General features: G+C 43.4%; 1 protein-coding gene across 1 annotated transcript; it reads left to right on the top strand.

Annotated features, from left to right (window-relative positions):
* The first annotated feature begins 30081 nt into the window (after positions 1-30081).
* LOC8039301 (QRFP-like peptide receptor) lies at positions 30082-112115 on the top strand. Its single transcript, XM_042292987.1, has 7 exons — positions 30082-30333; positions 46316-46697; positions 80165-80352; positions 81207-81464; positions 90867-90977; positions 105788-105944; positions 111838-112115. The coding sequence occupies exons 1-7, from the start codon at positions 30292-30294 to the stop codon at positions 112035-112037; spliced, it is 1338 nt and encodes a 445-aa protein (XP_042148921.1). The 5' UTR covers positions 30082-30291; the 3' UTR covers positions 112038-112115.
* Positions 112116-144179: the final 32064 nt, after the last annotated feature.

Below are 144179 nucleotides of genomic sequence, written 5' to 3'. Positions count from 1 at the left end.
TTTTTAGTCAAAGATAAATGTTCATTGCTTTCTACATTGACGGAAAAAGGAGTGCTGCGTAATCTCCGCGCGGAGCCTTATATTACACTTGTCACATGCAAGTAAACAAACAACGTTGACCTGGTATTCTGTTTAATTATTACAGTCATTGTTTTCCGACTGGGTGCTAAACAAATTTGCAGATTCGACAGATAAGGCATACTTCAGCGTATAGCTATCGAGATCAAGCTTTGCTACAGAAATCGGGTGTTGCGTAATGGGTTGGAGCATGAGAGATAATTTGTCAAAAAACCATCAATAAAACATTAATAAAATATTTGCTTTTTTTATCATAAGATTTTGCGCAGCGGTGGACATGAAGGCAAGAATGCTGTATGGTGAGTTAGAAATAATACATTTAGTAAAAAAAAATTAAATATCTATTTTAGCAGTTAGGCATCAATAGATATTTTTTTTTCGAAATAAGTGAAACGCCAAATAGCAGGGCGGGGATTGTCGTTCGGCGCGCAACACCTACTGGTATTTTCTTTATTAACTCATGACTGCTGGTGTGCCGTACAAAGGGTAACCTTCATAATGTGTCTGTTTAAACATCTCTCATCAGAAAAATCAGTTCGCGCTGTGCGTGAACAATCACATCCCGCTCATTAATGCTGCATTCACTTCATAAAATGACTATTAAGAGGCGTCGTGGAGATAATACATAAGAGATAAATTTCAGAGAAAAATGATGAGCCATTCTACTTTGTTAAGATGGCTGGCTGACCAGCGAAGCTGTTCAGCACACGAAACAGACATGACACAGAATTTTGAACAAAGGTACGAACACATTTATAGTCTTGACCGGTAATCATCGTGACGAACGTACCGTTCGTCACGATGATTACCGGTCAAGACTATAAATGTTGCACACACATGTCGAAAACTATCGACGCCCCGGGGAGCCGGAGGAAACTAGACACGCGTGACGGGGCCGCCACCCGGAGGAAGGAAAGGAAACTAGGCACGCAAGCGATTGGAACGACGACGAAGAGAGGGCGGTGCGCTTCCCTCCTCCTTCTCCTGTCCTCCTCCTCTCCCCCTTGCCGCTAAATTTTTTTATGGTTGACGTCATACAAAATCGTGACGTCATTTTCCCCTCTAAATTTAGCGGGGAAGCTGTATTGGTGTTGAGGTAACATGACGTCAATTTTCCCACTAAATTTAGGGGAAAAAGTTCCCCGCCAAATTTAGCGGAAAACGTTCCCCACTAAATTTAGTGGGAAACTGAATTTGTGTCGAGGTCACGTGACGTCAATTTTCTCGCTAAATTGAGCAGGGAGGACGTCACGTGAAACAAAGTCCTGTCGTCACATGACGTCACGCAGCCGGGACGTCATTCCTGTTGTCGCACACGAAAAATGCACGCGACCTTAACCATAATCAGCTTCGCTGCAAAAGTAAATCGCGGTTCTTTGCTGTGTCCTGCTAATAAACTGCGGCGTCAGCCGAGGCCCCGTTTACTCTGCTTCACAATTACACGGTTACGCAATCAGTGTAACTGTGTGCTTCTCTCCTCTGTGTCTTTGTGTTTCGTGTTGTTTTTCGTCATGAACATTTAGTGGTCCTTTGTCTCGCACAATTTTGCGGATGGTGTTCATGTAACAACGTGACGTCACGTGGCATCATTACGTCACGCGAGATTGTGACATCAAGTGACATTGCTAAGTCATATGACACTGTCACGTCACGGGACATAAAATGCCCCCTCGATTTAGCCGATAAGTTTAGTAACACGTTCACGCCTTATGACACAAAATGTCTTCTCAATTTAGCAGATAAATTTAGTGACATGTTCAAGTCTTATGACATCAGTGCCCTTAACGAGACTCATTACAGAATATGCTGCGCTACCTTGCCAATAAAAGCTATAGCCGCAAATATATATATATATACTACTTTGCAATTATCAGTGACAAACTTAAGTTGTCTCAGTGGTTCGCAATTCAGAGACTAAGGCGGAAACAAACCCACCGAAAGTTCATCTTGTGGCACTCTTGGAAATGCCTGTGCGTCCAGCTAGACTTTTCACAGAGCAGGCAGTAAATGAATGACCGCAATCAACGGAGCGCAGCCAGTGGATGTCGAGCCTCGAAACACGGTTGCATCAAGCGACAGATTGTGTGAGACACGAAAATGCAATCTGCGTTTTCGCGTCAAGACGCACGCGCGCTTAAAAAAAACTCACGAGCGTCATGCCCATCGTTGTTACCATATATGCATTTGTCGCAGGCGGTGGCCCGAATTCCATTTAGACTAAACTCAAAAGCGTGCAGATCGCATTTTCCTGTTGGGCCGTCTTTGGCCCTTCTCACACTCTAAAAAAAGCCCGTGCATCCGCTTTCCTGCACAACACTCGGTGAGCCAATCACGGCAACTTAAGAAGGCAGCTCGACGAATGTCGATGGCGAAACATATGTTTAGACTGAAAAACTCAGTCTGAGTTGTGACATTAAGCAATGCAAGCATGACGTTTTGCATTGCTTAATGTCACAACTCAGACTGCATTTTTTGGTCTAAACATATGTTTCGGCATCGTCATTCGTCGAACTGTCTTTGCAAGTTGCCGTGATTGGCTCTCCAAGTGTTGTGCGGGAAAGCGGACGCACGGGATTTTTTTAGAGTGCATTAACTGACCGGACGGAGTTTGTGAACTTCAGTGATTGCTACACCGAGCGCTTTTCGTGAAAGCGGATGCTCAGCCATTTGTAGGGTTCTGTGTCATTGGGTGCATACACACGAATAAATGCCTGCGCGTCTACTTTCCCACAATGCACTCGAAGAACCAATCTCTGTGATATGTGAAATCAGCTCATCGAATGATGAGGCGGAACATCCGCTTAGAACTCAAAATTAAGTCTGCGCTTTGACATTTCGCAGTGCAAGCATGACGCTTTGCATTGCTTAATCCCACAACCCAGACCACATTTTTAGGTCTAAACGAATGTTCCGCCCCAACATCCGCTGAGCTGATTTCGTAGATCGCAGAGACTGGCTCTTGGAGTGTTTTGCGGGTAAATAGATGGCAGAGATTGGCTTTCAGAGTGTACCAATAAACCACGAGAATTAACCCCACAACCAAATTTAAAAAAAAAGAAGAAATATGTGAGCTTTCATTGAGCAAGAAAAAACCCAACCTCCGCGTTAAGAAACCTTTATTTAGAGTTGTATTTTGTGTTGACACGGAACAGTGATTGCACCGAACGGTCCCTAAGTTAGTTTCTTTCTTCGGAAAGCCCAGCCCATCTAGTTTCCCTGACATACACCCTAAAAAATGTCTGTACGTCTACTTTCACGCACAACACTCAGAGAGCCAATCAGCGCAACTTACGGAGGCAGCTCAGCGAATGACAATGCCGAAACGTATGTTTAGGTTAAAAAACGCAGACTGAGTTGTGACATTAAGCAACGCAAAACGTCACGCTTGCATTGCTTAATGTCACAACTCACACTCCGTTTTTTTGTCTAAACATATGTTTCGGCATCGTTATTCGCTGAGCTGCCTCCGTCAGTTGCGCTGATTGGCTCTCCGAGTTTTGTGCGTGAAAGTAGACGCACAGTCTTTTCTTAGAGTGTATCGGTAACAAGACGTTTCAAGTTGTTTTCTGGCGGTAGGGGAATCCCACACAGGTTTCGTCTGTTTTATAACATCCGGCCCGAAAAACGCCAATTTTTGTCTTACAACGAAAATAGACAAAATTTACCGCGTCTGACAAAAAAAAAAAAAAAAAAAAAAAAAGAACACAATGGCACGGAATTCAAATCATTAGTTCGAGTGTAGTGTGTGGCATGTACCTTCGCAACGACCTCTTGGACCATATATATCGGCTGGCTTCTAGATAGGCTCGATATTACTCGAAACCTGCTTTCTCACTGGTGAGCAGTAACGACCATTAGTTTCGATCTTAGTTTCTCTAATGCCGGCTCTTGGCAGCCTAAACGTGGCAGTGAATAACGCGATGTGGGACTTTCTTTATATTTAGCAACCGTTATGGTCTACTTCAACGGCGGGCTAACATCGCTTATTTTAACTTACCGTCTATAGGCGGTGTCAGCTTAAGAAAAACAGGGCGCGGGTCTTATCATGATCACGCCAGCGGCTTCGTGATGAGTTCTTCGGAGCCCGTGTCAACTGATGCCACAACCTGACTGGCTATGGACCAATAGTAAGAGGCACTCGACTCGCCATTCTTTTTGTAAACTGTCGCTAACTATATATACATATATTTTTTTTAAGTGATGTAGCAGTCTTTAGTTCCTTAATTAGCACGTCACACTCGTAGCCTAACTTAATCGGCGGCTAATGCTTTTCTTTGGAAGGTATATTTGACATGTATATAGAGGGGCTTTGTTAAATAATAAATACAGGCATACATTTCAGGCATAGAAGCCTGAAAGAGCAACAATATTTTTAACGGAGTCGAGACCTGTAGGCTACGTAAAGCCGCATAAACTCTCGCTATTCTTTGTGCAACCTCTCAGCGAGTTGAGATTTTTATTTCACCAATGCGTCAAACAAACACGTGATCTGTCAAGATGCAATGGACGATTTCTATTCTGCTTAGTGCGAAAATACCCGCTATGTTTCAGGATTGAACATCTACAAACACTGGCATACAATAAATAATCAGTGCCGTACGTGAAGATAATTATTCCGTCGATTGCAGCTCTGTTGTGGAGGTACATAACTTTGTTATGGGGTTAGCATTGTACAAGATGGCTGCTTGCGGGCACTGCTATCTGCCGATTCATTGCAGGTCGCCGTTTTTTTTTTTGTGCGTGTTGTAAATTGTGTTTTCATTGCGAATGCATCGATGTTCAAGCCAAGCAATATAGCATTCTCATGGAATCTGGTAGCAGCAAGTACAAGTGCCCTCCGTGTACGAAGCGACGAGATCCGTCAGCCTCGAAGGTTATCTTCGACGCCCGCACCGCCAGCACCAATGACACGCCCCGCAACGATTGAGCGGCTTGTATGAACTCTGCGAACGCTGACTCCGGTAATTTTTTGCCGAATGTTAGCCGATTGCTCGAGTCAGTGGTGGAGAGAATAGACGAACGTACCCGCGAAGTACGGCAGCTACGAGTGGAAAAGAATTCGCTTCGTGTTGAAGTGCGTGACTACGAGAATGTGTCTTGGGCAAAGAGGACTTCGCACCGCTGTCCTATGGCGACCAGCAACCAGCTTCGATGACGGGCGGCTTCGCTTCGGTTGTTATGGCCATCCCAACTGGTGCCGTCGCTGGCTTGAAATCCAAGACCTCTGCTCGGTCCAAGTCTCCTGCCATCCAACAGCCGTTTCTGTGCCGTTCGTTCGATTTGGAGGAGCAGGCACCGAAGCCTTGGATTCCGATTGGTACGTCCAAACTGTTCATGCTGAAGGTCGCCTCAAAGCAGTGGCGACAAGTCTCTTCGCCTGCCGTCTGGCTTTGAATACCAAGCCATCAGATGTACAAGAAATTCTGGCAGGGTTTGTTGGGGGAAAACCCATCACCAAACCCAACACATCAAAACCAAACTAAAAACCAGGTATCTGACGTACAGCTAGTTCCCTCCACCTCACCTTGGATAAGGAATTGTTCGAACTCGCAAACAAACCTGATGTGTTGCCTGTCGGGTGCGTGTTTTGCCGTTTTTAAGAAAGTTGCCGCGTTCACGTTATTCCGAAGGTCCTGATTCTGCTCTGTCTCCAACAATCACAAGTCAAATTAATATGGATTATCAAACTACGAGAGGTCTCAGGGCCAAAAGTGACACATTGTTTGCTAATTCACCTGCCTATGACTGTTATCATTTGCAAGACGGAAACTTGGTTCAATAAAGCTTGCACAAGCAGTTCCTCTTTTCCAGGCCAATTATTTGTTTTTAGAGCAGACAGAAATTGCAATGTATCGGTTGAATACGAAGGTGGCGCTCTTACAGCATGCATGTCTACAGTTTATCCACTTGGGCGAAACGTCCTTGATACGTATGAGGAGTGCGTTTGGTTGGAAATACTAGCGTCAGACAGCTTGAACTATTTTGTTGAATGTTATTATTTTCCGCCGAAATCTGGTGTTCGCACTTTTGTAGATCATTACGCAGACCTTGAGAACCAAATTAATTTTGTTAAAATACAAAGTCCACATTTACGCCGATATGAATCTTCCTAAAGTTGACTGGCTTTCAGGCCTTATCGAGAGTGTCTGTGCTGTAATGCGAGAGAAACCACAATGCCTGACGCATTTTATTAATTTTAACATATTGTATCAGAAGATTATGTTTAAGAAATGTGTTGGAAACGTTTTAGGTTTGATCATATTAAACATGCCCGTTTTCAACGCGAATGAGGTACCTGAGGCGCTTGTTCTAGTTTAAACTTTCCATTCACCATGCAGTTTATCTTTCTTTTTGTCTTTTCAACCACCACGTGAGTAAACCATACCAAAGTTAATATATGCGCATGGCGACTATTTTGGCCGGTACAATTGTTTTCACCACTGCGATTTGTTTCATCTGTTTTGCCATAGGGACGTCGACGCTTGTGTTGAATTGTTTACATGAGCTGTCAAGCGGGCCGTGGAAGAATTTATACCCACACAGCGCTCATGGAAGTTAAAATTTCCTCGTTGGTTTTCATCGGACGTAAAGCATTACATGCTTAAAAAGCAGCGGTATCACCGACTGTATAAAAAATAAAATGTGAGTATTTGTATCAAAGTTTTTAAATTTGCAGAATGAGAGTGTCCAGAGCCGTTATACCAGATATGGAGAGTGCTATCACGGTCACCCGGAGAACTTTAGAAAAGAACCAAGTCGCTTTTGGCGCTATGCACTGTCACAAACCAAATATAATGCCAGCTTTGCCGTGTTGAAATTTGATGATAGGATCTGTTTCGAGCCACAGGAAGTGTGCCAGACATTCGCTCAACACTTTAGCTCATGTTGTTCGAAACCTCATAGCACGCCCCTTGTTTTCGCATTTGAATGTTTTTCTGACTGTTTGCATACCAAGGTGGAACAGAGGATGAAGTGATATACTCTTTTCAGAAACGCGGCGAAACTTTCAACTGGCTGTGACGGCATTCCTCGTTTTAGTATTAAGGGCTGTACTAAAATATTTGTCCTTATCTTGATACATCTATTTTATTTGTCTTTGCACTATGAGGTTTCCCCTGCTCATTGGAAACTGTCTGTTGTAATACGTGTCCTTAAGTGTGGAAATTATTGCGATTTCATAACTTTCACCCTGTGTCCCTTCTATGTGGATATTGAAAGGTTTTTGAAATGATGGTTCATAAACGTTAGTGTTCCTCTTTTGAAGAAAAAATGTCACCTCTGCAATACGGGTTTCTCAAAGGCAGATCAATAGAAACAAAGTTAACTGCTTTCCTTGGTCACAGCGGATCCGCCGTGTGCAACCGCAGTAAGATGGACACAATTTACTTTGACATGACAAAGAAATTTGATAAGTTCGACCACCATATTCTTTTGATTAAATTGAAATAATACGAATTATGTCCATTACATTGCGCATGGTTTAAGAGCTATCTCGATAGTCCCCAAAATTGGGTTAGATCTTCAAACTGTGTGTCCAAGCCATTTGCACCCGTATCTGGCGTACCACAAGGTTCCAACCTAGGACAGCTATAGTTTTTGGTGTTTTAAATGATTTACCGACATGTATTAGGAACTCAAAAATGGTAATGTTTGCTGATGACTTAAAAGTGGTCCGCAGGGTAGAAAGTGAGCATGACTGTTTATTGCTACAAAATGACATCCGCTTCATTGAGCAATGCTGTTTGATTAATAGGCTGCAACTGGACCTAAACAGACGCTAGTAATGTCACTTTCTAGGCAGAAAGAGAGCCTCATTTTTGACTATTCTATTTTTTGTGAACAAATCAGGCGAGTACTTCACGTGCATGATCTTGGCGTTTTTGAAGATTTTGGATTAGATTTTTGTCTACATGTTTAACACATTGTTAACCAGGGACTACGCAACCTGGGTGTCATTTCACGGCTTACAAGACAAATTTTGTAATTCCGAATGTCTTTTAAATCTCCATTGGACATTTGTTTGATCGCGGCTTGAATTCTCCTCGGTGGTATGGAACTCTGTCGCGATGTCAAGCAGGAATTTAATTGAAAATGTTCACCTCAAGTTTAGAAAAATTGTGCATGATAGGCGCACTGGCCGGCGCTGCTTTTACGGCTACAATAATCTAATTGTGGACCTCGGTCTGTTGTCGCTGCACGATTGAAGGATTGAAGAGACACGTATTTTTTGCGCTAAGTTGTACACGGCTGTGTTGACTGCGCAGAGTTGTTGACGGCGCTGAACTTTCGTCTACCATGAGAGCGAACTTCCTCGACATCCATGGAGCATTGAGGTGTAAGTCCACCAACCACGTAGTGAAGTGCCGTCGTCCACGGCGCACGCTGAATGGTGCTGCAACGCGCTCCGTAACGTACCCTGATCTGGGGCTCCGCCACTGAACGTTCAAACACTGCGGCAGAGCCACGCCTTCCGTATGTAAAGCCGTTGGTGCCTTGCACCTGACATCTAATTACTGACAATTAAAAAAAACAAGAAAAACACGCTGGCGTGCTTGTTGTTTGTTACAACATCACGCTTGCTGCTTCGTTATTTGTTATTCTGCTTTCTTTTTGGATTGCTCCGCTCATAGACAAAACGGGGATTCACTCTTCGATGTGTGCACATTACGTTAAAGAAAGAGATTACTTTTTGGCCTCCCAATAGTTTTTAAGGCGACAGCTTTAAATCGAAACACGCATGGACCTTGCTCGCTTGTGTCGGTGTTGACCTTACCCATAAAAATGCCTTGGGAGAGAGTGTGAGCAAGGGGCCTAGGCGTAGCTGGTAATCTGACGTCGGACGGAGCAAGAGCAAGTGTACTGGCGCATTTCCACTGGCGATTGAGCTGCGTTTGCGAAGCGGTAGCGAACGCGGTTCGCGAGCGACCCCGTTCGTACACAGTAAGACACGGTTGGCGGTTTTTCGGGGATCACGCGTGACCCAACGCCTCCTAGATCAGAAACCTTAAGTGCTGAATTTTCCTGCGCCACTAAGGGAGGCCACCATAGGTCAGAGATTGGACAAGACTACGACGTCAGCGTTCGGGGAGGAGCCGTGTCCGTTCAGTGAGCACACGACTCTTAGCCAAAGGCTGACGCCGTAGTCGTGTCCAATCTCTAGCCTACGGTGGCCCTCTATAGTGACGCAGGAAAATTCAGCACTTAAAATTTCTTATCTAGGAGTTGTTGCGGAACTTGCGTTTGGCAACCTCGTTTTACAATCTAAAATCCTGCTTAGATTACGATCCGAAATCAAAAATTAGCTGTTTTAGCACAGGAGGTTTTCCTTGGTGCTGTTTGCAGCACCGCGACTTCAGGGAGCAGAAGAACAGACATGAACCCGCGAAACCACGTCGACGATTCCCTAACGCTCACCCAAGCGACCCTAGCTTGCCCACAATCAGAGACCAACTAGGCGCGTCCTGCTGAATCATAGCCTCCTGGTTGAGAGAAATATGTCACAGAACTTTCTTTTAATCACCTGGACCCTGCTCGTCTGAACAGCTGACCGTGCTTCGGAGACAAGAGGGCCATTTTCTACCCCTCCTCATTCACTTTTTCAGTTTCGGAGAAGTGAGTGGCATTTGTGGAAAGGGGGGTGCGGTGAATGCGTTCGGTGCTAAATGGTCGTGGTTTGGTTGGTGGCGGACTCGCCTTCCGTCACACGTCGATTCGGTCTGCTTTTTGTTTGACATTAAGCTTGAAGAAACGCCGTATGAATTACCTCTGCATTATATGGTACGTAGACTTTATTCTTGAGTAGCTCCCCCTTATTCCTCTTAATAGCAGTACAAACGTCGCGGGTCGAGCTAGAGCGCTTGCCTTGAATCCTAAGCTAGCTCCGTGGTAGTGTTGGCTACGCAATTACGGCACAACGTCTACTTTGGCCTTATTGTTCGTTATATGCGGTTTCGACAGCTTTCAAGAATTTACGCGACTACCGAAGTTGTTGTAAAACTGTCACTTCAGGTGATCGGAGCAGGATTCTGACGCTCTACGTGCGAAGACCAACAAGGCAGTGCAGAGACGGACCTTGGTACGTCGAATAAAAACAAACACAAATTTAACTTGCTACGCTGCAGGTTGTTACCTGCAGCGAAGCAAGTTAAAATTACAAAAGTCAATTATTTTCGAGAAACGGATTCAAGTGACGGACGTGAACATTATGTTTCTTTTCTGATTTGTTTTCCGCAACGCTAGGACTAGAGTGCATTTGGACGCCTCACCAGCGACGTGTGCAAGTTTGCTGCGAAAGTCATGGACGTCACGTCAGCGTCGCTTTGTGATTGGTTCTTGGTTCGCGAAAGCGATTGGGAGAAATCGGTCCTGAAGCGGTTAGCAAATACGCGCTTCAACTGCGCGATCCTAGCAGATTTGTGGTTGAAAAGCGAGGATCCGCTTCGCGTTTGTGGAACCACTTCCAGCGTGAATGCGCCTTAAGCGTTACGCTCACACTTTTCTCTAACCCTCCTTGACTTTCCACCCCCTCCCCCTTCATTTAGTTTGAAGCTCAGCTCTAGTCATTCATTTTTGTTTCTTTTTAATTAGGTATGATATGATGTTACGCAAGTAGGGAAGCCGTCCACATTTTCCTCTCGGTGATTCTCTGAAAAGCTTCAAGCACATCATTGTCACCAAACAAATATATTAATTGAACCATCATGCCATCATGAGACAAGCGTATAGCATGCCTTCATATATTTGGGCGACCAACCTTTCGCCTCTCATCGGCCCTACAGCTTCATGAGTTGAAATAATTATTCTCATTATCCTTATTACAAGGATTATTGATAATATAATACTTATTATCATCTCAACATGAATAAAATGAGTGAAGACGCTTTCCACGTGTTTCCTCGGCTCTTTCACAATCCTTCCAATCAAAGAGTTGAAGACCCTAGAGTATGTATCACCACGCAGTCGAAGATTACTTTAGGTTGAAGAATTTATTCCCAATGCAACTCTTTTTGCAATTGCAGTCTATTAACCTGATATCTATCCGTATCTAGAAGTTAATTCGAAATAGGTTTTTCTTTAAACGTAAGCAATGAACATAAAAACGGCTACGTTGATTATAGGTGGCCTCAATGTTAGCGCGCGGCGGAATCATCTAGCGTCTAGCTTTTGCAAGTTTTGTTTTATGTTTTAGCTTTTGTGTTTTCCACCATGCGTGTAAGAAATATTGATGTCCCCGAATGCTCCCCTCAACCCCAAAGCACAGCTTAGACGGGGAAAGGGGTTACCGGGATCATCTAGATACCTGAGACGACGGAGCCCTGAACACCTGTGGGATAGTTCCGTGACTAGAGTGCCGTGGCCGTGTCTCAGACCGCATCGTTTGAATCCGCGGGATCACGTTCCGGCGTTTATATCTTTTTCGGGGGGCCCGATCCCGCTGGTGGGATCGGGAGTGCACTTTGCAGAGGGAATCCTCCGAGAGTGCACTCACGATTCCAGAAATGCTCAGCGTTGATCCCGCAGGTCCTCCGCAACGCCTTCCGGTTATCCGCGCACGAAACTTTCTACGCGTCCGGCACGTTCCTCGTTTACTGTAATACTTTCCTTTAACCCTCTACTCCTTTATATATATATATATATAATTCAGATCATGCCCGTCAACCTTTTACCTTTTGGAATTCCATTACCATCGTTTATCTAATCACTGGCTACTAAAACCTCTTTTCTCCCTAAACGTGTTTTAACAATAGTCTCATTTTTGGCGCTCCAAGGCCCTAGAAGCTTTCGCGCCATAAACACCAAATCAGTCAGTCAATCAATCAATCAATCATTCTGTTACATTAAGTCCGACCTCAGCCGGCGTATACGATCCGATGAAGCTAATCAAGTGGCTCTGAAAGTGCATCGTCACGGCAATCGTCGCCTGTGCGTTTGCCGGCTAAATCAATCACGCACAGAATAAAGCGTGGGATCACGGGGTATCCACCATGTGCGATCGCTTCAGCTGGGGACAGGCAAAGCAGAAAGATGACGAGCGCCATGACGAAGCACTTTTTGCATTATTTCATTGGCTCCTTCGGGTCGTGGCGTCGACTTCCTGCCGTAACAACAAAACCCGCCCTCGGCAACATTGCGCCGTACACTGGTACTTAACTGTCTTTGGTGGTCCACCGCTTCTCGTACCTAAGAAATTCAAACTGAACTACACTATCAAATAAAAATTGTTAAGCCTATTTATTTTTTTTTGCGCCACGTTTTTTTTTTTTTTTTTTACAGCTTCTGCATGCCTCCATCGTACTGCGCCTTGAGACGTTGTTTACGATGGAGCATTTAAAGGTACTTTCCCGGTGGAGCCGCGCATAGACCGCGCATTCTTAGGTCTCCGCGCCGTGGTCGTTAATGCTTGCCGAGCGAACGACCAGTCCTCCAGAACTTTCGTAGTGACAGACGGCCCCCTCTATATATATATCCGCGGGTGGGAGCGGAGGGCTGGGATTTTCCGTAAGATAGACGTTCTCAGACACGTATCGGCGATCCCTTAAATGAGAAGGAAAGCCCTTAATTAAGAGCTTATGTGGCATTAATTAACGACGCGGGATAACATTGACATAGCGGTACTTGCTTCCCGATTAAGGCTCGTTTTGTGGACAGGAGCGTGGTTTTTCAGAAAAAAAAATATTCGCGATTTACTGAAGACAGCCAGTAGCAAAAGTGCGTTAAAACGGTGAATTGAGTTCACCGTTTTAACGAAACCTCAACCAGAAGCAGTTGAGGTTTCGTACGTCTATAATGTGTTACCACAATAAGTAGGGTGTTGAGCTGTTAGTTTATTGTGTCTTAAAATTTAGCGGTGTCATGCTTGTCCCCTTATCCGGATAATTTTAGAAACTGTGCAGATTAAATATAAATTGAATGCATTCTTGGCTGCAGCTGCCTAATTGGGTAGAATTAGTCCAAAAAATGTAGCTCACATCGAATCTCCAAACTCGACGTTTTAAAACCAGTTTGGTTGTTCCTTCTTCAAGGGGTGACTGAAAGCATGCGGAGCAGCAACAGCTCCTAAGCTGGTCGTCTTCAAATTGAAAAATAAAAAAAAAAGACCATAAAAACTTAAAAATCATCTTTTTAGTTATGAAGAAGGCATCTCTCCAGCTTTCTCGTGAGGTCACGGAGGCCATGTGCGTGCACAGAGGGCAGCGCACCCAGGGACCTGCTTAGGTTTCCTGGCGTGTCCTCGATTTGCCTTGACTCCAAGAAAAGCCTTCTTGGGAAATTGGGCTTTGTCAATCACGTGCGCGTTCGCCAAGTCGATCCGATGGTCTGGGGAATCGTAATGTTCGGCGATGGCGCTACGCTCACTGTTGGAACTCCGCCACACCGTTCTTGTGTTGAAGGATTCGCTCGGGACAGTTCTTCGTCTCGCCGATGTAGGTCGCGGCCCGAGACACTCTGCGCAAGGAATGATGTAAACCACACCCTGTGCACTTTCTTTTGGAAGACGATCTATGGGTATTGGCATGAGCCTTCCCAGTGTAGACACGGGCTTACGGGCCACCGGAATCCCTTCTTTCCTTATCATGGACATGCTCTCTTGGCCAATTAGAGGAGGAAAATAATCTCCTAGGGGTGGTAGCGAAAAACACTTTTAGCAAGTGCGTAAAGAGTTAAATAAGTTAACTCCCCATGGTTGAAAATAGGGTGCACATGATGTTTATATTAAGATAAGGAAAAGGTGTAAGAAAATAATTTGACGTCCGAACTCTCTTTTGCTTGGACGGAGTTTGACCTCTCAGACGGCAGGTGCCCGGCTCTCGGCGCCTATGGCATAGGGATTACGTCGATCGTTCTGCTCGTCGCGCACGCTCTTTATATCTTCTATATCTTGATATATCTTCCACCTATTTTGCACGACCGTAATCGAAACTTCACGTGCACCTTATTTACAGTCACTGAGAGTTACTACGACGCACTCTTTAATTTTGTTCCTTGCGATCCCCGCCAGGGTGTTATTCCCGGCTTCTGGTTGGCCACGTTCAAATTGGTGAAGACGCCCCGAAACAAGCCCAGCCCGCTTTCGGCCAATAGGACGTCCTCAATTGCTCCCTATGCTTCCCAATTAATGGCCAAACTCTCTTTATATACGCCTCTGAATGAAGCTACTAGAGTAGTCATTGTTTTAATGTTTGGAATGATGTTTTCCTTCTCCTTCCTTTTGTCGGTTTCCGACCAGCATACTGTCGCTGCCTTACGCAAAAGTGTCGAAACCTCTGACGCCTTGAGACTCATTGGGTGGTGGACGACGCTGGTTGGGCAGAAATGAGACTATTGTTGTAACGCGTTTAGGAAGAAAAGAGGTTTTAGTAGCCAGCGATTAGATAAAAGATGGTAATGGAATACCAAAAGGTAAAAGGGTGACGCGCATGATCTGAATATATATATATATATATATATATATATATATATATATATATATATATATATATATATATATATATATATATATATATATATATATATTTATATATATATATATATACCGTTTTTTATTCTTGCTGATTTGTTAAAAAAAAAAACGAGAAAGCTACACTTATGCGGTTTGTGCGAGTGAGTTCTACGCCCAGGGGGACATGGTGTGGGTGACTAATATTTGCGATAAGTCGGCTAATTAATTAAAATTCACTAATAAACTTTTTAATTTGTTAAAATAGACATATGGTTTCAATTAGAAACTTGCTTCGCGTCGTCCAAAACCCCTAAATCAGTAATTTTCAGAAGGACTTGGAGCGCGTGTGAAGCGCAGTAGTGCGCTGAAGTTACCACTCGTGGAGCCGGAACAAGGCTGGGGCTAGATAAAAGACGGAACAATTGCGCGGGCGCCTTACCGAAACCAATAGCCTTGTACCTGCGCCACGAGTGGTAACTTCAGCGCACTACTGCGCTTCACACGCGCTCAAAGTCCTTCTGAAAATGACTGATTTAGGGGTTTTGGACGACGCTCATCGAGTTTCTAATTCAAACCATATGACTATTTTCACAAATTAAAAAGTTAATTAGTAAATTTTAATTAATTAGCCGACTTATTGAAAATATTAGCCACCCACATAATGTCCCCCTGGGCGTATAACTCACTCGAACAAACCGCGTAAGTGTAGCTTTCATGACTTTTTTTTTAAAACAAATCTGCAAGAATAAAAAAAAGCACTATATATATATATATATATATATATATATATATATATATAGAGAGAGAGAGAGAGAGAGAGAGAGAGAAAAAAATACTGTTGCGTAGGACGACGAAAAGTGCATAATAAAGTAAACGTACCTCGAAGCTTTTCATGGAGTTTTGTTACATATAGGTCGACGTTTCGGCCTGAGCCAGACCTATATCTATACCAGGCCGAAACATCGACCTGTAATAAGACTCCACGAAAAGCTTCGAGGTACGTTTACTTTCCTATATATATATATATATACACATATTGATATATATATATAACGTTTATAAAACTAATGAGTGTCCCACGAACGCGCGGGACAACATGGCCCTGATACAGCACACGTCGTAACTGCTCTCTCCAAAGTGGTAGGGAAAGGAACTAAAAAAAAAAAAAAGAAATAGCGCCTTGCATATTTATAGATGAAATGTTTGTTTTGTACCCTTTACTAGCTCACAAGTGCGTATCGAAAACACTTTTCGTAAAATAAACAACCTCGTCAAGACCGGGCTTTTTGCTACGTAAACAGGGATATGAAGATGTTGTTGTCATACCGCAAGTTTTTAAAAGACGTTATTAAATCCGCTTTCAGTATTCTTATGCATGTTGGAGGCAGCGAAAAAATGCCGTTGAGAGCTATTTAGTCGTGTCTAAAATATCAATGAGCCGCAGTATTATCTCTTTGTATATTTAGAAATTTCTAATGATATTCAACTTCACTTTCACCAAAAGCGTATAACAAAAAAGGGCATATTTAGGTCACTCGATTGTGTCAGTCATTTTCTGTATAAGCAAATTAAGCTTGTTACCTATTTTGCGCTCCTACTTAATGAGTAGAGCACAAGTTTCGCGAAGGGCGGTCTCCCACGCCTGTTGGGAGGAAATTATACATTCAAAATGTGCAAAATTATATGCACGAATAAGCGCTTCGACATTTATACAAAAAAAAATACCGAAGAATACGCACGCGAATTTGAGTTATGTGCACTTTTCTAACAAAAACTAAGTTGGCGAGATAACGAATGAACAAAAAAAAAACAAATGTTGCCGCGATGGCGTAGTGAAATTCTCCACCCAAATTATTTGATCGTAACGTTCGTAGTTACGCCCATCAAACCGAAACGCGTGCATCCGCTCGTTAATGGATGCCCTTAATGATGCGCTTTTGCAACGCTACATCCGTCTTTGAATATTCTCTTAGAAACAGGTTTAACGATAAAGCTGTCACGTAAGAACTGCAGTCACGTCTACGGTAAGGGAAACTTTGTTGAGCACGAAAATGACAAATTCATAATCTGGATAGACCAACTCGACTCTCTGACGACTCGCCAAGGCGGCGGTGCTGCTGTCGACACTGCGCATGCGCAGATGCTTTGCCTCGGGCGAATGTTGTTTCTGCGCACGCGCAATGCCCACATCCGGTGTGGACCAAACACGGGCTCGTCTATAAACACTCTGTTGGTGCACATAAAGGTATATTCTCAAAAGCAGTAAAAAAAACAATTTGAAGAGTCTCAAATTGCTCAAATGAATTTTTTTTCCTTACTTTATGACTCAGATTATACAAATGTTCTATCTGAGTAAAACTATAATTGCTATGTGTTTAACTTTTTTTACAGCGAAGTTGTTTATGGCTAGGCTTCCGTAGATCTTTCGTGTGCGTCAACAAAAAACTCAGGTCCCGAATTTGTTGAAAAATAGCTTCATTCTATGCAAAAGCGTGTACGTCTCATCACTTGGATATGGATTTTCTGCAGCAGTAGTTACCAATAGGCACCAATTTAAAGATCAGTAGACTCTCAGGTATATAAGAAAGGTTTTTTAAAGATTTGTCGCAGTGCGACCTTCGTCGGCCATGTCTACGCTCGCACCGCCCTCTCTTTGTCGTCGTTCCAAACGCTTCCGCGCCTAGTTTCCTTTCCTTCCGCTTTCCCGGGGTGGCGGTCCCGTTGCGCGTGCCTAGTTTCCTCCGGCTCCTCGGGGCGGGTCTGCGTCGTCTGCTAAAGTGCTTCGCTGGTCATCCGCCTCCACAGCCTAGAATGGTTCATGATTTTTTCTGGCACAGTGCTGGCACGATTCATTCCTTTTGATACATGAAAAGAGGTTGGCGGAAATCGAAGTGGGAAAAGCATTTATGCCTATGGTCTAAGAAACCCAGAACGGGTCTTATTAAGTTTACGTTCCTTGCTTCGTGATTTCGTCTTTTGCTTTCTTATCGGCCTTTGCCGCAATCTGAGTGGCTGCACACCAACCAACCATTATTGTATTCAAAATGTTATACGTGATTTCTCTATATTTTCGACGTGAAGATGGCGCCCGACGGAGCTCTCCATATATGAAGCTGAATGGGGCCAGTTACCTTTCCGGCAAAAACGGGCCCTATTTTTACATAAAAAGTTTCAGAAAAACACTTAATAACTTTTGAGTGAGAAAGTACGATTAGTTCTGAAACTTCGGCATCTGGTTGGGACCGATAGCGTGTACATTCGGGTGGAGAATGAGCGTTCGGCGATGTGTGCTCCATTTTTGTCTGCAACAAAAAAGAAAAACGAGTTTTTTTTTCTTAGACGCGTTGTATCATCAGATATTGGTCGAGCATTGCCACGTCATGCGTTTCCTTAATTCTGTCATTGGCTGGATCTGTGGCTGAGCACAATGCTTAAGCATTCTCTCCTGCTACACATCGCAGTCTTTATAGATCTCCGAGTGCCCCGCGAGGAAGCAGACGCTCGGCATTTTGAAAGCACGAAATGCTTTTTAACGTTACCCCAATTCCAAATGTTGTTCGCCCGTCCGTCCGTCCGTGAAGTTTCCGCTAATTTTAGCGGGAAAAGGGGCGTCCCTATGCGTCACGTGGCCTATACACCTCCAGGAAATTGACGGCACGTGACCTATACGTCAACTCAGTTTCCCCGCTAAATTTAGCAGAAAAATGCACCTCCTTTGACACACCAATACTATTACCATTATAATGCATTTCATGAAGTATAGGACGTTGAAGGTAAACGTCGCTTCCAATTTTTCTGCAGACGCTTTCAACACGCGCCAGATTGAGCCGCTATTGCCAAACTTCTCTTGTCTTACCAAGATATCAAGCCACTGAAGCGGGTGTTGGCGGGCCTCCGCAAAGACCTCTGGTGAGGAGAAGGACACGGTAGCACCTAAAATGACAATAACCTGTCCTGCTGTGGCAGTGATGAAGTGGAGCGAACGGAATAAGAAGAAACAAAAATTGAAAGCGTCAATACTCCGTTTCAAGATAAGAAAACAACAGAAACCACGACCTCCGTGATATAAAAAGAGCTTCGGAGTCTGTCACGTGATCTCCACCTTCAGAATTTTCTCTTCTACCAGCTGTTATCTCCCACCTCCACCCTCTCCTTAACTAACGAGGAGCGTTCGGCCTCTGGCTGTAACTCCCACGTTAGAATTGCCTCTTTCGCAAGTCCTCCCTCTCTCTCTATCTCTCTCTATGTCACGTGATGAATTAAAAGTGCTCCTGTGGATTACACTGTGACAGTACGCTCCTCTGCTGTGCACGTGACATTATACGCAGAAGCGAACGTCACTGATGGGTTTTGTGGTAGGTTGGATTGTGCATCGAGGCTTGTGATGCTGGGTTGGAGTGACGCCCTCGACACTTTTTTTTTTCGACTCCTGAAAATGTACCTGACTCGACGGAAAGACACGAAAATGCGCAGTTCTCTCTTTTGTTGGTGTCTCTAAAGGATAGAAATTTTAGGCTGCTATTTTGTAGTCAGTTTGAAAATGCCGCGCTCACACATTAAATGCGGTAGGCCGTCCAACTTCTAACGCATCATTAGGTGCGAACTATGTCGATCACGGTGTTCCAGTAAAACTCTGGTAATCTCTTAAAAATACGCGTTCCTTTGTGAAGACATTTTATGTGCGTCCCTCGAAGTGATCAGGCGGCCAGGTCTAATCTCGGGGATCGACATATAACAATGCATTGCATATCTGGGAATTCCATGATCGGGTTTCGAATACAACCGTACATCCCGTAATGTATGGATCTGTATTCGTGGTAACGTTCTTAACGCATCGGTTGTCGTTAGATTAAATTAGGAATATGAAAGAGGTATATGCAGTATAAAAAAAAAAAGCGAACCAATAACTGAGATAATAGTGGCATTTATAGCAGCCCTATCAAAAGCTATCTTAAAGCTTGAAGTCTAATTCATGAAGTATTATCATGTTCTGTGGATGACAAAGTCAAGACCACTGACCTTTGGAAAACACTCGTGTTGCCGATATGGAAATGCAGCATCGTTTCACGTCGGTAGCTTTACGAGGCTGTGTAGTAACCTCTCGTAGCAATACGTGCAATATAAAAGGAAACATGCTATATTTCCCAAATTAAACTTCCCTTTATACATAGTTAAATGTAATGACCCAGACGTGAAGCTTTAATTCTCATAAACTTTTTATATGCGTATTATTTCGTTTCAAATCTTTTCATGGCCCGGCAGTTCTTCACCTTATGGGTTGCTCGGCCTTCTGTGGCACGCCGTCTTTCCTGAACTGAGATGAATATTACAGACTGACAGAAATACGGGTACCTTCAAAGCACAATAATAGGGGTCCAACAAAGCCGCATTGTTTGCAGGAGAAGTCTCGATAGGACATAGGGAAATAAAGTGGAAGCTTCTTCTCAGACCGCACATATCTTCTTTAAAGAAATTCTCAAAGAGCTAAATGAGAAATAGCTGCCTCTTTTGTATCTCAATATTTTCCTGTACGTCTATATACTGTATCAAGTGTAAAGGCAGAGAGTATGAAAGAAAATCCACGTTTATTAATTCTGTTCATCGAACTGTATTAAAGTGTAGCGCTTTGTTATACTTGTAGTTCGTTTTATTTTCATTTCTAAGTGGTATCTTATTCCAATAATTTTAATATCACGTATTTTATTTTTCGTAATTTTTATTTGAGATTATTAAAGAAAATATACATCTTCGTCGCAAATCTATGAAGAAGATGAATACGTTTCTACTTCCAATACAATATTTAAAGATACGAGCCGATCGAAAATTTGAAACTTTCTTTCGTTAACCCTCTATTTTATTTAAGTTTAGTGCATCGAAAGGTTAGCATTTCAATCAACATCGAATATAAAATCACTTCTCTCCTTAGTTTTGGAATTATCTAAAACTTGACTTATATAAATTGCCAACTTGCTTTTCATTAATTTTTGTTTTTGTCCCCTCGTGATTTAGATATTCCAAAGATAGAAAGGAACGAGCGACTCATTAAAATCAGAGCACTTCATTAAAAAAGGAACGTTTAACGAGGACAGCGTGAATGTAATGGGCAGATGTTTCGAGAACAACTACAAACGAAGCATCGCCGCGCAGTTTGTTTACGGCAGGCATAACGTGCATCTCTGTTGAGCTCCAAAGTAAAGTAGAAGAAGAAGACTGCGGGCAATACGAACACATCAAGCATGTGACGGTACGCCCGAGCAACATGCACCAGACCGTTTGCAAGTTGTAATTACCTAATCACACAAAAAACTGAACCAATAAGACTATCATATTTAGGCTTGCCGTTATTGGGTATGGAGCGAGGTTCATAGTTGTTTTTTGTCCTTAAAGTTGTCGTGGCGTTTTGGGAGGGTTTTCTATGGATTTTCGAGATTTCAGGTCAAAATTTCCATCGAGGCGTATTGTATATCGAGTCAAAATGTCCGATATTGAACATTTAGACACTATGGAAATTTCGACTTGATGGATGTTTTGACCTGGATGGACATTTTGACTCGATGGACATTTCGTCCCGAGGGACATATTAACCCGTTAGAAATTTGGGAGGGACAACCATTCGAGTCAAGGGACAGCATACTAGGGACGGTACAGAGATGTGTGCATACTCGCTAAGCGTTCAAAAATAAATTTCAAGCTTTTCGTGCGTTTCATAATAGCGTTTTGACGGCTAACACCAGGTTCATTAAATGTTCGAAGAGGACCACATTCCGTAGCTGCCCTTTGACCTGAGGAATTGAGTCAGTTGAGGTTTCTGACCGACTGACATTGTCAGTCCCGTTAACGCTAAGAAAAAAAAAAAAAAGCATATCGTGATACGCGGCGCTCTTGTTTCCGAGCGCGCCGATAGCGAGAGTGCCAGTCACGTTCCATGTCTCGACGCGAGGGGGGGGGGGGGGGGGGGGGGGGGGGTGCGGGCAGAAAGCAGCTCATCTTAAAGCCAGAATTTTATCAGCTATCTTAACGCTGAATTTTCTGCTGGCCACCCCCACGTTGAAACATGCAACGTCACTGGCACTCTCGCTATCAGCACTCTCGGGAACGATAGCGCCGCTTGTCGCGATTTTGCTGCTCCGGTCATCGGTCACTTGTGCTACACTTTTTCTGTCGCAGGCTGTACATACACGCACGGGAGTTGCGAACAACCCCCGAATGATAAATTGTCAGAAGGTTAGGTTGGAGCAGGACGATTCGTTGGTCTTTCACATACAATTCTTAAAAACCCAGTGCTCCTACCTTCCCGCAAAGCAGAGGGAGAGGCAATCGTTGCTACCTAAGGAGGCAGCTCAGTAATTGACAAGCGTGAAATTGTGTTTTGAAAAAAAAAACACTCACGCACAAAAAAACAGACAGTGTGTGCTGTTGTGACACTGTATCTGACGAAAGCATGTGAAACGGTATGCTCTGTGTGACAGCAAGAAGTGCTTATGTTTTTAGGTTCAGACATATTACCGCAATAGCCTCGTCATTCGCCGGAATCTTTAGTTAGATTGCAGCAGTTGAAGCCCCCTAAGTGCTCCGCGGGAAAATATGCGCATTGAATAATTTAGAGTGTAGGGCTTTTTACATCAATTGGCTTGTAGTCTCGCACATGAAAGAAACTTCGGTTAGTTTGCTCGCTGGCAATCATGCACTGATAGGACTGTCCGCCCCGACTTTGATCGGATTCGACGAGAACGCCACGATGTAATTTTCCCTCACCAGCGGGGTTCTGTAACAAATCTTAAAAACTTCGGTGTTTTGGCAATATTCAGGGGCTCTAGCTGACACCGACTTGATCGTCGCCTGGAACGCGTCTCAAAATACCGACGTGCTCTCGATGTCGCTGCCAAATGCTGTCGTGTGTTGAAGGCAGAGGAAACATTTTTTTTAAAGCGGGTTACCGGAAGTGAAATTGGGCGAGCGTAGAGGGCATTTATAGCAGCAACCTGAAACTGTTAATGACAGGGAAATGATAAGTATTGGGATAAAGTTTCTTCACGAAATATTAGAAATAAAATATCCGGCCTTTTAAAAGACAATAATACCCCCCAAAAACAATATATTTTTTCCAGGCGATCCATTATGGTGTCTGAATACTACCCAATCAATATTTTGCTACAGCGTCGCCTATATATTTAATTAAGAAAGAAAAAAAAACGCAACTGCTTAAAACGGAAGCCAAAACTGGACTGGGGAGGAAGAAGAAACTTAGAGCAGGAGAAAGTTTCCAAAAGTCACTTGGCTGTGCACCTATTCTTTCTTTTTCATGTGTTCAATTAACGTATTTTCATTTTTTTTGCTTGCAATCCACAAAACACGGGTATTATATTTTTGTCTATTTTTCGCATCGAGTGTGTCCCTTCGATGACCCACGACTTTTATTATCTTTGGTGATTGTGTCTAAACCATAATAAACGGCAGGTGACCACAAAGAAGAGAGTGAGCGCGAGTCAAACCAGCCAGTTCTCGGTCGGCGGTTTTCAGGAGGAAATAAAACAAATTTCGAGCAGCAAATTGTGTTCTGTGTAGCTGGGCTCTCATGTGCCATGTAAAAATAAAAATCTTGGAAAGCATAAATACCCTGCGAGTGTCCCTTCAAGGGACACTCACTGGCGAGATTCGTCAGTGCATTCAATGGTTTAAATCTGCGGAATGGAACTCTTAATAACCCCAAACAAATGTTGGTGACATGCGTATTTGCAAAAGAGCTCGTTAAGGTACTATTACAATTATACAAGGAAGAAGCGAGTGCGTTAAAGTAGAAGTATATTGGTGTTAAATTCGAGATTTGACAAAATATCCAATGCGAAATGGGCCAAAAATGCATAAAGCAGACGTGATCAAAAGCAGTAATATTAGCAAACCTCAATATTTAAAAAAGTATCACAAAACCAGAATGTCCGCTATATTGTCTGAAGGCGATTTCATTTTCCCTACTTTCCTCAAGATAAATTTGAGTGCTTCTTTTATGTGGCTCTCAATCAGTGTTTCTAGAGCTTTTGAGGTTCGGGTTAGGAAAATAGGGTGTGCTTACAAGGTCAGCTGGTTATTTTAGAGGACACTCCTTCTTAACAGAACCCTCTGCAGCACTGCCTCTTGTTGCACGAGTGCGGAAAAGGGCAAAAATCACGTCATTTTGCTTGCAATGGTGACGTACCTTTAGTCAGGAGTGTTAGGGACACTGCTCGTCACCAGGGATAAAGCTAAATATGGTTTTACAAGGTGCTTATCCTTTGACGCTGTGAAGACTGCTATACAGGACGACATTCAGTTGCGTCAGGGACTGTAAAAGTATCAGTATGTAGTATTTCCGGTTCTAGTTTTTATATTATCGCTCTACTCGCAGCTACTGCGTCGCTAAGCTTTGCGGGCAACCTGGGGATCCAAACCGTTGACCCAGGTTGCCCATTTTCCAAATAGTCAGTGGTCATATCCATTGCGAAGGGGCCAAGGACAACTGGCCACGCCAGCGGCGTTTTGCCGCTAATAAAATGTCACCACAGCGAAATCAGGGGCTCTTGGGATCGGGGTGCGGGCGATGGCGGCGAATAAATGACTACGTGAGGTTGAACCAGTGCATCGTGCAATCCTCCGAGACGGGTAGCAGCAAGGCGATTCCCACACTGCCACCCAAACATGAAATGCTGCTCGTCTGAATGAAGGGTCGCGAACTGGATTTGTGTTTGCTTTTTACGTAGTCATTTTTGCGTTTCTAAGCTTGCCTGCCCGCCTTTGCAAAGCGTTTTTTTCTTTTTTTTTTCCGAATTATTTTGAGCGAATTGAAATGCCTTCGGAACTTCTAACTACTGCGGCATGTCGTCTACGAAGGGCGCCGACAAAAACGTGAATGGTGACGATGATTTGGCATCGGCGCATTCGCAAAACCAGACGCTGAGCCTGTAGTCTCAGTCCCGGCGGGCCCATCATCAAAGGGGGGTCTAGCAGAACTAAGTATGGCTATGTTTTTTCAGTTACAACGGGAGCAGATGACGTGCTCGATCCCCGCACCTGCTGGAACTCCACCCCTTAAGGACTATCTACGGCTCTCGCTTTGCGTTCCGGTTCTATCGGGATATGCAGATAGGAAGTCAATCACGTCGTTCGTTAACTGCGGGACCACCAAGCCGCGTCGAGAATTGACGATAAGACCGTGCACACTCGCCTTTTGCCGGTCGTATTGGCCGATAGCGCAGCGCTCTGGAGAAAGAGACATGGAAGTTTCTCGAGTATGGAGGATTTTGCTTCGCAATTCAGAGTGGAGTTTTTGTGCCACCGGGTTACAATATCCGGATGCAGGAGGAGCTCCGTGCCCGCACAAAACACCCGCAGGAGTCGCTCATAGAGCTTGTAAGGGCCTTCCAGGGGCTGTATGACCCTGCTGACGCGGCGGCCCCAGATGCAGAAAAAGTAGCACGGTCTATCCGTCATAGCAACCCACGCTTCCAGCCACATCTCAGGGGGCGTAATATTCGTAAACTGGACAAGATGGAACAGCACAGATGTCAAGCCAATATCCTTGCTGAACTGGCCTCCTCCACCAAGAAGCACCGCCCTTGAACCAACCTTTCCTTTGTCTAAAAGCCAAGACGAGTATGAAAAGCAGAGTGAGTCTACGAATCGACCGACTATGCCGCTCCCCGAGCTCTTGATCCTCGCGCATATGAATCGCGAGAACGCTTGGGAAACAAGCGCGCAGATGTAGAATAGTCTAGCGAGAAGCACTCTCACAACCCGCAGCAAGTACGCGGGCGAGATCCGGAGTGCGACGACAGACCACGCGCCCCTCTTTACAGGACCCGTGTAGAAGATGGCAAACAGACCTGGCTCCGCTTTCCCCGGTGCGGCCAACCAAGACACGTGCCACGGGAGTGCGGCGAACAGCCCCAAACCTGGATGCGGGAAAACTGCGTAAGACGGCTATGGTAAACTTCCGCTATCCGCCGTCAACGAGGAACCACGGTCCTCAAGGTCCATCCGTCGCAGGTGACTTTGGACCGCCCGGAGGTTGGCACTTGTCGCACTACCGAGGCTGTTTGCGGCCCCGGAGTTTTACGGTTAGGAGAAGCCCGGAGGATCCCTCGTGTTTACGCCCGGTATGCCTGATCAAGACACTGTTGTAGTGGATCCGCTCCAGCGGTCACCCCCGGAGGCCGTGCCCCGCCCATTCACAGTAATGAAACAGCTGGTTGGACCACATCGGTGTTGAACCCCGACATGCCGGGACGCGACAATGTCAGTCATCAGATTTCCAGTTGGACCGCTCCGGCATCGAGCCCCGGGAGGCCAAAACAAGGCAATTTCGGTTATGAGATAGTCGGTTGCCAACCACGGCGTTGAACCCCGGTGCGACCGGTTTTGCATTGAACCCTAACGCGGTCCCGTTCACGCTGAATGCCGGGCGGCCCAGTCCAGGGATGATTCCAGGGGACACCGACTGCTCGAAGTTCTCAACGCCAAGGATGGTCGCCCTAGATGGCCGAGCACTCAGAGACCCGCGCCAGTCGTCCAGGGCTACGACACCTCCTGAGCCCGGGTCACCAGCTGTGCTCATTCCAGCTGTACGTAGAGTAGAACCCACTCTCAAGTCTGTTGAACCACGCATGACTGGGAATGTGTTGGGTGCCCCAATAGCCACGCTTCTAGATACAAGCACAAACGTATCGCTTATTGGGGACGCCGTACTCCAGTTCTGTAAAGAGAGAAACATAAATTTGCAGATGGCATCGGGATCTGTACTACCTGCCGAGACAAAAAGTCCCTGGGCTTCACAGGTGGTTCTTGCTCCTAAGAAGAGTGGCACGGCCACACTTTGTGTAGACTACAGGAGCCTAAACGTTTCCGAGTATTTCCTCAGTTATGTATACATAACTGAGGAAATACTTAAAATAGACGCATGTCCAAGGGCGTCTACGCCCTTGAAGATGCGTCTGTTTTCACAATCCTCGACTTCAAATCGAAGTGCACCCGGCAGACGTGCAAATGACGGCATTTATTTGCCACAGAGGATTGTTTGAATTCGCTCGCCCTCTTTTTGGCTTGTCCAATTCACCCGCCAACTTTCAGCGCTTAATGGACGTTGTTCTATGTGACGCAAAATATGAGCTCGCCATGGCGTATATTAATGACGTGGTCGTGTTTTCACGAACATTCGAGGGACAGCTTATAGATCTTCGGAGTATATTTGAACGAATGCGTCAGGCCGGACTTACGATTTACCCGGAGAAAATCGAGTTAGCCGCGCCAAAAATCAGTTTTCTTAGCTTCTTTGTCGATAGCGCCACGCAGTGCCCAAACGGGGATAAGCTGCGAGCGATGATTACCCACCTCCTCACGACGTCAAAAGCCTGCATGGGTACAATAACAAGAAACAGCGTTTCCTAACAAGTCCAGGGCCGTGCGCGAGAATGCGTGCTCGCATCTTCCAGGCTTCAAACCTCCGTGTATCGGGCAAACAGACGCAAGCGATTAGGGCCTGGGAGCAGTTCCTTCGCAAAAACATGGCTGCCTCCTTCGGCCAGTAGCTTTCGCCAGCCACATACTCACCGGAGCGGAACGAAATTAGTCGACAATCAAGAAAGTGTACCTTGCCATTAGTTTTGCCCTCAGGAACTTCTATATGTTCCTGGACGGCGCTTCGTTTTGCAATCAAACTGATCACATATGGCTCTCTCGTGGCTCAGAAGGCTTCAAAACGCTGCAGCACTACAGGTACACTATCGAGTGCAAACGCGGAGTGACAAGCCACGTTGCAGGGGTCCTGTTTCAATTGTGGAAATGACAATAATCAATACTAGAGGTCAAACCAATTCAAATAAATAACAATATTTTAATTATATTTAATATTTTAATTATTGCAAACGGTAACTTGCAATATCAGGTTTTTTAACCCGATTTAATCTGCGGGCAGGCGTAACTGTGGGCAGGGGTCGAGGTCTGATTTTTGCGTGCTTTTTGCGCGTAACAATTATTTGGGGAACAAAAAAAGGGAAAATCGATTCATTAGTGTTTCAAAAACTAATACTTTTTTAAATATTTTTGAATTGGTCTGAATTCTAATAGAAATTGCCATCAATTCTACAATTGCAACGTGACCCGTAAAAACTGTTATTAAAGGTTAATTAACATATTTTAGTTAATTAGCCAACTTACGATGACGATTCTGCTCTTAACTATAGTTAAGGGCAGAATCGTCTTCTCTAGCTGTTTCTCGATTTCGGAGGACATTATAATGTCCTCCGAAATCGAGAAACAGCTTGAGAAGACGGGATTCAGCTGGCAATTTTCCTCTTTTTAAAAATTCTATTTCTATTAAAACATATCACCTTGTATTTATAAAACACATCGCAAGTGCAACTTCCCGTCCCAGTCTGTATCACGCCAGGGAAGTAACTTAAAGGCTGACGTGCAATCTCGGTTGCGGTTTTCTGCAGGGAAGGTACCGTGAGCATAGTTGTAACCCGAGACTGGGGATACGGACAAGGGACAAAACACAGAACGACAGGGACGAAGTCTCAATCGACAAGGTACCGTATCTACTCGAGTGATAGCAGCACTATTTACGGACAAGGCCCTTGCGTCTACTTTCCCGCAGAACACATATACAGCCAATCATCGCGTTGCGCATAAATAACATAGCGAATAGGTAGCTCGAGAACACGATTCTCCATACAAATGCAATCTTCACAAATGGTATCTTCGCGCGAAGGCGTTATCTCTATCCTGTAAACCGCTGGAATCATGCTGTTCATTGCGGCGATCGGCAATCTGCGTGCTCCGCGGAAAAACGAACCCTCAGGTTTTTTTTTTTTTTTTTTTTTCATAAACAGTGCGGTTATTACTCAAGTAAATACGGGAATCCTCTTAGTGCTCCCCTCTCCTAAGCTGTGAGGGGAGCCAAGTTGGGGCAAGGTAAAAAGTGGAGAGGATAGAGGAAAGGAGGCGGCAGGCAGAAGTGGAGAGCGAGAAGAGTACGTCGACCATTCATGACAAAACAGTTATATTACACCAGAAGTATGGAATGACCAGATTACTGGTAGAAAATGATTTACTTACTTGAATATTTTGTTACTAGTACTGACCGACGTCAAATCGTTGATATCGCGTTTTGTATTTAATCTTGTAACCACTTTATTGTTCGTAGCTCTGTTGGAGGTATGAGTCATACTCTTTTTTTTGTGTGTGTGTGTGTTTGTTCCTCCCTGCCACGGTCCCACGGGCCAGCAGTATGTACAAATAAATAAATAAATAAATAAATAAATAAGGCAATTTTTGTCAACATAACTACATTTGACTGTTTCTCGTGTCACCGTCGAATATTAGAGACGCGGTCTTTACATTCGTTTCGCTTTGTTCGTTGGTTTTACAAGTTCTGTTATCCATATGATCAAGCGCGGTGTATAGTGATTACGACGTGAGTATGTTTTATTACTTTGTGACACAACTAAAATTCTTGAAATCAGAAAATTTAAAATATTGCATCAGTATTTTCAAAGGATCGCATGTGGACTTCAAGTCTGAAGTTGAAAGACGTAAGATTGCAGAAATGGCCAACGGCTAAAATGGTAAAAAATTTAACGAAGGCACAACATATTCAAATTGTTCTATTTTTTTTTTCTCAAAATTGAAGGCACTGATTGCCTCAGGTTCGAATTCAGGGCGCCTTTGCTTGTGCTTTGACACTTGCTCGCACATGATCAGGGCTCAGTCCCGAAATCTCAATACCTTCCAAAACATGAGAAGCTAACAAAAAAAAAAAAACAACAGACGTTTGAAACTTTTTGGCCCGCACGCGATCCGCTACAACTAAGAATCAGCTTGACAGAATAATAATAACAATACGAATCTCTATTTCAATTTACGTACATCAATAACTAGTGCCAAAAAGTCCAAAATGATAAATGAAACTCGCAAACTACTTCAAATGTTACCAGATTACGGTATTTCAATTACTTCGCTCGAGTCACTGCCCTAGCATGTTTACAATTCTCTGCGATCTGACATGTCCATAAAACAGAAAAAGCCATCTCGATACCTAATAAACACGCCACACGGCGGTTCCTCCAATCGTTACGGGAGCGACCCCGGCAACCATCCACACGAGGCAGCCCTTCACAACACAACACGTAATCGCAAGGACATCGTGTCGGGGAGGGGGCGACACCGAGACCCCTGTCGGGCACGCACGAGGGCCGACTCCGGGCGGCAAGAAAACCACTTCGCCTCGACAAAGGATTACGTCAAATCAATGCGGCCGGTTCCATACGGGCCACGATAATTACACCCGCCGTCGAGCCGTAAAAAAAAATATAACCGAAGGTTTTATTGTTTTTGTTTTTTGTGAGGGCAGCGACTATAGGAGGGACCAGGGAGAGCCCGTCCGCGAGATTGAAGTATACGAGGACATAAACCGGGGAGTATATACGGCCACTGAGACTAGGTTGGAGCTACTGCGCCTGCGCTCGCCGGGCGAAGAAGGGAGTGGAGTACGTTCGCGTGGAGAGCCGAGAGCAGATCGCCGAGGTGGCGAAGTTGGTGACGGGTCGTTCCTTCGCGAAGGAGGGCAGTCCGCTTCGATCAGAGAGCGCGCCGGCTCGGAGGGGCGGCCGGGGAAAAGAAGAGGCGACCGCTGCTAGCTGCTTTCCTTCTGAGAAGTTGGGGTTTGACTGTGGGAGAGATCTGGGGGTATCGGTGGAAGGGGTTGTTGATGCGTGCCTCGCCGTCGCTACCGTGGCGCGGGGATGCTGATAGGAGCCGAGAGTTACCCCAAGCTTTTCCGGAAGGTGGGTGCAAAGAAAAGTTTGATTTTGCTCGCGTGAGAGAGATTTTATTGTCGGCTTATAGATCATCGAGATGCTTTTTCGTTCGGCTGTTTCTGGCGTATTTGTCGATCAGAGCTGTCCGTTCAAAGGCCTGCAAACATGTCGCTATAATTATTTTATTCGTCTTTGTTTTGTTTGCGATTACACGACTTTTTTTTTTTTTTAGAAGAAAATATCTAACCCGAAGAAATGTTGGAAACCGACTATAAACACCTCCCAATACGAACTTTATAACTTTATTGAGTAAAGCTAACACCGAATAACCAATTGGAATTCTAAGATGCAACCTGCGTCCAAAGTGACAGTAAACCAGGGTTATTTTTGTTGGTTGTAATGCTTTAATCTAAGTGATTCACCATCCCTGTCAATGTTTTTATATTTTGGATAATAAAAAAAAAGATGTGGACTTACAGAAAAATCAATTTGAACTGTCTGCCAGAAACTAGCAAAATCGGTTATCGCGCTAGTTAGTGCCTTTTAAAAGTTCACAAAAAAACATGCCCATTTCACGAAGAGTAAAAATACACGCGCACAAACTGAGCACGAAGTATCGCGAAATGGAGCTGAGAATCTTACAGAAATATCATCAGACAATTTAGATGAATGTTTGTATGGCTGTACGTCATAGCACAGTGTTCGAAATGTTACTAGTCAGGGTGCGCACAAAGGCCTGAAGTTTCTTAAATGTGTAATTTCTCGTAGTTTACTACGTCATATTTTAAATAGCTTGGCTCATACTCTTTTCTAAAAAAAAAAGGCGAATGCAAATCAATTTTTACAATAGTTCTAGACATTAATGTCGTTTCTACCTCTATAATTACTCCAACGTACATACTGGGAATTGACAATACAGTAAACACGTTAGAATATTCTTCTTCATAATACATAAAACGTCTGAACTGTCTTAGAGGTGCCGTTTTAACTCGCCTACTGTGTTATGAATTATACAGCTGGACCTGTATAAGCTTTTCTGAAAAAAAAAAGGTTAAAAATAATCATTTCGTCGTTTACGCTGAGACTGGGGGTTTTTTCGAAGAGAAGAAGTAACAGAAAAAACAGACAGGTCTTTTTCTGTTACTTCTTCTCATCAAAAAACCCCCCAGTCTCAGGGTAAATGACGAAATGGTTGACTTCCACCAGCTAGCCTGTACTTTGACCTTTTTCTCGTTAAAAATAATGTTATTTTACAGACGTTCTAGAATTTAAGATTTTTAAATCAATATTGATTACTGTAAAATAATATTATGAGTTGACAAAAAAGAAGACAAATTATAATAATTCCGCATTAGAAGTTACCCGGAAGAGTATTCAAGCGGTCGGGATTACCCCAAATTTTGGTTATGTCTTCTATTCCCTTTACTTATACGGCACGAAACGAGAGGGGTGGTTAGCCATCGCGTCATGCTTCCACAAAAGAAAAAAAAAGGATATTTAAGTCAGTGGAATTATTGAGCGCTTAATTAAGCTGCAAGAAATAAGCCGATTTAGCCGAATGATAAAATTTATAGACTGCGAATCTGGCCCCAGCTGTACTATTGACAATCCGCCAGTTTTATTTTACGACGATGCGACACCTTTGACTGCCCGCCGATATTTTTACAATTAATCGTTTTTTTTCTTGCTGGCCGATGTTTTATTCTTTATTTTTATTAGCCACTTTTTACCTATTCAGCAGAATTTAGGGGTAAATAGCAATGGACTATATCCTTCGATCCTGGTTACGGTCACGTATATATGTTACGCATAGCGGTCGTCTCAGTTTCGTCACCAGTTCTGCTTCGTTGTTAAGCCCGGCTCACGTAATTAAAAAAAAAAAAAAAAAAAAAAACGTAGCAACGGGATTTATTGTTCTCGTGTAAATATCTACGCAATAAAGAGCTTAAGGCTGTCGGGTAAACGGCGCCACCCAGCCGAATTATTTACCGCGCATCAGATATATTTGTACACTTCTTTAAAATTTTGATGACAGTCTTTCAACGGTAAAATAAAAGCCGGCGACCAATTCCTCCTAATTACTGTGGTGCTGTTCGTGCTCAGTTGTGAAGATACGTAGAAGGGTGTGTACTTGGGCTCTGCAATACTTTTACAAAAATATGATTTAACTTTTTTTTTTTTTCGTGGAACCCTAAAAACATAAAACATCATGCAGCAGTCTTCCAGCTCAGATAAAGGTTTTGGCTTAGAAGGTCTTCAGGCCACGTTAGTGGCTGGTTTCTATCTGTATATTGCAGCTAGTACTCACCTGAAGCTCCGAAGGAAAATAAATATAGGTAATTCCCCAAGCGTAGTATATATTAAAAAAAAAAAAGACCACATATAACCGTTTGTGTAGCAACCACATTTCTTACGTGATCTGTCCCCGCTCTCTGCGTATGGGTGTGGGCGGGACCGTAATCACATGGCCCTGCCACTGACAGAGTAAGAACGGCAGGGCTTGTTATCTTCGTGCGCTACCTGATTTCTTTTCGGCCTTCATAACGAGTAACGCCGCAACCTGATTGGCTGCGGAATGATTATGGGAAGCCTGCGACAGGACAGTGGCGCCGCGGTGCAGCTCCCAGCAGAGTCATCATCTGTAGTGGATGGGAGCGCCCCCTTTAGGTGTCGCACGCTCCCTATACGGCGAGCAAGATCGTCTGCTCTTCGCGAACCTCGCACGTTTGTTTACCCCCCTCCCCCCTTTCCCCTTTTAAACGCGTCCACGTGCTTTTGTTTTCACCCGACTTTAACCAATGACGACACTCGCTCGGCTGTCTCTGTAGTTAATACAGAAATAATAAAAACACTCAAAGTTCTTTCATGCAAAGAACTGTGAGTGTCTGTCCCTCGTCCATTTCAGTGTTTTTATTATCTCTGTATGAACTATAGTTTATAAAACGCGTTCTGCTACGTGGTCTGTCTCTTCATCGGGTATTTTTTGCACATTCTCTTCATATTCTTTTGATTGGAATGCCCCTCCTTGAGTCCTAATGCCCCTAAGATGCATTTTGGAACACTTGCTCGCTCTATCCCCACGTGTCGGTCAGCACGACTCATTCCATCCATCCGTTTTATTGTGGCCTCGGTTGCAACCTTAATGGGTGGCCCTTGACGCTCTTTCTCAGTGATGCTGGCGCGTTAAATCTTACACCGCTCTCTTGACATGCACATTTCACCGTACACTTTATGCAATTATTTTTGCCCTCCCTCTCTCGCCAGTCCTTTGACCGAAGGAAAACGCCGGACTTCGCGCTGTCGTCTTACGTGCATTTATACAACACACTCGCCATGTTCGACTACAGTTGCTTGACAGTGCATGCCAGTGCATAGAGTTTGTGCTGATTGCTCGCCCTCCCTAACGCTGCATGCTGTCTAGCTGCTAAAAGGAAGTTTTAAAATATTTAGATTGCACTGATTTCGACTTATATAAGAGAGGAAATTTAGAAGAATTATTAACCTATTTTTTTTAGACATAAGGCGCCTCTGGCACCACGACGTATGATCCCGAATTCGGTGCCTTATTAAGAACTCTTAATTGAGGCCTTCACTTTTCCACGAAAATTGATTTCTTATGTCTATTTATTATAAATAAAACGTCTCGGTGAATTAAATCACACGGAAGGAACTTTATTACTCTTCTATTTTGTCGTAAACTCCGCACTCTGATTTCAAATATTTTGATTGTCGCTCCTTTTTTGTTTAAGTTTATTAATAAAGCGGCACGACAGAAAGAAAAACGTACAAAACAAATTAAATTCTGAGTTCTTTTCGTCCTGTTATTTCCCTAGAGGACTCAAAATTCATTAATATATTAAAGGACCTGAGGCCCTCTAATGGAGCGTCCTTACCGATTACGGATTTTAAAGGGTGCCGATCTTCGTCCTGCAAGAATTCGCACCCATATGAACATGCGCAATAAGAGTCTTCAGTGTGGATAAGACCAGGAGTAATCATACAGTTGTCCTTCAGAGTCTCTGTCGAAAATATATAAGATAATATTGATCATTCCAACCATCTCGTCCTTCCCGCTCTGACTTTAGGAAACCACTTTAGCTTCGCACAAGAGGTGGAGCCTGGGTGCGAAATTCGAATGACGTCACCAGACCTTTGCTAGCGCCAACCGTGACGCGCCATTCGTATAAAAAAAAAAAACGGACTAGAGGAGAAAAACGTTTGGCCTATTCATTTTTTTTCTTTTTTTTTTTTTTTGGCATTTGGAGACTGCAGTTTACTAGTGCGCCTTGTTTAATGTTCTGTGTTCGGTCGCATGGCTCCAAACTGGCAATCGGTTCAGCTCTGGCCGGGAGTAAGACGTTCCCTAGTTCGTAAATCCTAGGCGACGAATTTTTCTAAGGTTGAAAATATTCATTTGAGAGACCGAATAGAAGATGGTGAGAAATGTAATTAAGGTATAGTAGCGAATACTCGAGACGAAATACCTTTGCAAGATACCAACAAACTTCCAAAAGTTTCTTAAATGCAATATTTCGAGTAAAGTATTTAGGATAGGCAGAGGTCTGAAGTCAGGTTAGCAAAGCTGTAAATTGCTTGAAACAAAGTTTCTTCTGGAATCCTTCTCATCAGTTTATAATGCAAATAGCGGTTAGTACTTTGGACATAAAGTAGTTTGATGTCGATATTCCATTTAAAATGTTTTGAAATCGTTGTGTAGCTTTGCGTTTAAATATCGAATAATGAGAAGATAATGCGGAGTGGAAGTTCGTCTGCTTCTTTTGCAGAAGTTCCGGTGACGTCAGAAAGACGCCGTGCTCTGATTGGTTCTGAATGAAGGATAGTGGGTAGACCTCAAGGCAGCTTGTTTTAAGGTATACCCACTATCCTTTAAATCAAGGCTAATCAGAGCTCGGTATTGTTCTGACGTCACCGAAACTCCTGTACAAGAAGCAGACGACTTGCTTTCTGCACTGTCGCCGCGGTTCTGTTGTATCGACGTTCCTCGGTTATTTATTATTATTTATCCTGTTTTACAAAATTGTTCTCTCTTTTTTTCTCGAGCTACAACCTTTACACGTTTTCACAGTGCATCATTTGGGAGTACAAAATGACAGCCAGATCCGAACAGTGAAACAGCAGTCTTGAAAACAGGGGTCATTTGAAAGGCGGTCAAATTGAAAGCTTTTAAGATTGTGTTATATCCTTCAAGCTCCTCTTGTCAAACGGCATCTCAGCTGGCATTTAAGTGATATAAATTTTCATTCGCTCTAGCACCGAAACGAAAATTGGTAGAGAAAAAATATAGGATTCAATGGCAGATATTGGAATCATTTTTGAAATAACAAAAGTAATATTACTATTTTTTTTTTTGCGGTTGGAGAGAGTCGTTGCGTCACAGAAAGGCGACGCAACGCATGCATTTTTCGCTAGTGGCGATGCGCCAAATGCGAGAAGGCAGGTTCCATATCTCTGCAGAACAAGCAGGAAGCCACTCTGATCTTCGATGTATAACGAACCTCATCTAAAGCGCCTTTTTGCTTGAGTCTACGGCCAGTTTCGACATTGCGGCAAGAAATATCTTACCTTGAGATTTTATGAATTCATCGTCGTCGTCTTTGTGCCTCATTTCTATTGTGATATATGCCGCGCAAACCTGCCTCAAATACGTCTCAAGACTGTGCATGGGCGGATAAAAAATATTTTCTTAAAAAGATATATACTTTTTATTATTCTTTTTTGACGCATGTCAATTAGAAATGGAAGATATCTAGAGAGCTGAACAAGTTTTGCAAACTTCGCTTGGAGTAAATTTCATTTGGCGCGAATGCAACTTTCAGTCGTCCTCTGGAACGATGTAAAGTCACTTAGAGCAAATTACATTACATTTCAAATATACTTTAAAAGCTCGTGAGACAGGTGTTTAAGTTAGATTGTGGCTATACTGGCGGTGGTATATTGACATGTGGCAAAATTCGCGAACTTACATTGATTTAGTCTCAATATCAGAAATACAGATTACCAGTGCATTAGGCTCTACCGTAAATAGAGGGCTGAATAATAATGACACTGCGTTGAAAACTGAACTTCAATATATAAAAATTAAGTGGAACCCAACTTCGTTACGTTTCGTTATCAAACGTAGCTGTAATAGGTTACTCCCTATCAGGTTTCTAGAGCTTGTTGTAATTTATATTAGAAGTTACCGACATGTTTAAAACTACATGGATGTTTTCATCACCTCTTTTGCCTTTAGTGTGGACGTTTGACTTTAAATAGTGTTCCGGCATTACGTAAACTTCGAGCATAAAAAAAAAAGGGAAACATGTCATCGACAGTTTCGGAAGCGCAGGGTGTGGCTTTTTACGGTCGCAGTTTTTGTTTAATCATTCGCTCTTCGGCGTTCTACGCGACTACGGCTGGAAGCACGTCGATTTTAAAGCGATCATAAAATGTACGGGGTCACCACGCCCAGACGTTCTTTACACGTCAGTGAATGTATAAATGACAGCAAGCTCTCTCTGAAGGCAGTGCAGCTACAAGCTCCTCTTTGACATCCTAAACGTTTCCATGAAAGTTCGAATTATCCCTATTAATTAAGACGCAATTAAATTCCCTATTATTCGACGATGATCGGTCCAGCTTCCCTTATTATTTAAGACGCGATTAAATGTGTCCTGATTCAGTGTTCTTGGTTTCTTATTAGTGATGAGGACAAGTGTGCGCGAAGACCGCGAGAGCATTCTAACCGCAGTCCAATTATTTCAAAGTGGGGAGAAGACAAGATCGGGAGTCTCGGCATTTTAGCTTTGGCTCAGAAATTTGCGTTGACTGCGTTGCGCTGCGCTGCATCCCATCTGCGACACGTTGTGCTCGGACATCCGAGTTTCGACGGCAACACGTAGAAGCATGTCGTCGTAAACAGGCGTAAGCAGACGTAACGCAGTCGGTCTTACCTAAAGGGCCATTGTCTTAACCAGCCTTTAGAGCGGAAGGAAAGTACGCAAATGGCATATCAGAGTAGCCATCTGTCGTGGCGTGGGCTAACAGCGTCCCAAATGACGTCTGTTTTTACAGCGTTTCATGCTCGCAGGTTAGTTGTGCGCATTAGTTTGAAATGCATATGCTAAACATTGTTTTTTGTTTCTTGCATAGATTTGCGTCGTTAAGTCCATCAGTTAATTGCCTTACCAACATGATCTCTTTGCTAGTCATCTTGTCTCCAACGTCTGGAGCTTTCTTCCAGAATTTCAAAACGAGGTATTGCCTTAATTTTACAATTTGATATTTTCGATGCAGAACTCTGGGATTCGGAAAACGTTTCTTGTCATTATGTGCGAAAAATCAGCGGTCAACGAGTAAGATAAAAGAGCAACTTGCACATCTGTTAAGTTCTTCACGGGGCCGGTACCTTGTGTAAGACAAACCCGTGAATCACTGATGTGAAACTTCAAGACACTAATATACTATAATATCACGCTCCGAGACCAAAATATGTAGCTAAATAGCACTCCTAGCCTCAGCTACGTTTTTCTTTAATAATTTATTCTATATGACTTAGTATTCTCAGTATTTAAAAGTAAAGCACAAAACTGCCTACCGATTTATTTTTAACAAAATCAACCATTTTACAAAAAAAAAAAAACCCAAAATTTCAGTTACAGAAATAGATATGTCGGAATGTATAATAGGTGTCACCTACCGCAAATATGGCGCGAATTTGGAATCACATCACTGAAAACCGGCTACATATTATTATTTAGATGTCTAGGATGAATGAATTTTGATAAAACCAAAATAATATAGGTATCATATAGATGCGCTAGCCAGACATACTTTGACACTTTCGTTGAATGGCAGCAAGATTTCATTTTATTCTGTGCTATCCATTTTATTCTGTTCCATCCCCGTAAAAAAGAAAAAAATTAAATCTCAATCACACAAAGGTAAAACGTGGGCAGGAGAGAAAAAAGAACACGTTGCTTCAAACGTTATTATCAGTGTCGTCTCAATATCCTCTTGAGAGCATTCACTTTTAGTACAATACAACCGGACAAAAGTGTCGCTTTCGCTGTTGCTCATTTGTCGAAAGAAAGGTTGAGCCACTGTGCAAAGCCATGAATATAGGACCCAAGTTTCTATCAGCCTGGGCCCATAAGTGGTGGTTCAAATTTTTTCAAGACGTCGGTGACGTTTAAGCACTGACGATGATTACTTGCTTTTCTGAAAAGCGCTGATGCCAAAGCGGGTTACGCCCACCAAACATTATGGGCAAATTTTGCGTCTTAGGTTTCAGTTTTTAAATAATGTCACCAACCCTGTGCTCACTCTTGCGAGAGAAATGGATCCCGAGCACTTCAGTTTCTGACGTCTACTATACGAGATTCTCTCTCGATAAGTTCTACGACTGCTATTACGAAATCGGACCAAGTCGACGTATGTAACTGCGGCTTCGAATAAACGCTTGACTCTACATATGTGGCACGCTTAGGCATCCCAGGGCGATTGTATGCTACGCACCGAGAGAGGTTGGTTGACAGATGTCACCCAGGCTTAGAGCCAGATGCACTTTAAGAACGAATCAAATCCATTCTGGTTTAAAAATCGTACACTGAACTTAAACCAGAAGCTAAAGCTTTCAAGGAACTTCAATTCGTGCGCGTGTGTCTTCAGCGTTGAAAGCGACGGTGACAGCCCAAAGCCCTTGGAAAATACGGTTGCTGAGCACGTCGTGCGAAGTCTAGAGAGACAGTTGATGGAATCGCGTTCTGAAAGTGCGAGTTCCTGTCTGACCGGGCATGTTTGTCAGGCGCGGCGTTGAACATTATGGCTTCTATAGTCTTGGGTTTAGACACCAAGAGAGCATATTTTCCAAGATCGAATAAGGAAAAATGCTGCGCAACCAGTTCGATCGCGAAAGTTTGGGAACGCGCTACAGTTTGTTGTATTGCAATACGACGTAGTTGAATAACCGCTCACAATATAAATTATTTCGTGTACATTACAATATCACTAAAGTGCGTTGCAATACATATATTGTGGATGTCGACATAGTGGCAAACGTTTTAAAAATATTCTTCTCTACAATATACTACATATAACGATCAAAATGTAAAGAATTTACAGAGAAAAATAAACGCTTCGAAAATATTCTTTTCCACAATATACTACATATAACGATCAAAACATGTAGAATATACAGAGAAAAATAAATGGTGAAAATCCCTCATTCCTTTCCTAACAAAGAATAAAACACAAGAATGGGACATTTCTTTCTGATATTATACCAGGTTATGAAAAGTCTCTGCAGAGTGAGCTTTTTGGAACTGGAATAATTATACTATTGATGTTGTAGATTGCGGCTATTATTGCATTACTTTATGCATGCATTCGTTCTGCGTATAATCGTTTGTCAACCACAACGCACTATAAACACCCGCTAAATAACACTAATATATCTTGACAGAATCAAATATGTTTCTAAAACTATTACTAACATTGACCTGTCCATGTAGGTGCTTTTATTAAATTCATATATGCCGATGATTACAGGATAAGCTATTCTTACTACGACGAATGAATGGATGGAGGCTCATGTCGATACAGCAAACGCGACCTTCCCCCGCTTCGTCCTTTTGGGGAATTGGTAGTGTACACACGCCACTCTCATTTTACTTCGGTGCACCTGACGTCAGTGAGGGCATCCGTAAACAGCTTCCAGCTTCTGATGGGAATTCTTCATCTCGCAGAGTGCTCGCAGCTTTTCGAAATGCTTGAGGATATTCTTCGAGGAAATTAACGCATCATACTTGGCTTCACGATATTCATGCTGGCTGGACCTGCGACATAAAGAGGGCACGACCTAGAACTCATTTCTTTATTTGACAGACCATAAAAAAACGAGAAAAAAAACACGAGTGGATAACTTCCTTTTCTCGTGGATGCAGTAAGCGATTCCAGCCCTCGTTAACAATATATATATATTTTTTATTTAGAATATTTATATTTATGGTTCGTGCAATAAATTTTCTACTCTTCTTTCTGAGTAAGGATAAAAAAAAATTGGCTTGCTCTTTCTGTTTATACAGCCTTGATGGAGATGCGCCTCAACGGGTAATCGGTCTCTTAGCTGTAGATGAGAAATTTAGCCAGTGCGGTACAACCGCTAACCTGGGATTTTTAACGTGCATCACGCAGTAGTGATCACACGAACGCGTGTCGGTACGAAACTCATCCAGATCGAAACGGGCGGGGGCGGCGGGGATCGAACCCAGGAGGTTCCCAGCGCAAGCTTTCGCTCCACGCTCCGAGCTGAGACGCGTTAGCCCACTCGGCCACTTCCTCCCCTCTGAGTAAGGATTCTGAATCTTGAGGCCTTATACTTAGCGTCTCCTGAACATCTCTTCATTTCTCTGGAGTTGTTTCCTTTAACAAAAATGCGAATACATTTAGTACATTGCTTTGGGACCAAGCAAGTTGGGAAAGTGAGACACATAAAATAGTCAAATAAAATCGTCACAGCTGAAATAAAATATTTTATAATTTTTATCAGTTGATGGTGTCCTAGCGTCCTTTCCGTTGTTACAGCAATCCCAGGGTCGGTTCAAAGGAATTGACTTTGTCTTACTTCATTTAATATCAAACGCTTTTGTGCTAATCGGTTTGGTAAATGTTCATGTCACTATAGGTGGTTTCCCCGAATAGCATAAAAAATATGTTGGAGTGTTCTATACGTGAAAATCTGCTGTGTTCAATTCCTTTCAATAGCAGACAAATTGGAGACTGATTTCAGCAGCATGAGGGTCCGTGTTCCATCTCATAGCGCAGACGGTTAAAATTAAATTATTGGGGGCCCGAGCAACCCCATATAGAGCTAGGATTTACTTTAAATAAGCTCTTCACAGTAATAAAGAGTCTAATTTCTCACGATGGCCAATATCCGTAATGTTCCAACTGTAAAAAAAAAAGGCGTATAATCCACAGTTGTGCACAGAGCGTAGAAGCACAAACGATGTTTTTGAAAACGTCCCTTGCATGAATGGTGAATCAGTGCCAATGAGCTTATTCGTTTGTAGTCGTGATGTCCACGGGAATCACGGTACAATCAACTATAACATCGAAGTAAAAAATAAAATCTTCAAGAATCGTTGAGCACTACATTTGGCGGCATTGCTTGCGAAAATGTCAACACAACTGATAATGTTTAAACACAGCGCGCAATTTTTTAAGCCACGGCCAACATGGTAAAAAGATCGCAAACCAGTGACTGTGCTTATCTGAATTCGAGTCGCATTATTTGTTATATATAACTGTGGAATTCAGAAAATTAATTCTTTTTTTGTTCTGTTCACATTGATCGGAGTCTTAAAACAAAAAAAAAAAAATACTCCTTACATATGAAGTGGCTGTGAATAGACACTTGCGAAATTCGGTGCGGAAACTTTTATCAGCATCCTTTTTTCAGTGGATGGTATTTGTACCCAAGTAATAACGTTCTTTAAAAAAAATTGCTAAACAGAAAAACACAAAACAAAGAGAACTTGAAAATACTACAAGGCAGACGTTATATGATACTTTTACGTTCGAGACATCAGTACAACACGACGCATGAATTAGAACCGCTGCGTAAGCATTGCAGTACTTATAATGCTCTAAAAATAAAGGCCAATAAGACAAAACAGTCTGATTTCGAACAAGAAATATATATGTCGACATTACCGAGGTTATTTTTTTTTTTAATTCTTCGAAAATTGAAATCATACCCACATTTAAAACTTTAGGGTTTTTTTTTTCACGAAAGCTTGTCATGGGACGATCCTATTAAATTCATCGTATCTAAATTATCAAGTGTCGTCGGTATTTTATATCGCCATAAACACATTTGCCTTATACAACAAAGGTATTATTATATAATTCCTTATTTTACTCGCATATAAATTATGGTCATCTTATATGGGGAACCACTACATATGCTTATCTTGTAAATATATTCATATTACAGAAAAGCTATCAAGAAGCATTTCTCATATTACGCTGCATTATCTAATGAACATTGTTTCCAGTCAACTTTGAGTAATACAACATTTTGATTTATACAAATATCTTTTATATTCGTAATATATGGTAGACGAAAATCAATCTCAACATAATCTCAAACGTCAAAAAAAAAAGAAGAAAAAGGTATGTGCATGTTCAACGCGAACTGTAGAACCATGGGAAGTACCATTTGTGATAACTAGTTACGGTCAATACACTACATCATACACCGTTCCGACTACACTGAATTAGTTCAGTAGGAAAAGTATAGAACTCAACAATCTGCCGATGAGCAGCTTACGGGAACAAATCGTATTCATCTCAAACTAAATGTTATAGAAACTAAGTGTTGATATACTCATCTTAAACCAAAACAAAAAGAAGAAAAGTGTTATTTTTGGGGGGTTGAAGTTGTTTTTTGCCGCGCTTTATCTACTAATGCTAGCCTGCTCAAATTGAATTCGCATTATATAATGACACTAATCGATTTTTCTCTTGTGTAAAGGATCTCTATGTTTTCATTGATTTCGTAATCATGTAAAAATAGTTTTTGTGCCCACGTCTCCACTGCTATTTAGGTGGCTCGGGACTTGTCAAACTGTGTTGCAGTTTTTTTTTTCCCTTTTCACCTTCCAACTATAAACTGTTGGCGAATTAAAGACATGTATTATTGTTATTATTATTTCGGAATGCGGTTCAGTCAATCTCTTGGTAAAAGTTTAGCTCTAAAGCCTTTGATGACGGAAATTTAAACAAGGGGCTTACGGGTCGTCCTTCTTTATTGGTCAGTTCTTATGCTCACACCAACAAAAGTGAAAAAAATATGAGGTGATCTGCCATTGATTGCAAAAGTGGTGGTTCCCAATGAAATACTTTTTCATGGCAGCCATTGGTTTTTCGAAAGGGAGGCTGCATTTTAAGCCACCAGATGGCACAGTAACTCGAGAAAGGCCAATTCGCACACCCTTTTGATATTAAGTGGAGCGTGAGCTGGCGAAATTATTTTAGAGTTTCATTAAAAACATTATGCGAGTATTTTGAAATCACAACACTTTTTGTGACAATTTGGCTGTCATCTGGTCGCTTCGTAACACGTGGCTACTCCAACTATTTGATGCGAAGAAGTAAATAATAACAAACAATAGGAATGTTGATTTCGAAATATTTTTAAAATTTCATAGTTATTAAAACAGGCAAAAAAATATAAGCTGGATAGACTATTTTTAGATGCACAACTCAATTAAACTCGATTCTCGAACTTAACATTCGATTGATAACTTTTTCCTGCTTTTTTAGTACCAACGTTTTGTGAAAATATACTATATGGTGCCATATTTTATGTATCCTTTTTTTTTGAGGCGCAAGAAATATTGCTTGTGGGCAAAACAACTTTTACTGATGATTTAAAGATTTCTGATGTCGGAAACGTACGGTAGTATTTGAAACCGACACACGGATTAACATTAACGCTCCCTTGTATTTAGATGGATTGCGTGTTGGCATAATTTGTTCTTCTACGGAAGAGCACAGCGTGTTCTGCACAAGCAGAAAATACTGTTACTACAAACATGTGCAGCTTGGGACCGCTTGATATTCTTCACGGGTCAGCTTCCGTTCCAGTAGAAATGTATAGATAAAACACAAAGCACCAAACACACAAACTTTAGAACTCTATGGCAACCAACAAAATGCGTGCGAATCAGAAAGTGACGACTGCTAGCTAGTCTTCGCATTGAACGAAGCTAGTAGCATCACACGAAATCGATCCGCACGGAACCCTTGATCATTCTAGGAATTACAAACTACGGGAGAAAAAATTACGTCAGCTTTTTGGGGTGAAAACAAATTTACAACCACCAATGTTAAACGCCATGCGTTCCGCTTCAATTCGAACTAGCACACTACTGACAGCTGGGCTTCGAGCTTGCAATACGAGAAAATCTCTAAGTAACGACAGCCGGTAGCCATGGAAACCTTAATGTGATTATAGAGGAGTGGCCCTCTTTTAGGACGATTTTGTAACGAGGTTTTTTTAGAATCTAAAATAAAATTTTATAACAAGATTTAAAAAAAGGAGACTGAATTAAAAAAAAAAGAATGAGTGACGCTTACAATTCTAGTTCGAAATTAGAGCCCAGCTCTTGAGAAGGAGGAGGAGAGGGTACGGAGGGGAGGACATATGCCTCTTCTCCCTTTCCGTGCCCTCCCCTCCTCCTCACCTCGTCGCCTCCCATTTAGCGGGAAATTTAGCGGGTTAAGTTTCCCCGCTAAATTTAGCGCGAACATTTTCCCGCGTAAAACTTATCCTACTAAATTTAGGGGGGAAATATTTGCGCTAAATTTAGCGGGGCGTCCCATAATGCAACGTGCGCGGTTACGCCGACGGCGACGCCGATCGATTAGGAAACAGGCGCCTAAGAGCAGCGCTTTAAAAAAAAATATTGGTTGTGGCTGGGGTCGCCGTTTATAAGGGAAACAAATTACGATAAAAAAAAAAAAAAAGAAAGAGGGCTGTTAAAATCACGTAGTTGTTTCACAGATGTTCTTCAATTTGTTGCAGAAGATATATTTTCTTCGAAGAAGGATGAGTACACAATGCATTAAAATTGGCTGAAGTTGTTTTCGAAAGCTGAAGTTTTACTTATAGACATTTCATCAAACGCAATTAAGGTGCGGTAGCACTAATACGCAGGACTCATCCCACGTTCGCGCGGAGCAGGGGGGGAAGGGGGTAGTAATTGATGATGTAACACCTTCTTCGCTCCCCCCCCCCTCACTCCCCTCAAACGAGGAGCTCCACCATTGGTCCTATGGCTGTGCCTTCATCCCGTTACTGTCAGTCTCTCACATGGCCTTGGTGCGGCGCTGCCAACACAAACACCCACACCAGCAAGAAAGGTCCATGCAGGGTTGTTATGTAAAGCCATTGTTTTTCAATTGAAATGAAGGCAATAAACAAAACATTCTTGTCGACATAAATAGCAAAAATAGGGGTATTTTTGGGCACTTATTTGATGAAAATATTTCTTGGTCTTAATGCGATGAAATTTACTGCCAGGTATCTTAATGTGTGTTATGGAGGGTGCTTGAATCAGGAGTGAGCACATATATGTGGAAAACTCAATATTTTTTTTTTGCAATCCTGGAAAAACATATTTAGCATAGAATTGTTATTTTGGTGTATGCGATTTTCATTTTCAGCGTATGAGTATATAATTTTTAGCGTATAAAGGTGCGGAAAGCCTGCACATGGTTCGTTTAAGATTTGTCTCATTTAAAGGCGTCGCTCTTACTAAAACACGATGCCAACATCATAAATCACTGTAAAAAGCAGTGTTTAATTAAGAGAAACCGAAAAAAAAGAGTTAAAAGAGAATTTCGATAAATTTTGTCTTCTGGTTTCGAATAATGGCACACAACTAAAAGGCACAATATTTAATGAAAAAAAAAGACATAAGAATAGGAGTAATTAAGTTTTGCTATTAGTTTCAGTATGTCGACGCATTTTGAAGAATCTATATTACTATCGTATTTCACCTGAGGACGGATTGAACTTTCGGTCTATATAATTTTATCTGAATCAGTAAGCGTGAAGTCTATTATAATGAACGCTCCAGCACTTTATTCCTGACACATGTTTATCCACAATCTGGAATACTTTATTTTGCAAAATGGCAGAGGTACAGTAACTTCATCAGACATGTGCTATATTTACTTCCCCGTGAAGTCACACCAAGCCAACACTATACGAGTATATGGGGACAATCAAGTAGTGCCGAAAGCGCAACGTCATGGCGTTCGTCATCACTCTGCATATGCCATCGTCGGCTAAACCAATCAAACGTAGTAAACGCTTTGCCTGTGTGCTATGTTTGCATGTCTTTTAGACTCTGACTGCAATCTTACCGATAGTGTAACAAATTAGATTACAGTCTGGCAGTGTTGAATTAAACAATATACAACGTTTCCCTTCCAGTTGTCAACAAAGAACGAGCACATGTCGGACTCAAACTGTACTGGAGGCATTGCGGACGTTGCTGGGGTGATGCTGGTGAACCTAAGTGATTTCGGCAACGACCTGGATGCCTTAATCGGTCACTCGTTCACCTGGGTGGAGTACCTCAAGATCTGGGTGTACCTAGTCACAATCCTAGTGGCTGTGGTGGGCAACGCGGGCGTCATCCTGACTGTGGCGCTCAACCGGAGTTTACGGACTACCATCAACTGCTACCTGACCAATCTGGCAGTGGCTGATGCCATCATTAGCATGTTCTGCATGTGGGTCCACCTCGTGAAGCATCTCTTCGACTGGTACATACTCGGCCCTTTTATGTGCAAAATAGAAGGCTTCGCACAGAGTGAGTACATGACATTTTACCAGTTATATGCCTTGTCAGGACTGCATGAGACAGCGTCATGACGACAATTGAATCGTCTAATGTTTCATTTTAATTTAGTTAATGGCAATTTGCGACTGTGCCTGAACCATTACTCAGCATTTAACGAAGCCAGGCCTTCAAGAAACAAACAGAATCTTACAATCATTGAACGATTACGTAGAACTTCTTTGTTTAAAGCATTATTTTTCCAAAAACAAAGAGTGAATGAACCAACTTCCTAAAAGTGCTACGAGTTCAGTATCTCTAACAATTTTTAACAACGCGCTACTTAATTACTTCTTTGTTGAATAATTGCCTGTATTGCACTAGTTTGTTTAAAATGTCTTGTCTATAGGCGTTGATTGCTCCTGCCTTGGCGTTTATATTGAATGCTTGCAGTATATCAAATAAATTAATAAAACAATAAATAAATAACCGATTCTTGGTTTAACGGTCCATCGTTTGCTTCGATAGATTTTATACTATCTGCTTCATTATATTAAGTCATTCTTATAGGTACCACATCGCTGAAGACTCTGGTACGCATCGCGACATTGTTAGCGCGAACACGAGATCGGCGCATTTTCGCATTTTACTTATAAATAGTATTATCGAGCAGGAAATTTTATCGCTTACTATATAAAACTGAATGAGCTCTTTCCGTAGCAATAATAACTTGGATAACATCCTACGGCTTCAAAGAGAAAAACTGGAAAAACCGGCGATCGCTTGTGCGCGCTAGCAGTGTCGCGCTCTGTACTTATGTTTAAAATATTATTTGCAATGTTTTCTTCGTTGTGCTAATCTCAATCTAAGCGCTGTTTGTCTTCTTATTACATAATATTTTGTGTGTTGTCTATAAGCCTTGAGTCGTCAACATCAGTAAAAATTTGTGATGTATTTGTACTGGAACAAACTAAACTTAACAAGACTCCAACCTGAAACGTTTTGAATAACAGCACTGCCAAGCTTGCTGCTCAACCAAAATAGCAAATTGATAGTGGAGCTTTAGCGTGTCCAAAACGCTAGTCTTGGAAGTGCTTTTTTCAGTAGGTATTTCTAGAAATTCTGTCTAATAAAATTCATCGAGTATGGTGCGCTTTCAGTGCGTTGAAATGCTTTCGAAAATACGAATAATTATAAATCCTGGAAGCACAGTTCGGAATCGTTGAACACATTGAAGACAAAGGGTAGACTAGCGTCAGTACGTCCCGTCGTTCCACCTTGCTCAATTACGTCCTTTCACAAACGCACTCGTAAGACTTCAGGGGTTGCCGACACAATGCGAATATCCTGGACTACGACGTGACGAAGGGCCATCAAACTAAACACTTAAAAAAAAAAAAGCTAGATTCTAGATTCTAAATTTCTTTTTATGACACCGACCTCGCACAGACAAAAAAAAAAAACTATATCAGGCGGAGTAAACGAAGCCAATTGAGTGGAAAGAGTCATTTCGGCAAAATGAACTGACGTCCTCCAGTGAGAAAAGCTTTGTCGGTGTGGTTTACAATGATTGATCTTCAGTGGACGATTTACGTCGTCAATCGAAGAGTTGCGCTATATAAGTGAACGTAGAGCTTTGTGGGTGGGGTTTCGTTCTTTTGAACCTAGTCGGGGCAATGAGCGTGTAAAGGCATTGAGGTGTAGTACTCCACTAGAAGGATGAACGCCCTTCTTTCTTTCCAGTAGTGTAGGCTCCATTTGGGGATAAGGCTTCTTTTTCATTGACTGTAATGACTCACACGGGGTAGCGAGTAAGTTCGACAACCGCGCTCTGAGAGGGCCATTAGCCGTCCTGTGTTCTTAGCCATCCAAACGCAAGTACTCAGACTCGATTGTATAGTGTCAAATTGCAGCCATAAGTATATAACCTACAAATGACACGGAAAACAGTCTAAAATAAAATTGCTTCGTGGGAACAATGGTCATATCTTTCTAAATCTTACAAAACATAAAGTCAATATAACTACAAGGATAGCAAGAAACTTGGGATTCTATACATATTTCAGGCTGTTAAAACACTCATCTTGCTATTGCTATAGAAGAGGGATAGATCAGTATTTTTGCAGACTTAACAGGATTTACATAGCAATGAGCGTAGTCCAGAAGTATTTAGCACATTAATTAAACAAGGTTCTGAACTCCTCTAAAAATATACTTTTATGTTTGCTTGTTTATCAAGTTAGCAGAGAGCGATACAAGAAAAGCATTGATTGAACGCCTTCAAGTTTTTAAAACCAGAAATTTTCGAATGTTTTGACCTCACTGCATTGAATATGTCTTGAATGCCTTAGTTGTTTTCAGCAAGTTCTCTCAAAATATTTGAAAATGCATCAGTTGTTAACAAATAGTTGCCGTTCTTTCAAAGTAGGTTACAGATGGATGCTGTAATATGGTTAACACAAAATCTTTTGAAATATTTTGTACTTTTGTCGCAACTTTTCTTAAAGCCTTGATGTCCTTTCGGGGTTTTCTTTTTCCTTTTACGTTTGGTTATTGGCATCTTATATACATATTTTGGCTAATGTGTCGCATGATTTGAAAGCGCATGTTTGAAAACTACCGGGTGATTAAAAAACAACATCAATCTCGTGTTTCAGTCGTTTTACTATTGTGTCATGAAAATCTTTCTGAAAGGGTGTTTTTTCTTTGAATATTTGTTTCGTGCGAATAAGTTTTGCGCCTCTTTTTCTCACAGCGAATACTTTGTGTTATAGTTTTGAACAAACTCTTTTTGTGTGAATTGTCAGCTTAATGAGTCCAGAAATGCACACTTTTTAAAATTAATTTATAGTATTTGAGCTCTTTTTTATATTTGTCAAATGTTTATCATTTTCTCGACAGATTTCAGGGATTTCTTGGTTTCGTAAGTTACCTAGAACAATTTAGAATTTAAAGTTAACATGGAACGTTAATGCCGTAAATAGTTTGTTTTGGCACACTAACACTCCCTTTTTGTTTACTAAAAAAACGTATTTCTCGGTCAAAATACATTTTTAATTAGGCAAGTTTTTTAAGCTCCCTCAAATGTTTTAAAATATTTTGGAGCTTGTAATATGAATAAACATAAACAAACATTTTCCGCACTTTTGAAAACTAAAAACAACGCAAAAACGGCTTTCATCTTTCGCGTGTTTGTACTGAAGAATGGTTTCTTTGTTCGTTGTGTAAGCGCCGCAGAAAATGCGGAGCTATTCTGGATTTTTCCGCAAACAAGACGCGTATGTGTTTATGCTTCTCGCAAGTAGAAAATCAATCTGTCGCCCCGTTCTTTTGAAGTGGTCGGCCGTAGGCGCACCGAATCCCAAAACCCGAGCGTGGCACAACTGCCAACTTGGGTTACGGGACTGGGGTTCCTTTTCGCGATGCACGCTCTCAAGAGAGTAATAAATTCAATTTAAATCGTGACCCGAGAACCGTGGGAACTATGTTTTTAACCAAATGCGTTGGGAATTTTGAATAAGAGAAATTCATATCTGACATGCCCGCGCCCGAGAGTTTGTATCAGATTATATACACAAGAAGCAAAAATATATGAAGGTTGTGGAGGGTATTCACGAAAGCAAATACGACGACTTCAGCAGACGAAATAGAAAGTTTTATCTTGAAGTGTCTTTCAGTGCTCACAAGCACTTTCCATGACTTTTTCTATAGCTATGGTGTGTACTGTATGGTATAGCTATACAAAAACTGTTGGAAAGTGCTTGTGAGCACTGCGAATCATTTCAGGATAAGTTTTTCTATTGTATATATGTGTATATGCATACATATATGTAAACAAAATGTAGATTGAGTTGGATTGCATTTGATGTAGATTGTGATAGACTCGCGATATTGCTAATAGACAGAAGTGCATCTTTATATGTTTTTTTTTGTCTTAAATAAGTAGGAAGCAGCGACTTCTTTATTTACTGGACTCTACCACTCTTTTATGATTCCTCAGTTAAAATCACTTATTTCAGTAAAAAATATGAGTTTTTCTTCGGTTTACAATAAGAGGATGAAATATGTCGCCTTGTCGTTTCGATTTCTTAGCACGACAGCTGGCGTCTTTCCTATAGCACGAAATTGCGGGACAATGCAACCGGATTGAAAAAAAACCTCACAACTCCGAAAACTTTGTAGAGTGCCCTTCCGTGTTTTCCGTGAAACACACGATCTTACGAATGCATTCGGTGGTCACACGTATGCGCTTCACGCAGCTGTGTGCGTTCTATCTTCCGTGCCACCATACGACGGACCGCAGAGTACGTTACAATTCATCGAAGGTAATCGGATACCTCGTGGGTGTCATGTTATCTTCGGGAGTGGCGTTGTGACTCGCGGAGTGCGTAGTCATGTGACACGTTCACGACGCCCTATTGGTGAGGTGTGACTCGTAGCGTTCTATCGCAAAGAGGAACGGAGCAAAGACTCTCAAGACCTTGGGATGCTGGTCAGACCGGTGTCGACAGGAGGCTGTCGTAATGCGGAACAGGTATACAAGTTTATTGGAATAAAAATGCTGCCTTCTGGAGATAACACGATCGCCTTTTTTTTTGTAAATGTATAAATATATAAATTATTTCATTTACCGGATTTTTTCTTGTATTATACGTTTTGACTGTGTATAGCCAACACCAATTCGAAGAATCAAAGCCTCCGAACGACCTCCTCTCCCTCCACAAAACGTCATAGAACTCGGATGGCGCCATCTCGATAATTGGCCCCGAGCCGGACGCGTTTACTGGACCCACAAAAATAACACGTTTTTAATTCCCAGCATCATCATAAGGAGACGTGAAACAAGATTCGTGTTATTACACTAGAATTATACGAAAAGTTCTTACAATTTATCGCTAAACTGGAAAGACAAATATTTAGATATATGAAGGAAGGATACAAAAGCAAAATGGACACCTTGGAGTATGGTAAAACGTAATTGCTTCTTCGACCAACTTTTTTTTTACTAAGTAATTTACGTACGCATCTAACGCTGCCATGCTAGATTAGGTCTATCTCGTAATTTATTGCCGTCCCATATATTTATTTTTGGAGGCATTTATGAATGCTGTCTTATTCCTGAGGCCTTAAGACTAAACTACAAATTCTTTTTTTTTGGTGCTTCGCCAACAGAAAAAATTTGATTTCACAAAAATATATAAAAAAAATTACTTTTGCATTAAAAAACAGTGAACGGCGCACTATAATTCTAAAGAGTAGCCGCCCGATTGCACCTATTATTTCTTTCCAGTTGTAATTAACAGCATCGACAGTGACCCATTGGGAAAAATCAAATAATTTCAATCCAAAAACGCTTATTTTTACGTATTATTTTACTCGGTAACTTTATGTTAAAAACTTTAGGCAATTGTGGACTTGGGACTCTGGATTCTCAATGGTCAGTCTCATATTCCAAGCTGACTTCCAAATGTCAGTCTCAAGAGCAACTATAGTGGCCATAATGCTGTAGCTCTAGAGCTATACACAAGAGCATGCACTAAGCCTACACGTGATCGTCAGCATATTCGGGACGCGTAAGGATATGACTTCGGGTTCATATTAACATTTTGTTTTTGGCACCACCTGATATGTAGTGGTCTGCTGGAACACAGAATGACAAGATTAGATGCCCTTAATTGTTTTCTTTAGAACTAAACGAACATCCAGGTTGCGCGAATTTAGTTACCAGAATGATAATTATGGGTTTACTGTGCGAGCACAGCATGGAAAGGTTTAGAGATGAAAACAGTGTCTTGCTTCTGGAGCTCCTTCTTGCCTACGACACGATACAGCAAAGTCAAATAACGATAGAAAATTTGGAGTCATCATAACCTTAACCGCTTTTGCATCAGTAACCTCCGACGGACCACTAAGGAACGAGGCCTTTTCTGGTAAAATTCACGATAATCAAGATTAGTGTCTAAGATACGATGAATACAGACAGCTATGACGCCAGGCGAGATTATTTTCACGAGCCTGCTCCAGCAGTACTGCTTTTTAGTCTCATTCAATTGTTATATTTTGACGGCTCCTTTTCCGGGTAATTTCTCTGTGTTCCATTAGATTCCGTATCGCTGTAACTCATTCACACGGTTAGGCCTGTGACGAAGTTCAAAGTGAATCTTAGGATGAAACGTCTTTAACCAAACTTCATCGCCCAGGTTGATTCCGCACCGAACTTTACCATAACAATTTAATGCCGGACATTAGTGAAATGTGCTACGCCGGCAGCTTTAGTGTCCGTTAGTACTATCGAAACATAATATGAAAATACGACAATAAGATTAGGTATAAATTAATAGTCATTATTACAATTTAAAACTGTGTTCCTCAAGCCGATCGACAAAGACCGACTATTTAGTACATCTTCCATCCTAATATATAAATGACAGACGCAAAAAAAATAAAGATGTCTGACTGCTTGACGGAGTCCCCCGCTTTTTTTTTCAGTTCTTTTCTATTATAAATGTGTTTAACTTTTCGCAGACTTGAAGATATAAAGGAATCATCCACTGTGTACCTGCTTCATAATTACTGATTGTCTCACTAAACTCGGCACACTAAACACAGGCTTGAGTTGCAGGAAGTCTCCCAGGCGTAAGGAGATAAGCACTTTTACCTGGGACAGAACCATGAACTCGTGAATTATGAAGCGAGGAAGGAATGCTTAAATAACCCAACTTTCCCTCCCAAATACATAAGTCAACAGATTGATTTGGTTAATGAGGAAGTGCAGTCCTAACCCATTCTGTCCTTATCGCAGGGCGTGTGCTTGCTTATGCCGACAAAGGCACCGAACCTGTGCCGTTGATCGGAAAATATGTATGCACGTCCATGGTCCTGAGGTCGCTGAGAGGAAAAAAGGCACAAATTGTGACTCAGATTAGGTACGCATGCGTGAATATAAATTATAATATGCCTCGGGCAGTCCGAATATTCGCACACGGTAGGTGACTTCGGAAACTGTGAATCAAATACTATGAACATAAAATGATTATATAAGCGAGTAAAATGAAAATCTTATACAGTTTTATCACTATACACGGTCAAGCACTCTGTCTGCTATTTACCTGCTATTTATTTACATTATATAGGCTAACGCGATCATTATAGGGCCCTTGCATGAACGTCAAGTTTCGTACACTCTAAAAAATGCCCGCGCGTCTACACGCCCACTTACACGCAAAACACTCAGAGAACCAATTTATGCGATCTACGAAATCAGCTCAGCGAATGATAAGGTGGAATAACCGTTTAAACCTAAAAATGAGGTCTGCGTTCTGGCATTTCGCAATGCAAAGCGTCATGCTTGCATTGCGTAATGCCACAGCGCAGGCTTTATTTCGAGGTCTAAGCAGATGTTCCGCCTCATCATGTGCTGAGCTGATCTCGTAGATAGCAGAGATTGGCTCTTGCAGTGTTTTGCGGGTAAGTAGACGCACAGGCATTTTTTAGAGTGCAGTAGTCGAACGCTGTACCCGAAGCGCGTTCGAAGAGTAAGTAGACTGGCGCCTATAGGCTGTTTGCGGCTACGAAGGAATAATTTATTTTGCTGTTTTTTAAACTCGTTTACACGTAAGCGATTCTTCATTGACATCGTTTAAGGTGTTGGCAAAGCGCAGAACCAAGCAAATGGTTCCGTCGACGACAGGCAGCAAAGGTAAAGATTACGGACAGATTTGGAAATCTTTAACCAGAGCTTACTCTGCTTTTTTTTTTTTTTTCGTCTACCGAACTGCCTCGGCGACATCTGCCGGGACCATTTTTATCCCCGAATAGCCGGCTTCCCGATCGCCGGCTGGTGTTGACCGTCAATAAAGACTGGTAGGTATAAAACTCGAGTACCAGGCTACCCTCGATCCTTTACGTTCCTGACTGCTCTGGACGGCGCAGTCAATCGCGACGCAAAAGAACTCGAGTGAGCTGGAAAAGTGCCTCGGCGCCGCCTTCATGCACAGAAGTACAGAGGGAAAACTTGCGACATAAATTTTGGTGGATTGCAAGCCGGAACGAACGTTAAGCCCAAGGGCCTTATTCTTTAGTAGATGGCTGGCAAAACCGCACTCCGGGTGGAAACATCATGCATGCCGCGCCGCTTCTTTCCCCCACGCTTGTTGCGTCAAAGTTTCCCAGCTTTTATTGTGGGGGTGGTCTGCTGCCAGTCGTTGAAACAATGCCGTAGCTTCATCGTTTCCCACACTCCAGCCCCCTAATGCGGACAAAGCAGTCGGCAGCAGTCGGCTGTCATGCATTTTATCGCTTGGGACATTTTAAACTGTTTTTTGGGATACAAAGGCGCAATTGTGACTGAAGTCTACGTTGCTCATTGCCATCACTCGTGGCAAACACGTATACGACTATAGTCAATCACGGCTTAAGAGACGCGGGGCGGAGCTTATTATATCCCCGCTTCCTGATTGGTCGTTTTACGTATTTACTGGCCAAATCCATAATCCTATTGGCTGCGGAGCGATTATAAGATTGTCTGAGCAGACCACGCCCTGTTTTTCTTGGGTTGTCAGTGAAGTAGAGAGATAAGCGTGTGACAAAGCAGTAGCGGTACAGTAAGGCTGCAAGGCGAAGCATTGTGCATAGACTATATACGGCCGGATTGTCATAGACATCCAGTGTAGGAGCCAACCTTAGTTTAGGACTGAGTCCTTCTTAAATAATCGTCGACAGTTTGTAAGTTTTAAAGGGGTTTGCTCGGATGAGTGTGATGTGAACTCGGGTGTTCCACAGGGTTCTGTTCTGGATCCCCTGCTGTTTTTGGTTTTTGTTAATGACCTTATCGAAGATTCATCTGCAAAAACCAGATTGTTTGCCGACGATAGTGTAATTTATACTGAAGTAAAGTGCGTTAATGATCAAATTATGCTAGACGAATATTTGTCTAAGATCAATGAATGAAACTTAAACAAGACAGTATGTATGACGATCACTCTTAAACCAATGCCGTTAGAATATGTGTATATGCTACACGGAAAAGTACTAAGCCGAGTGTCAGAGTTTAGATACCTTGGTCGTACCATAGTTTCAAACGTACCGTAAGTTTGACACCGCACGTAAGCAATATTGTCGGTAAAGCTAATGAAAGACTAGGATACATCAAGCACTCTCTTAAACTCGCTTTCTCAGAAACAAAACTCACAGCATACAAGATGCTAATGAGGCCTCTATTAGAATACGCATGTGAAGTTTGGGACCCGCATGTTAAATATCTCATATCAAATCTGGAGCAAGTTAAACTGCTTGCGTTACGTTTTGTTTTCTCGAGCTATAGACGGCTGGACTCTGTGTCACGTCTTTATAATAGGACAAACCTGCCCCTCCTTCAAGTACGGACGAAGCAGAAGTGGCTTGTCTTTTTTTATAACATAATGAATAAGTTGGTTCAAGTAAATAAGAAACAGTATATTAATGACAGCAAGTCACGTATAACCCGCAAAAAACAGGCTGGGTATTAGGAAGAGCGGAAGTTTTCCAAGGACTGTTTTAGGTACTCGTTTTTTTCGCTAACAGAGCGAGAATGGAACAGGCTACCGGCAGATACCGTGACCGCTGGAACTCGAGAAGAGTTTGCTTTCCTTCTTTCAGAGATTTAGGCCAGCAGTACTTAGAGTTGTCATTTCATAGTTGTGTTCAATACGTGTTATTGTTCTGTGCGTTTTGAGCGCGAGCGTGAATTTTTTTGCGTTCTGCAAATCCACTTCTATCTTGGTCCTGTGTAGAACCGGTAGTATTTCAAATAAATAAATAATTATCGGCAGTTTACGCGAGCACAGCGATATGCAAAATGTTCGGAGCCACAGTCGGCGCTAACTGTTTTTACGCGAGACCCGGAAATTGAGAACACAGATCTTCTCCGTGTGCTGCTGAAAAGCGCCTCAATCATCTCAATCCCGGAACATTTACTCGATCCGCCAGCGAACAATCCGATAATAATAGGAACGAGGACTACTTATCATGTAGATTTTATCAATTACTGGCACTGGTGAATGTCGCCCCGTCCCGTACCCCGTGTTTGGAACCGTGGAACGCACAAACACTACGTAGGGGGTGTGCACCTTCCGCGGCGCACTAAGATAAACAAACAAACACGACGGTGTGGCGCAGTCGTTGCCGTTTACAACTGCGGGACGCACGATTGAACCGGAGCTTCGAGAAACTCCTGCGGGTCCACTGGTGGAAAACACGTACCGAGCAACGCTGGACGGGGGGTGGGTTTCGAATGTCAAGGGTCCAGACCTTTACTTCTGGAAGGACATTGTGAAATACGGTAGTGGGAAGGCGCACAAGCGGCGAAGACCCTTAAGCGCTATCCAAACCAACGCGTTTTTGTGCGCGCGTAGGCCGCGCGCTTCCCAGAAATTGCGTATTTCGTGACGTCGCCCTGATTCCTTGCGCCTTCCGAGCGCGCATAAGAAAGTTGGATGATTTTAACTTCTTCTGACCGCCCCCGAAAACGCGCTGTGACGTAGTAGGGCGCCCCCCTCCCGGCCAATCGGTGGAAAGCACCAGTTCCCGCTCCGCGTTTCTTCGTCGTCTGGCGCAGATGCTCTCCCTTCACCCGAAAGCGCACTGTCCTAACCATCGCGCGTGGTTGTGACTCTGAAAGCGCACCGGAAACAGCAATAACGTCACGAACTATGCAATTTCTGCGAAGCGCACGACATACGCGAGAACAAAAACGCGTTGGTTTGGTTCGCGCTTTAGGCCGCAGTAGAATCTTGAGAATTAAGATAGCGCATTTCTCGTACTTTGCGCTCTTTTCGTTCTAAAATATGTCGTACCCACGAGCCCAAGCCTCAACTTCAGCAACGTGCATTCCTAGTACACTGGGCCCTTTTCATTGTTTCACGGTTCAGCGATGTGTCTGTGTCTCTTCATCTGGTCCCTTGTCCTTTGCGCAGTATTAATTCTCAAATATGTCGTACCAACTAAGCCACGCCTCGACTTTAGTGGCATTAGAAATAGGACGGAGCGGGCAGCGCTTCGCTGTCCGGCGCAACATGGACGCTGTACCTGGTGTTTCTGCCAACCAGCTGCCAAGGCGGAGCGGCGCGCCCCCTATAGACGTCATACGCTCTCCATAGTCGTTTTCTACTTCCTGTCGTTCTCAGTCACATAGGTTCCGTATCCGGTATGCGGGACAAAAAAAAAAAACACACAAAAAGAAACACAAAAAAACATTCTAATTTGAAACATGCCAAAAAATATAAGTGACACCAAACAAGAATCCGTGACGATCACGCATTTTTCGTAAAAACCTTCCCGCGGCGTGGAGAGATCAAAGCAGTGTTTTATCACCTAGCAGAACTAACAACATTCAATATTGGTACGCCCTTGTGGAAAAGGTCTCTACTCCGTTTCACACGAAGTTCGAGAGCAGCCAACGCTACCATCCGATGTAGCTAATGAAGCAGCACCCAAAGTACACTGCCACGGCTGCCATCGTTGTCTTTAAGCGTGAACCAATCACGCTCAGATGATACGCAGAGATCCTGAGATATTGTTTTCTGTGCTTGATTAGATTAGGCACCGATAGCAAACTCACAAGAACTACGAGCGCGCAGTGACGATGCAGTTTTGGGGCTGCCTGATTGGCTCTATCGGATCGTTAGCGTCGACTGCACTCGCACTTGGGGTGAAACGGCGTAAGGTAAAATTTCGCACTCTTATGGCTAGTTTACACTTGCGAAATAAGCACTCGCCGCCGACTAGATTCGATCGCCGAAAAAAGAACGGGCCGTTCACATTTGTTGCCACCTGCGGAGTACGCGGCGCGAACGTCTCGTGGTTTCCCGAACAGACGAGAGCTGACGAAAGCTCCCAAACCTCCTCCTTGCCCGCGCGCGTCTCGTCGTCAACACCGCCAGCTCGCCAGCGGGGATCTGACGTCAGAAAGCGCCACTTCCCCCGAGCGTTCTGATTGGCTAGCGGCGAGAAAAAACTTCTTTCCGGCGTTCAAAATTGGTCCCAGAGTGATCTTGCTCTCCACCAGAAATTCTGCCTGCTTTCGTCGCCGGGCGTCAGAATTCATGCGGATCCGGCCGCCGGTTCACAAGTGTGAACGAGGCATAAGTGGCAACATTTTCAACCGTTCAAAACCTCTGTCCCGTATAGCGATTTATGTCCTGGTATTTCTTTGCCGGTGCTGCGAAGTGCTCAGGTCGAATTGAGCTAGCTCCGGCGCTAGTATACAGAACAGAGGTCTGTTGTCGCGACAGTAAACAAGGATTTGCACGACCCTAGCACGAAGACTGTATTTTGCTGTCTGTTCTTTATTGAACGACGCTCCTGCAGGTACACGCCGAGTTCCCTTTCGCAGAAAACAATATATTGTCTCGGCTTCTGCAAATAGATTGAGAGGCCGTGAGATCACGTTGGCTCCACCAGTGTTTCTCCTATTGGCATCCGCAGTGTCCCGTTTTTCTTTTTATTTTGTTGCAGTGGCAATGAATATTTTAGCTACTGCGATTGACCCTGGGCGGTTGATGTAATAAAATGGGACGCTTCGCGATACTGAAAGAACGAATCCATTTATGTGCGAGACTGAGAAAACACAATCGAGTCTCTGAGAACGAGATTTTGTGGTCTACAAACTACCTAAGCCAGACCATCGCTTTATGGACCTGCGCTAAGTATGAAAGAAAGATTGTTTCGTGGCCGTCCGACGTCGTGTTTTGACTCGATTAATAATGAAGGTGCTCCACGGTGCTTTCTGGTTCTATCTTTTGCCACTCTGGAACGTATACACATCTTAGTTCTCTCATGTAGCGTACGTTTGTATATTTATATATTTTTGTAGACATCTGCGCCATTTTTACGGGCTTAGTGTCGTCCACCAGCCTGCAAAACCGTTCCATAAATATTTATTTCTCAGAAAAACCCCTCACACGTACGTATATCTGTCTGTTCTCGACCTAACCTACATTATTGTGCCATGTTGATTAACGAACAACAGGGCTCATTATCCTGCAGGGTACGGGCAGCTAAGCCTGCTACTGTCTCATATACTTCCAAAAGTCAAGTCAATCTCCACTTAAATGTTGTGACCCATAAGCGATCAAAACAAAGGCTGAAAGGGTTCGCGTTGGCTGTGGACGATGCATGTTTCTTATATTTATACTGACATCATACAAAATGCAGAGAAAAGTTTATGTTTGGACGAATTGGAGCGCGTTGGTAAGTCACGGGGATAAAAGTAAAATGACATTTACTGTCTTCATTTATATGTCATTTACTGTCGGAATAATTCTACTGTCTAATTAGCTTATGAGCAATAATAAGATGCACAGGACTCAGCACGCACTGCTTTTCTTAATCTCTCCATGGCTATATCATTATGGTCAATATGTATCGTCAAAAGCTAAAGGCTGGCACACAAAAATATAAAAAAAAAATCTTGAACAGAAACACACACACACACACACACACACACACACGCGCGCATATATATATATATATATAGTTGTTTTTTTGTTTTGTTTTTGCTCAAGAATAAGAATTCTTGCTTTCGGTAGCAGAAGGAAACAATGTGTCGGCACTGCACCGTTCGCACGAAGCGTGGCTGTCTGCTTATGGGAGCCCTTCGCCACGTTATCTCGCCGCAAGCACTATGTTGGACATAATTTTTCGGCGTCCACGAAATGGCGTTGTACGTTCCGAGTATAGTATACTGAGCTTGTAGCGGATACTGCTCTTTGTTGTTTGGTGAAACAGAAAATGAAAGAACAGGACGCAGTGTTCGCCTTGCGGCAAAGGGATGTACATTTTCTTCTCCTCCAGGGAAAGGGCAGAGAGAACAAACCATGGGGCGAACTGATGATGGCGACATGAAACAATAGAGAATCAAATAAAGAGAAATTACGGCACATTGCACGCTGGAAGTCTGAGATGGATCAGTAAGTTACACCTCCGGAAACAAAACCGCAAAAATTATATATATATATATATATATATATATATATATATATATATATATATATATATATATATATATAACTTCCATTTTTTTTTATTTTGGTGAAGAAGGAAGAGCAGCGGAGCTGTAGTTTCTGTTCCTCGGCGGTGGCTTTCCAGGCGAGCGATCTGCTCTTCTTTCGCAAGGGAGTCTGAAGCGCTCGACGCAGTGGAACTTTAGGCGATAGCGGCCTCGCGGCGGTAGCGGAACCATTCGCGCTGCTGCTGCTGCGCACATTGCCGCTCGTTCCGTTTCCGCTTTTCTTCCTCCAAAGAAATGTTGCTGCCATCTATGAGCGACGGCAGCAACCAGCTGTCTGGTTGCCAAGGCTGGAAAGGTTGCCGCGATCTATGTGCGACGGCGGGAAGCAGACAACCGGCAAACGCAACACTCCGGACAGTTACCGCCATCTATAAGTGCCGGCGGCAACCAGAGTGTTGTGTCGACATTTGTTTGTACCGGACACGATCCTAGGGAAACAAGCCTTTAACAGCTCCACTGCAAAAAATGAATTTGCAGCTTTTGGCATTGCGCCACCAGCGTTATGGTGTGATTGTACCGCAGACCTCGTATCGATTGATCGCAGGACTGCCGTACTATCGCGCCTGTTGGCTTTCAAGCAAACTATAGCACGCGTGATGTCCGGTCGGTAGGATTTATGTCTCCATCAATCCACTTTGTTGAGATGGTCTGAAAATCAATCAATAAGTCAGTCAGTATTTATTGCTTGGAGAGAGACATCTACAGAAATAGGCCCGTCAAGATCACGTTGAGTTTGACTGGCAGGAAATTACACCGTTAGTGTGGGAGGTTCAAGTCAGTCTAAAATTTTGACGTACGCTAATCCTGGATTAAAACTTTGGTTTGTGCCAGTTGGACCATAATAGTAAATTGATAAACAGCGAAAAAGAGACAAGGAAAGGTAGAAAACACTAGGGCCTGTCCAAGTAGTTTTTGTGTTCCACTTGTCCTCGTCTTTTGGGGATTTTTTTTTTCATTTTACGATAGTGCTGCGCATTTTACGTTTTACATTGAAAGATAAAGAGAAGAAAAAACAAACAAAAGCAATGAAGGTGAGGTTGATTTTTATGGGCGTCAAACTTTCGTTATTCAGTGGTAAGGCGAGTGAGTCCTAGACCGATTAGGTAAACTGCATTTGTTCTTGTAGTGGATGAATGCGCACTCTGGCGTTCTGATGTGTACTCAAGAGAACGGGGTGGGTCCTCCCTAACCGTTGATTGCTTCAGGCGGATGCAAACTAAACCAAGGTGCCTTATGCTCGGCGGTTCATGGCTAGCCAACACCGAACAGCCGAGCATACGTGGTTTGATATTGATTTGCTCCCGACTTAAGCTAAGAGATTGGTTTTAAACCAATGCATATTCACTTAAGGTTTGAGTTTATCAATTTTGACATCAGGTGGCGCATATATGAACTAGGCTTACAGTAGCGCGACTGCAGGCTGTTTTCCGAGCGCTTCCCCGACGTAAAAAAATATATGAATACACCAATAACCTGAGTGCAATTAAACTTTTCACGAGGTGACTTGGTGTATTTATCATATTCAAGTTATATGAATGTGGGGGCTAGAAACAAATTAAAACTTAACAAAACTTGATTGTTTCCTATGAACAAGGAACGTCTGGTTGACGCTATTTTTCACAACATAAACCAAAAACCTTTTGTGAGGTTTTTTCCCGAAAGAAGAACCAAAAGGTCTGAGCGTGTGAGTAGCAGAGTCAACCAGACAGTTTCGGTTGTTTTTTTCCCTGTGCATTCAATTTAAAACGTATTTCTTTACGTTTACTTTTTTTTTCGCTGAAACCTACTTTCAAAACTTTAGTCTGATAAATGCGTTGCCTCTAGACCACCTTTGTGAAACGTTTTCTCGCACTCCGTACGGTTCTTTTTATTGGAATTTTTCTACGCCAAAATCGCTCTCGCTCAGAGTCACCCTGTAGACTGCAGATTCCAATAATTTCCGTTTAGAAAGTGATCCCAGATCGACGCGAATTTGAAAGTTCTTTAGGGTACTGAAATTCTAAAGATCGTAAGGGTCTAAAGATCGAGGGATATTGAGCTCCAATGAGCATGCGGGCTTACCGATAATTAAATTATTTTACTTTTCTTTCAAAAAGAAACCGCTTCGCCATTAAATAATTGTAATTAGTTTTCCTTCAATCTAAAGGCACAATATGTTTCGCGAAGTGTAGCTATATGAAAGAGGTTAAGGAATTCTTGAATCAGGCGGATAAGTCGTTTGCCGAGCAACGCAGCTTGGGAACCATGGATTGTGAAAGTTCTTTTGAATGTCTCAACGAATGGCACATAAAAAACAAAGTGCAGTGGTAGACATGTTTCCACCCAAAAGTCAAACAAAGGGCTTGTTTGTTCCATGATTAAGAGTGCCTGTTAGGGGTTTCGTTGATTAGTTAAAACTTCAACAGCCGTCGTCCTTGTGTGTCTCTATAAATAGCAGAACTGACACATCGAAACAAAAGACGAAGTATATATTTAACTAATTAAATATAAGACCGTTTCCCGAAGCACTCCCTACCTTTTTATATAGATTAATTATAGTCGGCCATGTTTCTAGTTTGTCTAATATAATGTCGCTTTGCTATTAAACCTACCCCGTTTTTTATGTACAGTGGCTGACAGAGAGAAAGTTCCTACTTGTGATTTTAATAGAACAGCCCATGAAACCAATAGATAACGTTAAAATAAGTTTTGAAATCACGGTGTCATATATTGCACCAAAAATATTGGTCATATCAAAGTGTCCATATTATTTATTAAAGAAACTGTAACTTCTACAAACCGCTGCTCCAAGGTGGCAGGCGCCAGGTCAGCAGGTGACAATATTAAAGAAGGTAATAAACACGCAGGTGATTAACTCAAAAAGACAGTTATGGACCGACATAAAACCAACTAGGGAACGTACTAAAGAAAATTAGGGAAATGGTAAAGGAACGGGTGCAGTGTGAACTGCTGTTAGTTTGCACCCCTGAAATTAAAACCAATAACCACCTATGCTATATCTCAATTTTCATGTGCAACTGTTTTGGATGAATGGGGTGAAATTAGGGCGAGTCACTCAAAACAAGCCATATTGCCTTGCTATCGAAAGTGTTTGCCTTGGCTAGCCTTGCCTTTGCAACAATTGCATATCACTGATGATATGCTGTATATATTTGTCAAAATATCGCAAGAGCGTGAGCATTTTCTTCTGGATGTAATATTTGCTTTAGTATACACCTTAAGAGTCATTTCCATAGGAAAGTTTACAACTGTTATACTATTAAATTAACATCACTGTAAACATGACGCCAGGCTGGAATCAAGGAAACACGTTCCTTAAAACGCCGTTCCGCCCAAACGACTGCCTAAAAAAGGGTGAACTATCTTGCAGATACCACACTTAAAAATTACTCACATTGTGTAAAAGTCGTGATCGTATTCCTACTAGCGTGGTTTAAAACACTATGCAAATTTGGGGAACCATCAATTTCTGACTGACATTTTAGTGTTTGAGAGTTTATGCTCGGTTTCACCTTAAATGAGATCGCAACCAAAGAAATGATACAAGGGAGCCAATGAAGCTAGGCCAAACGCTCCGAGTTATGAAAATGTTTAAGCTTCGTTACATGCGCGAACTTACTGCCAAACTGATCCAAATGAATGCGAAGATTACTTCGTGACATTGTGTTTTTAATCTGTGCATTGGTGTTCGTTTTACCAATCTTGGTCCCGCTCGCACTATAGTTAAAACCGAGTATAATGTAAATCTAAAAGCACTTCAACCCATTATACATCACCATGGCTAAAACTACTGCTAGAGATTGGGGTAGTATGTGCTGAAAAATAAAATACATGTTAATAACGCTCTTATGTTCGATCTATTGTGTGGCTAAAAGAGAGGTGCGAGAACTGGCCCACACTCTAAAAAAACGTCTGTGCGCCTACTTTCACGCACAACACTCGGAGAACCAATCAGCGCAGCTTACGGAGGCAGCTCAGCGAATGACGATGCCGAAACATCTTTTTAGACCAAAAAACGCAGACTGGGTTGTGACATTAAGCAATACAAACGTGACGTTTTGCATTGCTTAATTTTACAACTAAGACTGCGTTTTTTGGTCTAAACGTATGTTTCGGCATCGTCATTCGCTGAGCTGCCTCCGTAAGTTGCGCTGATTGGTTCTCCGGGTGTTGTGTGTGAAAGTAGACGCACAGATTTTTTTTTAGAGTGCATGACTTTAATAAACATTTTTGTAAGAATGTCGAAACTGGAACGTTTTACTGACTATGCTCGAAGCTTGCAATGCTCTTTGTTTAGTGGGAGGCATCGCAGCAAGAGTACAGTCTGCATTAAACAAATAGAGTGTGTTTATTTGCACCCTTGTAATCATCTCATTACTTACTGATCTGTAATAACCGTCCTTGCCGGATAAGACTTGTTTACTCGAGTTTTCGATCGGAATGAACGTTTCTCGGTCCTCATCTAGAGTTTCCCGGCCCGGCTTCCAGGCAATTACGCTCGCCCTTGCAGATAGCACGACGACGCCATTTCTATTTCTATTAATGTGCTTGTGTTCTAACAAGATGGGACATGCAGTATAAATAGGCAGAAACCTCCGGAGCAGCTGTCCCTCCCCTTCCCGCGCAGCGTTTCCTCCTCCTCGGATCGTGAGAGTGGACATTCATTGTGGATGCTGTCCGCTGCAGCTCCAGCCCTTGGACATTTGTCCCTACTGACGTGCGGTGAACCCCGGACAAAGCGAGTGATTCTACGTCGCGGGTAGAAGGCAGAGCGCAAGGATTTCGTTTAGTGTCCAGGTACTGCGTATAAAAATCCGTCTGTGGCGGTCAGACGAGTTTTCTGACCGCTGCGCGCTACATTTCGAAGTCAGGCTTCGGAACTGGGGATTTGTTGTTCCACGAAGGCCGCGTTGACAAGGCTAACATTCGTTTGTGATTTGTGAGAAGTTTGAGATAACTAAAACTTTGAACATACTTTATGCTTTATATTGTCACGGGAGGTGACCAAAAGAACCAAAAATAAACAGGAACCAGATACGTTTAATGGGGGCGAACGTCTGCCCAAAACAAACGGTTAAAAGAACAGGTGTTGTAAGCGAGCGGCGATGTCGGCGAAGAGGCAGACTTGCCATGCGAAGCCCCTTTTGTTCACGCGTGGGCTTCTGGAACAATCGACGTAGAAGGTTCGGTTTGTAGAACATTCTAACCTCTAATCAGCCAGCACGGTTCTCGAATTTACCAGAAGATCACATTACAGAGGCAGCTAAAATGTTTACTTGCGACCAGGCATTGAACCGGGGCTTTTTGCGTGGAAGGCAAGAGCGATAACCGTTAGGCCACGAGCGCGCTGCCTATACTTGGTCAGCTCCGCGAGCGGCAATATGTTCTCAGTTACAAAAATAAACTGTATTAAGGCCGAGAACTGGGCTAGTTGGTATTTGTTACACTTGATATAGCTTAAATGTTCATGAAAATGCTAATCGTTGACAAATCAAGGAGGACCTATTCAAGCAGGTTTGTTCCTTTGTTAACCTTTTAGCTTCAAGCGCGGTGTTTGGCTGGAAGCCATTTGCCTACCAGTCCATGTTTATTTACCGGAAAATGTGTGTTTCATCTGAAATGCATTGAAGATTGGAAAAAATAAGGCAAATAAATATAATCACAATTTCCTACAGTTCACTGCTATGGTATGATTGGCTTTGGTACAGCGCGCTCATTTGTTATGGGGATAAATAATATGACCGATGCAATTTATAAACATTTAGTTTCTTTTAATATTTAACATGCTTAAGTTCAGCTGATGGTTAATATTACGTTTAAATAAAAGTTTATTTACAGGTTTTAGTAGCGATTTCCGGAAGTTCGCGAGGACCTCTTGTGGTTATCCCTCCACACGCTCCACAGAGTGTGTCTCTCTGCGGATATTTAGCCCTTTAGATCCTAGTTCGCAACACTGCCTTCTTGACTTAGAACAACAAAGACCTCCTACTTGAATTGCCATAAATACTGTCTTCAATAATGTACATCTTAAACGATCTGTGCCTTTACAAGTCTGATTCGGTCCTCATACTTGCTACCAACATATCCCGCTTTGTTCAAGTAACTCTCTTGAAATTTCTTCTCTTGGTCCTTGTGTAGTTCGAGTATTTAGTACTACCGGGGTTGTTAGAAAGGATCTCTATTTATCTTAGATAGTATTCCGGCTGCAGAAGGAAGTCTTTACAGTGAATTTATAACATTCGTCTTGGAACGGCTGGACAAGACTTTCTAAGACCAGTCTTTCTAAGACAAGTATATGTTTGTTTTCGTTGATATTTGAGAATATATGATTTTGTCTAGAGAATGCAAGAAAGAAGGACTCCGTTTTTTCCTCTTTCGCCCCTCTCCACTTTCCTAACAGCTGTCGATATAGCATGTTTGTTAAATATTATACATTAATTGAAATTCAGTGTTTAGAATTACGCTGTGCTATTCCTAGTAATAATCAGATATAGATTAATAATAAAGTTTTTCGAAGTGGTGACGACACAAATGATTAAATCCAAGCCAATTTGAGTTTTTATAATTGCGCATTAGGAAGGCTAATCTTGATGGGGAATCTATTTTACATTCAACTGTAGGAAATGGGCTCAACTAGAATCTCTTTGCTCAATTGTTTTTACATCACACCCTCAAAATACTCCAAATTACCGCAGGGTAAAGAATGTAAAGCATATCTATGGAAAGTTTTAGTAAAATCTTATGGCAAGCTAAGAAAAAAAAAAAAAAACGACGTGAATGAAGATTTTATTTATACGCACAAAGATAATCGGGTGGTCAGAATCAATCCCCAGTGCTTCGTGAGAGCCCATTTGTGCGCTTTGTTAGCCTGGCACATAAACTCTAAATTATATATTAACGTCCTTCCGGTATTTCGCCTGACTTCACCGAGAACTTGAGAATTATCAGAATTTGGAGACTTCCAAAGAGTCACGTGGGAAGTTAATAAAATTTGGCAATGCATAAACACCGCCGGTAAAACGTTTATTCGGGCATCGGGGCTTATCGCCGAAGCCTCCGGCGACAAATCTATGAAAAAAAAAGGCTTAGTTGGGTTTCGGCCGCTCCTTCTGCGCGTTGGAAGACGTGAGATTAGAGTATATATAGGTCTTTAATGCTAATGCAATGGAATATTTCCGTTCCATCCCCTTTTCTTGGAAGGTCAATTCGGCGAGCCTATATTTTTGCCTCATAGCGAGTATGGTCGTTCGCCTCGCTTAGGAAACTATTTCTCCTAAACGACGCTAAACTGGCTGACGAAATGTCCCATCTGGCCCGGCGTTACACACGACAGAGTCATCATTGACAGTGAAGCGGAGTAGGTTACCTCCAACTTCTCGAAATAGTTTTCTTTTTTCCTGCGAAATGCAGTCTCGCCAACTCGATCACTATCACCATTCGAGTGCGTGGCGTTTGTCGCAATTCTTGCGTACAAAGGCGACGACCGCCGTGACAAGGCACGTTTGGCGTTCCCCACCAAATTTAGCGGGAAAATATTCCCGCTAAATTTAGGCGCTGTGTGACGTCCCGAGTGTGACGTCACTCGTGACCCTTGTGACGTTACACGTGACGTCACGTGTTACGTCATTATGGGAACGTCCCGTGCGACACGCGGTTACGCCGACGGCAACGGAGACGCCGGTCAAGCCGGAAACGGGCGCCTAGAAGCTGCGCTCCAAAAAAAAAAAAAAAAAAAACAGGTTAACGTGGCACTCAACATGATGTTTCGCCGTGCTCAGTGCCACACTGCACGCTTTTTTTGCCATGTAGAAAAATGTCATTAGCCTCATCGTTCGCCGAGCTCATTCCGTCGATAACGGCGGTCGGCTGTCCCATGAGCTTTGCAGGTCAGGAGACGGTCCAGACAAATTTTTACCACCATTCTCGCGAGAACGTGGCTAAACTACTATTTAGGCCACTCGACGGCACTAAACGCCCGAAAGCGTCTACTGCTGCCCAATCAGTCAGCCTTCCTTCTAAGACCGAGCAGTCTAGTCCCAAAGAAACGCCAGTTGCGTAAAGCGGAACTTGATTAAGAACTTAATCTCGACAACGTGATAAGTTCCTTGGCCAGCATTACTTTCGTCGGGGCTCCGTTTTGTCGCAATCAGTGCGGGGGATCGAGGAAGGCGTCCTTTCGAAATCAAAGGCTGGTCATTTAGAGCCCGTGGCGGAATGGCGTGTCAGACATTCACGCGGTGTATTAGATCCTCGTTATTGGGGCTGCTTCGGCGGACCGAGCGTGGCTGGAGGAAGAGTGCTCTTCTTCATAAAGCTGTCACTGGAATCCGAGACAGCTAATGGAGGGAAGTGTAATAGCTGCCCTATAGGTAAAGACGAAAGGCGGTGGCGTAAAAATGCGTTGGTGTGGAGCTTGGTGGTAACCCTGAGGAAGCTAGGGCGTGCGGAACTAGAAAAGGCACTTTGACGGTATGCTGTTGGCGTCGATGATCCATCGAGCAGACGGTACAGCGAATGCCTTCGCGTGCCAAGAAAGTTGTCGCGTCGCGCACACGTCACGTTCCAAAGCAGACCTGGTGTTTACTTGGAGTCGATCAATAACAGTCACCATCTTTTTATCTTTTTTTTTGTAAGGAAAGAGAAAGAAGAAAGGGGGTAAAGCAGAAAGTTTTATAAATTTCAGGTTGGTTCGTCCTCTCTCGTTGCCGCAGCGCAAGACGAATCAGAGCGTCGAGTGCATGCACGCGTAGAGTATTTGCGCTTCTGCAGAAAGAAAAAGAAGACTGTAGTCAACATCAAACTTTTTGATAAGCTGAAACATCACGTGTAAGACGGGGGTGGGAGGGCATTCGAATGCACTCTAAGATGTCATGAGAGGAAAAAGAAATGCTGATTTAGCATTAAGAAAACAAGGCTAGGAAAGACATGGTAAGTATAGATTTGAGAGCACAATAATCGTAGGGAGTGGCTTTTTACCTTCACGATTTTCGTTTTGAGATTCGTTTCCCGGCGTTCTTGTTGGCTTATCCAGCAGTCTCATTTGCGGTCGAGCCATAAGAAGTTTTTCGCAACTGCCCCTTAATTGAGATTCTTAACCTCTCGCAGACTGTAGGTTATACGAAACTCTATTTTGTTTGCTAAGTTGGGATTTACGTATGTCACTTAAGATTATTTATTAGTCCTATGTAGTGATCGAAATATTTTTGTACTTTAAGAGTCGAGGTGGGTGGTTTTGACTTCATTGTAATGTTCGTAGACTGCCACTTAATAGAAAAAAAAGGGTTGTGTGTATGTTTATACCCGCCTAGTACGTAGTCTGCCTCAACGGGCGACTTGGAATTTAGCCAATGCAGTGCAACTGCTAGCGTTGGGTCTTTAACGTGCATCACACGACCGCATGCCGGCACGATGCTCATCCAGATCGAAACGAGCAGAAAGTGGGGCGGGGGTGGGGAGGGGGCTGGGGGGGGGGGGGGGGGGGGAGGAAGGGGTTTGAACCCGAGATCCTGGGTTCTGCAGCGCGAGTTTTCGCTCCACGGGCTCCGAGCCGGTGTGCGCTAGCCCACTCGGACACCGATTCTTTCACTTTATAGAACTATATAAGTCACGGTGAAAAAATGTACATTCATGTTCGCTACAAATATTTGTCAGCTTATGCTTAAAAAAAAAAATCATCACGTGCCGCAGTATTCCATAGGCGATTTGCGTAGTCTTGCTTCTTCTTTACATAAATTTTAATATAATCCGCTTTCACAAAATAACAGTCATATTGCTAGAACGTCTGTATTACCTGTGGACCAGACCACCGCATCAGTGTCGCGTCAGTACATCTGACAAACAGGGAACTACAATTTCTCGATTGTGACCGTCCTAAATATAGTATCACACGCATCCCGTAAAGGTCTATAGTGTGTCCTGAACGCGGCGTGAACGTAGTGCAAACGTGGTGTGAACGCGGCGCATGAGCTTAACGATAGCCTCCTGTATACTGACAAAGCCTGGCAGACCGCCACAAGACATGGCCGCCGAAAGTGAAAAGGTAGAGCGGCAGACAAGAGGCATGTAACGGGCGACCCGCTGCGGCGAGACGCCGAAACACACTTGTCCCGAGCGATGGAATGTCCGCTCGTGCTTCTGACGTTCCTCGGACTACCGCTTCTTTTCACGTCGCGTTTGAAAACCATGTTTCGGGGCCTCGCCGCTGCAAAAGCTGTGCGCTGAATACCAGAAATGCTCGCTGCTACCAGATCCTCGCACTCCAAATCTGCCACCGGGCACTCTATGACTCCGTAATCGAACTGCCTGGCTTTGTGAGTATAGAGGAGGTAATGGCATAGCGTTTTGTCGTGCCGGTGCCGAAAAATAATTTTTCTTATAATTTCGTTTGATCGCGCGTTGCGCAACGTCCCGGTATGCTCCTCAGCGTGGTGCGAACGCGTCATTAGGACCTAAGATTTCCTTGTTTCGCTGTAGAATTTTATTTTCTTCTCACTATCTTTTTCAATTTTTTTTTCTTTTTTTTGTATTCGGATTTATTTCTGTCGGAAGAAAAAGAAGAGCATGTACTTGCGCGTGCCACTGTGCGCGCGTGGGCGTTCCAGTAAACCTTCGGTTGTTAGTGAGCGTATGTCCAGTGTCCGTCCTCCACTTTGTGTCCCGTCATTTGTGCGCTGTTTTTCACTATGTCTCTATTTTTGTGTTGACTGAAGAGTAGTAAATAATTTAAAGTATTCGCAGTAATGGTTTTATGACTAGGTAGAAGATTTATTGACTGACTATTTCGATGGATTGAATATTTTGAGCTTATTTTATTTATACTGTTTTCTAATATTGTACGCGCCGGAAATAATAATTCTGAGTATGTGAGTGTCTTATTCAGGAAGACCCAGCGAACCAAATGGTAGAAAAACATTTTTGCGGCCTTTTTTCCTTTCCTTCTTCACCTTTCTGTTCTGCTTTGTTTAGGCGATGTCTTAGCAGATTGCAGTTTCTTAAGTCAAGTTCGTGCACGAATGAATACCACTAATCCCTCTGTTAATTTTAGAAACTAACGATAGAGAACAAAAAAATCCCTCCAATACCGCACTTAAAAGTGGAGTTACCCGTCCACGTCAAAATTTTGAAGCTCATATGAGTTACTGTAAAAACAAATTAGAACCGGTGCCTTAACAAAGAACCACATGAAAAGTATATTCATTTAAACATAAAAGGGAAGACGATATTTAAACCCGTTCTAAAATAAACGCAGCAAAATCATTGTTTTAAATCAAAGGTCGCCGTGCCGTACGCTTCTCGACCCGAGCGTTAGTGATGAAAAGAATGTCGCCGGAAACAATTCCAGAGCTCCGGCTGTCGCTCCTTTTCCTTTCATTTCATCGCGTTTTCCAGATAGTGGACTACGTCCGATCCTATATGGCGATACCAAAATGAGGGACGTATAAGCAAAATGCGAAGCACGGAGCAAGAACAATTCCGGCGCGGACGACCAATCGATTTGTTCCTAGCGTTGGAAGAGAATACGGCAGTGGGCGTGTCACAGCTGTAGTCGCTGCATTCGGGATTGAAGAGATAAGATCCCTTCCTCCCGCTGTTCCATTTAATTTGAGCCACTTTTACCCGATGAAGTCTGACGAAACATGCCGCCCCAAGATCTCGGTTTCGACATGAGGAGAATTCGAAAAATACTAATTAACTGCTTTGCCTGCGAACTCGTACAGTTGAGGATTGGAACGCGTTTTACTCGGTCGATAGAGTCAATTATTAGCACGGGGAGTTGGTTTTTTTTTTTTTTTAATTATGCCCTAGTCGGTGTTCGAACTTTACAGGCCAAATATTTATCTTTTACAGTTTTTTTTTTTGTCTTTGAAGTTTATAAAGTTTCTCGATTACTTGTCTAACAGTGGTTATTGTTTGTGCTTTTATCCACTGTGTTTGTTTTTCGGAATTATCAGTGACTATACACATTGAAGATTAATTTTATCGCTTCAGTAATTAAAATATTTACTTCGAGAATAGGCATCGAAATGAAGTACTCTATTTACTATTTTGAAGAGCAGATGTACAATATGTGTATTTTAAACGTCTGCGTTATTATACAGCGCTATAACAGATTAGACCGAAATGATCGTACTCTAATATCACCATTTATCTTTTTGTTGTAATGATGACATAAAAAAGAAAAAAAAAACACGCGTAGGTAGAAGAGAAAGAACCCATTTCTCTATTCTTATTTCTCCAACTACGTGACTTTCTGTGCTATTAGCATGTTGTTGCGCCATACATAAGCAAGTACGATCGTACGATGCTTGTCAAGTTCTAACCCAATATTTCTTTATGGTCCCCTAGAGTGTCTATTTTATTTTGCTTTGTCTGGAGAATTCTCTGATCTCCAGAAGTGTTTGACCAAACCCTGGCCTTCTGGCGTGCCGCGCGATAAGTGGAACCTCCTTTCCGACGCATTCAAAGTAGGGCAGCTAACCTTAGATCGAAGCGCGAACTCGTATTACATTTTGGTTCTCTAGTAATGAGGCCCAACGGTCAGGGGTTATTCTCTTTCGGTTCTCAGATTTGCCGCCGTTGTCACCATCGTGACAACACGCAATTTGTCTGAGCGTGGACCTACAACAAAGGATCTAGGGACATTATTGGATTACAAGTGGCCACTGGTACCTCTCTCTCCCGCGACCCTGGCTTTAATTGCGACACGTAATTACGGTGTCAGCCAAGACTACCGCTCGCTGCACGCAATTTGACACCCTTCGCGGGTTTCTGACTTGAGTAAGTCGTCGGTTAGGCTGGCGTTAGCGACGAAGCTGGGTAAAGGGAGCTGGGAAAGGCGAGAGAAGTTTCTGAAGGAATTATATCTGACAGGAAAAATGAGAATATGACTATACCTTTATTAAGGTTATGCAGAACTTTGCGGTGATCCTGTATAATTTATGTAGCTCTGGTTTTAGACGTTTGTCGTTGATAAAATTTTCAGATAAAAGTTTCGGTAAGAGAACCAGGAGTGTAAACTGTCAGGTTGTTGAGAACGTTTGATATCAGCGCATCTTGTTGAGGATAAAACAAAAAGTGTGGTTCGTTAACATGAGATGAAATTTTGCGTTCAAAACATTTCCGCATATATAAATAGTCTGCCGATATATTTTGATGTTAGCGCGGCAGGGGGCTGGAGATGAAACTTCAGAGGAAATTTATTCTAAGTACACAGCAGAGCACGAGAACAGGCGCAATCACTAAACTCCTCACCGAAAGGACATCTCTCCTTGCATGTCCAAGACCGCCCACTGCACTCCGATCTTCATACAAACAAAAGTCCTCAAGTGGTTGCGTGAGTAAAGGTCTAGGGAACTCTACGAAGCGCAGACCTGGCACTAACATAGATGCCTATGTTAGTGCACCTCCTGGCGCGTTGAGCGACAAGAATCTGCTCTGCTTTATGATGTGATGTGTTTTGTTAAACAAATTATTTCAGTGTTTTGGTGAAATAATCTCGAAACTTATTTTATAGATATATGTTTATATAAGAAAATTCATTACAAGCTTTTTTTTTTTTTGTCATTGATATTTGCAATTCTTTTCATATATCCCGTGCGTTCCGCTTTATTCCTTCGCTTTCAGACTTTGGACTTTTTGATTATAAGAGTAATTAACCTTGTATCTTTCTTCTCTGCCTTGTTTTTGAATTAAAATGCCAGTTGCGAGTATAGGGCTTGTTTTGTTTTTGTCTCCACGTCTATTTTGCGTACTATTAATGTTTCATATGTTGAATCAAAAAGTTTCCAACTCGCTCTTTTAAAAACAGGTGAAATGGCCTCCGGTCTTATTGGCCGCCATCACCCTAAAAGTACAGACTCCTTTGAAGTCATGAGAAGTGAGCGAGCCTTCGATTGTTTGAACGCCTTATTGGAAGTCCTACTGCAGGCTGTTCAAGACAATCCTCGTCTCTTGCCGGATATTTTGGAATGAGCCGAACCTCCGTCCCTTGAGGTTCGTCTTCACTTTAGGGAAGATTGAAAAATTCACACGTGGCCACACCTGCAAAATATGGAGGGTTGAGGGGCGCAAACCATGTTTCCGTCCAGAAACTGCAGCACTTCGATTGCCGTGTGGACTGGGTCATTATCCCGATAGATCTCATTTTTTCTAACCGGTAGTTTTAAATGAAGAACCTCTCACGAGCCTTGCTTGCTCGCGTTGCTGTGGTCGGGCCGTAGCAAGGCCATGGGAAAGAGTGTCACACGGAGCGAAGCTTATTCGTTCTACGTCACGGCCCCTGTCACGAGAAGTGACCTGTCGAGGGTGGGTGAATTTGTAAGGCTGAAAAACGCAGGAGTTTGAGTTTTAACGAGAGGCGTGATTTTGGTGAGTGCGTGAGTTCGATGAATTCATGAGTTCGGTGAGGGGCATCAGTTCATGAGGTTGGTGAGTTCATGTGTTTAACGAGGCATGAACTCCCTGAGGGCATAACTTGCGGAGTGACGTCAAGGAAGGGCGTGTCATGTGACTTCTCCGTACATTTCCGGGGAAGTTGAGTCGACCCTCGCTTCGCAAGGGCGCTGCCAGCTCGTGCGGCTTAGAGTAACTGTAGCCTATACAGTTACCCTTGTACGGCTGGTTCTCTGCGAGTGATGAGGAAGGAGCAAAAGGCGTCGTTGGATTTATCAACGCTGTTTGCTTCCGCCTTGCTTCGCGGCGGCTTGGCGTGGTATTTTGCCACTGGTCGCTGCTTCGTGTCGGAGTGACAGGTGAGGGGACAGGGCTCTCCAGGAGCTCGTCTCGGCCGCTCTCGTTTAGACTGCGAAGTGCCGATATACGAGCGCCGTTTTGTTTTTTCGTGTTGAAGGAAAACGGGCGCTATACGCCGGTACGCCTGAAGGCAGACGCCATTTCGAGTGCTTTTGTCTTGTGCACGGTCGCTGATACTTAAGTCCACATTAAATAAAAAGCCGGCTGTGTACTGTCCCGATCTGCTTTTATACTTGTTTGCTCAAGTTATAGCCTGGAGTTCTGAAAAAAAAATGTACACATCCATGTCTTCGTGCTCGATAACGCCGAAGCGCCCGACTTGTTCGCCATTGGGTTTAAAGGCTGCTACATTTACTTTGTAGCAAATAAAAGTTAACTCGATTGTTTACCGTCATAGATCAATTGCTGACAATAAGTTTCTAGATTGGATTCAAAGGCAGATAAATTTATCTTTTTGTTCTCGCTTAATATTGGTGGTAGCAAATCCTTGACGTTCTTAACCCACCATTCGAGGGTCTATTGAAGGTGGTCGGAATACTGGCTGCACCCGAAAACGTTTCGCGTGCCGGAGAAAGGGTTTTCTTACTAGCTCCAATAGTATTTTGATATTAGTTATAATCCCAATATGTTACTATTTTTCAACCGGTACAGCTCGCACCGGTGCATGTCCCGGTCGTTTACGAAGAGCGATATTTTTCTTTTTTTAGCAAAAGTTATATTTACACACGTAAAAACAGGGGGAGGGGGTAAGATCCAAACCTAAGCAATGAAGTAATATTTGATATGCGTGCATTGGGCGTGCGTGCACGAAAACAACCTTCCCCACCCATTCACGCATTGTATGTATCGAACAAAATCAACCTTGAAGAATTTTACACCATTTAATGAGGTTACATAACCGTGCCCTCCCCCTCTTTGAATATTGCGTGGATATCTGAAGTAATTTAAATATAAAAAGTAAAAGAATTTGCGCTTACACCACTAAGCCATAGTTTATTCATTCAAATTAGTGAACACAAATTTAGAACTATCTTGTGGCGAAAAATAATAAACTGTTTAAATAGAAAATACAATTGTTTATATAGTTTCGAAATATCTGTGTTCGACATATTGACCAGTTTGAACACAGGCTCACATTTTCTGAGCAGCGAGAACACTGAGGACGTCTGGCACCGCTGAAGATTTTATGTCAGGATTCATGAAGTATAATATTTTAAGAGGCACAAAATCGGTAGATTATTCTTTCTCGACACCATGCCAGCATGGCCTTGGAAAGAGGCATTCTTGTAATACGCTGCTAACAGAATTCTAAAACTACATATTGAGAGCTATAGACAAATATAAGCAAGTTGTGGCAATCTTCCGAGATTTTCGTAAAGCATTAGACACTGTACCACACGAACGTCTTGAGATTAAACTAGCATACCTAAATATAAGTCGCAATGTACAAAACTGGATAAAAAATTACCTAAACGGTCGCAGGCAGTCTGTTGTTGCAAATGGCAGTAAATAATCAATCATAAACGTAACATCGGGTGGGCCGCAGGGCAGTGTTATTAAGTCGTTGTTGTTTTTAATGCATATAAACGACATTCTAGCACAGTAAAACTATTTGCCGACGACTGTGTAATTTATAGATAAATAAATGCACCACAAGACTCCCGGGTATTGCAAAGTGACGTACATATCGTAGCTAACTGGTGCGATCAGTAGAATATGAATTTAAATATTGGGAAATGTAACCACCTTGCTTTCTCGAAGAGTTTTGTTTTCAGATTTTCAACAAGGTATACTATTAGAAAGCAGTGCCCTTTGCAGTATCTCTGACTTTAAATATATGGGCGTCTTTTAACCAGTCGCATAAATGAAATAAAAAAATAGTATACGCAATAATTAAGGCTAGTATAATATTATACTTCGTTCTAAAAAAAAATATTAAAGATGTTTCACGAGACGTTTAATAAACAGTTTATTTTTTACATGCAAGATAAATACTGGAGTACGGGTGGGTCATATGCATCCTTAGCTAGGTTACCTACTTCAGCGATTGGAAAAATGTCAACATCAAGCGGCATGGTTTGTTCGCAATAATTATGATCCACAGGCTAGTATTTTTGGGATGAAAGTCATGCTAGGTTAGGAATCATAGCAGATATAAAGACAAACATTCAGGTAGATCTTCATTTGTTACTAAATTTATTACGATAACACCGGCATTGATAAAAGCGAGTACCTTCTGGAGCTGACCTACGTTTGAGCACAATATCTTTATTCAAATTAAGTTTTTCGAATGTTCCTTTAAACACAAACAATTTGGTAATTCTTTTTTTTCTTTTGTTTTTTCTAAAAACGGTCAGAGATTGAACCATGCTGCCGCCTGAGCTGGTCACCATTATAGACAATAACTTAAAATTTATCGTTTGTAAAACTAAGGAGGTGAATGTTAACCTACTGTATTTTCCTCTGTTCCCTCTATAATAATGCCCTTGATCCGCTGTAGAAACTCTGTAAATGAATAAATAAATGATACGTTTCCAGGTTTCATTGGTATGGGCGATGCAACAGAAAATGTGAGCCGCGATAAAAAAAAAAAAAAGATAAAATACAATAATATGGCACGCACGAAGTTCTTCAATCGTTCAATCTTCCAGAGAACAAACATCCCCCAGGCAGTTATTTCAGGTAAAATAATTTGTTTGAACGACGATAAATATAAGGACATACTGTTTTGAAATAGTTGTACACTAAGGAGAAGTTCGCAATAATCTATGCAGAAACAAAATACGCATTCTTGTTTGGTGCGTGTTTCAAAAATAATAATTCACACCTGGACAAACAAAGCTGCAGACGCTCACGCCATCCTTGCACGAAGTTGTCGCGAATGCTTGAAACGAACAATGCACACCGTAAAGAGTACTTCTGCTCAGAACTCGCGATGATGCGCCTTTGTATCCCAACAAAGCGCTCCTTCTTCAAGCGCCAGTGCGCGGAAAAGGTCGAAGCGAATCGAACAAAATACAAAACAATTTTGCCGCTTGGCGACGTGACGGCTAAAGACGGCAGCGGCTGTGGCGGGGTTCTAGAAGCCGCTCAACGTGCGCAACACGAGCGCCAGCGTTGCGACTACGGTAAGGGCGAGAACTACTTCTGAGTGGTTCAGGTCGGTGAGTGAATTAGCTCATGAGTTCGATGACGGGTGTGAGTTCGTTTGATAAGTTCGGGGGGGGGGGGGGGGGGGGGAGGGGGGGGCGTGAATTAGTGACTTTGGTGAGTTCACGAGTTGGTGAGGCGCGTGAGTTCGTGAGATCGCTGAGTTGGGTCGGGGAGGGCTTGAGTTCGTGAGATCGCTGAGTTGGGTCGGTAAGGGGGTTGAGTTCGTGACTTCGGTGAGTCCACGAGTTAATGAGATCCTGGGTGAGGACTTGAAATAAGGTCAGTGTGGCCATGAGGGTGACGGTGTGTGGGTTCTTTTTTATTTTGAACTGGCTGTAACTGAGTTCAACTAAAAATGCCGACCTCTGGTTACATGACGTCGTGGTGTTACAACGTAACGTAGTAGTGTCCAGATTTGCCCCACGGTGTCACATGACGTTGTGGTGTTAAGTGGGGTCGTGGTGTTACATTGCGCCATAGTGCCACGTGACGCTATGGGGTCACGTAACGTTATAGTGTTATGCCATGTCATTATGTTACATAATATAATATTGTCACCAGTGACTAACGTTGACGTTAGGGCTAGGTAATATTTCAGTTAAAAATTAAAAAAAAAGAGTTAAGAGAGACGGACAAGAAAGAGAAGGCAGATGAACGACAGCGCTGACTTACAACTGTAGTTTATTTGTGCTAACATCGAGTGCAAATACTGCAACGCCAAGCAAACAAACCGAGAAGAAGAAAAAACATAGAAAGGACACATTGTTCCAGGGCATCTAAGAAGAAACGTTCTTTATCTCACAGAGACAGGGACGGTGCGCTGACACAGTTTGGCCCTTTGGTCAAGAGTGACTCGTAAATCCTCCTCCGACGTTCTTCGTGGTATAACAACGTTCGCATTTAGTTTGGGGGGGGGGGGGGGGGGGGGTTGCTCGCGTCGAAGGGTCTCCTGTTCCTGAACTGTCTTCAAGCGATTTTTTTGCTCGCTGAACCCGTGCACGTCACACACGGATATGTGTTTTTCCTTGAACACGCCCGCGAAACGTTTCCCGAAGAATTGTATGCGTTTTTGATGAGTTCTTCTCAATTTGCACGTTCAATTCGATGCACTGCCAGTAAGGTGAAAGTTATAAAACACCCCCTAAACAAATAAAAAAATAGCAGTTTGGAATCGCTTTCGCTCTGCACGATTAATTTTAACCTAATCACTGGCAAAGCGGCCAGGAAGGGCAACTCGGGCTTTCTACCGGAGTGTTTTCGTAGGTCGTTTGTCTCCCTCCGCCACGTTGGCCCACAACGAAGGCGCGGCTACTGCGCATGCGCGCCACTAGCCTTGTCTGCAGACTTGCGAGACTCGTTGCGGGTTTTGGAGAGCGTTGCGGGGCATCGGAAACGATGTAGGAAAACTCCTTGCTGCGGTGCAGCGTATCGTTACTGTTCAGTGTTGCCAGAATGTTTAGATGCTTCCTACATGTTAGGTAATCACGCCTGTAAAAAAAAAACACATAAAAATGAATTTTTAGATAAGAAATGGCTCTGGTATCTGCAGTGACGGCGCTGACGTGCAGCGTGCTGACGCTGTCGGCCATCTCGTGCGACCGGTTCACGGCCATCATGTACCCGTTCCACGCACGGATCACCAAGCAGCGCACGGGAGGAGTCCTGGCCTCCGTCTGGCTCATCTCGGCCGCCGTCGCGTCGCCGCTACTCATGTACACCACGCCCTACACCGTTCAGGTAAGACCGGCAAGACTGCGCTAGATCTTGAACGCCGACGCACCGGTGCTTCACTTGTGGGAGAAGGGACCCTAGACTGCGTCATCGTCTATAATGGAGACCCTCTCAAGGTGCCCGCAAGCAAAAACTTCGGATCTGGACGGCATGAACTTGTCACTAGACGCCGTTCACCGATAACGTAACAGGGCGGTGGAAACTACGTGTTCGTTGGACCAGCCAATCGTCAAACAGGTATTTCGCGATCGTGCTTTTGCGCATACTGCCCCGTAGAGAGAGGAGTCAGGCGATTGGTTGGTCGAGAGAGGACGATGCTTCCACCGTTCAGTCAGCTTAGTGGTGAGCACAATCTTCTATTTTTGGCCTCCTGTTGAAAGTGGAAGATATTTGAGAGAAACACCAAAAGAGGAAAAGCATTTACAATGGAAAGTCACGTCCTCACGATTCTTCCAAAACAACAGCGAAATAATTGCGAGCGTCGAACTTCTTTCCCTTTTTAAATTTTAAACTTAAATTTTTTTGGTTCTTTTTACATCTTCATCAACAGGCCTTCCGATCATGGCAAACTTTTGTACACAATAGATCCAAATTTCAGTAAACGTTGACAAACAAATACGCAACCATGTCAGGACGGCTGTACATGAAAATTTTACTGCCGACAGAAGGAGAGCGCAATCCAGAAGAAAGAAACTATACAAAGGTAACCAATTGAGCTGGTTGGGAAACGTCCCACATGATGGGAATAAACAGCGCAGAAAACACAAACGAATAAAAGCCGCAGTCACGACAGGACAAAGCCGCATTCTCGTAAACTCTCGTATTTTGTGCATTCTAAAGGTTCATCTCTTCATTCGCAGTGGACCGATGTGCGGTTAACGTACTGCGGAGAGAGCTGGCCACAGCGAGTTGTCTTCGACGAGGCGACCGGGGTCTGCGTTGCCCGATCCGCGTCCAAGCAGCTCTACTACACAGCCGTCACTGTGGCGCTTTTCTTCGTGCCCGTGTTCGTCATGAGCTCCGCGTACGCCCTCATTCTGCACGCGCTCTGGAGAGAGCGACATCCCGGAGAAGCCAACGCCAACAACACTCTTCTGTATACAAGAGCCAAAAGAAAGGTGAAGTGAGCGCGCTCTTGCAATTTCTTGTGCTTCAAATTTGTCTAAAAACACCTACTCGTAGAGGCAATAAACCCCAACTAAACGCATGCTCTCTGAATCGTTTGAGGTGATATTGTGTTAGGTTGAGCGTCAGTAGATTCCAGGAGGAATAAACTCTTCGTAATCTCAATATAATACGTAATTCTATCTATGAACTCAATTTTATCGCGGTATGAATATTTTTCTTCTTACTAATTATGTTCGCTATGAGATCGCGCAACTTAACTATATCGTAAAATTGTGCAGTCCGCCGTTGTGACACGCTACAACCATAAGTGTGTGACGTTACATTATGTTGTTGTTTTCTCTGGAAGAATTTTAGTTCGGGGATTTTTACCAAGGGTGTTTGTAAAGATTACTCGCTCTAAGAAGAAACTCATCTCCGAAAGTATATTGCAGAAAGAGGCTGGAGGCCCGTTTGAGGTGCGCATCAGCGGGATGGCAGTACGGGGCGGTTGGTTGGCACCAGATTGCGGAGGAATAAATGACCCCAGCATCGTCACGCCCGCTTCGGACGCATTATATATTTAGAACTAAACTCCTACGAACATCAGAAGCGAACATTCATCACCCCGGTATCGTGATACATCAATAATAAACGTCTACGGTGACCGAGAACCTGCGTCGGTGACAGGTGATATTTTCTCGTTGGGAATCACCAATGGTTGCTTAGATTTATTACTGGTGTCAGGCAGCATGGTGTCTTGAATGTGACCATTACAGGGAAAGGATGCTCTGCGACAGTAAAAAAACATTGGCGCTATGAAGTCTGCCAGAGAAATATCGATCCTGGTGCCGCATCAAGCTTCCTTCCCACTCCACCGGTGGCTTAGTTTATGATGCAAAGCTAGGAGGAGTGTTGATAAAGAGAACCAGTCCTTCTCGTCGGCAGGGTGTAGGAGGCACGAAGCGCACGTGCCAAAATTGCTCCTCAGGCATGAGTTAAGTGCTATTTTGAGGAGGCTTGGTGGGCGTGGCAGCACCTCTGTTTGGTTTGATATAAGCCACATAATTTACGGCAGAAGGAAGTTGGCCCAAATTTTTACGAGCCGCGGCGGTCACTTAAAGGGGACTTTTAACCAGCCGGTCGTTTTAGGCTCTGGCGTTAAGTAAGCAGAGAGAGTAAGGTTATTAAGACCGAGACAACTTTTCCTCCATAAAACCTACGCTCTTTTGGAAAGGCAGGCAATCTACGGAAAAACGTAGTGTTATTCCAAGACCTCCTTTTCTGGTCAATGTAGGAAGCTAAACTGACACCAGTTCCCCGCTCAAAGATTTATCGTAAGAAATAACGACGCAATTCTCCGAGAATTGAATCTCCCTTCTCTTTTTCTTTCTCGTACCCTTTCATCTGCTGGAGGTTACCACATGGTCTCCCTCTTGCGTTTGTCGATGTTGGCGTTACAATAAAATCATCAAGAGAGCCACGACGACCGAAGTTTCAAAGAAATAAAGAACACAAAATAACGCGAGCGGCAAACGTATCTTTGTTGCGCATGGGTTTCATGACTTTGACAATGCCAGAAACAAATATTCAAAACGCTCCACAGAAAAGAGTGCAAAAGAAAGCGAGAGCGTTATAAGATGACGCTTCTTTTCTGTGTAAGACTTAAGACCATCTCCGTGAAATTTTTTCTCAAGTTTAATATCAATATATTACAAAAACAAAAATGGTATAATACCCCTCCCCATGTAGGCCGTTGAGCCCTTCTCACGGTAGGCATTAACGTTTGTTCATTTATTCAATATCGATATGGCCACTTTAAACTATACAGAAAGAACGACGTTTAAGGTCTTATATCTAACACCAGAAACATGATGCTATGGTATTGACCCATGTGATACTAATGCTTCTTGGTCTTTATGGGAATAAGTTTCCTCCACATTTAGGTCGTAAGATACCATCAAATGAGGTGCCTATATTGTAAGACATTTTCCAACAAATGCAGTCGGTCTCCGTTTCGTGATAACAATATAAAATACCACTTCGTTTTCTTTCTCTAAGTCATCTCGATAAAACGTTTTCTCGTGTGTTGAGAGAGTTAAAAAGCAGAGGGCATGGTTTAGAGGCGCATAAAACGACCACATTAACATAAACGTGTGCTACTCTCCGGGTACTGTGTCGTTATTGGCACTGTACAGAGACGCTATTTATCATGTATCCGTTCCTGTTCCTACTTTCTCTTTTTCTTGTTCTGTCTTGTGTTTTTCTCTTGCTTTCAATTGGCTTCTTAGATAGCAGAATGAAGCGCCATACATCGACAAGTTGTTCCACACAAGCCTTGAATTATAAGATATAGAAGGGACGAGCACACGTTGTCTTTTTTTTTAGGTAGTTAGACAAACGTAATGTAAAATCCTTCACTATAGGAATAAAAAGGCGTCGCTTGTCGGTTGTGTTCCGTGATAATTTAAATGAAGCTATCAGAAAGTCTCTGCGAAACCTAAGCTGCTTATATACTGTTTGAATAAACCACCGAAGGACCATTCATGTCCTTCTGAGGTTCTGCCTCATAGCTGTTTCACTAGCATTTAAAGGCCTCTAAGTCGAAGGCATTTATAGAATTGACGAATCAAATTGCAATTCAGATTCTGCGTTTGCACCTCGGCATGCGCGGGTTGGCTCATACATAACGGCTAAATAAAAAAAAAAAAAAAATTGACCTACCCTTTATGGGCTGGGCAATTTATCTGTTAGCCTGAAGATTAATCAATTAACGCTTTAATCGTGATTAATTGTCAACCGGTACCGGTTGTGATCACAGTTGGAAATTTTTTAGGGAAGGTAAAATTCTTGCTTTAATACTTCGTACACGTTTTCCCATTTTAAAAGACAGCCTGGTTGCTTTGTATGGTAATATATTTCAGAATTGCCTATGATTACAATTAAGAGAGACTGGGACATTATAAAAAAGTAACAAGAAAAATTATATTATGATTGAATTGTTTGACTTTTTTATTTTTTGGAGTGTAGAGCATAAAGTGCCAGTGAAGCTGTACATTCCTTCATTGTAAACAGAGAATTATAGTAACAAAAATGTGTGTAATGTTGACACTTCTTTTATAAGCATTTTACTAAAGGTGAATGCCAACGATCGATCCATTTATTAAATTATTAGAATGTAGCGTTTAATTGGCTTACAATTTTTAATCGATGCCCAGTCCTAGTCCGAATTCGTTTGAAATATTCCTGAAGCCAAACAAGTTATGGTCGAGTTCAAGAAATACACTCTATTGAATCCTGTTTATTTCTTAGCGCGGGTAAGTGGAAAGACTAATGGACGCAATGATCTTCAAAATTCCAACAATTCTGTACTTTTTCGGGGAACTTTTACAGTTTGTATTTTGTCAGCATGGGACTGGGATGAACAAGACCAAAATGATCAAACTTCTGGGAAAGTTACTAGGAAATTCTATGCGCTTTGAAATATATGCTTACAAATTTTTGTGGAAATGCGATTTTCGTAGCCCAAAACATATTGCAAGAAGTACCGGCGTACTCGTGGGCCTGCATGCGTGGCGTTTGCCAATGCTTATAATTTTTTTAATGTTTACATTGTCTTCTAGGATGTAAGCTAAATATCATACTTTACTTGCCAAGTGATCGCAATGCGCACGTAAATGTGTGAAATATGAAATTTGTAGTTCAGCGACGGCGTTGTCTTTGATTATTAATATTAAGAAGACTCCATATTGAGACACACCTAAAATGGTGCAAATGCTCCCACAAACTGAGCAACGTAAAAAACAAAGAGACAATCATACAAGGAGTTTTTGTTTTACTCATTATTTTTTCTATTTCTCAATCTTAGCTTCTTGTAATATTAAATTTACAACAGCAAGGTTGTTTTTAAGTATCAGCATAATTGTTTTTATCCTGAATTTCTATGGCATCACAAAATGCGTTGGTAAACCTGGAAAAAATATCCCTCGCGAATATTTAATCAAGAAAAGAAAAAAACGTGGAAGTCACTGAAATTAGTAAAAATCACTTGGAATATGGTTCATCTAGTACATCGAGGCAAAAACGTCCGACTTATCTGCTGCTGATACGGTTCATAAAACTACGGCTTGGAAGATAACAAAGAGATAATAAACACAAAATTATAGAGCACAAAAACAAACAAAACTAAAACAGGTAAAGTAAAACATTGAATTATGGTGGGTTTTAAAAAGCAGAGGCGGGGGTAGAACTGATGGTATCATTTGAATTTGCATCTTATTCAGTGTAACAAATTCAGCAATTTTCCATATACATCCCGCAGCTTTCTGAGTTGTCTAGCGGGAGAAATGGTGTTTTGCGGGCGGCGAGATTTTAGCAGTTTTCAAGTCCTTAGCGTTTTCTTTTTTGGTGGTCTTCAATGTTCTCTGCATTACAGCTATGTACCACAAATAACCTTATTTATGTGGTAAGTTAGAGCCATATCGTCGTCATTCATGCTTACTGGCAAACAAATTGTTGTCAGGGAGTGTAACAGTCGTGACGCCATTGAAATATTACAGTGACAAACCTCGATACATGCCTTCAACTGATTTGTGTGTAAATGTATTAATTAGTTTTATAAGTCTGCCAGAAGCCTGTGAACTCTGCTAAATAAACAACATGGGAGCAGTAGGATTTTAAACTTCGAGACCGGTTACTCACAGCTTCAAGCACCGTTACACGATTCACATGCCTTGTAAAATAGACTTTTTTTCAAAGCATGTGATCTTGGTCACTGAAACTTCGAACTGCCACAAACTGTGCACGAAACATCTGAACCATTGTGGTGTACGTCGGCAGGAACGGCAGACAAAACACCTGGTGAGACCTGGTAACAGTAATAAGATCTTATAATGGACATCATACTGTGCATAGAAGCAATTTGCGGCGAGCAACGTAGCTGTCTTTTCAGGGTTCTTTTATTTATTCCACTTTTTTAGATTAATTACAGCAGTAAATTGCGTGCGCCTAAACTTTAGCGGTTTGCTGTGGTTTTTCGGGATTCACACAGCGGGTTTTTGTTTGTTTTTTGAATTGGAAACACTGATTTTAACTCTTGTTTTAACTCTGTACCTTGGGTGGACGGCACACATATCTGGGTATAGCAATCCAGACAGGAGATCACTACGTCCTAGAACTCCAGATAAGCTCAAGACAAAGACCAGGCGGAACAAGGGCATATCAACGGCCAGGGCCCTCTGGGGTTATGACCCATATGAGGTCACAAAAACAGTCTCGAGGATGAAGATGGTTCCGGGACTTACGTTCGACAACGATGTGTTGTGCTAGTCATAAGGCACCCGCAAATACCTTTAGGTGCACCTGTATAAGGTGGTAAGGTCGGCACTGGGAGCGAGCCGAACGGCATCGAACGAGTCCGTCGGATGAGATATGGCTGGTTCATTGTTGAGGCCGGGGAGGCCCGAAGCAAACTGGGCTTAAAGCAACGCCTGATCTGTAGGCGCGAAGAGCGTTGGGCCAGACAAGCCTTCAAATGCGTGCATCTTCGGCGCGTCCAAACAGGGTGGGTACGACGAACACGCCAGCTGCCAGAGTGATATAAAGCCAGCAGCCCTCTTCTCTGCCCGGCTTCAGAGCAGCCGGAGCAGCAGCAGAGCATCCGCAGAAGGGTGGCTCGGAGAAGAGCAGTATATAGAGAAAGTTCGGTCAATGGGAGGAGCGGGCAGAGCCAGGACGTGCACCAGAGACAGAAAGAGGGCGACATGCTCTCTTGGCCGAACAGAAGCCGAAAATAATCCCCTAGCCGTGGTAGCGAGAAATAATTTCCATAAGCGCGTAAGAGTTAATTATAGTAACCCTTCATGATTGAAAATATGTGAACGTGATGTTTCTATTATGATCATGCAAAAATATGTAAGAATCGAATGTGCCGTTTGAGCTCTGTTTTGCTCGGACGGAGTCTGACGCTCAGACAAAAGATTCCCGACCCTCGGCACCTCACGTGCGGATTACGTCGATTGTTCTGCTAGACTTTCATTTTGCAAGATCGTGATAAAAAATATATATATATATATCTTAAGTCAACCTACTTCCAGTGACAGTTCGCCTCATGTACAAATATAACCAGAAAATGCTCATGCCATCCAGGGATGAAGCTGTATGTCGACAAATGTCCCAACATACAGTCTCTAATTTTCTTGTTCTGGCCCAGATGATGAACTGCCTCTTAAGTTTTCTTACTTTATCCCCCTGGTTACTGATGGTACTTGTCTCGAGCGTCCGGCCATCGAAGCTAGCTTGCCATGTCCATGGCCCTCAGAGCATTCTCTTTAATTCTCCGGGGAATTACTGGAACAAGAAAGTAACAGCTTGTTGTAAATGGACGAAGTTACACACACCTTAAACTTCTAAATTAGAGAAGTAATGCGGATCTTACTGCTTGACGTGATAAATGACGTCTGAAGCCTCACGACGGAGGGGCTTGATGCACGTTGAACGACGGGTGTGAGATGCTGCCATACCCACAGGGTATCCTGGTGATAGAAAGAAGGCGGGCTTGAGTCCCAGAAACTGGTATGTTCGAGGAACATTGTTTTAGAGGTACCTTCCCATTCCCTTAGGGGTACCTCCGTCCGGATAGTCAATTCAGAGGTGCGTTTCACGTATGCAGTCCACTTGCCTAGCCTGTTTGTAGATATTGTGGGAATCACGTGTTCCCCGCATCCCTATCTGTAGGCCTAGATCAGGCAGACCTTGGGGGGTTGCCATGTCAGGGCGCATCCCGGATGAGAGGCGAGGCCATATTCCCTTGTGGACGGCTCTCCCTCCCCCTTCTCGATGATCTGCCGAAAGCACTCTCTTCGGGATGTTGATACTTGGACACGTCCGCCTCTCCGGGGAGCCAATGTACTTCCGACCCCCCCCCCCTTCGATGGGGTCGTTATTGCCGCGAGGGTGACCGAGAAACGAAACCTATCGCTTTCTCAGTTCGGTGATCGTCGGAGGATCACTAATTATTACACGTTACTGCGAAATTCGGAATGGAATTCACAAGGGCCTTACCGGCGAAACGAAATTTCCGCAGATGATCTGCCGGTGCGATTTTTGCAGCCACTCACGACGCAAAGCCCCACCACGGCGATGCGTGACGCCACACACTTTCGTTTCGCCGCCCTGAATGCTCTGATGCTCCATCGTGCCGTGCGTCTGCTTGCGATTGTACACCGCACAAAGCAAACGCAAAGCAACGTCACGGTGACCTCACAGTGTTTTACAAAATTCTGTTGATGTTTACATTCTCCTTATTTACGTTTTTTTATGACGAGGAATCACAAAAATGACGTCATGCCCTCTCCATGTCTTCTTACCTCCTTGGTTGTATTTGAGCACGCTTCCATCCGGTGGGGTTTACGTGAGCGAAGCGAAGTCGAGGTGGGCGAGGCATCTCGATCGGCACCGAGGAGCAAACGACGGACCTCGATCAGCTCGTTTCGGCTCGTTGTGCGTCCGGAAGGTTTTGCAAAACAAAACTCCAGGAGCGGAGAGGTACGCGATGTGTCAGCTGTGCGCACCGGACTACTGCGCTCGCTCCGTCTGGTATAGGTTTAAAAAAAGCAGCGTGGAGGCAAGACCGGCGAGACGTGCGAGGCCTTGGTCGGCGGACCATGGACCACGACAAGAGGACGACCTAAGCCGCTGAGCAGTTTGGCCAAAACAAAAGCGTGTGGCGTTGCCTAGACCAAGATGAGGCTTTGCATTGTGAACGGCTGCAGAAACCTTCCGCGGCGAGTTTCGTTCACCAGTACGCCCCGGTTGGATTGCGTGCTGAACTTCGCGGCAGCGTGAACTTATAAGCGGTTCTCTTAGATTTCCGAGATCGAACGGAGCTGCTCAAACGATGGATTTTGGCCCTTTGTTGACTTCCTCGAAGTGGAGTATCGTTCGCTTCAAATCTGATGACTTCGACAGTCGCGTCAGGTGTGTCCCCGCTCAAATTGAGTTGATGACCCAACGCTGGTAACGACATATATTCATGAGACTGCCTGGTCAAACTCAACTGCGTGGTTCAATATTCGTTGCGATGCCTGCCAGGAACAGTCCCAACCGCATCGTGAACTTATTTGGCTCTGATCAAAATCTAAATCTAAATGTAAATTGATCCCTTCCCAGTTTTTTAGCTTGTGAGCACCTCAGCATGGCGCACTCTAATTAAATATTTTTTCGCTCGTTGTGAAAATTTTAGTGGCAACAAATTTCCTCGAAGGTTGGTTTACTGACGGTGGTTTACTTAGAAAGAAATTAATAAAAATAAACGTTAGTTATGAATTTATTGACAAACAAAAACTTCGAGCACCATGTTGGCTTATTGTCATTGGGTGTATATGAAAGTTTCAGGTTTGTCAAATTTATAGCTTTCTTTCACGCTGAAATATTGCGAATAAAAATATTGATATTGATATTATCAAATACTTAACTTGTTAACAATCATTTTGATAACAAACCTGCTCGCATTTCAAGAAACACAAGGAAAATTTTAGCCGCCCGCTGTTAGTAAAAGTACGTTGCCTGGAGCGCGCTTCCGTCTGGTTTGTTTAGTGTCCTATTTTACCCATGTATCGAAAGTGGTCTATAAGTGGCAATATATGACGTCACAAAAGCAGGAGTGCCATACTGTCAGATGTCGCGATCCTGGCTGCTGGTCTTAGATATTCTGGCAAAAAGCACGAGCAATCGCGAGTGTCGCCGTCGTCGCAGCGTCCCAACCCCTGGCTGCTAAAGCGTCCGCGGACTGTCAAGCTGGAGAGTAACCTGCAGCGAACAGGCGTCTGCCACATCCCCCACCGCTGCTGTAACGCCACCAGGGTCGCGGCCGGCGACAGCGTCACACTTCTATGACGTCATTAGGCAATAATTGAGGGGCCGCTTTTTTGGACGCGGTCAACACACCAGTCGTGGACGGGTTCCAGGCACCATAGTATGGTAGCTATGCGTGGTTTCTAAGCGGAGAGCAAGTCTTCTGCTTCTCACGCAGGGGTTGCAGTGGCGTCAGAACGACTCCGACTTCTGATTGGCTTTGATTGGAAGGATAGTGGGTAGACATTCAAAGCCAGATGCTTTGAGGTCTTGCACTAATTTGTTTTTTGATCAGCCAATAAGAGCTTGGCGTTCTGACATCATCGCAATCCTTGTGCAAGAATCGGACGAACTTGCGTTCCGTATACACCAACGCGCGGCTCTGACGTGAGGCCCCTGCGCAGACGCTTCACATCCTTCTTATCTCCTTTGTGCGCATGCGCAGTGCCCGCACCTGGTGTGAGTTTACGTGGGCTTGTTTGTAAACGGTGCGTTGGACTGGACGAGCGTCCCCCCTTAACGTTTATTTATGCCGGTGTTTTTATTTTGTGCGCATTTTTCAGGTGGTGAAGTTGGTGTGCGTGGTGCTCATTGTGTTCGTCCTGTGTTGGATGCCCTTTCAAGTCATTGTGCTCTTCTCTCAGTTCAGGGACAACGGTCTCCATAGCCAACCGGTGAGCAGTGCCTAACCTTTATTTTACCTTCGTGCGTTATATAACCTTAGTACAGCAGACGTTTCACAAAGGTTTGACGCAGCTTCTTTTTCTTATTTTCGCGGTAGCTGATAGCTACGCTTCTCCGTAAGAGGTTTCAGTCACTCAACTGGTCAGTAAGCTAATATTTTACACTGTGCGAGTTTACTAGCAAGTAGACAAAATGGTTATTCAGAACGGCAAGAATGCATTATAATTTCCTATTCCCTTCTTCAGATCTGTTTAATTGGAAATAAGTTAGTTTAATTCAGTTTTGAGATCTTATGAGCTTGCAAAATTGCTATTTTAGATTTTGTACATTATTTATGTTCAAATATTTACCGTACACCCTGAGTTTGTTGTAAATTATTTTGTTTTCTTTTTAGTGAGACTGCAAGTAGTTTTTTTTTATTTTAATCTGCTAGGTTAATAAGTCTGTGAATTTAGGCTCCGAGTAAACCGTATATGCCAAAATTTATTATATACGCGTGTATATCGATGTTAGACTTTATTTGTGTTTCTATGTACCATACAAATGTTTACGCTAATTTAAACCAACTCTAATCAACGGGAAGTTAACTATTACTGCACCTCTTGAAGGCGGACGCATTTCTGAACTATACTGCGGACCAGTCACGTCTTACATTGACTCTCATTCACTGTTTGTGGGCACGTTTCTGGGTTGCACTTAGAGGTTCAGGGAATCATTTAACTTCATTATGCATTCATCGGTTTCAAATTAGACGTTATTGCATTTTTTCTCGTTCTCATTACCCCATTCCATCGGTTGCGCGGGTTCTAAGGTTTCAAACTAATAAACTAGACGCGCAAAATCAACATCGTCTTTGTATGTAGTGGGACCGAAAGAATGCTCGACCTAGTGAGAAAGCAGCAAGAGGCAAGTGGAAACAATCGACCCCCCAAAGGACGAGGCAATTAAGAATGAATGAACGCCTAATAGCCTGGCACCGGGAAAATGGACGAGCAATCGATGCTGCGTCTTCTTTTACGCCCTTGTACCTCTCGGAGTATGGATGGCCGAGCGTGCCGAGAGTCAACACTGCTGCCAATGAAGTCATGGCAAGATCGATGGTCGTCTATGTGAGATTCGATCCGGGTAACCTTTTTTCAGGCAATCTTCGGTGATCAGCGAGTGCTCCACTCTCAAGGTATCGGGGCAGTAATTCAGTGTTGAAGGAATTTAATTTTCGGAGCTTGTGAGATACTGGAAATTTTACTAATGTGAATGATATTTGCCTCCTGCGGGAAGCTCAGCTTGTTTGGGAACAAAACGTGCTGCTTAATTGAATAAAACGGTAGGTTATCTTTCCGAATATGCCAGCTGTGACTCGCGTGTTCGGAAGTGTGGCGGCGGTGCCAGTTGAGTCGTGAAGCTTTTCTTGCGACTGTCCTCGTTTTTGAGAGCCGTCTTTTTAACGCATCGCAAGCTTATCTGTAGCGCGAGGCGTCTGGAACGTGTAAAACTATTTTGTTTGGAAGGTGAGTTAAATGTAACCTCAAAAAGTTGTTCTTGTAAACATTTTTATAAAATGGAAAAGGTGAGGGGGGATAAGGGTAGAAAAAAATTGAGGAGTTGACTGGGTGCCTCTTGTCCGAGGCTCCAGTTACCTTGAGTGCTGCCGTGGCTCTCTTGACAAGCGTCTTCCGCTTGTTCGACTCTTCACTTCGCAGCATGAATGCCCAATCCTCTTCACGTTCAGAAAGAACAAAAATACTGACCAAAACTAGTCATCATAAAAATACATATCTTGCTAGCGGTCTCACTTCTGTGGCGACAAGTGAACTGGCACCGCAGCCTTAATTTAACATGACACCTCAGCAGAGCCTATTAAGATGCTTGTGATTGAACTCCTAGTACAGAGCGAATAAAAAAAAGCACGAAAATAGCTATTGTTACGCAATAGAACCACGTACAATCACACTAATTTAATTAAGCGTACAGTTTTTTTGACAACTAACAAAGAACGCTTCACTACTTTCCAACCAACTGTTTCACGATTTATGTCGTTTTTCTCGTAATTTTATGTAAGGACAATTTAGAGAAAGCTCCGAGGTTAACAATATAAAATACACAATATGAGAAACTGGAACCTCTACGAACAATAAATGCTCTCAAATTTATGTTCATTTTATTGTACACAACAAATAACGCGTTCCAATGAGGCTGCATCACCTCGATTTCAGTCTCCCTCAAAGAAACACTGCAAGGAAAAAAAAACTTTTTTTAAAGTGCACAGATGGGACAAATATTTTTAAAATAACTTTTCCAGGAAAAGAAATATTTTTCGCGCATTATTTACGTTGTTAGACGGAATTTATGAGCAGACGGTTGAGGTCGGAGCCCGCTAAGCCCCACCCCTTTCTTAGAAAATGCTTGCATTTCTCATGGGTTGGAGAGAGGATGACGTGTGTAAAAAGTTGGTTGTAAATTATTTTTCAATCTTTTTTGTAGGAGTAATTTAAGTCAATCATCAGTGTAGATCGAAGTGTCTTCTTTTTATTTTTCTGAGTTTTATCTAATTTGTCACTTCGCTCGCATCTTTCGCGACCTTTAGTGTAAATTTTCATCGCATTTGTCACTTAGTTTACCTTTTCCACGATACATACAGTAAATACTTAGTTGTGAGTAGCGTGCCTTCCTATCTCGTTCGCCCTCCTGTGTTGTATTTGCGCTACATTGTTATTATGCAAAACCAACTAGCCCAACAGCTCATTTTTATACTAAGCCTAGCGTCCCAGAATCGCTAGGCTGTACATTCCAGAAAAAGGTCATGGAAGTGACATAAAGAAAGGGAAGAACTATCCTAGCAACACACGCGACGCGGCTCTGCCCTCTTCGATGCCTCCACGTCATCGCGTACTTGACGCTGTTGTGACCGAAGAGTTCTTTAGGCAGCCTCAAAGAGGGCCAGACCAGGACCGGAACCGGAATCGCAGGACGACTTCAGGCAGGAAAATCACGAGACGGGAGGGTCTCTCGCGATAAACTCTGTTGAATACATGTATACAAAGGTATCTACATCGTCCAAGAGCACACTTGCGACCTCCTGTTCGCTCCTTTTATCGGGTCGCTGTTTGGTACTTCAGCGGTTGGCATCCAATGGTGGCCGAACTGCCAACCAACGTCATTTCTAGGCCCCGCTCCCACTCATCCCCTCAAGCACGCACCCACCCACACGCACACACTGCAGTGGCGGCCGGACTTCACATTCCGGCGCCGAGGCACTGTCAGCCTTGATAAGCCGCGCCGAGGAGGCCACGACAAAGCGTCCACTGTCAGCCCGTGAGATGATGACCGAGATAGTGATGATCCCTCCATTAGGCGGCGTCTTGGCACAGGAAAGGGTTTCGCTGGATTATCCGCAAGTAGCGGCAGAGGATAATCCGAGCCGAACACCCTCTCACGAAGCTCCCGCAGCTGGCGCGCCGTCGCCCGGAATCTTCGCCCGGTAAACCCCCGGTTCCTGCGTCGACTGACACCGCCTCGGGCCAACGTAATCGCACCCAGAAAGAAGGGTCCGGCTCAGCCTCGCGCCTAGGTGTGGCGACGGCAGCACGGTTCGGGGGGATGTCGCTCGTCAATAGAGTTTTAGCAGATCGTTTTTTCGCCCCGATAACGATACCTCCTCTCCCTTCCGGCGGCTTTGGGCATGCATCTTATCGTTATCGGGTGGCGTTATCGAGACGAAAAAACGATCTGCTAAAACTCTCTATTAGAGAGTTTTCGTAGACCGCGTTCAGCCTCCGCTAAGCACTTCGCAACGAAGAAACCACTCCTGCGCCTGCGCGCCGGTGGCCTTGGCTGTAGAGTTCCGGGTAACGTAGCGGGTTGCGGAGAGCCGTTGCGAGACGCCGAAAACGATCGACGAAAACTCCCTATTAACGGCTCAACCTCGCCGGGAAACAAAGAAGTGTAAAGCGCAGGAAGGGAGTGGCCTTGACCAAGGCCTATCGCAACAGCGCCTGTCAATCGTTTGAGCGACGTCCAGAGTCAACTCCCGGCGAGCGGAAGGAGCTACGCAGTCGCCGAGGCGTCCCTACGCACGGAAACTGGGGTAGGGTTCGCTTGAATGCGGGGAGCAATTTCTGCGTTCGGTGGAGCAACGGCGACCAATCCTGTCTGTCGCTGGCCATCGCATCTGTTCTAGTGAAGGTAAAAGTACCCAGAAATACTAAAAATCTTAGTGGTCGCCGTTAAAACAAATAGCTTTTTTGTGTCCTTTTGCAAGAATCGCGCGGTTGACGGCGCTTAATGAAGGTGCGGAATCAAGTAGACGACCTGGACAAGGACGCCTGCTTGCTTCGTTGAACCCAAAGAATCTGCGGTTGACATAACTTAACCTGAGACAAAGAAGAAACAAAATACGTAAAAGGAAGGGTCAGCACACAGCGTTTCTGAAAACACCTGCGTGTTCGCAGGCTCCTTTCTTTTCTTTTCCTGTCTCAGGTCAAAGTATGTCCACTTTGCACGAGCTCGCCTGCGCGCTCACCTTTCTTTCAGACCTCCAGTGTAGTCATAACTGGCAACAGCAACTAACCTTATCTTGTCCCGAAAACCTCAGTAGAAAACTTAACCGTTTTTTTAGAGCGCAGCTCTTAGGCGCCCGTTTCCGGCTTGAGCGGCGTCGGCGTCGCCGTCACCGTCGCCTTCGGCGTAACCGTGAGGTCACGTGACCTCTCCCCCCCCCACCCCCCGAGGTTACGCGACCCCCCTCCCCGAGCTCACCCCCCCCCCCTTGAGGAGGGGGGAGCAGGGAGGAGGAGGAGACGAGGGGTGGAGGTGGAAGGATGAAGAGAGGAGGAGGAAGTGAAGGAGAAGGAGGGGGAGGAGGAGTAGCAGGCAGGATCACGAGGTGAAGGGGAGGAAGGCGGGGTGTACCCTCCCCTCAGTACCCTTCCCTCATACTTCTCAAGAGCTGCGCTCGCATTCGGTGTTACAGGGAGTTGTAAGCGGCTTTCATTTTTTTTGTATCATTGTCTAGCTGCATTTAAAGTTGTCCCGAATATGACAGACCTTCGTGTATATTAATTGATATGTTACGAAATACAATCTAGAGGTAGCGTGCTTTAAAACGCGTCCAAATGAAAGATGAATGTTTGACATAACATTTCTGATTTAAGAATGCCTAAGTGTTTCCGTTGTGCTACGCTGGTCTGTGCTCATTTTTACCTTCCAGAATAAAACATTGTAAGCCATGTTTTCACAAAATTCTACTATTTCATGTTGCAGTTTTTGCAATTAAAAAATAAATCACTTTCGAAAATAAGCCAGCTGTGCGACATACCATAAACCCCGATAATGCACCTAAAGAAACGACACATACACCGAAAGGTCCCAAACACAGCTAAAATCTTTATTTTCCGAAAAGTGCTCAATTGGCACAGTCAAAAAAAGTAAGAGAGAGAGAGAAACAAAAAAGCTCTGCAACGTTTGAGAGATCCCAACTGACACAATTTCCAATACTAAAATCAAGAAACACACCTGTCTGATGTACAGTCATTATCCAGAAGATAAAATGGAGCAGTAAGTAACGACGGGACACTTAAAACCACAGGCAAAATTAAACAATCCCCAAAATGGTAACATCTCTGGTTTAATCAACACTAAGAAATAGGTCTTTAGAGGTGTAAGATGGTCTAAATTATTTCTCGGCTCTTTGCAGGCGGATTTTTCTGTCGCGCAACAGTCACCTTACCGTGTTTGGAGATTTGTGTTTGTCCTTTGCCCCCTCGTTCCCCTTCTCCGGGGATTATTTTTGTCGTTCGCCTTTGCAGGGGCAAGCCGGATTACCTTTGTCGGTTTGGCAAGTAACCTGCAAGCCTTCTCGGTCATTGTGCTATGCCTTACATGCCTTCTGCTAATTAAATCCAAGGCTATCATTATCACCCCAATGCACTTTACACATTTGCGGAAGGCAGTACCCACGTAGCACATCAACTACCCGTGGACAGGTCCATCAAGTTTCTCGATCTCACACTGGAATTGAAAGATATACTGATATGCTGGAAGTCTGAACTAAGGTCATGAAAAGGATTTTTTTGTTGTTTGCGTCTGGACATTCCAAAACTATAAAACGAAGACTTACAAGCTGTGGCTGATTGGTGTGATATGTGGCAAATGTCCCTCAATACTAACAAATGTAAAGCGATGACTATCTCCCGTCGAATTACTATATCTCCTACTTACTCAATCGTTGAAATTCCTCTTGAAACTGTACCATGCTATAAGTACCTTGGGGTGCACATCACTTCTAACATGTCATGGAAAACTCATACTGACCACATTATCGCCAACGCTAACTCCATGCTTGGTTACCTGAAGAGAAACTTTAGGTTAGCCCCAGTGTCACTAAAACTACTAATGTATAAAACCCTTGTCCGTACCAAACTAGACTATGCAGCAGCAATTTGGGATCCTGGTCTCTCAACTCTCGTGACTGATCTTGAAGCCCTACAGAATCGCGGTGCCCGTTTTATATTTACTAACTATCATCGCACATCTAGTGTCTCAACTATGAAAACTAATTTATCACTTCCTGCTCTTTCATTACGCCGAAAAATATCTCGTTTGTGTCTTTTTTATAAAATTTATCATTCCAATACTCCGCTAAAAAACAAACTAATGTTAAATCCTGTTTTCATCTCGCCGCGCGTAGATCATCAATTTAAAGTCGGAATTCCTCATTGCATTACCTCAGCCTATTATAACTCTTTTATTCCAAGGAGTCAGAGTGGAATCGCCTTCCCGCGCAATTAGTAAACATACCATCCTTTGACTTGTTTAAACGTGCGTTGACTACTTACCTATGTTAATATCTCTCTGTTTGTTTGCCTTGTTTTATACATTTCTTAATTTGTTTACATTTTTTTTTACATTTTTCGTGCTTGGCTTTTAGTGTTTGTATATTGTTAGTGTTCCAAATTTGTCTTGTACCACTCCCCTCTGTAATGCCCCAGGGCCTTGAGGGTACTTAAATAAATAAATAAATAAATAAATAAAAGTGTTCTTAACATTACTCGTGTAGCAATGTTCTGGGTGTCCGATATGTATCCTGGTATGCGTATCTGAAAAAATCTGCACCACACTGTAACGTAAATCAGCTGACAAAGAAGTAAGAAAAAAATCAAGAACTTAGCAAAAAGAAATCGCAGTAGTGCCCTACATTCAGGGCATAACGCATAAATTAAAAGAAAGTAGCCGCAAGAAAAAACATTAAGGTCGTGTACCTTACTCCAAACAAGGCGCATTCTATGTGCTGCAAAGTAAACTGCAACACCAACCAGGAGAAAAATTTTTCTTACAAGGCACGATATGCCACGTGTGACACAGGGGTTGTTTATCACATTCCGCTATCACGTGGCAAATGTCCCATCGGTCAAACTGGCAGGTGCATAAATGATAGGACAAGAGAGCAAGCAGCATCCGTCAAGACAGCAGCAGCCATCACCGCGCCTGTAAATGCAGTGCCGTGTTCAGCAGCATAACGATTTTTGCAGGAAACAAAAGCCCGTGTTCACGAGAAATGTTTGGAACTATGGCCATCGAAGGAAACAAAGCAGCATACGTCAGCTTTCCTTCTATCAAGCTCGACAAGAACAGCAATAGTGTTTGGGGTGTTTTACGTCCCGCTGAAAAGCGGGTCATTTCAAACTAAAGTTTACCTATAGCTCTCAGAATAAAGAATACAAATAAGCAGATAGCCAACGAGCATGAATTGGAAGGAGTATTCAACCATATTAAGAAGTCCAGTTATATATGTCTCTTTTTGTATCTCTGTACTTCTACGTCTTCTCTCTTAAGTTCAATCTGGCTCTCTCCGTGGTGGCTGTGGGCTGACTGTGCAAGGTGTTGAAGCTCAAGAGACTGCATGGCTGATGGACGGTCACAACTGTGGAGCAGAAAGTGGAGTGTGCACTAGACGCCTTCCACGGGGATGGCTTCACTGACGGCAAGAGAACCGACAGGTCTTTGGTGGTCGGGACCTCGGTCGTGGTGGCGAGAGGCTCCCCATTGTCTGTGGTGGCTGTGCTAGGCATTATCGTGGCGAGGGCGGTAAGGGGCTCCCCGACAGTGTCCTTGTTGGGTCGGACTGCCATCATGGCGTGTGTGGTGCTGCGTAGGGGCACGGCTGCGGCGGGTCCCGAAACGGGCGACAAGGCGTTGCCTCAAAACCGTTTTCTTGTCCGAGCGGCCGAACGGAAGGTTGGCAGGAGTCAGCCTCTCGCCATCCGATGCTGACCCCTCCGAGCTCGGCTCAGAACCATCCAAGTTCGGCCCAGGATCCAACTCTGACTTTTCAGGGTTGGAATCTGACTCTGGTTTTGGCTCGCTCGATGGAAGGCAGACATTGTGCAGCACAGCCCGTGACGTTATAATTGTGGCGGTGGCTATTGATGGATTGTAATATAGAGACCGGTGCCTTTGCAGACACCAGGATTTGTTCTTCAACAGCCCACTGCAGTGCTCCACAACGGGTCTGACCGAGGAATGCGCCTTATTAAACCGGCAGCAAGCAATGGAGGTCATGTGGATCCCAGGGACGGGGGTGATCAACCAAGCCGTAGCCGTAATCGCCTGTACATTTAGAGGACAGAACCTATTATAACCTGTTCTCTTGAAAATTGAAAGCAAGAAAGCAGCAAAAAGAGCTGTTTGCAACTTCGTGTTTTCCTAGTACTATGTGAAGGAGTTCGGCTCGAGCACATTTTGTGTCGCACTGTGGTTTTCAAGCTGTACACAGCCACCACAAGCAAGAGGAATGCATTTAGTATGCTCACCAAAGAAGAGCCTGCCGTCGCCTACCAGCCGCTCTTATTTGATGTTGTTGCGGAGCCAAGAGAAGTGCCAGACAAAGGAGTAGTGCACCGACCCAGGGCACTATGGCTCCATTCATATTACCTGACATTCGGCGTCACGCATCTGGAAGTGTGAGAGAGATACCGACATGAATTTAACTGAATGTTACACTCATGGTTCAGAAAGCAGGCTCGATTCCAGAACGATTCAAGTTCTTTTGTTTGACACTATTAACAAGATTGCAACACACCCTCATGGACGCAAGATATGATCACAGGCAACCACTGCCTTCAAACATAATTAATTTGGCGGGTGGAAGGATGCACGTTCTAAAAGTCATGACATACTGCGTCAAACATACGCTCGTGATGTCGGAGCACACATGCCCGCACCTCATTTATAAAATAGCATTTCCACATTGTACCGACGTTACGCTCTATTCTGTCTAACTCAGATGGAACTGATTTTGAGTACGTTATAAGAGTGTACTTACCACCATCACGTTGATGATGTAGAGATTCTTGTGGCACAGTACAACGTATACATACATGTATTATGCGGTACGACTTAAATCTTTCCAAGTAGATACAACAGTCTTTGCACTAAATACAGCAGGGGTGTTATATGAACCGACGAGTGTCTGAATCTGAAACGAGATCATTTAATCCTCGTAGTGCCATGCAGTGATGCGTTAACGCTAGCAGACATTAGATGCTATTTGCGACTAAAACAAAACTCTCCATGTTGTACAGAAAAAAAAAAAAAAAACTCGACCAGGTTTGTTTTAGAATGCAGAATCATTCTGTGAATCTGAGACGATGAATAAAAACGAAAGCACAAAGATTTAGATGTGCGAACGTTTTTAGAATCACGAAAACTTGGTGTGTCAGAGAAACTAAGAAACATACATTTCACCGATCTTAAATGCCTGGCTTTTATTCTGTCACGAGTTGCGTGTGTGAGCTCATTTGAGAAATGGGCTTGAACTTTCTCCACCGTTGTTTGACCTTTGTTTCGTGTATTTGTTTCGCTATGTGTCTTGAATTCTTGAAAAAGTTCGCAGGGAAAGCTGGAGCACGCAGATGTCTAATGAGTGGAGCAATTTACTCAAGACATGTGGCAAGACGAAGAGAGCGTTTTCAAATGAGGGTGCCACACTATCCGAACTGCATTTTCTTTGCTCGGCACTCTTGTCTTTTGTGAAAGGAATGACTTTGGTCCGCGACTCAGTGCATCATTAGTGAGAATAGCTTAAATTAACTAAACCAAAGTAAAAAATATTGCCACCTTTAACATTTTGGGGTCGTGTTATTGTCATAGGCAGTCAGAGACTATAGAAGTGATTGTCGCAAAAATAGCTATAATCGGGATGGTTCATCGCTCCCGATAAAACCGAAGCGTTATCGATGCGTAGAAGACAAGAAGCGATTTTATATGGCTACGTTCTTGGTTTCGCTTCTATTTTACGTGTGCCCATAGTACGTAACCTCGGTGCTTAATTCGATAGTATTCTTTTTTTTTTTCTTACCATGTCTCTCAAGATTTTGGTTACTCTGTAAGATTGCTGGACATGATTTGCCGTTTGATCCAGGAATTTTCAAACCCGTTGCGTATGAATCGCTTGTTTTGCAGTAGCATTCGTTCCCACCGAGAGTTTGTGAGTGTTGTCTAAAATTCTCTTCACAGAAACTGATGCATCGCAAATGAAAAAAAAGTACGAGAGAAATTTATTCGAATTGTTCACGATTTATATTTTGGACGAAGAGGTAGCGGCAAGGACATTTCTTGAATCTATATACCTGATATTCTCAGCTTACAGTCGTCATCATGTCGTAGAGTTACGCGAATCCTAATGACAGATAAAATATTTCACGAAATACACATCTAGACGCTTTTACAAATTATGTGCACTTTAAGCCTGAACTTGGAACTTTTACTTACTCATTGTAACCTTATTATTTTCCTATTTGTGTGTTGTGTAAGTTTTATAATCATGAACGTACTTTATGTTGTTTTTGGTCGTTCTGGAGCACGTAATAATACATAAATAATATAAAATTATTATTTTGTTATTATTGTTATTATTAGCATCATCATCATCGTCATCATCATTGGCTAGCCTCCGTCGTACTCTTGGTGAGAAAATCAAAATTTAGATGTTTGTTAGTGATTGTCTACTTGAAAATTGCTCATTGCATATGTGACACGTAGCCCCTTGCTTCGTTGTACGATATTGAACACTTCAAATGCTCGCTTGCTTCCCGTGGAAAAAAGATACAAAAACAGCGTTCCTTCAATCGCGACATTTTCGGTAAGCAAATTCGTCTAGTCGTCCTTAGCTTTTCGCAAACATTTTTTTTTTTTTGTGTTTTGTCCCAGTTTTATATGCAGAGCTGCTAACTTAAATTTATCGAGAAGCCTTACTGGCAGGCAAAAATAGCCGAATGCGGCTGAAGCATATTTTTGCGGTGCTTCCGATGCAAAATCCGGACATGGCTTCGAACACCCTTCATTGAACATTGAATGTGTGGGAAGTTCAACAGTTGCTCAGATCTAATGACCTAGATTCAAGATTTGTAAAGGTCCAAGCCTCGATGTCTGCTTTTTGCATATTTTGACCCCACTTTCGGCTGGACGGAAGTAGTCCAACGTGCTTCGCTCACATGCCGTTATTAGACTGCTTGTGTGCCGGTGCTTTGCGTTCACCACCAATTATAGCTCAAGGCAAATGTTTGCTCGCACATTCCCAAACCGTAGAACGATCACGTCCTTCGACTGCGTTTCTATTCCAGGGTTTTACCATAGATTTCTTTTTCATTTCGGAGTGGTGCTTTAGTTTATTTATTTGCATGTCTGCTTCCTCTTTTTTGTGTTTAACGTCGCGGTGTTAGATGGAGATGCAACTCGGAATTAAAAAAAGGAGTTAGGTTGGACTCCCCTTATTTAGCTATTATAAAGAAGACGGAACTCAAGTTTTATTTAAAATTATATAAAGATTTGTTTTGGCCAATATCATTCAAAGCACACTTTTGCCATCATCCAGGACAAAATATACATCAATTTCTCCCATACGCGTTCCAATTTTCCTAGAGAAGCAAAATGGTAATTAGACATGAGGAAGATACATAGAAAGGGGGGACGGACAACGAAGACTTCCATGTCCGTCCCCCCTTTCTATGTATCTTCCTCATGTCTAATTACCGTTACCAACACGCTCGTTTTGTTCTTAAAGCAAAATGAGAATACATTAAGTACTTTCTTTTCATTTTAACAAAGGTGTCGCGAACTTTTGTTGAACGTGAAGTTTCACTTTACTGGTTCGGCGAACCTTGAAAATTTTTAAAAAAAAAATGGCCATGGATGGATGGACGCTAACGGCTGTACCTTTTATATCGGGCGGCAGCTTGCGCCACCTAGCCTGGTTGTACGTCATTCAATTCGTTCCCTTGATAATTTCCACCAGTCTTCTAATGTCCTCCTTGTTATTAAAATGCACTTATCATTCACCATTTTCGACTTTTGAATAGAGTTGCAAAAGGCTAAACGCAAAAATATTTTTTAATAAATATTTGATACGTCAGTATATTGTTTAAGAAACGATTAATACGCATCACAAGCGCGAAAATATAAACGTTTTGTGATTTGGTTTTTCTATGTAAAAAAAATACACCCGATAAATATTCCACCTCTAGTTCACCAGGTGGCGTCAACTAAATGTCAATTTCCGCACGTGCGCATCACAGTCGAACTTTTGACGAAGGTTGCTCTGCTTCTGAGCTCCGGTAATACTCGTTTTTGCTGTAGATGAGCAATTTAGCCAGTGCAGTACACCCGCTAGCCTGGGGTCTTTAACGTGCACAAGGCAGTAGTGATACACGACCGCACGTCCGATGCTCATCCAGGTGGAAACGGGCAGGGGTGTGAATTGAACCCAGTACCTCTGGGTCCTGCTACCCGAGCTTTCGCTCTATGTGCTCCAAGCTTCGGCGCGCTAGCCCTCTTGGCCACCGATCTCCCTTTCACCTTACGACCACCCACAGTGGATGTTGCGAACCATCGGAGGCAATCCAGTGCCGTGTGGGTGTCTGGTGACTTTGGAGAGGAGGCGCAATGACCCGCGGAACGCGTAGTCACGTGCTAGTTCATAGAACTGTATGGGCTCGGATGGCTTCCGGCGTCCGCCGTGGTTGGTCCTAAGGAGTATGGAGTGCAAGTTCGTCTGCTTTATTTTTGCAAGGATTATGGTGACGTCAGAGCTACGCCTAGTTCTGATTGGCTTTGATTGTAGGATGGTGGGCAGACCTCAAAGCAAGCTGCCTTGAAGTCTACCCACTATCCCATGCAGAGCGAATCAGTGCTGGGCGCCCTGACATCAACACAACCCTTGCAAAAGAAGCAGACAGCGCGTTGGTGTCGGTAAGCGTATGAAGAGAAAATGAGCAAACAAGTAACGACACGTGTACATACGTGACAGTGTTAGCGCAATAAGCACTCTTTTTTTTAGCTTGAAATCGAAATATGTTATTAGAACTACTTACGTGGTAGGGGCCACTTATTCGTGCTAATGGTGTTTGCGTTAACAGTGTTGCGCAGTGTACTTCTTTCAGGTGAAGAGAGGCATACGTTTTCCCAGTGTCCTCTTTGTTTGTTCTTCTTCGCACCCGTAACCAGGTATATTGATTAATCCACGTGCAGAAGAGACTTCTCACTATTGAAACACGAAAAAAGGCGGATTTTTTTTCTCAGCCTACGGATAAATATTGTCCACACGGGCGGTTTAAAATAGAATAGAATACGCTCTACATCCCGATGATATATTCTTAGGAGTTGCAAGATAAGACACGCACCCGCACACACACGCGCGCAAAGCAAAACTGCCCAGTCAATCTGCTTACGACACTGGAACCGTCACTGGTACTTCACAGTCGCACACACAATGTGATTGTGAAATCCTCACTTGCATGACACTAGGTCCGTGAATTTACCGAGAAAATAAAGTTTACGCGGTCTCTCACCCCAACTTCTATTTTATGGTCTTTTTATAGCGATAATGGTTGTATTTTTTTCAATCCTTTCTTTTTGTGAATTGGGAAACTGCCACCATAAAAGTCTTAGGTTACTATGCCCCTTGGAAGGGCACATCTTTCAACTTCATTGACATAAACCTATCAGATTTTTTTTCTACTGGCAAGGGTTAATAAATTTGAAAGCAGTTTCGTGCATCCTCAAATTCTTGTTATGTATCACTCGATGTAATCAACAGAGGAAGTCTTGCATGATTGAATCTTACGAACGTTTTGTTTCGTGCTGTTCCCGCCTGTACGAGGCGACTTTGACCAAGACAATTAGCTCTTGCACCCTCCCGAATACAGGAGGACGCGTATTGAGTTGTAACTTACGATGTTTAAACAAGTTTATCATATCACTGCTACAACGAACTTGTTTTCTTTTTCATGTCGGACTTAATGAATGTGTGCAAAAAATATACGACAGGTGAAAACGTTTATCTTCGGAATCGACAAGCGCTCACTATGGTGTGTGCCACTCGATACATCCACTTTGCATTCGGCAAAAATAGGAACTTAAGAACTACAGACCTAGATACGTCACTTCTCTTAATGCATAGGCCTCTCTTAAATTCATACAAGGGTGGACCGCTTGGGGTTTCTGCAGGCCAAAGCCGCGGAAGAACACCAGCATGTTAAACTTCCCACTTGCAACTCGTTGCCATCCTTAATAAATTTCGAGTGAACGTCGCTAAGCGTTCCGCGGTGTGACCTCACGTCTTTCCGCTTACTGAGACTCGAACAGAGTGAGAACATTGAGTGAATCAATAAAGGAGACCGAACAGCAGAGACGATTTGCCGCAATCATTTCCGCAGGTTCAGCCAGAGCGATTGGGAGCAGACCCCTAAGAGAAAAATACGCCTAAACCTCTGACTAGCTTTGCGTTGTTTCTTTCGTACGTTCGCAGCTTCCATCTTGGTTCTCGCCGGCATCGTTCTGGTGTACCTACCTGGCGTACGCCAACAGCGCACTCAACCCTATCATCTACGGAGGAATGACGCCTACCCTTAGGCAAGGCCTGGCCAACGTGCTCCGATGCGGACCCAAAGCTGGCTACCCCAGACGTTTGTACCACTTTTTGCTGCTTCGACCAGCCTGCTTCCTGTTACGTAATCAGAGTTAGCGTGGACATTAGTTCGCTGGAGCCAAACAAAAACAGAGAGACATTAGCTCTTTTTTTGGTATTTTTACCGTGGTAGGGGTCGGAAAGGGGGAAAAGGGGGTAAAAAAGTTGTACCTTTGGGCTGAGTGAAGGTAAAAGTGTACACGTGTTTTAAATGCCAATACACAGTGAAAAAGTGTCAAATACATTTTTGAGAACGTTTGATACCGGTTCCAACTTTCCTCCTATTGTCACAAAAATATTTAAAAAAATGCAGATTATGGTTTTTATAATGTTCACGGATCTTGCTCTGTAATTGGCACATCGCGTTGTTCGCCCCCTGCGTTACTAAAGCTGGCGGTGACTATTGTGCGGCAAATGTTGCATGAAGTTAAAATAAAACTTTCAATACCAACTTATACTTTAAAAAATATTGCTTACTTTTTTACGCGACAAAAATTCGGGTGTTTGTCTTTTATTACCTCGTGCACAAATTTAACGGCTTTAATATGTGCATTTTTGAATTAAACCCTTCTCCGAACCTCGCCAAATCTAAACAGCAAGGGTGATGAAAATCTTGAATTCGAAAGATTTATATTCAGGTATTAAGCTTACGTCATTTCTTAACACAAAATAATCTTGTCGGAAGCAGGATTTTCAGACTTTAAGCTATAAACTTTACATGTGCAAAACAAAAAGCCTAATATAAAAATACTTGCTTTGAATGTGCCGCCACACTTTTTCCAAGTGATGTTGCAAAATACTATAAAATAAACATCTTCAAGTCAAGGGCAATAAAACAAAATGTATTCACAAGCGAGAATCTTTTTTCTCTTAATGTGTTTAGTACTTTGTCTACTGTTTTATGTCGTGCAGCTTAAACCAGCATAAACTTTCGAGGTCTGAAACAAGTAAGTAGTAGGTCAATCTTTCCACCCTAACTATGGTCAAGATATCCGCCAATTAGACATTACATTTTTTCAAACGGAATGCATGACATTACAAATAGTTAGACAAATATAATAGTGTAATCAACTGAAGCATTGTGTAATTAATTTTTGGCGAATATAAATAGTCATTTACAAAAAGGCTAGAAGTGCATAATAACCGGAAACTCTACTGCCCAATATATGATGTCTACTTGGCAAATGGACTTTGCTGTTTAACATTCTAACAGATATACATTTTTACCGAATCCAAAACGAATGTACATATTCGTTCGGCCACCATTATGCTTTCTGCAAATGCCTGTGCTAAAAAGCGACCTTAGTTTTTTTGTTTTTTTTTACATTATACAATGTGAACATCTTATTTGGCATTAGCAGGCCGTAAACTCATATGTCTGGCAGCATTCCTTTGTAGGGAAAATACATTTCCCCAGATGGCACCACAGGTTCTCGACTTGTGACATTCTATCTTGAGATTGGAGCACACTCTATTTAGAGGATATCAATGAAACACTATAGTTTGATTATTAGCATCTTCAGCAGATACGGAGGCGGGTTTAATCCTCTTGGATATTTAAAATTATGAACGCCTTTATTTGTTTATTTTATTTATTATTTATTTATTTTATTTGGTGATACTGCCAGCATTCTGTAGAACGCCCAGGCAGGAGGTGTACAAAAACGATATTCAAAAACAAGCGGAAGCAGTGCAAACAAACAGACAGAGCCACTACTCAACAGTGTGCAAGAGTAGTGCTACACTAAAGGTATCTAATGATCTCAAATTTACAACACTTTCATGAAGCCTATTCCACTCACACGTGGTTCTAGGAAAAGGGATGCTTTAAGCGAAGTGGTTCGACACAATGGTTCGACAAGTGTTAATTGGCGTTTGCCTCCCGTGGGCCTTGTTTCGTTAAATGAAGTGCAATCACAAAGACGCAGTTCCAAATTGCCTTGTATCATATTATAAAGAAACTTCAGCCGTTCTGTTTTTCTTCGGGTTGCTAAATCACTCAATCCCGATCTTGGGTACAAATCTGAAACAGTTGAAATAAAGCCATAACGGTTGTACACAAACCGCAATGCTTTTTTTTGCACGGTCTCTAACATATCAATTGACAGCTTTGTATGAAAGTCCCATACAATATATGCATATTCTAGCATTGCTCTTATGATGGTTTTATAAGCAGTCAGTTTAGCTTCAGGTGAACAGAGGTTAATACCTCGTTTCAAGAACCAGAGCTTCCGCATTGCTTTACGAGCTATAAACTCAATATGTGCACTCCATGACAAATCAGAGGTAATTAAAACTCCGAGGTATTGATATTGTTTAACAGTCTCAAGTGGTACTCCATCGATAGAATATGTAAAAAACAAAGGGTTGTTCTTCTGCGTCACGGCCATTTGAACGCACTTTTTACAGTTGAGAACCATATTCCATTTTATGCACCCTGCATGAACCAAAGATAGACAATAATTTAATTCTTCTTGATCAGACGGGTTGTTTACTTTAGCAAATAAAACACAATCGTCAGCAAAAAAATCGGCTTTGTAGATTGGGGTGGTGTATCTTTAAATAATTAATAAGAATTAAAAACAAAAGCGGCCCAAGGACCGAGCCTTGGGGCACGCCCGAGAAAACGGGTGACTCGGGGGAAAAGACAGTCAACACGAACACACTGCGCACGGTTAGTAAGATAGGAATCAAGCCATCGTACTAAGTTTTCATAACTGATGATGTAGCGTAACTTATGCAGTAGTTTGTCATGGGAGACGCGATCGAATGCTTTCGCAAAATCTAAAAGATAACATCTGTCTGTCCGCCGATATCAATGACAACCGCAAGTTCGTATATCGTATGAACAAGTTGTGTTACAGTGAAAAAAACCCGTCTGAATCCATGCTGTTCGTCCTGAAAAAAACATGGTCTCCTCAAAAAATGTTATAAGATGTTTGAATACGAAGTGTTCAAGAACTTTACTGGCCGTACACAAAAGTGAAACAGGTCTGGAGTTTTCGACGCATTGACTGTCACCCGATTTAAATATTGGTATCACCCTAGCCTTTTTCCATTCATCAGGCACGTCTCCCGTATTGAGACTATGGCAATAAATCAAATGCAAAAACTTTGCCGACCATTCAGCGTATCTAAACAAAAAAAAACATTCGAAATGTCGTCGGGACCGTTACTCTTTCCTAACGTCAAGGTTAAGGAGGGCCGCAAAAACTCCCTCTTCAGTAATGCTGATGTCCGGATTCACTATTCTAGAATTCTCATAACTTGGAACTCTTCCCGTTTCCACAGAAAATATAGACGTAAAGTACTCGTTGAAAGCATTTGAAATTAACTGCTTGTTATTTGTTAGGATATTGCACAGTTTCATGTCCGAGAAAGAACATTCCTTTATTTTGAAAAACCTCCAAATCTTTCGGGCATCACTAAGCAGAGAGTTATGCAAGGTGACGTTAAAAAACGGTGTTGAGCATTTTTAACAGAAGACCACAATTGTCTGCACTAATACGGTATAGACGGATTGTTATTTCCGTTACCAAATTTACAAACTCGCCGTATTTTACGCTTCAAATGTAGAATGCCACGTGTAATCCATGGGTTATACTTTTTCACTCTCCTAAACGCAATGGAACAAACTTCTGAATGCAGTGCTGAACTATACCTCTAAACCGTAACCACAATTCATTGGTAGTACTTGTATCAGGATCATACATATTGAAAAAAAGCGAATTGCTTTCTTGCAGAACGTCTAAAATATCGACATCCTTCGCATTATTAAAGTCACGGTACCGCTTAATGTCGATAGTAGTTGTTAACTGACAAGCCAACGTTAGAGTGCATACTACTAAAGAGTGATCAGAGATACCTTCGACTATTTCGCACTGGGCGCCTTGTCGTGCAATCTTAGAGGAAACAAAAACCATATCAAGAAGGCTTTCACTGGCATTAGTAACACGTGTCGAACTACGAACGACTTAAGTCATATTACATGAAAAAGCAATGTCAACGAACCAATGAGACTGCTGACACTCCCGCTGTGGTTGCATATAATCCCAATCAATATGTGGTAAATTAAAGTCACCCGCTAGTATAACATGAGTGTAACGATGGTAAGATGCAGATATAAATTCCTGTAGTGCCAGCAGGTGTGATAGGTCTGCATGAGGCGCCCGATAAATTATTTTCTTTAGTCGTGGATAAACGGACTCCGTAGTGTACTAATCTAATTTATTTGAAGAATGGTGTGTCTGTCTAGCGCTACCAACTTAAGAAATCTCTACTTTTCAGTTTAAATGATGTTTGCCAGCATCATTTGGCAAAATGATGACAAATAGCAGGTGACATTACAAGTTAAAGTAGATAATCAAGTTTGCTCATGTTGTTTTATAACCTGCCTGTCTTTGTTCTAATTTGGATAAAATCTCGGATTCGTGGTTATTCTTTTTCTAGGTCATACTATAACGGTCCTGCAGGCTTTGGAACTGCTGTAGTTGCATACATAAAAAAAGTCACTTTTACCTTTGCATTTTTTTACGCAAGGTTTCTTAGTAGCTTTGTCTTTAAGTGTTTATTAATAGTAATTATAGGTAGAGCAAAAATTACCTCTATAAAATAGCATTTTTTTAAATGATGTACAATTAGCATAGACCTACGCAGCGGCTATTTGAAGCGAAATTTTCTGAGCGCGGCACAAGTAGCCCGGATGCAGGATCAGCGCAATTTTAATCCCGCGGCTTCACCGCCGAAATTTATTCAAAAAGCTTTCAGTGGAAACGTTTAATCCTCTGGAAAAAAAAAAAAAAAAAAAGAGCAAGCACGGAATATTAAACTCTCGGACTAATAGAGTTTTATTCTCTACTTATTCTGTCTTATAGCGGCAGTACTCAAGAACAGGAAGCGCTGGTCCCGAATGGCCTTTGTCTTTGATGCCTATCACTTTCTAACGCAAAGACCAGTTGTGAAAAAAAACAAAAAAAAAACGAACACACACAAAAACAAAACACAATTTAAGAGATCCCAATGGAACGATGTAGAAAATGCAAAGCGCCGAAAACCCGAAGGATTAGTTAAAGAAGGACGTACACCGCAGAGTGATAAAGTAATAAGCCGACGTTTTGAGGGTGCTCTTAGCGAAGTGTTGATACCCAACCGAAAACTCCAGTTTGTTAATTCTTTTTTTCGCAGAGAGCTTAAAACGCTAGCCGTCGCTTTTTGGAAGCTGATATATCAAAGGTTTGTTTACCACACGAGATTTGAATATCAATCGATTCGTTCGGCGCGCTTCCTCCTGCGCCCTGTTTGACACTTCCGCACATCTGAACTTTCGAGATATTCAGACATCTTTTGAATACCGACACTTGCTAATCCCTTAATCCCTTGAAATGTGCCCGTCCGTCTGTCAGTCTGTACGTCCGGATATCTGTTCGAGTATTCCCCTGTAAATTAAGCAGGGAAATTGAAGCTACGTGACCTGACGTCACGTGATATGACGTCGCGTGATATGACGTCACATGAGCTGACTTCTTGTGGCCTATGCAGCACTTCGATTTCCCTACCAATGGTAGCGGTTAAATTAACGTTAAATTAACGGGGAAACAATATAGTTTCCCCGCCAGATTTTGCGGAAAAAATGATGTCACTTGAGCTACAGCTATTCAGTTGCTTTTTTTTTAATTTAGCGGGTAAACTGACTTGGTGTATTGGTCACCTGATCTCAATTTCCCAGAAAACCGTTGCGGGCAATGAATAAACCATTTGTTTGTCCTCATTCCCCCAAAACAGCTGATTAAGGTCTTTTAAACAAATTGATTTGATTCTCGTTTAATACTGCATACTGGCACATGACTATAGTGATAAAGGTCGCTGCCAAATATTCTCGTCTTCTCCTGCAGGGTGGTCCCTCCACTCTCGAATGACCCTCACCACGGGGCAGAACGCGGGCAGCCCGTGTCGCTCCGCGCGGCTCTACCACCGGGCGTCCAACTCGGCGACGTCGTCCACCGCGCTTCTGCTGACGAGACAGAAGCCCACACCTCCCGTCACCAGGTGCTCGTCCAGCCGCAAAGGAAGCACTTTCGCCACGGACGTCTGACAGCCCGCGGCAGCTTCGACACTCATCGTTCACGAGCTCTGCCATATCTGTACTTTCATTAAAGGTGTTCCTTGTGCACCGGCCATAGTTCATTCTCCACGCTATATTGCACTTTTTTTTTTGCTGTAAATAAATCAATAGAGCCTTATTCTGTTGGTGTATACCTAAAACCCTCAATTGAACGCCCAAGTATAGTGAAAAGGTAAAGAAAGAAAGAAAGAAAGACGTTTACAATCCCCTGTAACGCCGAATTAGAGCGCAGCTCTTGAGGAGGAGCAGGGCAGGGTACGAAAAGAAGGGTATGCTCCTCCTCCTCATCCGTACCCTCCCCTCCTCCTCTCCTGCTCCCCCCATTTAACGGGATATTTTCGCTAAATTTCCCGCTAAATTTAGCGGAAAATCTTTTCGCTATATTTAGCGCGGAAATTTCCTCGTAACGAAACGCGCGGTGACGTCACGAGTGACATCACTCATGAACCTCGTGACGTCATACGTGACGTCACGTGTGACGTCATAATGGGAAACGTCCCATAATGCAACGCGCGGTTACGCCGACGCCGACCGCGACGCCGCTCAAGCCGGAAACGGGCGCCTAAGAGCTGCGCTCTAAAAAGTGGGCGATTATGCAGGGGGAAAGGAAGGGCGGGTCGTTCGAATTTTTGCGGTATTTGGGAATCGATATTTGATAATTGTTATTTAACCATATTTGGGTATTTGGACTCGAAATATCTTGTGGGCGTGTTTGGAGAGGCCTCTTTGCCAGTTACCACGTTTCTGGGTTTAGCTTGGCCGTTGGCTCTCGGCGCCGCGGCGTGCGTCATGGCTACTTTGCTGCGTGGGGTGCGAGCTCGGATGCTGCCATGTCGGTCGATGCCATTAACAACTGTCACCGAGCGTGAGTGCTCTCGGGACTCCCTGGAACACAATTCCAAGGCCCACTTATCAGTTGTCTGAGCTTTGGGCACAACCGAACACCCGAAGTCTGGAAGTTAAATGTAATAGCTTTCCGGACCGAAGGAAATTCGTGCATCATCGTCGGGCACTTCAGATCTAAGGAAGCACTTGTCGGTGAGTTGCTGGAAGCATTACCGGGTCCGTTTGTGCATGACACTTAAAGTTTTGTTAATTTTTAGTAATAAATAACCAACCTGGCCCGACTAAACATGCTAATAAATCGGTATTGTAGAGCCTCGTAGGCAGCACTTTCGTAAATGAAGCAAACGGTTAGCACTATCGAAAATTAAACTCATGAAACGATCGTCTGAAACGGACTAACATTTAACCCGAGTGTAATGAATAGAACGAGTACGGTAATCTTGAATAAAACCTGCAAAAGCTCTTTCGCTGAATGTGTCGTTCAGCGCATAGCAAAATGACAGAGATAACTGCATTAGTAGAAACGGGTGACACTGAATAAAAGAAGTCAACGTGTATATCAGAATGCGTTATATCGTAATCTTAATGCCGTGACAGTCGCATCGGTGGTGATAGGCGTTTTAGTTACAAAGTTTTCGAGGCTGTGAAGGCCTACTTTGAAGTTTTCAGCACGCACTCACTTGACCTAGCGAAGATTTAGAGAACGAATCCTCGTCCACGACGTTTTATTGAATGACGTTCTAGAGGAAGTCAGCGTTCGTTAGAACGAGTCTGAATAGGTACACGTTTTCGAGGACAAAGCGGCGCGTCGGTAATCGCAGTGTTTGCAGCAATACCTCATGCAATAGTTTACAAGTAATGCAACGTGAAAAGAAGCCTCCGGTAAGCCTGAGCAGAGCACCAACCGTCGTTTTAATAGGGGGCCTAGCATATTCAGGCTCTCCTGGCTTCATTTGTTCTCCTAGTGAAACAGCCGCTCCCGCTTGCTGAGGCTTACCAGAGGCTCCTTTTCATTTCCCTACCAGCTGCGAACCCCTTTTTCGCTTCGATTGAAGTAACTGCGATGAAACTTTGTTACAGTTTTTATAACTAACTTAACAAGGTTCAATGGTAAGTATGTGACTGTAACTTTATTACATTTGTATGTATGTATGTATCTTTTATTTCAGACATAAGGAAGGGTCTGGGGGGCTGGGGCAATAGAAGACGAGTTGTCTTCTGACGAGGCTCCAGCCCCTTTTTCACAGCATTCGGAGGAGACACAGGAAAATAAACAGAATAAATATACAAAGATACAGCAATTTTAAAATCCACAACAAACACAACAACACACCACTGTCAACTTCGTACTAACTGCAGATCATGAGTGATTTAGTATATATTCTACAATCCTTTTTTAAAATGGAATCTACAATCCTTTTTTTAAAATGGTCGGGTAACCTTAACATTGACCTAAATACTTCTCATTAGTAACTTTTACATCTCTGATACGAAGTGACAACGCAGCGAAGTGCTCAACGGTAAGTTCAACTTTATATTCTTTCTAAGCGTCAGAAAGAAGGATACATTGAAATATCGGCGTGTAAACAAGTCCGGAAGGTCATCGAGTTAGTCTAAAACGTTTGGCGCATAGTATGTAGTCTTTATAAAACCTAAATTTGTTGAGTGAGGCAGGTCGGCAATTGTGCCGATCATTTATGCATATCAAGGCGATGCGTATTCATGTACGTAAATATATCATAAGAAATGTTTGGTAGTTCTCTAAATACAAAAAAAAACTTATCGAGTGCGCATTGAGATGTAAATTATTTTGTTTGCCCTCGTGGGAGACTCCAGGCGCCTAAACCAAATTATTTATGATTTCGAATTATTAAGAAAGGTCAAAATGCATTTTCATCGAATAAGCGTTTTTGCACATAAACGAAATATTTTCTTGTAATAAGAATAGACCAATTAAACAAAAATAAACTAATAGAGAAGAAACGGAATTTCGGAATGATGCTCAAGTCACTGATAGTAAGTTATTTCGCAAAAGATATATTTAACTTTACGGTTACCTCCACAGACATCCTTAATTTTTATGACACCTGTTCTGAACAAAGTTCACAAAGTCTCCTAAGCACTTCGGCCATAACCAGCGTGTGTCACGGCAGAAAGCAAGAGATAACAAGGTAATTGATAGCTTTAATTTTCCACCCAATGAAAACAAAATTCAAATGTATAACAATATTTTTGACTAACTTGCAAGCCTTCCGTCATGAGAGTAAATGCACGAACGTCATTTTCGCATATGTAGAAAGTTAATGAGAGAAAGAGAAGCTGTCATTTTTCCTTTGTAATAAGAGATACGTGTGGACGACGTACCCTTTGATGATAAACAAAAGAAATTTATCCCAGCCACACTAGATGCTAGATTAAAGTAAATATAACTTTCCATTGCAAGTACAAATACAAATAGTGACTGAATCTGATCGTGGTTAACATATTTCAATTCACTTTTAATGTATTGAAGGAGAAGAGACTTCCTCTTGGCGAAGTATCTAGTCAGACACATTCCTGTTTATTCACCCCTAGCTCAATGCGAAGCTACAGGTACGTATGCAAGGGCACCGGACCCAGTCAAGCTAGCTTCTGTTAGCTTTTTGTCCGGTGTCCTCGGCATAATGTTGCTGAAATAAAGTTCAAAGTTCAAAGTTCAAAGTTATTTTTCCGCCAGCGGCACTCTCAAATATATCGAGTTTTTCTTCGACGCAATCAGAAGAGGAGTGCTCAGATTTAATTATTAACCTGACACTGATGCATTTTAATTCGTTGCCTGGCCCCACACACAAGAAGAATGCGGGTTTCGTGGGTCATCAATATTTCTCTCTATAATTTTCATTTTCGAAATAATTGCGCGCTCGCGAGAGTGGTATTCATCCCGTGACGCTTTAGACTCTAGTTGTTTTTTTGTTGTTTTTGTTTTTGGAGTCGTCGATGTGCTCGCTTGAAGGGCTGAAAAAGTGACCGACATGAGAGAAGAGGATTCATTCATATGTGGACCAACGCTTTAATAAGACAACATTTATCAAAACAAAAGACAAAATACCTAGTATTATGCACAAAACTATTCATCAATGTATTGCAAGGAAATGTCGGATGTAAACATTTTTAAATGGAGGAATTACATCAAAGCGACAATGTTGGTGGACACCAATAAGTGAAAATATCTTATGGACGCAGGCGAGCCGGTGAATATTAACCATGTTAGATTAACCTGAGACTGGGGCAGAGAAGAAACATGTTTATTCTTTATTCCAGTCTCAGGTTCATCCAACATGACCCATAAGTGCACAGAATCATTAAACAATAGCCCGAACAGGCAAGTTGTACTACATTACTTGATAGATTTTAATTCACGCTTCTTAGGCCGATTCCAAGAGTCACTGCGTACAATGTGGCCCTTGTAAGAGTGACTAGTCGTTTCAATCATGTCGTCACTATCTAGGCAGCGTGTCGATGGCGGGATACAAGTGACGACGGGACTGAAGCGGTTACGCCATTCTCTTAAGCGTCATTGTGAGCAAGGCGGGCGGTGCTTTTCTTTTTCCCCGCCGCAATTTTGAAATCGGGTTAAAAAAGAGCTTGAATATTGTTGAAATAATATTTCCGAAACTATTACATTTTACCAAATTGTTTTATATGATCTAGTCTCTAAAAGTGATTTTCGTCAAAACTGAAATTGCGGCATGACCTCTAAAACTAATAATGAACTTATTAGTTTGTAGTTAATTTATCACAAGCGAATTTTTCCTGAATAGATGGTGCCATTATTTTTTATTGATCATATGGTATTAGCGTGGTGCATTGAGTAAATTAGCTATTAAAGCACAATATTGGATCATCGTATGAAATATTAAGATCGTGTTCGATTATTTGCCAATTTTAATACACGAACCTCAGGTGCTAGTTTTATATATTTGGAAACGTTCCAATTAAACGCAAGATGCACGTTACAACGTAAGTTAAATAAATTCTCTATTAAGAACCAGGTAAACCGAAATAAAATATTTATTACAATTTTCTTATTATTGAACTAGAAGCTCACCCATTTACTTGCAATTCGGATTAGGTTTACGTACAAACGAAAATATGGAAAGCGCTTGAAGAGATTTTAGCTACGTGGATATTGTACAAATATATATAAATAAATTTGCTTTCTTTAATTTATGAGTGCTTTGTCTCATCACAGAAGGCATCACATTTGGTACATTAATTTGTGATAAAAAGGACATAACTCATCCCCTTTTCCGTTGTGTTTTCAAAATTTATTTCTTATAAAGTTTATACAGGCACATACACACGCGTGAACGTGCACAAACACACAAGCAGAAGAGTTTATCTTTTGTCTGTGTTGTGATGCACCGCCCGGGAGGCTTGTTGCTGTTGGTGGGCACCAAAAAGTGCACATAGTCAGCAAACAATAGCCTGAACAGTCAAAGAACCTTGTACTGACATTTTTGCAGATTAAAAAAAAAAATATTTTTAAGTTAATTGGGGGGGGAAAAGCGTAGTGTCTCTAATATGCGTATATAAAGGCGTCCAATCCATATATTTGGAATAACGGTGAAAAGGGAAAACAGCTGAGCCGCATCAACCGTTTATTTATTTTGTTTATACTTTATTAACGGATGCAACATATCATCCTTCCCAAATATTCTGGGTATGAGGTTGCAGCGCCATCTCATTTCTACTTCTCATACTCCCATCCGCACTTTCGATCGAGAAACGTGTTTTGGGTTCCGAAGCTCTCACGTAGAGGGCGCCACAACGCCATGGCTGATAGAATTGCTGGGAAAATCGCTGGTTCCAAACCTGTCATGCAATACTTGGTAGTTATTGCATTACACTAATTTAATTACTTTCTTTGTAACTTGTAATTAATTACTTTCTGCTAAAAGGAATAGTAACTGTAATTTAATTTGTTTCTAGCGTCGGTAATTGCAAATTTGTGTCACAATTACTACTCCCTTTGCAAAACTACGGTACCGACGGAACCTCTCTGAAAGCCTCAGAGCTCGCACAAACGGCCTAGCGCTCGCACACATGGACAGGCACTCACACACACGACAACAAAAATAGCGACGCGTTGTTTGTTGTTTTGTTGCTTACACTGCGGGCTGAGAGAGTCCTCTTTGGAGCCCACATCAAAATGGCGCCGTATGGCGCCGTCTGCGGTGCGAGCACAAAACTATAGCGTAAAAATGCCAAATATTGAAAGAAACACAATTGAGGTTCAGCTTTCAGCCGAGGTTAAAGATTTTAATTGTCTATAAAGTTGTTTTTTGTTTTTTTTTGCCAGTTATCTACGTTTTTCTTTGAGTACTATCGCATATTTGTTTTTTTGTTTTTTATATTATTTTGAAGTTTATTTCCTGTTGGTTTTACTTCGGATATTAATTTAATAAGCATTTCCGAGACTGGCCTCGCACCTGGGAATATTGCCATCATTGATTCGGGAGCCCCCATTCGGTTCTTATATATTTCTGAGCCATTGCAATTTCAACTCAATGTAAATAATTTACAAAAAAAAACATGAAACGTTTGTATGTGAATATGGTCGTATTAACACGTGTAGATTGTAGTTTTATATTAACACTTTAATAATCAGATATGTCTAATTGTGGCATTTTTGTTTGCCTGGCTAACAAAAGTGTGTCGACCCAATTTTGTTTTAGCGATCTGGCGTCTTCGAGTGTATAAACCAATTTATTATCATTTATTGAAAATATAAGAACGTATAGGACTTCATTACCCCAAACTGTTTACAGCTGCCATCGAGTGTATCGAGGCCAACGGGATTACGTCCTTTCAAAGTGAAAGTCGAATACAGGTAGGATCCTTCCTAGAACTTTTACAGTTCTACCTATCTGCCACCGTGGTAACGTACGAAGATACGTCTTACCTACAAAGGAAAAGCATACGTATAGGGTCTTGCGTGGCAAAAGGCAAGTCTCACGAATTTTCAGACACGTGGATGATTATCTAGTGATTCTTTCAAAACGACCCATGGAAAATGAAGCTCAGACAATCCACACCATCAAATCCACTTTCTTGAACGAAGGGCAAAGACTCAATTTCACCCATGAGTCTCCAACAAATTTAAGCCTTCAATATTTAGATCTCCATCTGATGTTCAAAGGCAAGCACATTTGCTGGAAATACCCATCAAGAACCAAACAAAAGGCCTGCTTCATTATGACTCAGCTCACTCAAAAATCATCAAGAGAGGAATTGTGAAAAGCGGAACGAGTGCAGCCTTAAAAAAGTCGTGCGCACAATCTGCGGCTGAGAGTATTCTAGCTCAAGTGCGGCGCCTCAAGGCATCTGGTTTTTCCGAGTTTGATTTTATTTGAAGTCGCCGAATCATTGCTCAACAACAGCGGACAACGAGAGCGCACACAAGAAAATAACCACCGACCAGCAGTGCTGCCATACATTCATCGAATTACACACAACTTTAAAAAAAATATTGCATATAAATATCAAGTCCAAGTGGCACTCTCTGCACCAGAAACACTTAAGCGGTTGTGTTCGAGAATCAACCATCTCCAACCACAGCAAGCTGAGAGCAAAGTAAAACATCAGCAACAATATGTCGACTGCCAACGATGAGTGGTGTACAAAATTCCTTTCACCTGCGGCAAAATATATGTGGGACAAATAGGACGATGCATGAATGACCGCTTATAAGAACATGCCTTAGCCTTGAGGTCGTCACCAGCCGGCCATCTTGCAATACATGTAAAGGACTGTATGCGCACCGATATGTTTAGCCATATCAAAATCCTAAGATGTTTTAGGACCAAAAGAACACGCGAGTTGTACAAAGCCCAAACAATTGTGTCTCGTGAGGCTGTGTGCATCAGCGCCCCGTCGATGGCCTTATCCCAAAAAGAACTTTATTTCCTCAATCTTATGACAGGACGACAAATATTCAGCCCGAGAATTTTATGTTAATTTTTTGGTCTCAAACTTCATCTTTGTCTTTTTATCATCTACGATTTGTGATTGTGTACCTCGGCATTTTTCTAACTTTTGTTTCAAAATTAAATAGGGCTGGGCAATTGATCGATTAACTTTCCGATTAATCGATTAAGGCTTTAATCGCGATCAATTTTTTTAGCCGGTTAATCGGTTTTTTATACGGCACCCCAAAAGAGGTCGATTGGACGCACGCACCGCTCTATCTTGGACGACCAGTTCAAACAAATAGTTGGCAGGTCGTCCGGCCCAAACTAAAAGTAACGACACTTGGCCATATTGCATCTTAAAATCATGGTTGCCAGTTATCTGAAGCTTTACCTGAAATTACAGGAAATGCCTTTCCGACATTCACAAATGTTTAAACAGTTCGTGACACAGCAAATAAATATTGCGTGACCTTCCTAACACCGAATCTAACGCTGAGGAAGTCGCACTTTTGAATCATGACGATCGGCAGTTGCGTCTGCTTTGCATACGAGCCTAAATGGCGGCGCCCACAACAGTGCCGGGGAACGGAGTGCCGATACTCTAAACGCAGCTCATTTAGTGGCTCTAGGTTGAACTATATGCATCATCAATTGTAAACGTCCTTTGCGTCGTGTACCAGGGTGTAAAGTAAGTGTTCAAAGGCAAGATAAGTTGTTGCATTCTCTTTAATATAATATAAAAATCAACGCAACCGATTAATCGATTATTTAGTCGATTAAAGGGTGGGGATTAATCGGGTTGAAATGTTGAATCGACGCCCAGCGCTAAAAATATTGTTTCCTATAATTTCACGTTCCTCTCTTTTTTTTTTTACTCTTTTCACCAATCAAAGATATCATCAGTAACACTCCTTTTCCATGTAGTTTATTTTATATTTTTTTACGTATAACAGCTTTGAAAGCGTAATTCTCTTTCTTTTAAGCAATAACTATCAGAAACTTCTTTCTTCTCTTTCTTTATAAAATGTATTATGTGTCAGTTGTCAGTTTAGCTCCATTTCTCTCTACCTCGTCCTTTCTTCCTTGTTGTTTCGCGCTATTTTATTTATGATGTGTGCACATTCTGCGGCTGAGAGTTTTATTTATTTTGTAATTTTATTTATGAACAAGCCCGCCAGCTCATCTTATCATAAAAGGAATGTAGAATGTGTGACATTTATGTAGCGATGCTTAAGCCTCCTCAAACATCCGGGCAAGGAATGAACAAATGTGTTGCATTCTTAACAAGTCGTTTGAAATTATATGGCCCGGCCAAGTTGGCCGCTCTCAAAATTAAATTATTGTAAAGTAATTGCATTACTTTTTGAAGTATTTTGTAAATTTAGTTAATTACTTTTCACGTAATAGTAATTGTAACTGTAGTTAAACTACCTTTGGAGCAAAGTAATTTAATTGTAATTAAATTACATTTTGAAAGTAATTAACCCATGTATGTGTCATACCAACACCTTCTAAAAACGAAGGCTTGGACGCATCGTTTTGTTACGATCTGCAATGTCACTACTCCTAGGCGAAGCGAGGAGGGCCAGCAAAGGGTTTTCACCGCTGAGCATATCGACCAAACTTACACCCGTTACTAAAAAACAAAAGAAAAGTAATTACATATACAATTACCCAAGGCTAAATTGTGACTAATTACAGTTGCAATTACCTTTCCATAGACGTAAGTGATCGTTACTTTTGCGACCTTACTTTCAACCTTCTGTCCTAGGGTAAGACACACAACACAAGATTGTTATGAAAGGATATATTGTTGCCGCCAGTCCCACTTTTTGTGACCCTGAGCAACAGCTGGCTCTCAGAAGTCTCGTTGGAGATCTTGCCTCGTTTCTAAGTGCTTGTTTCCTGCGAATGATGGAACAGCTTTCTGCTCTTGTGAAAAGCAAAGCTTCGTTGTTGCAACCATGAGTTTAACGCTGTTATAATGGCAAAAGTTAAAAGTTGTCATAGCGGTAATTAAAACTGAAATAAAATCAAAACATGTAAATATAAACTTATTTCAGGCGGCGAATATCGCCAAACAGTGATACAAAAAAAAAAAATAACAAGACAAGGTTATTGCGCATAGCAATTCAATTAGAGGTAATGTTTTTATAGTTATCTTTTATTAGCTCTGAACAGATGTCGAACCTTGGATGAGATGTTGGTGAAATAGAGGATGGAGACTTATGAATATATAACAATTAAAACAATCATGAGCCATTCCATTCTGTGAAGTTGAATGATCAGCCAATCTGTTTACCACACGGCACAGACGTGACAAAGAGTTTTGAACAGAGGTACGAAATATATCCGCCTCGATGAGCCGGAGGAAACTAGACACGCGCGACGGGACCGCCAACCTGGGAGGGCGGAACGAAACTAGACACACAAGCGCTTGGAACGACGACAAAGAGAGGGCGGTGCGAGCGTGGAAATGGCCGACGAAGGTCGCACAGCGACAAATCTTTGAAAAACTTTTATTACCTACCCGAGTGACTACTTATCTTGAAAACGGTGCCTATTGATAACTAATCTACTGAAAAGGTATATCCAAGTGATGAGACGTTTAAGCTTTTGCATAGAATGAAGCGATTTCGCATCAAATTCGGGACCTGAGTTTTTTGTTGACGCCCACGGAAAATCCACGGAATCCTAGCCATAAACAGCTTCGCTGTAAAACACCAAGGCATCACCCCTCAGAAACGAAAACTAGAATGTTGATTGAAAAAACAAGGAAATGTAAAACGCACGTATGCTGTACCTACCGTTTCTTGATGCCGTCCAAAACGCATGCAGCACGGATCGGTCGAAGCACAGCTCAGAGTTGTTTAGCCAGAAATTTAGCTAGGTGAGGCAACGGCCGCCTCCCTTCAGATCGATAGTAATTCTAATTTTGTGAAGTACGAGCGATATGATGGTCTCACTTTCTTTTTTCATGTCTGTTTGGTGAAAGCACGATCTTTCATTCTGAAGCCGATTATCCAGGAATAACACCCCGTTCACCTCTAAGCTGAGACTGCGGTGGAAGATACGTGCTCGTTGGACCAGTCATACGCCTCTCTTTTGCCACGTGATCACGCTACCGCCCATGCCCACGCGCAAAGAGTCGGGTCAGGGGGTATAGAGGGAGGCGGCTGATTGATTCGACGGGCACGTAGCTCCCACTGAAGTCTCAGCTTAGGGATGAACGGAGTATATAAAGAGCGATTCTTACACTATGGGTATTATCATTGCTGAAGGTGTCCTAACATCATTTTCTAAATCGTCGGAAGCAAAAAAAGAGTGAAAGGACAAAGGGAAAAGACGCACACATCCGCCACACGCCAGCAAGCTCGCATGCACTTTGACAGTTTTTTTTTTTTTCGCTTGAAGTAAACACAGCGATCTCGGGAGTGAGCTTAATATCGTTTGCACTCAGAATCCGGTCTTTTTCGTATTAGTGAGTTTTCTCCTTCGTTTTTGGCGAACAAGCTGGCAGGTTAAAATTTGCTAACAGCCAAGTCACGAGAAAAAAAATCGTGTCGAGGTTTTAGGTAACTTGAAGGCAAGCCTTCAGCGTATGAAGAATGCTAGGCCTCACATTTTGTATATGCAAATGCAGTATGATAATTTCTTCTGTTTTTTTTTTTTCGATAGATTTTTTGTTGATGTAGCTAAGGAATGCTGTAGCATTCTTTATCTACTTCCCTCGGTTTTCGCGATACGCTACCTAACCTCCTAGAGCTTGTCTTCGACGTCATTCTCCAGGACGTCGACCTCGACGTCGTCCTCGACGTCGTCCTAACAAGCAAGTAAGTCCTCGCCGTGCGTACACGGAGTGGCAGTACGCACACATTCACATTTGCGCCCAAGCTACGAAGCAATCACTCCTGGCTGTGGCGTAAGCAGATAAACCCGCGCCGTTCATAATCGGTGCGGCAGTACGCACACAATCACATTTGCGCCCAAGCTACGAAGCAGTTATCGGTATGAGTTGAGCTAGTTGGTACGGTATGGTAAACGATTGTACAAAGGCAGGACAGGTCACACACACGAAGTTGCAATTATCGTGACAGAAGATTAAACGATTACTCAGAGACGAAACAATCACTCAATTTCGACGTGGCGCGCTGCAGTCGCGCTAAAGTCACCTTTTGCCAACGAGGTAGAGGGCCTTAGAGTGATAAACTAGTATACCGTTCATCGGGCAAAAGTGACCCCCGATTGGCCGCCGCCATGTTGTACAATTTTGACCACTAGACACGTGACCAGGCCAAATCTATGACGTAACCAGACCAAATCTCTGGCGTCAACGAAAAGATGGCAGCGCCCAGTGCGTGTCGGAAGCGTTGTGGGCGTTGATCGGAGTGTGTGGATTTCGTGAGCGGAATTCGGTTTTTCAGGGTTTTGTGTGCTCTCCCGCGTAGTAATAACGTGAAGTACGAGGGAATGAGGCTTTTCTTTTTTATTTAATTCAGAGTAAGCCAGATTCGGTCCCGTGCTTCTCGTACGGGCTCGGATCACTACCTCGGACATCGCTCGGTCGTTCGAGTTTAATTAAAATATCCGCAATCGTTAACCACGGGAGCTCCTCCATAATCGCTGAGTCGAAGGATACGTCGAACCCATCCGGAACGCGGAGTCTAAAGGTATGTAGGACGTAACCAGAACGCGGAGTTCTAACGGTACGGCGGACGTGCCCGGGCAATTTTCTTAGCTCGACCGTCAAGATTCGCATTTGAAGCAGCGAGAGAAGTGTTGAAATCTCCGAACTGCTCGGTGCTGAGCTAACTACGGACCACTTCACTATGTGATCCGTAGTGACGTGAAAAAGACCGACGGCGGTCACTCCGGGCAGACGGCGGCTCCCGGCCGCCTGCCGGGTGCCTTCTGTGAAGGGGCCACAGTCGTGTAAGCAGTACTGTGCCAGCTTCTCTTATAGTTATGTTGTTCTCGAGCAGCTTCCCGATCACTAAACCCCGCAAACGCGTGCCGAAATTTCAAAAGGTGTCTGCCAACCTGGAAAGCCTTGAACTCCCAGGGAATTTCGGATCATCTGGGAAAGTCAGGGAATCATTCAAAAAGTGGGCTAAATAAGGGAAGACGACTAGTGAAAGCGGCATGGCGGTTGCTCGTCGGCACGGCCATGCTGAATGACATTGCCGAAATGTCATCCTTCGACTCAAAAACTCAAGGAATTTGATCAAAATAGTCAGGGAAAAACTTGACAAAGTCGGGGAATTTGAAATCAGCAGTTTGTTAGACACAATGTTTGATTTTCTTGGCACTCCACGCGTTTTTACACACGACAGGCACACGCCCGTGTATCACACGGCAGCCAGGCCAAGCGGCTGCCAGCCACTTCTGCAAGGTCGATAAGACGCAAGCGTGGAACGCTTTCGGACTGCTGTAAATACACCAGCGGGAGCGTCCGGCCGCAGTCCGACTGCCCACGCTAGGACACCCGACACAGACTCCGCGTCCTGGGTACGTCTGACGTATCTTTAGATTTTGCATCCTAGGTACGTCAGACCTATCTTTAGACACAGCGCCTGATAATAGTAGTGAATAGGGTCACGTTCAGTGCGCAAGTCACTTTATTACACTCGGAGAGCGGAATTCCATTCCCGTTGCGCAGGTAGTTCCCGAGCTAGGCATGCACTTGAAGACTATGTTTCACTCTTTCATAAAGCAAGCTTTGCGGGACCCCTCCGCCCTTGTGCACCCATTCGCAGGTCGTGTCGCCTTTCCTCACGTAACTCCCGCAGGTTCAGTGAGTTGCCGAGCCACTGCAGCCCTGGCGTCGCTCGGTACATACAAGAGGCGGCTCACGTCGGTCGTCCAGCAGCGTACTGGAGGGACGCAAAGCTAGCAGCCTCCTTGGTGCACGCAAGACGAGGCTGAGCAGAGCTCCAAGCTCTTCTGACGCACATGTGCACTCCAATGAGACCAGTGTCGCACCCCGATTCCTAGAGATGTGGTCGCACTGGCAGTCTTATTGGTCCCTGGGGGCCGTCGAGGAGTGCCAGAAAGCAAAATTCCATCCTTCTTGCGCAGGTAGTTCCCCAGCTAGTCACTTCCTTGACGACGTCGCACCCTCTCTGGAAGCAAACTTCGGGATGCTCTTGTGCACCCATTTGCAGGTCGTGTCGCCTTTGCTCACGTAACTCCCGCAGGTCCAGCGAGTTGCCGAGCCGCTGTAGCCCCGGCGTCGCTGGTCGTGCATCCTGGTCCTGGTCGTGCATCAACCACCGCTGCCCATTTCCGCTGAGTGCTTGGGTGTGGTAGCTTGACGTGCTTTCGCAGAAAGCTGTATGCCTTTGCCGAGTAAAAATGGAGCGTGAGGGCAAACTTGCGCACATCCTCTGTACATGCGTTTTTGTTGCGCCTGACTCTTTTTAAGACGAGGTTGCGCATTGTGTTGGTGAATGCATTGTCAAGTATGTCAACTGCTGGCTTAGGAAGTCGTTTCCTCAATTCACGGAGCAGCGTGTTCAGCTTCCTAATCCTGGCCGTCTTCCGATTGATCTTCTTCTTTGCCTGTTTCAACAGTTTCCTCGCCTTCTGCAGCTTTTGCCTACTCGTGGCCAGGACCCTGTGCAGTCGTGGTGACACAGCTGCGTACGAGTGGTCACCGAAGGAAGTGTTGCGTCGCTTGAACACAGCTTCAGGGGGAGTCTCTGACGTCGTAGCCGGAGAGGGGGAAGTAACAAGCTCCAGGTTTCAGGTACCTCGGGCGACTAGTTGCACAACATGCAAAGGTGTGTCTCTTGTATATGAAAGTGGTGGTCAACGAATCACTAGAAAAGTGGCATCTTTGGGATCAAGTTGATAGGTTCGAGTAAAACATTCAGGTTCTTTGCAACACTTTCAACCACCACCATTATAATAATTCCATGGCATGCTGTATGCTTTTTACAATCATTCAATCATAAGTGGGTTACGTGTTTTCAGTATATACTGATATACATAAAAATATGATCTCCAAACGATTTTTCTTGAAATCTGCAAAAACCGAAAGAACCCGAATTGAGCTTGCTTTGAAGAGAAATTGCACTTTCCACGGCAGGGAACCTTGATAAACGCCTGTACTTTTGTTGAACCACAACACCGACCGCACTGAACTGTCTGCGAGGCTGCTCTTTTTCTTTGGAAATTGTTTTTATGTGCTCCATTTAGCAATGAGTAGTGCATATCATGTTGTGTCTCCTAGAAACGCCACAGATATGCATTTGCTTTTACCACATAAGTACCGTGACACTCCGAGTTTTAGTCGATATAAAAAAAAAGACACCGATAAGCTCAAAATTCGAGAGAACAAATAAGCACCAAAAAATCACCCCCATTTTTAAAAAAATAAAACTACGAGAGCACCTCAGCTTTCTTTCATGATGTGAGAATGCGTGAGCATTACCTTTGGCCGAGTTATATTGACGTCAATGAGCATGGTTGACCCAATGAATAGCACACTAGTTTTGCGATCATGAGAGCCTAGGTTCGAAACCGGGCAGGGGATAATTTATTTCTAGGTTTATTTTTTGTTCGATCACGTGATTAATAATTAAGTCACATGACGAAAATGATAACGTGAGCACAGCTGTTTGTTTTTCTCTTATTTTCTTTTTCCTTAGATTGCGTCGCATTGGTCACGGCATTTGGACACAACTTTTGGTTACAGCTTTTGGCTGCACCCTTTGATCACGGCTCTTCTTTTGCTCACTGAGCCAGGTAATACTCACAAATTAAAAAACACCCAAAACATGGAACCCTATTCATAAGCCAGAACTCCCAGCACCCCCTTTTTGTGGGTCAGTGCCAGTTCTGGCCAACGCATAAAAGGTGTGGTCACATATCACACTGCACAGTATAACCTGCCAAGAATGCATGCCCTGGCACACAGTCTTGTGGAATACAGGCAGTCTTGAATGTCACCGCTCGTTGTTCTGCTGACAGGTCTCACCCTCCAGAGAGGCAGCCTGGATCGACGACTGATCAGCCAACCCCAGGAGAGGCCCAAGCTGCTGCTGGTTCTGGAAGCAATGTAAAGCTGGTTACTTCCCCCTCTCAGGCTACGACGTCAGAGACTCCCCCTGAAGCTGTGTTCAAGCGACGCAACACTTCCTTCAATGACCACTCGTACGCAGCTGTGTCACCACGACTGCACAGGGTCCTGGCAACGAGTAGGCAAAAGCTGCAGAAGGCGAGAAACTGTTGAAACAGGCAAAGAAGAAGATCAATCGGAAGACGGCCAGGATTAGGAAGCTGAACACGCTGCTCCGTGAACTGAGGAAACGACTTCCTAAGCCAGCAGTTGACATACTTGACAATGCATTCACCAACACAATGCGCAACCTCGTCTTAAAAAGAGTCAGGCGCAACAAAAACGCATGTACAGAGGATGTGCGCAAGTTTGCCCTCACGCTCCATTTTTACTCGGCAAAGGCATACAGCTTTTTGCGAAAGCACGTCAAGCTACCACACCCAAGCACTCAGCGGAAATGGGCAGCGGTGGTTGATGCACGACCAGGACCAGGATGCACGACCAGCGACGCCGGGGCTACAGCGGCTCGGCAACTCGCTGGACCTGCGGGAGTTACGTGAGCAAAGGCGACACGACCTGCAAATGGGTGCACAAGAGCATCCCGAAGCTTGCTTCCAGAGAGGGTGCGACGTCGTCAAGGAAGTGACTAGCTGGGGAACTACCTGCGCAAGAAGGATGGAATTTTGCTTTCTGGCACTCCTCGACGGCCCCCAGGGACCGATAAGACTGCCAGTGCGACCACATCTCTAGGAATCGGGGTGCGACACCGGTCTCATTGGAGTGCACATGTGCGTCAGAAGAGCTTGGAGCTCTGCTCAGCCTCGTCTTGCGTGCACCAAGGAGGCTGCTAGCTTTGCGTCCCTCCAGTACGCTGCTGGACGACCGACGTGAGCCGCCTCTTGTATGTACCGAGCGACGCCAGGGCTGCAGTGGCCCGGCAACTCACTGAACCTGCGGGAGTTACGTGAGGAAAGGCGACACGACCTGCGAATGGGTGCACAAGGGCGGAGGGGTCCCGCAAAGCTTGCTTTATGAAAGAGTGAAACATAGTCTTCAAGTGCATGCCTAGCTCGGGAACTACCTGCGCAACGGGAATGCAATTCCGCTCTCCGAGTGTAATAAAGTGACTTGCGCACTGAACGTGACCCTATTCACTACTATTATCAGGCGCTGTGTCTAAAGATAGGTCTGACGTACCTAGGATGCAAAATCTAAAGATACACCAGACGTACCCAGGACGCGGAGTCTGTGTCGGGTGTCCTAGCGTGGGCAGTCGGACTGCGGCCGGACGCTCCCGCTGGTGTATTTACAGCAGTCCGAAAGCGTTCCACGCTTGCGTCTTATCGACCTTCAGAAGTGGCTGGCAGCCGCTTGGCCTGGCTGCCGTGTGATACACGGGCGTGTGCCTGTCGTGTGTAAAAACGCGTGGAGTGCCAAGAAAATCAAACATTGTGTCTAACAAACTACTGATTTCAAATTCCCCGACTTTTTCAAGTTTTTCCCTGACTATTTTGATCAAATTCCTTGAGTTTTTGAGTCGAAGGATGACATTTCGGCAATGTCATTCAGCATGGCCGTGCCGACGAGCAACCGCCATGCCGCTTTCACCAGTCGTCTTCCCTTATTTAGCCCACTTTTTGAATGATTCCCTGACTTTCCCAGATGATCCGAAATTCCCTGGGAGTTCAAGGCTTTCTAGGTTGGCAGACACCTTTTGAAATTTCGGCACACGTTTGCGGGGTTTAGTGATCGGGAAGCTGCTTGAGAACAACATAACTATAAGAGAAGCTGGTACAGTACTGCTTACACGACTGTCGCCCCTTCACAGAAAGGGCGACACCCGGCAGGCGGCCGGGAGCCGCCGTCCCCCCGGAGTGACCGCCGTCGGTCTTTTTCACGTCACTACGGATCACATAGTGAAGTGGTCCGTAGTTAGCTCAGCACCGAGCAGTTCGGAGATTTCAACACTTCACTCGCTGCTTCAAATGCGAATTTTGACGGTCGAGCTAAGAAAATTGCCCGGGCACGTCCGCCGTACCGTTAGAACTCCGCGTTCTGGTTACGTCCTACATACCTTTAGACTCCGCGTTCCGGATGGGTTCGACGTATCCTTCGACTCAGCGATTATGGAGGAGCTCCCGTGGTTAACGATTGCGGATATTTTAATTAAACTCGAACGACCGAGCGATGTCCGAGGTAGTGATCCGAGCCCGTACGAGAAGCACGGGACCGAATCTGGCTTACTCTGAATTAAATAAAAAAGAAAAGCCTCATTCCCTCGTACTTCACGTTATTCCTACGCGGGAGAGCACACAAAACCCTGAAAAACCGAATTCCGCACACGAAATCCAGACACTCCGATCAACGCCCACAACGCTTCCGACACGCACTGGGCGCTGCCATCTTATCGTTGACGCCAGAGATTTGGTCTGGTTACGTCATAGATTTGGCCTGGTCACCTGTCTAGTGGTCAAAATTGTACAACATGGCGGCGGTCAATTGGGGGTCACTTTCAGCTGCCAGTTTATCACTCTAATGCCCTATACCTCGTTGCCTTTTGCACAGTGAACAGTGTTGTGAGTCTCATGACAAACACGATCGCAATTCATAGACCACCAACAATAGTGGTTTCTGCAGTCAATCTTTTATTTTAATGAAAACGAAAATGTAACGGATTACAATCAATCCCTCATGTAAATAAGTAAGGAAATAACTTTACAATTACTTTAAGAATTATGCAATTATTCCCTTAAAAATTGCTGGTAAATATAAAGGATTACAAATGACTTCGTTACTTGTAACGGTTTAGGTACACAAGTCTGTCTGCGGCGATGCTGGTGAAGCACTCCAAATATGCCGAGGGCAAAACTTTTTTTTTCTATGTCTGCCGTCGTCCTTGTTGCCTTCTGTCTGAGCATAAAGTATGGATGTGTGTTATAGGTTGTACCGACTAAATCTGGTAAAAAAATTTGTTAAATTGCTAGCAGTGTGTTATACGTGAAACGTTCAAGCACCACCAACGTTTAGCCATACACTGAGTTTCCAGACTCCAGACGCCACCGTCCACGGCTCTCTTCATCAGACAGTGCAACGCGTACGTTGTTCACACTTGATAGTTGTTCCAAGAATGAAGCGATACTACCACTAATCGGGCTGATAAACCTGGCGATCTTCCGAAACCTTCCATACTCTCGAGCACCTCTTGCTCGGTGCGCACACGAGGCCTGGCTCCTTCTCGCTCTGGTCACATGACCTAGCGTTAGCCGATCAGCGTCAAGCACCTCAGTCCTCCTCTCCCCCCATCAACCAATCAGTGTCGAGCCTCGCGGCCACGCTTTTATCTGAGCTTCACGGGATGTCGAACGCCTAGCCAAAGAATGTTTCACGTTAAAAAAAGAAAGTTGGACGACGCGATGACGCAACTTTATGAAACTGCATGCAAGTGGCTCGCAGGCGATGCAAGGCTAGATATTAGGTGCTCAATCGGGCCACGTAAAAAAAAAGAACCTTGGGAATTCGGAGACAAGAGGCCTACGTATTCACTGCGCCCGCCGGCGACAAGAATCTCTGGTGTTTTCGTTTGAGCGAATCTTGAGGATCAATGCCTTATAAGCGTTGTATGCCGTAGTGTCGGGGAAATTATGCTGGAGAATCGAAGGTTCACATACATTCTTCTCCGCAACCCACAAGCAAAAACGTATCGAATGTATTAAGGCGATTCCTGTGAAATAAGTTCAAGGTACGAGCCCTTCAAAGTTATGTTCGTTTGTCAGTTTTTTTTTAATCTTTGTACTCTTGCATTTGCGGATACCATTGTTGCCGGAAGGAGGACAGTATAGCAAACAACCCTCAAATTTTTGGTAGTCTCAAGGAGGCATAACATTTTTTTAAACGAGTTACCACTTCCAAAGCGTTTTGAAATATTAGGTCAGTTTTAGCATGCGAGAAACCTGGGTAGAGCATTTTGCGTTGAGATCTAGTTTTTGAGTTCGATATCACCGGCTATGATACAGTAGCTCTGTCATCCAAGACTCATATTCTGGTGACCTACGTAGCTGATACGTCGCCTCTGTGACTGTGAAGACACTCAAGCGTGAATACACAGAGAACATTGCGTTTCGGCAGAATATACTTCCTCACGTTGCGCGAGTTCATCATCTGACAGATGCATCAAATCGAGGGACAGTGCACCTTCCAACACAACTGGTCGTTAATGTGGTGACGCACGCTAAACTCGTTGTGAACAAACTTATGTCGCCGCAGCACATCACTAAATTCTTGCGGTCACGTGATCAAAGAAATGTTATCAGGGGCCTGACACTAACTATACGCTGCTAGAGTTTGAAGAGTTAAACACTTCTGTAGGCGACCACACACCTCAAGCAGTGCTTAAACTCATCATCGCCTTGTCGACAAAGATACTGCTCAACAATACTTGCAAGAGGAGCAATGATGTGTTAGCGCAGATTGCGAGGTCTCCTTTAGCCCAAAAGTGACTTTCTGTGCTCGCAAAAGATTATCGTTGTTTAAAATAAAATGTAAAGAAAAATTTCGAATCCCGACTTCTCTGTAGACCGACATACTAAAACCGGAGACGGAGTCAAAGCGGAAGCTGTCTCATGAAACAAACTATACATTTCCTCACGCTCATTTATTACATGATGGCCCTTTGTAACGTATTCGATCAAACATATTTCGCGCCGCATTTTCTTGTTTAACTCTCTTAGAACTACCTTTCAGAATAAAACAAATGAGCCCTTGAGTAGAGCACCGTCACTTATTTTTGTAGAATTTTATTAAATACGAAAGTGCCTGTTCAACCTGCGGCGAGAAATAAAAAAAAAAAAAAACATGCTGCTACGCGTTTGTTTTTTTTAGAGAGTTATTTGAAAGGTTTTAGGCATAAAATACTATTTTGCATATTTTCTAGTTGTATGGTAAGCATGAACCCCCAAAATATATTTAGAATTAAAATGTTTGTGATTGCAGAGCAGCGCTTTGGTTTTATAAAGGAGATAAAGATAAACAATTGTGGAAAGGGCGTAGTCGCTCATATTTACTATACGATCGTTTTCAGTCGTCGTAAATTGATGGTAAACCCTAAAAGTCAAAGTTTTATAAGGACTCTTATTTATAAAATCTGTGATTCGATTAATTACGTCGTCGTCACTCACGGGTAAGTGACATTCGAACAATATTTCCTATCGAAGCTACAGACTGCCCCGCCGGCGCGTCGGGCAGAGCCTCGCTCCCAACCGACTGTAGCTTTTTCGCTCGCTGGCCTGGCTACACTGACGTCACGAAGCGGGCGCACAGGCCTTAATTTTTAGAAGGTGTTGGTCATATGCGTACATGTATTCCTTTAGACATTAATTTTGTATTATTTTCAAGGCACTGTAGGTATTCGATTTTATTTACAATTTATAAGAACACCCTTCTTAGTAGTTTTCGTTTTGTATGGTTGATATCGTTGGTAGATAAGGCTGGCTAGCTTACCGCATTTATGCCTGAGCTACTTGATGATCTTCCGTGCGAGACCAACCTCTTCATCCAAACATTTTGCGGTTTAGATCTTTATAACTATTGTCAGATTGCTTTCATAATGCTTAAGTTTCTTTTTTTTTTTTTTTTTTTTTTTTTTTTTACAATTGTTGTTATGACTTTTTACCCCTTCGCGAGTCTGGCCGTGCTTTCATCACATGGGTGAATGTATACTAACGGAGCCAACAAACACATTGCACGATTAAATATTACGCATCTACAACCAGACAATTAGAGGGGAAGCAAACATAGGCTCATAGCACATTGCGTGGTCTGTTTGGAAAGCTATAGAAGTAGGGCTTACAAATTTATTCTTGCCCTATCGGAACCACATGGGTGAGTACGCTTTAGTTCCAGCATATTTCCAGCAAACAAAATGAAACCAGTAATTTAATCAAATCCACTAAGCACAAATCGACGAAACGTGACAGGAGCATGTGTGCAGGAAACGTTCCAGAGTCGATAAAACATGTATCCGCGAAACGTGTGTCTATGAAAAGTCTTTAACGAAATGGGTCTCCACAAAACGTCTTTCGACAAAAGGATACGGACCCATTTCAAACAGGGGACCGCGGCTGATGCAAGCATAATTTGCATGCGGCTAACCTGTGCTTCCGGCAGCCGTTTCTTTTTTTTTTTTTTGGCATCTCCGCAGTTGTTTACGTCTAGGCAAGACCAATCACAGAATATTGAAACCTTCAGGAGATTATGGCGCAATAGAGCGTCGGTTATGTACAGCCTACTGCGCAACACTTAATATAAAGAGAGTATTTTCTTAGCTTGAAGCGGTACATTATGGGAGGAAGAATCCCCTTCCACTTATCATCTGTGTGGTGAAGGCAGCGTTTCGCGGCAGGTGCTGCGCATGGTTTCTTACGCCGCGTAGCTAGAAAATATCCAGATTATTTAAAATATTTTGGCAGATCTTCATTTATTTTACCCGAACGTCAGACGTGACTAGTGGAAGAAAGCGATAAAAGTAATTGGCCAGTTGTAACGGGAGGATCCGGCAAGTCCGAAAAAGGGCATCGGCGGAGTTGAAGCAATCAAAGTTTTCAAGTATACTTCGACTCCGTTTCTCACAAATGGCCTGCGTATCATTCTCGCGGATAGTATTTTACGTAGAACGATCACACATTTTCCATATATTAGTGCGAGAACAACGACCAAATACCACAAATTCTGACAGAAGATTTCGGGGTTAAATTATCTCTTCAACGCTTTGCACTACTTCTGTTTGACGGGTAGATACGTTACTTAAAACGTTACGCTAAATAGTAAGAAGACTGCACTTCGTACGTCCTGAAAATATCATGTAATCAATTTTTTTTCCTACATTTCCAACTGGGAAAGGCTGCCGGTGCGTACGTACTACTTTCATATAGGATCGTACTTGTCTCATGAATGAGGTAATCCTTACTTGCAATTTTAACTTAGTTTTGATACGACATCGAGTTTCAAACTCAGTTTCCAGAAAATCCGTGTAGCGTGTCGGCCCGTTAACACCACGACGTTTCTCGAGGACATATGTTTGAAGGCTTTTATCGGCTCAAACTTTCATGAGGTCGAGAGCCTGAGGCAATCAACAGGCTGAAGCCCATGCAGGGTATGCTGATTGACTTCTCGACTATACGTTCACAGGTGAAATGAGGTGGGGAAAGGAAAAAAAGTTATATAACAGGGTGAGACATTACAAAAAAAGCTGCAGGCCTGCAGTTTTTTTTTTTTTTTTCAGCTCCCCTGTTACAATTGTGCTGTTTGTGGCAAAATAAACGAATTTGAATTTGAAATTTGAAATGCAATGAAAGGTCTGCGGAGAGCCGCTCACGCAAACACTCGCGCAAATGTATTTCATGGATGTCAGAACGCGTACAGTGACTCTAACTACTAAAAGGACAAGAAGCGCTGGTCGTCTCTTTGGGATGTTCAGCTTCCTGCACCCGCTAGTTTCCTTCCGTCGAGGTTTAGTTTCACTCGTGTGCTCGGGGCTCAGGAGACGCTCAGCTGTTATCGAAGGTAGGAAAAGCTTGTGTTGGAGGCGTACCTCTCGAAAGACCACCCTGCTTTTATTGTTTCCAAGACTAAAATATAGGAACCGACACGAAAAAAACAAAAAAAAAAACACGAAACCATGTGCTCTAAGGGGCCCACATTTCACACGATCGGAGCCGCACGAACCGCTACACATTGAAGGTATAGTACAGGATGTCCGCTCCCGCGCACTTCTGTGCACACATCGAGCAGACAGCAATGGTGGCCACGATGGAACCTAAATGAACCGCTAACATCATGCCTATCCTTTCCTGTTTTTGTTACCTTTACCTTTCTTCCTGAAGATTCTCGTTCGCTTCCTTCAGAGCGAAGAGCAAGCGAAACCGTGTGCCTTCCTTTCCATTCACCTCCCTTTTTCTTTCCTGTCATTTCCCTTTCGTCATGTCCCTTAGACTTCTCTTTCTCTTTTGGTGTTCTCACAATGTAGGGAAAGAGAAAACAGAGAGTATCCTCTGCGTTTCATCAAATGCAAGATTACGGCGGCTTTATAGTGGTGTTACGGTCATAATGCGATTCATGGGTATCAATTACCGGGCACACTAAACCCCATAAAGATTAACTTTGCAGACTGCGTTAATTCCTGTTTCGTGGTCTTAGACATTTCACATATGTGGCTGCCACACATTTCTATATATATTAAGGATTGCTGTCGTCTGCGTCTCGAAGTCTGTATACGTTCTGTTTTATATAGAAGGGCTTCAGACACTGCTTACAAATTTTTTCTATTGAGAAAGAGGCCGATTTTAAGAAGGCTAATTAAAACATTACTATCAACTTAAAGCTTAAAGTTTTTATATTACTGAAAGTTAAATCCGTAAGCAACGTTATTGCCCGTGTATCATCCAGGCATATCCGCGCACATAAATTCACGGTCCCCGTCCGCAGAACCCATAAAACAACAATTCCTATAATTACAAAGAAAAAAAAAAAAAAAAACAATGTGAATAAGGCTTTTAACAAAGAGAGAAAGAGAGAGAGAGAAACAGAATGCGAAGTACCAGGGACAGTGAAAAACAGATTTGGCCGTCACTCCCCCCGGCTTCAATTTTTCAAGACGAGCACTTTTCTTTTTTGCCCTTTTTTTCCCTTTGTATTTTTCATACCACTTTTGGTTTCACTCATGAGGACGGAATTGCGAGTGGTCTGTTTTATTTTCCGCGTCCCAGCTTGCATTTTGTTGTTACGTACTCCGCGGCAAGAAGCGAGCTTACTCCAGAAGGGACAGCAAGAATAGAAGCCGGAAAACACGTTCCCACACAAACGAATCGAATGAAATCCCGGACGAAATAAAAAAAAGGCGGACTAGCACGAAAAATGAGGCGGAAAGGACAACAAATGGCTCGAGCATCTTTCAGGGCACTCGCAGTGAAAGGAACAATGGTCCATCTCATTCAGCGTCTGACAAGCGGAAGAGCCCCGGGATTCCTCCAGATTTGGGCAGTCAGTAACCGTGTCACAGGAAAATAAAAGGCTGGACCTCTTCGTTCTTCTCGTGGGACGGTACTTAAAATTTACCCGGCCTCGAGAGCTACGCCGGCCTCTAAAAACAAAGTGTATTAGGTGCTTCATTTCAGGTAAGATAAAAATGCGGGGAAAGACGTTGCACTCATAATGGGGCCACACTTGACTTGTGTAATACAATGTGGTTCTATAGATTAATCGAAAAACAACTGAAGCTTTAGAAAGCAATACTAAGATTCTCGTGTGCAGCTCAACGTCTCTTGTCGTAAACAAATATAGCGCCAGTACGCACATTATTTTGTTAATTCAATATTCAGTCCTTTATTCATTTTCAATATACTGCAGGCCATGGCAGGTTCAGACAGGGTGAGTCAATAACAATAAAAAAATTCAATTTCCTCGGCGTACTGCAGAAAAAGAAGGTTACTCTAAATACCTCCTCCGCGAAAAAAAAAAAACAATAACAGAACGTTTGCAAAGCGACGCAATTGGCACAAACAAATATCAAATTTCAGGCATTAGCAACGAGATTGTGCAAGTAGAAAGTAAGTCCGTTCGGGTGCCCAAGGGAGTGCCGCGAGCAAAGCCGTCACGTGCGCGCCATCGGATAAGCAGGGTGTCAAGACGCGTGACACACCAAAAGCGGGCAACTACACCGCACAAACACAGTCGGACACCGACACCTATAGGGTTCCCGCGACCCTCCAAGTCTCCGGGGACCTCGCTCCTCCATTAGCACTGATTATTCGGGCTGGCAGACAGAGACGCCCGAGACGCAGCAGCAAACAAACACAAAGTGGAAACGAATCAGCCTGGCTAAGTCGTCTCCTACAACAGGATCGGAATGGATTAGCGCAGACGCGCTGGATTAAGGCGCCAACTGTCGAGGTACACGCTGTCCTGGCGCGTCTCAATCCCACCCCTCTCGGGCAATCCCGACGCTTCGTGCCAGGTTTTGTGTGTTGTTTGTGCACCCCTTTGAGGACTGATAGATGGAAGATGACGCTGCCTACAAACGAGGATAGTTGTTCAAGATTACTTCTTTGAGGGCGGTCAGTCGTATTCTTCTTGGCGATATATTTCCGAGGCAGTGACGTCAGAGATATTAGGACAGCGCGTAAATTGTGTATGGGGGCAAGCTGGGAAAGCTTCTTATCAACGAACTTATCGGAGAACGCAAGCTTTACCCCAAGCTTCGATGTCGATGGCAATGGGAACGTCTTGATGACGAAGGAATAAAAGCGCGCACCCGAGCATACTTTTCACGGAACGGGTTACTTTTACCTAGTTACCCCTTCCTGTAACGAAGTAGCGTGTTAGTTACTTTTCGAAAGGGAACGACTAACGTTTTTGTTTTGCTACTTTTTGGTGGGTTAAGGAGAAACGGTTTTTAGTTCCTTCGAGAAGGAAACGTGTACGGGGTGTGATCAGAAAGCTACGAGACAGATTCTGTAGCGTAAAAAAGTGAGCAGCACACTGATGCGCGCACAGCAGCCGAAGGAAGGGACCTGTCTCGTTATGTCAAAGGGCGTCCCTCTGTGAACATTTGGAGCTGCGCTACACGACTTTTTGTGACCACGTGCAAGGGCACAATGGTGATTTCACCCTAGACTGCAAACACCAGAGCGAGTGCGAACATCAGTTCTGCGTCAAACTCGGCAAATATGAAACAGGGACTTTTCAAATGATTTAGCAGGCTTGCGTCAAAAAACATTACATTTTTCAAAAGGTTTTAAGTAGCACTCGCGCTTCAGGAACGGAAGAACATCGCTGGAAGACGAAGAGTGGTATAGGGCTACCTAATCTGTTTTCTCCTTGACTTCAGCGACGTTCTGCCATTCTTGAGGTGTGAGTGCCATTTGAAACACCTCGCGAACCTCGCTGCTTTTTGACATCAGCATTTTAAATAATTCCAGAGGTATCTGTTTCAGATTTGCCGAGTTTGACGTAAAATTGATGTTCGCTCTCGCTTTGGTTTGCAGTCTATGGAGAGATTGACATTATGCTCGTGCAATTGGCCAAACAAACTTCTGTAGCGCAGTTCCAAACGTTCACAGAGCGACGCCCTTTGGAATAATGACGCAGGAAGGTCCCTGCCTTCGACTTCTGTGCGGGCATGACTATGCTGCCTTCTCTTTTTACGCTACAAGTTCAGTCTCGGAACGCCGTTTTGATCGTACCTCGTACAACATGAACTACACAACCTGGTTTTAGCGGAAGTTCGCGCGTGACTTCCACCGCGAAAAAGCGACGGATAGTGAATAAAAAAACACGTGCGCAAAGTATTACAGTTAGGCATAGTTATCGCTTAACACACTCATTTCCTTCTACACCGGTGACTGGTGTCCTTCTTCTGTACCTTATGTGAATATGTGGTAAGGTAACACCTTGCTTTTGAGAATTGCTAACACTTAACGTATTTAGCTACTTTCTGAGCGAGTAAAGAGTAAAGGTATTTAGTTGACGATAATAATCACTGCAGAAGGGGAACAAGGGGGACAAAGGACAAACACCAATCTCCAAACACAGAATATCGTGATTATTGTCCAGCTCGCTTTGCTCTTCGCATTAATTTCATTATCATCGTATTTAGTTGCTTTTTTGGGGGACGTCCACGTGTCTGGAAATAGTAACAAATTAAGGGCGTGAATGCGCTATTTATGGCGTGGCGTGGCCAAGTGCGCTAGCGCATTAGGTCGGAACACGTGGAGCGAAAGCTCGCGCGACAGAACCCAGGCACCCTGGATTCAATCCCCACCCCTGCCCGTTTCGATCTGGATAAGCATTGTACCAGCGTGCGGTCGTGTATCACTACTGCGTGATGCACATTAAAGGCCCCAGGCTAGCGGTTGTACAGCACTGGCTAAGTTTGTCATCTACAGGTGGGTGACAAGACGCCCTTTAAGGCAGATCAAGTTCTAGGCTGTATAAACATACACACAACCCAATTCTTTCAGCTGTCGAAAGATGTCTTACTAACTCAACCAAGGTCACCAAGACCAAATTATTTTGATGTACCTTGTGGGATCTTTCTACCTTATACAACGCCCGATTCTACTAAGCCACTCTCCCGTCATTCCCAAGAAAGTCGCACACCCACAGCATTTTCAATAAAACACTTTATCAACTCCCATTCCGTCACCTCAAGTCCTGTTCCCCTGCGGATGCGGCAGCAACTTGTCGGCGCCCTTAATGAGGACTCCCCTATCAAAGACTCTAACCTCAGACCTTCAAATAAACACTACGCGAAGAATCCTGGTTAAGACTCCCAGTAAAGACCGTTATGACTTTCCGCCTGCTACCTCCTTGTATAACCAGCCCGACCCCTTTGTCTCCCGGCCCCTTAATCACCAATCGAGGATCTCAGGCCCACAGAAGGCCATGGGCACGGGCGAGCGCCACGGTGCCTGTTCGGCAAAAATTTCGGCTCGCTACAGTACCGCGAACCTCAGCGGATGTTCGCCGCCATGGCTTTGGGCAACCAGCCGTCGGCATCCTCGGCGCTCTTTACGTGGCGGGTTCAAAGGGTTTCAGACTGGTGTTCACACCGGTGGGAAATGTGGACTTGGGCACCGGGCATATGGAGGCCAAGGCAAAGGGTCTCCGCAACCTAAATGATTGCTGTCAGCGTCAAATGAACTACTAAAAAAGGAATGGAGGCTGCTTTTAAACTGAAGGAGAACCGCTAAGAAGAAAAACTAATCTCAAGATGCACGGTTAGAACAGTACATGTTAGCTATCTTTAAGCAGCAACAGAGATGAACTTATTTAATTAGCTTAGACCGCAGCTTTTATGGTACGTTTACACCTGAGAAGAAATCCGCTGCCGCGGGAGCGGATCCGCTCCCGGCGGCGGCGGCGACGAGCGGGTTGCGTTTACATCTGTTTCCTTCGAGCAGTGGCGGCAGCACCGGCTGCGGCAGCGGTTCCCGCAACGTCTTGTCAAATATGACGAGAAGGCGCGAGAGTTCCCGCCTCGGCTCTCTCTCTCCCGGGCTTTGCTGCTCCCGGAAGAACGCGTACTCGTGACGTAGGCAGCGTCGCGCCGCGCAAGAATGTCATATCCGGTCAGCGAAACGCCTCGTTCGGCGGCAGAAATAGATCCCGGACCTAAACGGCTCGCCGCCGCGTTTTCCGCCCAGCGTTTCGCCCCAGCGGCAAAAGCTGGGCGGATTCGCTGGCGGATCCGCAAGTGTAAACGTACCATTAGGCACTTCTTTCCGGCTTGAGCGGCGTCGCCGTCGCCGTCGACGTCGGCGTAACCGTGCGTTGCATTGTGGGACGTTTCTCATAATGACGTCACACGTGAAGTCACGTGTGACGTCACGAGGGTCACCAGTGAAGTCACGAGTGACGGCACAAGAGAGAGGAGGTAAAGGAGAAGGGAAGTTTCCTCGCTATATTCAGCGGGAAAAATTTCCCGCAAAATTTAGCGGAAAAAGTTTTCCGTGAAATTTGGCAGAATTGTTTTCCGAATTTCCCCCCTAAATTTAGCGGGAAATATTTCCAGCAAAATTTAGCGGAAAAAGTTCCCCGCGAAATTCAGCAGAAGTTTTTTTTTTCCGAATTTCCCCGCTAAGTCTAGCAGAAACAATTTCCCCAATGAATTTATCGGAAAAATTTCCCCGCTAGATTTAGCGAAACGAGGAGAAGGAGGAGGGGGAGAAAGGCACAACCTCCCTTCCGTACCCTCCCCTCCTCCTCCTCAAGAGCTGCGCTCTGTTTCGGCATTACAGGGAAGCGTAAACGTCTTTCAGTTTTTTAATAAATTCTCTTTCGTTACTTTGTCATCATGATTACATGTCGCAATATTTTTTCTTTGAGGGTAACAAACAGCGCAGGGACGCGAACAGAGTAGAAGACATAAGACAAACACAGTGTTACCATTTTTTAGACCGCCTGAGACTGGGTGGAAGAAACACGACGACGTTGTTTCAACGGTATTACCGTTGAAACAAAAAGACGAACACAGTGTTACCGTTAAAATGATCTACCGAGCAGAACATTCGTCAGCTCTACTAGCGTAATATCTCGTAGACACACTTTATTTTTTTTTTTTGTAATATTACGGTGAACGCATGACCTGTACACTAGACTACCTAATATGTAAAAGGAGCCATTCGGTGTGTTTATGGGAACACTTTATTGACCCAATTCAAGTTTCGTGTTTCTGTTTTTCTGCAGAGCGGGCAAAGTACCAAACAACAAAGCTTTTTTTTTATTGTTATCTATTATTGCCTCGGATTACGTGCGTTCCGAACAAAATCACTTAAACGAAAGCAGAAAAAAAAAACATTCATATTTGTGAGGGATTTAGCCTTTTCCCAGCAGAAGAAAACAACCATCGAACTGTGTGTTTTCTTTTTAAATCCCAATTCCCCAGGACGCTCCCAGCTTTCGGAACATGCGAGGAAGTTTGATTTTTAATCTCTTCCCAATTTTCAAGCCGTGGGGAAGAAAGGAAGAAATTACGGGAGCAAAAAAAGTCGGCCGGTGGGACTTCGTTCATCCCATGTAATCCCGTGGAGCTACAGAATGGGCCGGTCACGTGGCCGCACCACTGTTGATTGCAGGGACGACGCCGCGGAAGCAGGCACGGATGTACGACGGATTACAGGACAGAGACGTAGTGCGCCGTTCCGCTCCAATCCTCGATTCCCAGTGGACGAGGGGGGGGGTCAAGGCGGTTTTGAATTTCGGGGGAGGGGAAGTTAAGCCGGGAACCGGTGCCTTGGCGCTCGACGAAGGATCCATCCTAAGTGTGCATGTACGCAGAAGCCGGCGCCCTATAGCTACCACGGGCGCTTGTCAACAAAACAATTAGTGGACTTCAAATTTTGGCTTAAAGCGCGTATTTGGTTTGTTTTTGTTCGTGTGTTCATTGAGCGCGAACAAATCTCTCGCAAGGGGGTGACGAAAATGAGAGATAGTTATTTTGAATAAAGAGTCGAATTTCGCCTTTAGTGAGTCACTGGCAGATTATATTTCCCACGGCCGTACAAAAAAAAAAAAAAAAAAAAAAAGGCCGCAGCAGTTAGTAGAATTGGGCAGAAGCGCAGTTTTTTTTTTGTGTGTGTGTTTTTTTTTTCTTATTCGCGCGTGCTTTTATTGCGTGCGTACAATGGGCGTACACACAACTGGGATGTAGCGGGCCTAGTAGTTTCCTGCTTACAAATAAATGTCCGTAGTACATTAATCAGGCCAAACGGTTAATCAGGGCAGGCAAGAAAAGTAAAAAAAGGCAAGAGCCTTTTCTTTTTCACTTACTATCATTACGTGTAAGCGGAATATACTGTTATTAACATTACTGTGTCTTATTTTATAAAATACTCGCAGGGTGTTGGAATCGAATATCAACTTCGGACTTGTATAACGACTTTTATGTTACGGGAGAGCGGTGTTTGTGGAAGGGGAGTAGAGTATATATATCACATTCTTGCGAGTTGTGAAATTCTGCAGTACTCTGCCAGTCCCGACAAAACCTCAAGTATTGTTCTGCTTATGGCTACGTCTGTGGGAGTGCGGCGCCAATATGGGAGGACTGGCTGCAGGGTGATGGGGTGAGTTGTTGTCATTGTGCAGAAACAGTCTATCAATATTATTTAAACCCATGAAAACGCCACAGGGATCGACAAAATGTATGGTACATCGGACATAATCAGAGAAGTTCGGAATAATTACCGAGGCAATACGACGGATTAACCGTAATCACGTTAAAAAGCCAGCACGCAATACCCTACGAAGAACGAGTCGCAACAACAACTTCTAGAAGTGTTATAGCACTTTTGTAAACCAGTATTCACTACCCGTTGTCCTCCGCTGTTATTTCCGGCCCCGTGCTTTCAACAAAATTCAAGGCAAGAGAATACGAAGGAGAAAATAAAATAAAGCGAAATTAAAGCTACCCCAGAGTGTGCCCCAAAAGACGGCGGCGCGAACAAGTGCGCTCGCGCCGAACAGCCATAAAGGTTGTCCGCGGCGGGTGGGCCGCCCTAATAGAAAGCCGTTCGCTTCGGCCAGTGTGGAGGACCCTTTTTAAAAACGGATGCCGCAGGACCGGAACGTGATTGTCCTCCCGGGAGCGACAATGGGTTCGTCCCTGACCCCCTAATGTCCCTCCCTGGACGAGAGGGACCGACCAACGCTTTCGGGGTTATTAGAATCCCCGAGAACAAAAGCTTGCCAGAAGACCCAGAC

This window comes from Ixodes scapularis, unplaced genomic scaffold, assembly GCF_016920785.2.
Source record: "Ixodes scapularis isolate PalLabHiFi unplaced genomic scaffold, ASM1692078v2 PGA_scaffold3__209_contigs__length_174095766, whole genome shotgun sequence".
NCBI lineage: Eukaryota > Metazoa > Arthropoda > Arachnida > Ixodida > Ixodidae > Ixodes > Ixodes scapularis.
Note: the sequence above shows the minus strand (reverse complement) of the source record. Positions and strands in the feature narration are given on the sequence as shown.

Excerpts from the sequence above, each read along its gene's own strand:
- LOC8039301 (XM_042292987.1), top strand. The coding sequence starts at position 30,292 with ATGCTGATAGGAGCCGAGAGTTACCCCAAGCTTTTCCGGAAG. Across the intron at positions 46,698-80,164 it reads AATAGAAGGCTTCGCACAGA|TGACGGCGCTGACGTGCAGC; the intron begins GTGAGTACATGA and ends TGGTATCTGCAG. Across the intron at positions 81,465-90,866 it reads ATACAAGAGCCAAAAGAAAG|GTGGTGAAGTTGGTGTGCGT; the intron begins GTGAAGTGAGCG and ends CGCATTTTTCAG.